Source organism: Anastrepha obliqua, chromosome 5, assembly GCF_027943255.1.
Source record: "Anastrepha obliqua isolate idAnaObli1 chromosome 5, idAnaObli1_1.0, whole genome shotgun sequence".
Lineage (NCBI taxonomy): Eukaryota > Metazoa > Arthropoda > Insecta > Diptera > Tephritidae > Anastrepha > Anastrepha obliqua.
The window spans coordinates 125168082-125289977 of NC_072896.1; the positions used below are offsets into that span (position 1 = coordinate 125168082).

Consider the following 121896-nt stretch of genomic DNA (forward strand, 5'->3'; position numbering starts at 1 on the left):
GCACAGTCAGGCGGACAGACGTGAAAGTGGATGAACAGCCAATAACAAGTACAACAACAGCAACTCCAAATGCAACACTGGCATCAACACCAGCAAGAAACGTCAGCCACACAGCAGCGCAGGCGCCTCTGGGCATCAACGCGTACGCGCCTCCATGCCTTCTTGAATGGACACTTATGAAATGGCATCGTGGGCGCCCGTTTATGTGGCATTTCATTTAATACACGCCAGCAACAGCGCACAGCAGCAACAAAGCTAACAAAGCGAAAAACAACAACAACAACAGCAACACGAGCAATGAGCACAACAATTGAAATATGTGCGCTGCGCTCATAAAAATGTCAAAAAGTTTGTTGGTATGTTTGGTTCGTTTTCACCACATTTTTCCCCTGCACTCCACTTGTCGCTGGCACACATTTAACAGTGCATGCGCGCATATTTTCATTTAATTGGCAATGCAAACACGCCAGTGCCGTTGGAGACAACGCAAGCGGGCTGACAAGGGCAAGCGATAGTGACACCAGCGCACTGGCCTGCGCACGCGCGCCCTACACCTCAAACATAGCAGAGGGTGACGGAAGGGTAGCTCAGATCAGAATGTGTCTCGCGCGCACGCAGCGATACAGTTGCAACAGCAGCAACGCAGAGGTAACAGAACACAAAAAAAAAACTATTTTCTTTTGTATCAAACGAGATGCTGAAATGCGAGTGAAGTTTAGCAGCATTCCTGTAAAATTTTAGTTGAGCAGCAACAGCAGCTTCCTTTCCGGGCTCTGGGATAACGATATGCTAGCAGCAAGCACAACTTCAACAACACAGCCAAATTGTTGGGCGCTTATGTGACGACGCGCCAGCGTGCATAAACCAAATTTCACGCAAATCAAAATGTCATAAATATGTGGTTTATACAACGCGCTTATCCACACCAGCCAACGGCCAGCTACAACAAGGCGCGTTAATGCCACACATTCTCGTTTAAATGAATTGAATACGAAACGCAGACAATAGGCATTTGGTGGACGGGTGGTCGGAAGTACGGACAACTGCGGTGTACGCGCGGTGTTTTCTGACAGGCGCTAAATTGGTGAGATTTCAACATGTCGCCGACAATGCGCCCTGATGACAGTCTAAGTTGGCGGCTGTGCCCGCTCGCTAAAGGTAGCTTCGGGCGAGCGACAATAGCGCATTGCTGCAATCGTTGTGCCGTTCATATGTGGGCGCGTGCCTTGTTGTACGCAGAATACTACTACTGGCTGGCTTTGAATTAGTAATTAATAATAATTAAATAAGCGATTTTGGAATGTTAAAGTACTCAAGCGAAATATGGAATCGCTGGTAAAATTTACATTCCTATGCACCGCTCGAAAAATTTATAAGACCAGGATGATTATGATGATATCTACTAAAGCAATAATAGAAAAATGTTTCAGTATCGTTTCGTTGATTGTACGTTTGAAACGGTTTCTCAAAGCGGAAATTATTCCGCATTTATTGCTGGTATTTTAGTAACCGCGCAAATTCTTGTAAGAGGAAAGCGTTTGCTTTTAATTTAAAAGTGTAAAATGCAACTTTTAACGTTAAAATTATTATATTACGAGTGCTTTTGATCACTTTATCTCGTTCTCATATTTATGTGGTTGTTTGGGATTAGAAACAAAAAATATGTCGCGCGGAACCGCGCTTTGTCTGAAGCGGGACAAAATTTTAGCCTGGAAAGAGAGAGACCTTACAATGCGAGAAATTATTTCAAAATTGAAAAAAAGAAAAACAGGGTTTTGCAGATAAAATTGACATTTTGAGAAAGAGGGACTTGGCATGAAAGGGAAAGAGTAAGTTCAATTTTTTAAAATTTCAATCAGATGGTTTACTAAAATACATATTAGCATGACAAATAAAGGAAAAAGGAGGAGAGAATGGCTCGTAATTTTAGAGGGGGTTCTGTCACAGCAGACGATGTTATTACTTTTTTTGATGATACTTTCGTTGAGGAGGGGATTTTCAAGCATGACAACGCATCCGTTCATGCCTCCAGAAGCAACAAAAAGGTTTTTAGCAGCGAGAAAAATACCAATTTTTGAATAGCTTACCTGCAGCCTGTTTGGGCAATAACTTTTCAATCGGATTCCAAAAACGGAAGACAGTTTATCTCTTAGAATTGCGATTAATGCCGAATTCTCAAAAATTGATCAGAATATTTTAAAACTTAATCAAATCAAATCAAAACTCAATCAAATTATAATCAAAAGAGGCTACAACACATTTTTTTTAGTCGGGACAGACTAGCAAGTACAACACTTAGACATAATTAAATCCCCAAAGTACTGCACTCGGATTCCTTTTTTAATTTTCTTTAAATCTACTCGACCTCCGAAGAAATCTGAGTAAATCTTGTGCTGCCAAGGAGCCAAGGTGGTCGCTTCTTAACACATCAGTGCCAAAGACCTCAAGCCTAATTTAAGCGAAGGCGGGGCAGACGCACAGAAAGCGGTCCGCCGCCTCATCCTCCTCTCCACATGCTGAGCAAAGTGCACTATCTGAGATGCGCACCTTTTCCATGTGCTTTGCACATAGAAAGTGACACTCTGCTTAGTGACAGGAGGAACTGCGAACAGTCGGTCGGGCATGACAGGTAACATCAGTTTTGTCCATCTGCAGCCTCTCTCAGCCTGCCAAGCTCGCTTGAAAGGCAGAACGGGCTCCGAGCCAAAAAAAGTTGGCCTCAGAACCCATTCTGGCAGAAGAGTCAGAGATCTCGTTACCCGCTATACCCACGTATCCCGGGACCCATGTTACCATCAGGATATTATGTCTACCAACATAGTTCAGCCTGGATTTACAGGGCTCGATTACCCTTAAAGTTGGGGGGTTATCTAAGGCCATGAGAGCAGCTTGGCTGTCGCTGCAGACACATATAAATCTGCCTCTCTATCTGTTTTCCACAACAAAGTTCATTGCTCATTGAACTGCATACACCTCCGCTTAAAACACAGTTGCATGCATTCCAAGAGCAAAGTGCAGTTTTGTCCTGCTGGACTCCACGTAGACCCCAGAGCCGGAGCCGCGCTTGGTCCTGGAGCCATCTGTGAAAATGCGAAAACAGTGTTTGCCGAGCTCATTTTCTGAGTTTGACCACAGTTGAGCCTCTGTCAACACCACACTGTATCTTTTCTCAAGCACGACACAGGATGGCATGGAGTCAAGGGGCATGGCTACTCTGTTCCGTTCCCCTGTGTTCCATGCCTACTCTGTTGTCCAATGCCCTACAGAGGCCGTACCAATTCGCTTTGTGTTTCAGCCTGCAGATGACCTTCAAGGCCCCTCCTTGGATGAAAACATCAAGTGGTGGTAAACTTATCAGAGCATCTAATGCCGGGCCTGAAGTAGCCGGAAAAGCTCCGACGCAACAGATGGCCACAGTGCGTTGTTTTGGTCTACTCATCCAGACCACTGATGCATAGATTATAATAGGTCTTATCATAGCCGTGTAGATAGATCCATAGGACCTTGCTAGGAGGTCACACGTTTTTCCAAAAACACCCCTGCACTGCCAGAAGGCTGTCAGTGCCTTGGACGTCATTGTTTCAACGTCGAGTCCATCAAGCTTCCTCCTTCTGGTGAAGAGGGCAATACCAGTCTTGGTGGGGTTTGCCGATGGCCCATTCGCACAGCACCCAGTATCAATCATATCCAGAGTTTTCTGCACATTCCTGCAGATGTTCACAAGCAAAGGGCCTGTTACCAAACAGGCAACATCGTCCGCATATGCTTGTGCGTAGACTCCCGAGTCGGTTAAGATGGTGAGTAGAGGATCGATTACCATGCACCAGAGCAATGGTGACAGCACACCACCTTGGGGGCAACCTCTATTAACTCCGGATGACACCAGCAGATCTTCTCTGAACGAATCCAATTCACTCCGTGCCTTCTAGCAGAGCTACACATACTGTCAAAAGTGGCATTATCAAACGCCCCCTCTATGTCTAAAAAGATACCCATAGCGTAGTCCCTCCTGTCGATGGCCAGCTCTACCCTACCTACAAGGTTTGCAGTGCCGACTCGCCGGATTTTCCACTTTGATAGGCATGCTGAAATGGAGGCAGAGAAAAGTAAACTCCAAAATATAAGCTAACCCCGAGAATTCTATTTCTTTATATTAAATATAATAAAATTCGTCTTACACTTTTTTCGTTCTTTTGATTTTACTTTTGCTAATAACTAATTTAAGTTTCGTGAAATGTTTGCTTATTTATAGAAATTTTTAAAACATTTATCATTTAAAGTTTAAATAAAAAATTTTAAATTGTTTGGCCTAAGCTGATAATAAAAAGATAAGAAATTTAGATGGCCTTATAATGTTTTCGTGTGGTGTAGATCACTCTCTCTCAGTCAAACCATGTAATTTAATTTATTTTCCTGGTGCCTTTTGAATCGTCTATTCCTTAATATTGATTTTCTTATAAAAATAAAAAATTGATAGATTTGGGCATGAGACGGGTCGCCCTAAAATTCGTACCAAAACTGCTCAATTTCGACCAAAAGCAGCATCGCATGAACATTGCTAATGAGATGTTGGACTCTGTCCGCGACGACCCAAATTTGCTCCAGAAGGTCATAACTAGCGACGAATCGTGGGTTTATGGTTATGACGTGCGCGCCAAGTTCGGTCGAATGTAAACGTTTTGTGTACCGTTTTCTTCGATTGCAGGAGCGTTGTGCATCATGCCACAGGGTAAAACGGTCAATAAGGAATACTACTGTGGGCAAAAAGTAAGGTGAATTTGGTTGTAAAATGAAAAATCTTTATTTATTCTTGTAAATCAATTTAATTCCCTTCAAAATAATCCCCTCTCGATGAAATACACTTATGCCAACGATTTTTTCAATCCCCGAAACATGCCAAATAGTCCATTTCCGGTATATCCATCAACACCTTCTTCGATTCAGCTTTTATCTCCTCAATCGACTCGAAACGCGTTCCCCGGAGTGGTCTCTTGAGTTTTGGGAATAGCCAGAAGTCACACGGAGCCAAATCAGGCGAAAACGGTGGTTGCGGAACGATATGCGTGGAATTTTTGGCGAAATGGTCACGAAGAACGAGTGCAGTGTGAGACGGTGCATTATCGTGATGCAAAAACCAAGAGTTGTTGGCCCATAATTCTGGTCTTTTTAGACGAATTGCTTCACGTAAACGACGCATAACGCTCAAATAATATTCCTTATTAACAGTTTGGCCAGGTGGAAGGAATTCATAGTGCACCACACCACGAAAATCGAAAAAACTGTCATCATGACCTTTATTTTTGAACGACTTTGACGTGCTCTTTTCGGTCTGGCCTCGCCTTTAGCACGATATTCGCTTGATTGGTCGGGTGTTTCAGGGTCGTAAGCATAAATCCAAGTCTCACCTCCCGTAATAATGCATTTAAGCTTGTCCTGATAGTCTGAAAGCATTGTTTCACACACATTAACGCGACGACTTTTTTCCAAGAAATTGAGAGTTTTCGGTACCAAACGAGATTTGACTTTTCGTATGCCCAAATGGTCTTTCAAAATGGTTTTCACAGATCCTTCCAACCGACGATTTTTGAGCACTAACTCCTTCACTTTATTGACGTGTTGGTCATCTGTTGACGTCGATGGTCGTCCGGAGCGCTCCAAGTCATCAACACGTTCTCGACCCTCTTTGAAATCTTTGTACCACTTATAAACATTTTTCTGCGACATGGTCGAATCACCAAATGCCTTCTGCAACATGCTAAACGTTTCCGCAGCCGAAATTTCATTCCGCAAACAAAATTTGATGGCACTTCTCTGCTCAATCAAATCAGACATTGTAAAAATCAAAAAATGCACTCTTGGTCGTTTGGTAAACACAAGCGTAAATATATTACTGATAATGACATTCACATGAAAGTTGACCCAGATGTTATTAACAGTGCTGCCAACTCATGAAAAAAATAACACATTCTTGCTTGTGTGCGACTTTTTGGCCAAAAACAACACACTAATGGTGCCACAGCCACCATATTCCCCAGATCTGGCTCCCTGTGACTTTTTCTTGTTCCCGAAACTGAAGAGGATTTTTTGAAGTGCTTCGAAGATTGGAAAAAACGTTGGCACAAGTGCATAATAACTCATGGGGATTACTTTGAAGAGGACAAAATAGATATTAATGAATAAATAAATAATTTTTGGAAAAACACAAAATTCGCGATATTTTTTGAATACACCTCGTATTACCTTCAACGGCCGCTAAATGGGTTAGTAAGTGACTACCATTCGGAAGCGAAAGGGTTCGAAACACCAAAAGTTTCTTCAATATCCGTCGCCCCTGGGCAGGCAAACCTCCGAGAGTGTTTCTACCATGAAAAAGCTCCTCACACAAAATTATTTGTATTTGTTTCCATTTGTATTCACCTGTAGAACCTTCGGACATAGCTCAATAGGAAAGAGGAGTTCCGGTTGCACAAACAACATGACTCCGTACTTTATGTGTGAGAGAAGGTTTCGTACGACAATTGAAGAGGAGGGATGGAGGAAAGTACAAAGGCATGAAGTCTGGCTATAGGACTTTTCACATCTACACAGAGGGTTCTAAAACTTTAGACGGAGTGGGAGCGCGCTTTAATGCTCAAAACTAGGGATAAGGCAGCCTATCAAGCTGCCAGACTACAGCAGTATTTCCCAGCAGAAGTTTTTGCTGTGGGGAAAGCTGCGGAGCTAGCCTACACAAGAACAAGAAAGAACTCAATAATTAATATATACGTGGGCAGTCAAGCAGCAATAAAAGCAATAAGTTCTTATTGTATTAAGTCCAAACATGTTCAACGGAGCAGGGAGGCCATAGAAAGACTAGCCGCAAACGGAAAGCTGCATATCTATTGGGTACCTTCAGCTAAGGACAAAAAATTTACTCAATTCGTACTTACGCTCTCGCGAAAGGACTGCAGAACTATCATAGGTATGCTGACAGGTCATAGTCTATTGGCTGCACATGCGTACAAGATAGGGATTGCTAACACGGACAAATGCAGGGAACGCAGAGAGGATGTTGAGGAACCTTTACAACACCTGCTGTGCGTTTGTCCGGCATTATTGCCTGGGAGCCCCACTATTTGAGGGTCTCGAGGACGTCTCAAAAGCCCAGCTCCTAGCTCTGCTTTCTCCAAAAGCGTTGATATCCTACATGATGTCGACTTTCAGTATTTATAGAGGTCGGTCTCCATCTGGTATCGCTATGGACGAAAAGGTTTATGCGTAGCTTAATGGCAACCTGGCTTACCTAACCTAACCTCTTTCCATTTGTGGAACAACATAAAGACGCAGCCACAATAGAAGAACAGGCTCAGTCAAACACCTAATAAAGTGTGAAAGCGCCAATTATAAATACGTAAGTTTAAAAATAAAGTCCAAAGAAAAATAAAAATAGTTCAAGTAGAAAACTTAAGGAAAATTTAAAAATTAATCTCAATATCTGTCTCTTCTGCAGCCGTACATAGATTTTAATGCTCAATTTAGCCATACAGTTGAGCGTAAATACGCACCCACATACGTACATCTCCACATACACAGATAACTATAAGCTCCATTACAATAAAAAATCAAGTCCAACAGCATATGCAACACAACAACCACCCGGCACGCATGGCAAGGATTAGAGTTGCACTGCAATACTTCAAGTATCGCATGGAAGCTTGCAATGCAAGCGAGCCCCTTCGCTCCGCAAAGCAAACAATTCAGAAAAACAATAAACCCGACACACCACTTGCGACCACTTTTCTCTTGGCTATTTGTCTTTTGCTACCAACAAAGAACGCAACAATGGCTGCGTATGCCGGAGCCAAGCAACAATGGATGTCCAAAGAACAGCTTGGACAAATGAATGGTGGATGGTTTGGAAACGTGGGTGAGCATTTGCAAAACGAATCGCCATGGCACACATGGGAGCCCACTGGCAGGCGGCAAATTGAATTTGAATGCGTGCTGACCACACTCACGCTCGTGATCGTATAAATGTGTTCATTTGCGGGTGGACGGGTGTGCAAAGCCAACATTTCCGTTTCCGTTGATTACGCGTTGCGGCAATAAATGGATAAAATATGTGTCGCAGTGGCAATTGAGTTTGTATCAGATGTGGGCGTGTTAAACGTGTTGGCGCCCATTCTCATGAGCTCTCACTATAAGTTTGTAAATATATATGTGTGTGTATGCATGAATGTGTTACTAGCAGCCACTGGCTAATGGCAAAGGCAGCAATCGTTAAATACAAATGGCACTTGTGCAGCAATTAAAAATGACAAAATGTCGCCACCCACCAGCAACAACAAGAAAACCAGAAAAACAATGCAGAAATGGAAATATTTAAAGCAACATCAGGCCAAGCCGATTGACTAAATTCAAACCAACTCGTGCAAACACTTGGACAAAACAAAAAACCATTCCCAGGTACACTGGGAAAATATCACGAATATGCTGTTTAAGATAATGAATCGATCTCTTCAAGCGTGACCTTAGAAAATGCAAAAATATTATTTTACTTACCCGAATTATATTTACTACCTTCCAAATGAAATACACAATCGCAACATTTTTTCGGCTTTGAAATGTTTATGATCGCTTTTCAGTATCACCTCCGAAAGTACCACCGAATCTAACCTGCGTTTTTTACTTTATATTAGGTAAAGTAAATTATACTCTCTGGCCGAAGCCACGCAGAGACCATTTTGGTCCTTAGCTATACCAGATCAGAGTCCTTTTTTTGTATTAGCGAAAATATGCATCGCTCAAGATAAAAGATCGCGTACTGTTCGCGAATTTTTTGAGTCGCTTAAGCTCCACTTCAGGGATACATTCTAGTCTTTCAAAACTGAGAGCCTTCCAGGTAGCATAGTCTAGTTATCGAGAGAGCTCGACAGCAGTATAGAAGTTGCTCCAGGGTTTTTTTTTTTGTACACGGCTCATTACATTTCGCATAGGGGTTCAAGCACCTGAATTATTTGATCCCCTGTGGGTCTCGCGCCTTCTTTTGCTATATCGTCCACTATCTCAGTTCCCTCTATGCCTGATGGCTTACTTTAAATCCATTTAAACTAATTTTGCACGATACGAAGGTTATTTGATAAACAAAAAACCTTTTTCGAAAATTCGTTTCTTAAGGTGCTCTCATGTGGACACCTTAAGTTGGCCAAATTATAGTCACAGGTGAGTCAAAAGACATCTCTTCGATTATACAGATGAAATCCAGCACCGGAAAAGACTGGTCTAACAGTTTAATCAGACAAACATTAACGACATTACGACAGTGATAGGGGCCCTCTTACTACCTTCCTAAACTCTCGACCTCCAATGCCGTCCAACCCAATGAAACAGCATGACGACGCACGAGGACTGGCAGGTCATTTCTTCTTTCGAAAAATAGTTCACGGTTCAACCTGCCGCGAATGCTAAAACACGGAATTTCGGGGAGAGGTTTGAGTAAAGTACGAGGCAGAAGTGGCATAGCCCATGAAGCAAGAATTCTTGAATCGAGAGTGGCATAAGCTCCGGATATAACCTTTTGCGCTGTAGAAAATATCTAAATCGACCAGATATTCACAATTCGTAATGTCGTGGAAGAGACTCGTGAAAAAAAATCAACACACACCAACTTTTCTTCGACTTCAAAGCTATATTCGACAGCACGAAAAGGAGTTACCTGTATGCCGCGATGTCTGAATTTGGTATCCCCGCGAAACTAATTCGGTTATGCAAAGGAGGACCTCTCCAAGCGATTTGATACCGAATGAGGTTTTAGACAGGATGACTCGCTGTCGTGTGACTTTTTAACCTGATGCTGGAACAGATCATGCGAGCCGCAGAACTTAATCGCTTCGGTACAGTTTTTTATGTACGCTTTTATAACATAACTCGTATGCCGATGATATTGAAATCATTGGCCTTAACAACCGATCTGGATAAAGAAGTACAAAAAAGCAAAGGACATGGGTCTGCTGGTGAACTAGGACCCATGTCACTGTTGATAGTTATGATTTCGAGGTTGTAAAAGACTTCGTTTATTTAGGAACCAGCATTAACAGTGATATTAAAGTTAACCTTGAAACCCAACGGAGAATCTCTCTTGCAAACAAATACTACTGTTGACTAAGTAGGCAATTGAGTAGTAAAGTCCTCTCTCGACGAAAGAAACTAACACTCTACAAGGCTCTCATCATGCTCGTCCTAATGTATGGCGCAGAAGCTTGGACGATGACAACATCCGATGAAGCGTCGCTTGTAGTGTTTGAGAGAAAGATTCTACGGAAGATTTTTGGACCTTTGCACGTTGGTGACGGCGAGTATCACATTTGATCGAACAATGAGCTGTATGGGGCTTACGACGACTTAGACATAGCGCAGCGAATAAAGATACAGCGGCTACGTTGGCTGGGTCCTGTCGTCCGAATGCATGCAAAGTTCCGGCTCTGAAAGTATTCGATGCCATACCAGCTGGGGGTAGCAGAGGAAGAAGGCCTCCTCTGCGCCGGAAAGATCAGGTGGAGAAGGAATTGACTTCACTTGATGTGTCTAACAAGAAAGAAACGACCGACGCGCTTTGTTCAACTCGGCCAAAATCACATAAGCGGTTATCGCGCCAATCAAGAAGAAGAAAAATGTATACTAGGATATAATAAAAAAAATAAATAATTCGAAGTATACTGCTATTAGGTGTTTGGCCCAGCTCCTACTCGGATTTGTGGTGTCCATCTTGATGTTTTTCTCTAAGAGAAGGAGGAGGAGCTTTTTCATGTCACAAATACACTTTGCCTTTGATTGTGGAGGGGCGATCAACGAAAACAAAACAAGGTTTTCTATAATTTTGCTGTTTCAGGCACGGAGATTCGAACCTACGCACTCGCAAATCGTAGTCACGCGCCATAGTCTTTGTTGTTATTGCTTGTTTGATTGGGTGCCTTTCCAATTTGTTTTGCGCGTCTCGTGCCTTTTTGATGACAGAAATACACTCGGTGGCTTGCCATTGCCTGCCGAAAAGCAAATGCTCGGATGTTCAATTACAAAAGTTCAATGAAGCTGAATAGTTTACTTCACTCTTTATTTTCTTTCTGTGCTCGCAGGCCGCATGAAATGAAAATTTAATTTTAGAAACAATTTTGTAAGGCTTAAAGTGTTTGCTAAAGATTTCAATAACGAAAATTTCAATGGTCTATGAAACTTTGTCGAAAAACTACTGTTATACCACCTCCGTAGTAAACCACAAACCCATCTCTTCGCTAATCAGCCTGTTCGCAGTGGACAAGTGCATGTAATGGACACTTTTAATCACCTACTGCAGCAATACCAACAGCAACAGCAACTGCAGCAGTAGCCATACGCATACTTTACAATAAAAATTCACTCGTTTGTGGATGCAAGCGATTACCAAAAGCAATTAAAACGGCTTAAAAGACAACCAACTGATTTATTGAGGCGAATTGTAAACACTTGGAATGACCACAGCAGCGACCGCCACCACCGAGCGGCGATCCCGATGACTTTTTGTCGATTTGCAACAAGCAACCACCAGCCGTCCCTCTCTGCTCTGCTGCAAATGTACAATTCTAATTGCAATAATTGTGCAGTGAAGCAATTTAGAAGAATCGCTCGATGCCAAACTATCAATACGAAAATTCTAATTGAAAAAAGCTCAATGCAAAATACACTCTTGCTTCGCTACGACGCAACAGTGACAATAAAAGCCAACCAACTACAAGTAGTGTTCACAAAATGCTTCGTAGCAACAAAAATAGCAGCAACAACACAGCTGAGGTGGAAGCAAAAGCTGCGATTGAAAAAGTGTTGGCCGAATTTGTCGCATAGGAAATGGGTTTGTGAGCGCGTATTTAGAATTTATATCCGAATACAGTGCACATAAATCTGGCAACAGCACAACACAACAACACCGGCATTTGTAAAAATAATGATAGCAACTCGAGCGAAATGTTGCCGCAACAATAGTTGTTGTTACTGTTGTTGTTGTTAGAATGGTTACAATATCTGCACATCACACAATGGCATGCCACATGCGGCATGCGGCAACTGCAAGCGATTTGCTCTCGGTCCAACGTTTATTCTGTGTACGTGCAACAAACAAATGTGGCAATATCTCCACATCCACAATACGAGCGCATGTGTGTGTATGTATGTATGTGCAAGTGCGGGGGGAGGAGTAACGGTAAAAATTTTGTGTGCTACAACATTTATAATTGCTTGTAGGATTTGTAGCTCAGCGATTATTGTTTTTGCATTTATATGTTTTTATTGCGTCTATATGCACCGACCGCCACACTCACACACATACACGCACAAAACAAACACTCCGATTGACCGCCGCCATGTTTTACGACATAGACACAGCACAGCACAGTAAGCATTGCCGATAGAAATACAAAATGAATGGCCACAACATCTGCGCTCGCAAATCAACATACACACAAACACATACATACATACATATGTGCATATGTTCATATGTGGAGCTCGTGAGCTGGAATTTGTGTAAAATCGTTAAAAGTAAATCTTCATTAGATCTGCACAACGAAGCATTAAACAAGTTGTTGGAAGCTGTAAAAATAAAAAGTATGGCATCTCTCTTTTCCCAAGTTTTTATAGCTTTCAATTGATTTACGTAGGGTAGTAATACAATGTGAATTGAAATTAATGACACTCCCAGCCTTGAAAATTCATTAAAGCCTTCAACCAAAAATCTCAAAAATGCTGCGCTCCTATTTCGTTAATATATTTTTCTAAAGTGTATAAAAGTACGTAATATTTTGTGCAACATAAGGTCACTGTTTTTATCTAATAGTGGAGAATTTTTGGAATTGCCCTAAAACAGTGTTTCATGAGAATTTTTAAGTACCAAAATCCATCGGCTTAAGAAAACGCGTTTCTTTACATGCCTTCTTAATATTCCTTACGGCTAAACTTTACATCTAAGGTATAAATATAAATATACAGGGTTGGCCATATTAAACTGACCCATGTGATTATTAAAAAAATATGGAAAAAGAAACATTTTTTTGTGTTTCATTGTGAAAAACATTTAATTTAGTTCAAGGAGATTCGTTTACATCACTTTTTGAATATGATATCGCGCAAGTGGTCACCCTTAGCACGTATTTGGATATGTACAGGGTTGGCCATCTTAAACTGACCCATGTGATTATTAAAAAAAAATGGAAAAAGAAACATTTTTTTGTGTTTCATTGTGAAAAACATTTAATTTAGTTCAAGGAGATTCGTTTACATCACTTTTTGAATATGATATCGCGCAAGTGGTCGCCCTTAGCTCGTATAGCGTAATGTGCCCGTTTTTCGGCGTTTTCCATAGTTTTGGCCAGCGTCTCGGCCGATATGGCGGCTATTTCCCGTCGGATATTGGCCTTAAGTGCGCCTAGTGTCTTTGGCTTGTTGACGTAAAGCTTAGATTTCAAATTACATTAAAAAGTTATAGGGTTACTCAATGGGTCAGTTTAATATGGCCAACCCTGTATATATTATAATAGTAATCCGTTCTTTGCCAAGGTAGCTTTTTTACTGATTCCAAGGTTACAACTAAGTTAAAAAATATGAGCTTAAGAACTAATAGTGAGAGTCAAAATATAAATTGTTGTTGTTTTATGTAAGAAAGAGAAATAGATTGGTTCAGATTGGCTATTAAGGAAAAGATCAATTAGCCAAGGAACAAATTAAATATATGATAAGTAGGAGAGCTAAGGTAAGAATGAGTAAGCAAGTGTGTATTGTTGGTAGTGGAAGCAGGATTATGTGATATTCGAAAGTTATTTTGTTGCTAATGTTGTTGTTGAATGCGAAGTTGCCATTCATGAAATTGGAGCCCAAACAATCGAAAATGTGCTTGAAAATTTGGTTGATCGAATGACCTACTGTAAAGCCAGTCGTGGAAGTCATTTGAACGATATTATTTTTCATTCATAAATGGGCAATCTTCAAAATAAAAAAAAGTTTGAAAAAATATAGATTAGTTTTTTTTTTATAGCTGATTCAAAAAGCAAATTTTACATTTTATTTAAAAGCAAATTTTACATGGCCTACCCTATGTTTCTAAAAAAAAATGTATACCATGACGTTCTTCCAGCAAATAAGCCATTTGTATGCATTTGTAAACCTGGTCGATTTGTGAATTTTCTTTGACTGACGTACAAAAAAGCTCATCTGCAGTTGTCACGAATTTTATTTTCAGTTTGACAAATATGACATACGGAAATTAGCCTGTAAATGTGGCTTTGAGCTGCCTGGTGCATATGTGGAAAAATTCAGAAAGCAATTTGACTGCTTGGCATATACATATTTGAAGTAATATTACCATTCATAATTTAGGTAGAAAAATGTTTGCATTCTCGAGCAAATGACATTGGTTTTGCTTACTGCTACTTATGTATACTAAGGAGTAACTGCGCGTACCAATTTGCTAAGACCATTTTTGAACGAGGAGGTACAGTTGGTTATTTTTTTGGAAGCAATAAGACACATCTACCTCCTGCACCTCCTACAAATGCACGCATACATTTATAACAGCAGGAACTTATTTTTTACCAGCGTTTTATAAAAATGTTGCGGTTAAACTCTCGATCTGGCATACACACACCCAGACACGCATTCTAATTTGTGGTTTATCGGTAAAACTTTTCGATACTTTTCGTCATTGCAGTCCAACCCCTAATTGAGGGATGATTGCCTGAGCGCTGGTGATGAGATGCCATGAAAGTGGCCCGCATATGACAGACAGCGCGGCAGGCATAAGGAAAGCGTAGCAGAGCGTAATTTGTGTAAAAGTTGTAAAAAGCGCATTGAATACTATCAAAATGTAATTATGCATAATTTTTACTTGAACTGCCAAAAAGTTTCCACTTACCCGAAAGAGCGAAAGTGCAAGCAAAAAAGTTTGGTCGATTTGTCTGCTGGGATTAAGCTAATTAAAGGACAATTTTTACTTGCTACGAATATCGCTGCAGTTGTGAATATTAAGCGGCATGCCAGGGAAGGTATTTGTGAGGGAAAACAGAATTAATTTCTTAAAACTTGTTGCAATCAATTATGTGTGAAGCGGTCTACTTGGTATACTTTTCGGCAGTTTCAAAGGACTTAACATGAAAAGGGTTGCGCTACGTAGCCACTTTTAGTTTCACATTTTAAAGTAAACAGTCGTTTTATTAGAATTTACAACTACTTGGCTAGTAAATGCTTGAAATTTACCTGTGAAAAATTGCATTATATATTTTTATGTTTTTAATAAATCACTTTCGCCCCTCCACACCAGCTTACACTTGTTACGCCAATTATTGAAATTGCCACATACGAGTGTCATATAATCCACAGGGATTCGCATCGGATGTCCCAGGCACATGTTTATTTTTCTATTTGCCACTGCGTTGCTACCTTCCATGCATCTGCCTGTACATGCAGCTGTGTGTATGTATGTGTGTATGTGGGGTGTCGTATGACAACATTAATGGCAAATCAATATGTATGAGATCTTTATTTCCGGGGGTGGTTGGCCTCTTTCATACCGATCACAACCCACCAGCTTTGATTCAAAGCGTAGCATTTCAATTCAATCAATCGAGGACGAAAATTAATGGTCATTGACACACTCGTATAGGCATAAAATTAATGCGGTCGCACTGCTGCAAATTGAAATGTTACCAAAAAATTTATTAGCTCAAATTTTTCCTCTAACTGCACTGGTAGTCGTTTATTATATTTGAAATTGGGAAGTGCGTTTTGAAGGGAGAAACAAGTGCATGCAGCTTTTCCCACGAAAATTGTAGCAGTCAAAAGTGATTGGATTTACGTTTGTGGGAGAATTCACTCAGTGGTGTTTATTTGTATGAAAGAATCTTTTTTACATATGAGAAATTTTTTCTGGTTAGAAGTATGCGAAAGTCATATGCAGAATACTGTTTAAATTCCTTTGGGACTGAGCTGCAGCGGATAATAATAGCTGTGTGAAAATTATTTGCTATCATCTTTATTTTTTATATATTTTTATATACAGTGTTGGCCATCTTAAACTGACCCATATGATTATTAAAAAAATATGGAAAAAGAAACATTTTTTTGTGTTTCATTGTGAAAAACATTTAATTTAGTTCAAGGAGATTCGTTTACATCACTTTTTGAATATGATATCGCGCAAGTGGTCGCCCTTAGCACGTATTTGGATATGTACAGGGTTGGCCATCTTAAACTGACCTATGTGATTATTAAAAAAATATGGAAAAAGAAACATTTTTTTGTGTTTAATTGTGAAAAACATTTAATTTAGTTCAAGGAGATTCGTTTACATCACTTTTTGAATATGATATCGCGCAAGTGGTCGCCCTTAGCTCGTATAGCGTAATGTGCCCGTTTTTCGGCGTTTTCCATAGTTTTGGCCAGCGTCTCGGCCGATATGGCGGCTATTTCCCGTCGGATATTGGCCTTAAGTGCGCCTAGTGTCTTTGGCTTGTTGACGTAAGCCTTAGATTTCAAATTACAGTAAAAAGTTATAGGGTTACTCAATGGGTCAGTTTAATATGGCCAACCCTGTATTATCAATGGCACAGAACTCTCTTTCAAACAGAATCAAAAACAAATAAAATAAAAATGATTGAAAGAACTCTACGCATTTCTAAATATTTAATGTTTGTTAATAATGACAGTGACCTTGACTGACTTTTAGGTGGCGATTTGGTGTCACTATTTTTAGAAAAACCTAACTTCCCACGCTTTGTCTCCTAGTTATCAGTTGCAATCGGCCCATAGACAGGCCCATTTCTTCAAAAAATTTGGTCACAAAAATAAAAAAAATATGCCAATAAAGCGAAAAAGAGTCTTGCATAATCTTATAAAATAATTTATAGCTTCTTTAGTCACACTTAAGTTAATAATTATATTTAAAAAAATATTCAGTTCCTCTCAATACAAAGGGTGATCAATTTAGAGGTATCGGATTTTAAGTAGAAATAAAACAACGATAATTCAAATTGATTGGGTAATCTTTATTATATTTGTGACATCATTTTTTTAAAGATAATCCCTTTCAATTGTTGCCCGCAACTGCGACGTAGATCGATCATCCGTAAAGTTCAATATTGAACGACTCGCTGCTGGATGTTGGCTTCCAATGCCTCAATCGAATACGGTTTATTCAGAATCCACAAAGCATTTAGACTTAACATACCCCCACAAATAAAGTTCGAAAGGTGTGGTATCACACCATCTAGGTGGTCAATCCACTGGTCCGAGACGGGAGATAAATCGCTCACCGAAAGACGACGCAGTAAATCCATTGTTTCACGGGCTGTATGGCAAGTAGTGCCGTCTTCCCGGCATCAAAAAGCCGTTTATAGCGTTCGCCACTCACTGTTGGCGCCAGTCGCGACTTTAAAGCAATATGGGACGATGATTCCTCCCATAGGTCAATAGGCCGCAACAAACTCTTGTTTTCAATGGATGTAATGGCTCCTCTTGAATGGCTTCGGGGTGCTCTTCAACCCAAATACGGCACTCTTACTTATTGACGTAGCCATTAAGCCAAAAATCGGCATGGCTATGTACACCATAAGTTGACCTGAGCGCGCGATGAACACTTTTCACAGAGCGTAGATTTCCATAATACAGTTGTACGATTTGTAAACGTTGTCGAGGCATAAGTCTTTCCAAGATGGAATATCAATGAGTACCGAAAATAACTATGTATTTAGTTTGGCAGTAGTCACGCGTGATCTGTCGAAACCCCCTATTGGAAAGAGTACCTCCAATCTGATCACCCTTTGCAAGGTGATTCAATAAAACCGCAGATTTTTTTATCGAAAAGTTTTTTTCCGTTCGTTATTTTTTTTATTCTATGGCACTTATGTACAGTATAAAGCAAGATACCCTTCAAATCCCCACCACGACTATTCTGGCAACAGAGGATGCACATATCAAAGTTTCCCGTAACTTTTTGGCATAGTCAGGCGCTACTTAATCGGTCACGGAAAAACGTCGCTATGTTAGTTGCCTTGATCACAGGTCTTGTTTTCTAGGTCGACATGCTCAAAGATTGAACTTACCTCATTTCGACTATTGCAGAGCTGCAAGAATAAGGAGGAGGAAGAGTCTGTCAGACATCTTCCCTGTCATTGTCCTACGTGGCATGTCGCTGGGTTTAGATACTCTGGCTCATCGTTTTTGAATGAAACTGAATATCTTAGCGATATAGTAAGTGTCAGCCAGATCATTGGGTTTAGTTTAGTTTGTGTTGGACTTGGTTGATCCTGTAGATCGCACATAGACCAGAAATTGATCCATAGTTTACCAAGTGTTAGCATGGAGAGTTTAAGAAATTTATATTTTGTCTTTAATGCACAGTTTAGGTAATTCAAGTAGGCTGCTAAGTTTTTGATCTGCCACTCTTTCTAAGGTTGTAAACGATGCCAAACGTAAGCAGTTTATTCGTACTTTGCTTAGTGCAGGACAGTGGCGGAGTAGGTGTTCCAGAGTTCCTCTCGCGTTGCCTTCGTTGCATTTTGTGCATGTGTCATTCCGCACTAGCTTCAGCTTGGCCGCGTGCGATGGAATGAGACAGTGCCCCGTCAGTATTCCCACTACAAGCTTACACTCTTTCCTGAGAAAAGATAAAATATAGTTTGTAAACCCACACTTAAAACAAAATGGGTTCATGAAGAGTAGCAACTAAACTGCTACTGTGGCACCACAATTGATCAGCAACGGTAGAGTTGCTTAAAGACCGACTGCCACTTCTACCTACTTCTGGCATAGTTAGAACTGCTCAGGAAACATACCTATCACGTGCCTCCAGAGACAGAAATTCAATGGTGTCAAATAGCAAGATCTCAGCGGACATTTGACCTCTTTGTGTGGTGAGATGTCTATCTCCTGTCCCTCATGGCCTCTAGGCCGAAAAAATCACACAATGTACAAAATGCACTTGTTGCAAAACGGTCATTTTCTTCATGTGCATGAAGATGGTTGAGACCTTCTCAACCTTCTTTGCGCTATAGAGAAGAAGGTGTGCTGTAATCTCCGGAGACTGGTCGCAGAAACGACAGAAGTCAATGGACCTTATGCCAATCCTATGCAGATGCCTCCGTAATCTGTTATTGCCTGTGGGAATGCACGTGAGCATTCTCAATTTATCCTTAGGGAGGGTTATGAGTTGTCTGAACCTCCTTTGTTTATAACTCGGCCAGTAAGAATTTCGCCTGGCGTAGCCCCATAATTTGGTGCCAACTAACGTCTCTTAGCCGTATCTCTTCACTTCTCAACTTCTCCTTTATGGTGTATTATCCCATAGAAAGAAAGGCCTAAGGTCATATTAATAATGAGGTCACTTCATCTAGCCAATGCATCAGCTACTTCATTCCCAGTTCGTCCTAAGACTTACATGAGTCGGACATGATTGTGTGATCCTAGAAAGTTCAATTTCTCGACACGTTTAAGGACCAATGAGGATTTAACTTCACAGGATGGCAATGCCTTAAGTGCAGCCTAACGTTCGCTCAGAATGGCAATTCGCGCATTCCGGAGTTGTCTGTCCAAGTTGATGTCTGCACATGGACAGATGCATGCACTTGCGCTTGGAAGATGATGGGTAAACTACTCATCGGCACAGACCGATGTTTCTTTTGGGGTCATATATTCCAGCTCCTATGCGTTCAGATATCTTCGAGCCATCCGTATACTAGCACTGGGTACACTCTTAGAGTTTCCTTTCAAGTGCAGGTGTACACCGGTTTACTTTATTGTACAGTTAAATTCTGATTTTCTGAACGTGACTGCTCCACTTGTTATCATGGACCTCCTTATGTTATCAATTGCTTCATAAAGCGTTTGGATCTCTTTTACGCGCTGTTCAACTGAGTATCGCTAAGTATAACTAAGTTAGCCAAAGTTTGTAATACCAATTTTCTGGAAAAAAGGGAAATAAATTAGCATATCACAAATAATTCTGTAATACAACTGCAACATTCCTGGACCACCTTTTACATGAAGTGTTGGAAATAATAAAGAGAAGGCACAAATTTATAAGTTATAAGCACAAATTTAGTTAATTTAAATATAATTTATTAGACTAATAGTAATAATTGCAGCGAGCGCGTGTGAGCTCTCTGACGCGTCACCTCAGAAGGAAGCTCATTCGTTTGCCACAACATTGCCTGATCTTTCATAGCTACACATCGATACTCGTTAGCCGTAGATCTAGCGGAAGTTTATTTTATACAAACAATGCAGGAAATACTGAGAGACGTTTACTCTCTGTGTTATAAGAGAGTGAAAGGGTTGCCACATAAATGCTACTCATATCAGTTTAAAAAATAGCTGAAAAATATTTTCATAACTAATTTTATTTTTAAAGCAAGCATGCCTCTATTAAATAAATCTTTTATATTTTGAGCATAGCGCCCAAAACTTACTTCCCTACAACCGATTATGTAATAATAAAATAACCAAATCTAATAATTCAAATCGATTTTTATTAGCAAAATATGTGGCGCAACCATTCCTTGTGCATAAACAATAAGTTTTTTATGACTTAACCTTTTTCACACACCATTCTGAGTGCTCTTAATTTTACAAAACCCATTAAAATTTCACATTTGATAACTATGAATTTCCGCAGTGCGAGTGAGTCGTCGTTGAGCTGTGTTAGAGAGGAGGAAGGCTTACAATTCAACTGGAACTGTAGTGTTGATTACAACTGCGTCAGTAATAGCAATGGCCGTTAACCACCACAAAATCACTTGCGACGAATCAGTGTTAAAGACGTGACAAACATACATACAGGGTGTTCGGTTTCAAATTTAAAGCTTCTCCTTAACCGCTGAGCAAATAAGCGGAGAGTTCAGCGGGAGCTTTAGCTTCGTTATTCGTGTAGATTATTTAGCAACAAGGACGCGGTGGACGGGTGAACAAGGCCAATGGTTCGTGTGCAACTGCTCGTCTTTGAGTTTGTTCACGTTAAAATATTCAACGTTTACGTGATGCCCCAAGTGGAGATTTGATTAGGTGCGAAGTTTCCAGGCAAGATGTACGTTGAGAAACAGCCGACAGCCTGATTCCAGCTGGGCATCGAGGAATGCGTGATTGCTTCCCTAACAAACTGTTAAGTGCTGGCCACCCATCTTAACTCTGTTTCTCTTTTTCGTTTTTCTGTGCGGCACCTTAAAAGTAAAGTCCATGAAACAAACCCAGCAACAATCTCAGCACTGAAAGAAAATATCGTTCGCATGGTTAATGGCGTACCGACATCACTTCTCCAAAGAGTGGCACGAAGTGCGGGGGTCAGTTCCAGGATTAGGATATAATTTTTAGAAAATCAAATCCGTACTTGTATTCTTTATAATTATTATTATTACTATTTCTTATAGTTCTAAGTAGTAATAAAGGGCCACGCGTTTCCACATTCCACAATCGTCTTCAAGTGTTTGATGGCCTTCCTCGTCTACAGCTGCCTTGGATATTCCACTCAATAGCGGCGCCTGTTACGCCAACACATTGCCCACAAAGACGTGGCCAATCCAACCCCATTTCCTTCTGCAAATCTCAAGGGGTACTATAGTTTGCTGAGTTGTTCTCCACAGATCAGCATTCGAGTTTGGGTTTGGCCAGAAAATGTTCATGATTTTGCGAAGGCATTTGTGAAAACTTGCAGTGCGTTTATATCGGCCGCTAGAGATATAGAGTACAGATGATTTGAGATTAGAATTATATATTATAGAATTAGAAGATTCTCAGCGTGCGTTGCGAAATGTGTGATGCTTTCCAGATTGAATGTAGGAGACAAATTTTGCTAGAGCTTTCCTAATGCTGCTTTGGTTGTCTGCGCTTGAACCACCTGACACCGAGAAGATACTGCCCAGACAGCAAAAAGATTGCACTTCCTTCGGGTAGGTACCATTGATCAGGAACGGACGTATATTTCGAGAAGAACGTTTTTGATAGTAGGTAAATATATTTCGCGTAGTCGAGGTCAGCACGCCAGCCCTGCAGGCCACAAGAAGTTCCACGCACAGATCTTGTGGCGAGTTTCTTAACGGTGTGCAAGGCGATGTTAAAAATCTTCTTTGTTTTTATTTTGGTTTTAATTCCTAATTCTGCCCCCGCACACCCTGTACGTGCATACGGCATTTACTTTTGTCTATTTTTTATTATATTAAAACATCTTTAAGTATTATTAAAACATAGGAAATTTGAATTTACTACATCAATTAACTGTTAGCGCTCAAAAGTCCTGCTTAGTTCGTGGTGCTGAACATATGGCTGCATGCGTATGTATGTATGTGTATGTGTGTATACTAGAAGAATTTGAATATGAATTAGAATTTTAATATTAACGATTTGCTACCCGCTGCGTCGAAAGCCGCATAAGATATGGATGCGTGTGAGTTTGTCGCGTGCGTGTGGCAAGACTCTTGCTGCGATAGCTTTTGTTGCATTATAATAGCGCTGGACATGCATACACGTAAATGTACACACATACATATGTAAGTACATAAAACACCAGGGAATGGCAAGAACTTTTTATGACTGTGGCACGTAGAAATGCCGAACAAACAGCACATCGACCTGCAGTGGCACTTGCGGCTCTTGCGGCCTGCACTACACACAAACTCGTATATGTACATATGTATGTGTGCATATAAAAAAAAGTGCAGTAAAAGTGCCTTCAAAGCGCCCGATTAACCGATCATCAAATATTTGATTATGTGTGTGTGTGTGTGCCTGGTAACTGCGTACGTGGGTACACCTCATAAAACCACAACGCAGCATGTCACAAATACACCTACTCGCATACTCGTATGCTCGAATCACTCGAATCAAATAAGTTAATATCGCCTTTTAATGAACGAAAAACCAAACTGCTTCATTATGTTGCGTGCATTACCAGGTGAACGCCAATCGGAATTATGCGACTATTTATTTCATAAGGCGCTAATCAGTATTTTCGTTTAGAGTGACATCACCTTTTATGCAGATTCTTTCTACAAGTTAGGTTAGATTCGACTGGTTGGTACTGGACTATAGACGTATTAGTCTTTGAAATTATCTATGATGTTGACTCATCATCCGGCAGAAATTTTGGATAACATCGCAATCCCCTTAGCGGGCTGCAATAGTCATTGTAGTCCTCCTCAACTGTTTTACACACAGCAGCCTAAAGCACAACCTTCTACCGCCCCAGCATTAGGGTACACACATATCATGGCATACACGGTCTCTTCTTATAAGGGGTAATCAATTTAGAGGTATCGGATTTTAAGTAGAAATATTGGGCATAGGAATAAGTTTCCGAATAAGTAACGACGCACTGTGGAGATTAACGAACGAGGAACCCATCCTATGGCAAATCAAATACAGAAAGTGGCGATGGATAGGTCACACACTGAGAAAACTACTAGAAAGCTTCACGAGGATGGCACTGGACTGACTCCCGCAAGGGAACAGAGTTCGCGGTCGACCAAAAAACACTTGGAGAAGGTCGATGTTGCGCGAACTAGCGGATGCCGGCATCTCATGGGACGGTGCAAAAACAATAGCACAGAACCGTGTACGATGGAAGAGTCTTGTTGAGGTCCTATGCTCTCGAGAGGAGTGAACAAGGAGAAAAAAAACAAATGTGAAGTATGTGCCATTGGAAGCTACAACTTTACTCCATCTTTCAGGCAGCATGCGGATTACTCTGACGAAAGAGTTCCTTTACTTGATCCATTCATTGAGCCAGTTTGCGATGCTCTCGTAAGAAGTCAACTGCCCTCCAATAAGGGCTGACTACATTGTTTGGAACAGATGGTAATCCGAAGGTGCAATGTTTAGGGAATATTGCACGTGTGGGCTGGCGTTATCAAGCAACAAAATCGGTTTGTCATGTCTTCCGTCCCATTCCGGTCGTTTTTCTATATGAGCTCGATTCAAACGCTTTAGCTGCAGTCGGTAACGATCGCCAGTGATGGTTTCAGATGGTTTAAGGAGTTCATAATAGATGACTCCCATCTGATCCCACCAGATGCACAACATAACCTTTGAAGCATGAACATTTTTTTTCGCTGCGAATAGACCTGGGTCACCTGGCAAGCTCCAACATTTTCGACACTTAGGGTTATCATAATAGATCCATTTTTCATCGCCAGTGACGATACGATGCAGAAAACCGTTTCTTTTCTGCTGAGCAAGAAGTATCTCACACGTCACCAAACGTCGCTCGCTATTCCTCTCCTTCAATTGATGTGGCGCCCAGTTACCTGCTTCCTGGACCATCGCGTGCAAACCGTTGCCGACGCTTGATCTGTCAATATCCAACTCTTAGACATATGATCAAGGGTCCGACATGCGTCTTCATCCAATAACTGTTGTAGTTGAGTATAGACGATTTTTTTCTCTTTGAAATGTCGGCATTGAAATACCATCCGTAAACACTAATTTTGAATAACTCTCTGGAGGACTTCGGTCGGTATTTCGTAAATAACTTTAGTTATGTTGGCTTCCAATGTCTCAATCGAAGCTGGTTTATCCAGAATCCAAAAAGCATTTAGACTTTACCTACCCCCATAAATAAAAGTCCAAAGGTATGATATCGCACAATCTTGGTGGTCAATCTATTGGCCCGAGACGAGAGATAGTTGCTCACCGAGATGCAGTAAATCCATTGTTTCACGGGTTGTATGGCAAGTAGCGCCGTCCTGCTGGAACCAATGAGCCAAATGTTGTGGAGACCATGGGCTTCAATTTCCGGCATTAAAAAGTGATGTATCATGGGGCGCTAGCCTTCATCATTCACTGTTACATTGGCGCCACACTCGTCTTTAAAGAAATGTGGGCCGATAATTTCTCTAGACCGCACCAAACGGTTATTTTCAATGAATGTAATGGCTGTTCTTGAATGGCTTCAGGTTGTTCTTCAGCCCTAATATGGCAATTTTGCAAAAATGCGCCTCATCGCTGAACAAAATTCGAATCTCAAAATGCGGATCTTCGGCGAGTTTTTCAAGAGCCCAACCACTGAAATCATGACTTCTGTGGAAGATACGCCGGCTTCAATTCTTGAACTAGCTGTATTTAATATGCTTTCAAACCACGATCTTTGGGTAAAATCGCCCAAGTAGTGCCATAAGATAAGCCAAGTTGTTGAGATCGGCGCCGAATTGATTCTTCCGGGTGTTCGGAAAAACTCGCATTTACAGCCGCAATATTCTCTTAATTTCGGGCTGTACGTGGTCTTATCGGTAGGGTATCAGCCAATAATGTAAAATTATTCTCTATTACAGAAAACATTGAATTAAAAAAGTTTAAATTTTGATGAAAAGTTGTGAAATTTCCGTAGAAAGTTTCAAACTTTAACTGGTAATACAAAATAGAAATATTGTTGGAACGAATTTTTATTATCATCGGCTTTGTAATTTCATGGCATTTATTTTTTGAATACGATGCCCGGCATATGGTCCATTCGATCAGTCCAATTTTTGACAACTTTTTCCAATAACTCTGGGCGTTTGGCGTCAATGGTGCCTTGGATATTGGCATTAAGTAACGACCTAACATTGCCCTACCCTATCAGTAGCTGCACTATTGGCTTGCCCCCTACGCCGATTATTTTGACCGTAAAATGGACGAAGTGCTCTATGAACTTCACGAACTGATTTATTTTTATTTTTTCAAAGTAAATTTCCGCAATTCGGAAGCGTTGTTCTGGTGTTATACGATTCACTTGCCAAATCTTACTGAACAAAATGCAGCTAAAAACACTCTGTACAATGAGCTACATTTTTATGAAAAATTAAGGAATATTTACGAAAATTAAAAAACCAAAAGAAAAATAGTTAAAAATAGAGCAGTTCTATTATTTTGCGCATAAGTGTATGTGGACTTACGTTATTATAGTTATCGAAGTATTTACATTTGTATGTACCTACATGCACATTGAATAGTTCTTGGAACATTTTTTTAATTTCGAACTCAATAAAGGCAGATCAAGGGAGAATCGCGTGAGACACATTCGTCGGTACAAAACATGAGCGAGGCATGAAGTCCTAAGTTGACATGTCACGAAAAACTAACAAACTAATTTATTTACATGCATACGTCAAAAAATACTACTTTCATTTGAAAAAACTGTTTAAAAGCGACCATCAAATGTCACTGCAAAAGCTTGACACATATTAGATAGCTGCGGTTACTAATACGAGTTTTACTCACTCACACATGGCAGCTTTGTGCATATGTGATGGTTATGAGTTTTCATTATTTTTATTACAGAGCTAATAAAGCGTGAAATTGACTGCTATTTATTGGTATAAAAGCGCAGAAAAATGGGCAATACGCAAACACAAATCCTTCACTCTGAAAACAATATACATATGTGAACTTTTGAAAAAAACATTTAAGGTGACTCAGCACTTTCTTCCCGTGAAGCAGTAAATTGCATTTAACGCCCTATGCTCTACAACATTTAGACTGTAATCAGTCATAGTCTACAAATTCATTTTACCATTAAATAATAAACAAATATTAAATTATTTTATAAAAGATCAGGTATTATTTATGATAAGCAAAACCTATTTTCACCGGTTTTGATTATTTTTCTTTTGCTTTGTTTTTTTTAATTGTCATTAATATTATTTTTGAAGTGAAACTTCTTAGGTGTCGATGGGCGAGCGAGAATGGAGAGTAAAATTTCAAGGCCATGCAACATTTTGGGCATTTTCGTTCCGCGAGAGAGAAAAAAGACATAACGTAGCTGATTAGGAGAGAGAGAGAGAGCTATACTTTATATATATCTTAGATATACTTTAGGCTATTTTTCCTGAGTTTTTCATTGTGGTTGCTAATTTCTAGTTAGAAATAACACTGCCTACTTTTTGGTGCAAACTTTTAGGAAATATATTTTTGGTGCCTACTTTTTGCCGTTATATTTCCTCGTTGCCTACTGTTTGGTTCGTTTTTTGGTCCCAATTTTTTGGCGCTTTTTTGGTGCCTATTTTTTGGCCTTATTTCCATTTCCTGGCTAGTGCTTGTGCGTACTATAAAGTATCATCCATTCCAGCGTCGGATTTATTGGTATTGCCTTGCGGTCATTTGTGCCGTTGCTGCGGTCCTGGAATCGCTGCGTTTGTGCGGATGATAAATGCTCGGAGTAGTGCGCGTTGTTGCTACGGTTTGTGTCCGGCGTTTACCTTCACCGGTCGACCCTTCTCCGTTTTTTTTAAATTTGTCTATTTGTATTCTCTGCAAATGTTGTGAATTTATTTAGATATATATTCTTTCTTTCTCTCTCTCTCTCTCTCTCTCTCTCTCATTCTCTTTTGGGTCTCTCCCTATTTCTTTGTCTGCCTTGAAAGTTTCACTTCTGTTATCACGCTACACTCACTTTTTTTAACATAGTTAATACTACCACAAATGCCATATGAAACAAAATTTAAAATCTTGTATAAGATTTTTAGAAATTCGAAATTTTTTCTTCAAAATAACAAAAAACAAATATTTGGGCACGTAGTTTTAGAGCCCATAAAATTTTAATATAAACAAGTGCAATTTTGAAGTAACTCAGAATTCTCTTTAATTTTCTATAAATTTTCCCCTTATCGGATCGCGCATTTTCTCCATATAAAACGAATGCTCCTGCATTATATACAAACATACGAGTATATGCAAAAGCTTGAATGTGCGTGTGTGTTTGAATACTCCACCACATTGCTGAGTACTCCAGCACGTTACATTGCATATGTTCGCTCTATGCGTTGAACGATTAAATTTCGTGTATGTATGCGTGCAAATGCGTTGACTGTGTATTGATTGAAATTAATTGCCTGACACGTTTGCCCTATCTCATTTGTGGAGGCACGCACTTTCACAGAGTTGTATGTAAATGTAGATTTTCACACATATGCTTCCGCATGTATATGTATGTAGTGTGTATAAGTGCTAGTTTTGCCAATACTTTCGCACTTTTGCTCACGCCCGCGCTTACTTCGTATTATACTGTTAGTCGTACGAGTGTTTGCCTATTACTTGCCACCATTGATGGCTATTGAAATTGATCAGCGCAATTACAGCGCCTTGTTTCTATGTACGTTTGTGCGTGCTATGTTTGCGTCGCGTTATTTTGCCTTCTTGTAATATTTTGGCTTACCTACATTTCTGCTATAAGCAAATAATGACTATGAAATTATAGAAGTCTGCTTTTAGGCACGTCTTAATGAACAACTTTTTTTTGGTCTATAATTGTCAGTTATAAGTGAATAAAATTTACACGTTACAATTTTTTTACCTTTTTTAAATTTTTTTTAAGTTTTGGAGAAACGGGCATAGCTTAACGAAATATCATTTGTTTAGTTGAACTAAAAAATAAAATAACTCCATAATGGAAATTTTAGTTAACAATCAATATTAGCTAATAAACCGCTTGAGCAAGTCGGGAATTTCAGATGAGTTTCATTCACCTAGCAAACTAGTCTGCAGTTATCATTACCGCCTCCCGACAATTTACTTAACGATGGTACCAGGCTAGTATAGGCTTTCGATTCTTCCTCCTCCTGCAAAAAAAAGGATTTCGTGTGAATTCTGCTGTATATATCAAGATTCTAGAGACAATAGTGAAACCTTGGATTGATAGTGTACGCGGGGACGGCTCATATATCTTTCAGCAAGACTCTGCTGCTTCACACAAAACGATGACGACTCAAGATTGGATGCAGACAATTTCCATAGCCACCTAACACCGAACTTATGGCCGCCTAACTTCCCAGAGCTTAACCCCCAGATTACTGTCTTTCGGGCGTAGTTGAGTGTGAATCCAACAAACATCCTCAGGTTTAAAAAAAAAGTCCAAGTTGACACTGTGTACATAGACTTTTCAAAAGCATTTGTTAAAGTTAATCACACTGTTTTAATTTCAAAATTAAGGCATTTAGAGGGATATGAGAACTACCCCAACTGCCGGCATGAAAGTGTTTTTAAATTTACCACCGCTACATTTAGCAATACAAGAGGAATCTACTATGCAAGCACTCTCTTTTCATATGAAAGAAAAACTTAAGCCAGGAGATCTTACTGGACACCACAATATCTTGAACAGGGCTCAACATGCAGTATGCATAACCCAGGCGAATGACCACACGGAACACATACTCATCTTTATCAAGAGATACAAGGTTATCTCCCCGTCTAGGGAAGAGTGAAACACTAACCCAAAATGGCTAAATGATGACTCACAAAAATGGTACACAGATGGTTCCAAAACGCTCCAAGGAGTAGGAGCAGAAAAAGTGGGGCCTAGAGCACACAAATCACTAACACTAAGTACAGATACCACGATTTTTCATGCGGAACTCTTCGCCATAATAGAAACAATGGACATCATATCCAAAAGAAGGTTCGAGAAAGTAAAAATTAAAATACTTTCGGACAGCCAATCGGTTTTCAAAACCTTGAATAGCTTCACATTCAAGTCAAAAGTCCTAATAGAGTGTAACAATGCACTCATAATCAGGTCGCACTGATTTGGGTACCAGGACATGAGGGACACGAAGGAAACGAGAAGGCAGACTTTTATGCCAAAAAAGGGGCAGAAGGGCTTTTTATTGATCCAACCCCATTTTTCGGCTTTAACAAAAATAATATAAAACAGGAAACAAAAAAAATGGATCCAAACTAAAATCAAGGAACACTGGAACGGCACAAGCGGTCTTAATTACTCCAAAAAGTTTTTGAACTTCAATGCCAACAGAGCACAATCTGCTCTAAACCTAGATAAAAAGGGCCTCAGATTACTCTCTAATAAGTCTGTAGTAAATGTAGATTCTGCTGTGATCAAGAAAAGTCCCTGGAACATTTAATCACCAACTGTGAGGCATTAGGCCACAGGGGACACAGAATCCTGGGCTCGAACCTACTAGCGGAGGAAGACCTACAATTGCTCCTTCCTAAAGAGCTGGTTCGATTCCTTGGTATGCTAAATAATTATAATTAAGTAATTAGGGGCGTAGAATAGATCAATCTGGCCGCAGTGCATAAAGGCCTTAGCCTAACCCGTACAATTGCAAGTACAGCGGACTCTATAAATCTTCATTCTGGTCTAGATAGCGTCGTTGCTTGGTGTAAAAGAAATAAGTTCAGTTTAAATATAAGCAAATGTTCTCATGTCGCTTAAATCTTGCTCTTTTATACCCACTTCCTACCACCTTGGTGATTCTAGTTAATCCAATTGAAGTGAAATTATTGATCTTGGTATGGTCTCTTTTTAATGAGTTAGTGCATTGGAAGTTACATCCCTAGCTGACTTCCAGTGAAAACTTGGTGGCATTCGGTTCAGTGGAAGCAAAGTTATTGCGTCTAAAGTGTCAGTATGTTTGTGTCATCGCTACAAAAATGAGTTTCGAACAAAGAGCTAATATCATTTTTTTTTAATTTCTTAAAACGTTTACCGAAACATTTGAATTGATGAAAGAAGTTTATGGCGATGATTTCCTATCTCGTGCCAGAGCTCATGAGTGGTTTACTCGTTTCATCATTTGGGCTTACGAAAGGGCTGTGCACGTTTCAATCTGCACAAGATAACTGAGGACTAAAAATTGCTCAGAGTTCAACATTCGAAAGACCTCATTAAAGAAAGGAGAAAAGATGACAACTTCATTTAAAACATTGTAACTAGTGATGAAACGTGGTGTTTCCAACATGAACCTGAAACTATGCGTGAAAGGGCCGAATGGAGGTCCCCAGACGAGCCTCCGTTTGGAGAAGTCAAAAATCAAGTCGTTGCTCATTTGTTTTTACGATTCCAAGGGAATTGTTCATAAGGAGTTCGTGCCAACGAGCCAAACTGTCAATGCGATTTTCTATCTTGGCATTTTGAAGCGTTTGTTGCATCGCATTCGACGAATTCGCCCTGAATACCGCGAAGGAGGAAACTGGTGCTTGTTGCATGATAATGTACCACCTCATCGATCAACTCTTGTGACTGATTTTTTGACGAGAAATAGCATTTAAACCATCAATCACTACCGTATTCGCCTGATATGGCTGCCTGTGACTTCTACCTATTCGGAAAATTGCATTTGGCCGTGAAAGGAACACGTTTTGCGTCCGTAGAGGCCATCCAAAAGGCTTGTACCGACATCCTGAAGGACATTTCGGTCAATGACCTGCAACACTCTTTCAAAAAGCTTTTAAAGCCTTTGTACATTTCTGGTGCATTCGTAGCTGGAATAAGCTGTCTTTATCCAGACATCTGTACTCCAAAGTCGAAGTCTCCAAAGATCGCGTTATGCATGCCATATTAGCAGGCTTGAATGTATCCAGAAAGTCTTTGTGCGTTACGCTTTGCGTTCTTCGGATTTGACTGATCCAATTCCATCCTATAAAAGTTTCTACATAGTAGATGGACTGTTATCTTCCGCATATTCGTATTCGGTTTGATAAATGGAGCGTTTGATTCTCCATCGCTACTCGAGGAAATTTATTTCAATACAGGGTGCGCCATCTATGAAAACATTGAATAACTTTGAAAAAAAAAAAAACTGATTTGTATAAATAAGGTATTTTTATTTGATTTGGTTATTTACAATTTATTAAAACTATTTTTTGAATACAATATCAATCAAGTGGCCACCTTTATTAGCAATCACAAACTGCGATCTTTTTTCTGCGTTTGTCATCACCTTGTCAAGCATTTCGGGTTTTATAGCGTCGATTTCGGCACGAATGTTTGCCTTAAGCTGGTCAACAGTCTGCGGCTTTTTGGCGTAAGCCTTACTTTTCAGATAACCCCACAAAAAGAAGTCCGGGGGGGGTTGGTTAAATCAGGTGATCTGGGGGCGACTGGCCCCCCAGTCTGGATTCTCAGTTCCCCAAATGCGGCAGTTTTGTTTATTCACGCTGCCAGAGAGTTTAAAATGTGTCTCGTCAGTTATTAAAATTTGGTTCCAAAAATTTGGTTCAGTGTCAACCATTCGAGCGACTGTTTGGCCGTATTCCAAGTGACGTGAAGTGTCTGTCGGTAATATTCTTTGTATCAATTGCACTTTATATGGAAACAAATTTAAAACATCCTTTAAAATGCGACGCATTGTGGTTTCACTGACGCCAAAATGCTGAGCGCGATGACGATACGACACTATTGGCTCCTGGGCAACGCTTTCTCTCACTGCCTCAACAAGTTCGTTGGAACGTCTTGGTCGTTGATGAACGGCATGTTGACGATCTCCTACTGTCCCGTGCTCACAAAAATTCGACACCAAAGGAGGAATAGTATGGTCAGATGGTGTTTGCCGCGATACTTTTTGCGATATGCGCGTTGAGTTAGAACAATAGAACGACTATTTTCGATGCATAGCGCCCTTATTTCAGCGCGTTGTTTCGGTGTAAAGCGATCCATGGTTGAAATTGTACTGAATTCACGTATCGAAAACATGTACATATATATTCCTCAGTGAAACTTACGAAATCATGGTAGTTTCTGGTTAGGGATGGTTAGAATTATTTTTGCTTTCAATGCTCCGATTTCAAAAACTTTGGAAGAATTTAATTGGCTTTCAAATCATTTGCCCAAGATTTTTGCGCCATAAATTACCACTTCAAACTGTTACTAAACGAATTGTTTAACTAAATTCTGTTCTCTAATATTTTTTCTCTCTCATTACAAGGAAACAAATAAATTGCAAGTTATTTTTGAAGTGAAACTTCTTTAGGCGCGTCGGGGGCCCCAAGGCAGATTAAAATAGGCGAGTGAAACGGTAAGTTCGGAGCGTTACCGAAATCCGTCAAATGGCACTGCTTTGCCAGTAGTGGTTTTGTATTGTATTAAAGAACTGTTGCATACTTTTAGGCACTCATTAATTGCTTTTTGCGTCGATAATAAAGTGTATCTACGATATTTTCAATAACTTTCTAAAACCAGGGAATGTTAATGCAGGGAAAGTTAACGAAATGAGAAGGCGCAAAATTGAATAGCAGTTTTTCGAGTTGCAAATTGAAGATTCTGCTAATAAGGCAGTGTCGCCCATTCATGTTGCTGGTTTGCTAACGACTGAACGATGGAGAGTAAGAATACGTGTCATCAATTGATGTATGGGATGGACAGCACTGCTCTATAGCAAACTACCCACGCCGTGCATCAGCCGTTCAGTAAGTGTGAAGCGAGGTTAGGATATTGCGTTGACCTGTGATTCGCACTGAACGAAGCGATATTCTTAATAGTTTTTAACAATATCGCTAAATCGAAGGAATATACGTATTACGGCTATTGATTTTTCTTTATTGCGTAACTATTTAGAGGAAATTCAGTGTGTGTTGGTGAACAATTAAGTTAGGGGCAAAATGAGTCAGAGTGAGACTGATGTGACGCAAACTTGCGCATCAGATGCGACTGATCAACAGATAGTTGTCTCCAATATGCCTGATGAAATACATGGCAATCCAAGGTAAATATATATTAAGTAAATATATCAAATATGAAAACCTAAATTTAACACGAGAGAGGGGGGAGAGATCTAAACCAGGGCTCCCATGCATGGAACAACCAACTTAGAAGTTTCACTTCTACCGTGCGTGAATCTGACAGACCCTAGTTTTTATTTTTTATTGAATTATTTAGCATTAATCTGTTTTTCCTAGTCTGTAAGAAATACTGCGTTTTTTTGATTATTAAATGAATAAATAAATAAACACTATTTCTTCTCTGAAGGCTACAATTAATACCGTTATGTTGAGTATGAATAAGGATAATTTTAATCGGGCATGCAAACGTTTCCGGACCCGGATCGAGCAGCTAATGGAAATTTTATTAAATGATTTTTTATTTTTAATTATTTTTTAATTGATAGTGAATAATGAATAAGTTGAAATTGAAAATTTAAATTTGAAAAGGTCGAGCCAAGGAGCACTAGGAGATTTGGTAGCTCCTAAAACACTCAGGCTAAAAAGCCCATAGTAGTTAAAGCTCTGGAAAGAGGGTAGATAGTGAAGGAGGGAAGAAGAAAAGTATCAGAGAGAGAGATAGGAAATAATAGAGACAGAAATAAAGATAGTTAGTCCTGTGAGAGTTTTTCAGATTCTTTGGCAAAGCTGTAAATATCATCCAGTCTTAGAGAACGAATATTTCTCATTCTCAAGACTTCGGAACCCAAAACTCGTAACCGTGCTCTAGCAAAGGCAAGACACTCATATTGCTCAGTGCTATCCGCCTGCTCCAAGTACGACAGGCACATTGGGCTCTCAATGTTTCCAATGATGGTCATATGCTGACCCCATGGGTTGTGTCCTCTAATAATACCGACCATCAACCGAACGTCTTTTCTTCCAAGTTTTAGTAGAAAGTTTGACAGTTTTCTGTTCGGACTTGTCACAAAACACTTTGCAGTTCTGCTGCGTTCTAGACCGGACCATCGCTCTTTATGTATATTGAATAAGTTAATGTTGTGTAAAAAATTAGTGAAATATCATTGAATCTTATTAAATAAAAGATAATTAGTATTACTGTCAAGTTGTCCTCAAATACCGTACGCAGCCTGTACATACTCTTAATGAGAATAGTTGAGCATTGTAAAGAGAATAGCTCAGGGTCGGGAATACGAAATGTTCTTAGTAAATACAAAGGAGTACGAAGGCTTTTTTAAAACCAACTTTTTTCTGCTAAATTAGAAGGCTTTCAAATGGCTGTGTGTGTTAAACCAGATATTTATTTCAGACTGCCTTTTCTACTTCATCTTTCATCATCCAATTTTCACGTTTTAAATATTTGCCTGAAGTCCGCTTTGCTTGCACTTTAATACCAAAAATTGGTACAAAAAAAATCGATACTCTGCTTCACTAACCGCTGCATGGTCTTTTTTATGTTTCCTGCAGAATTCTTTAAATTTCCTGCTTTCTGCTGCGTGAACGCCAGGACCTCGCACCCAGTCATGCTACCACTTTACCATCATTGTTTCAGTTTATGTACCTTTATATGTATGTATGTAAGCATGTACGCGTAGTCTAAGAGGGTGTCGCCAAACTCACGCTGGTGCTCCGCAGCCATTAGATACTTCGTAGTGATGCACATTTGATATTCCTAGCGCGTCAGCAAACGTTTATATCCTTTTTCACAATTTTCATATCATACTCGAGCGCCAAAGCATACTGTCCCACAGCAACGCCACTGCACGCACACATGCATATATGTATATGTGTGAGTATACATAGAAGCAGTATATTTGCACATCTCTTACATGCCGCATTGACATGGCCGACCGCCAACAGCTGCACCCCACCGCAACCACCACCAACTCATCGCAACCTCCAAAACATCACCGCCACCGCCAGCGCCGTCATTGCCATTTGCCATTCAGCAGTGCCGCCAACACATTAACGCAAATTGTACGTGCCTACGATGTTGAATGCTCGATGCTGCAGCAGGTTGCTGGCAATGCTTGATGTTGGTGCGCGGCGCTGATGTGGCCGTTGTAAGTGTGCGCCACAAAGGAGCTGTTGAAGTGGCAAATTTTCACAAGCACACCGCAGCGACGACGACAACAGCAAAAAGAATGGAAAAGAAAGCCGGGAAGGAAGCAGAATTGGCAAAAGCAATGACAGTTGCAGCAGGAAGAGTGGAAAAAGATTGGCTCTGTCGCTGAAAATTGCTAATGGTAGTGAGAGCGCTTAGTCGTTGCAGAAAGCCAGTCACACACACACATACAAATATGCTCTAGCATTCGAAGTTTATTGTAAGTGTCTGTGTGTGTGTGTGTATTAGTTACTGGCAGAATGGCCGACTTGGGATGTGCTACAGTGTCAATCGCGTAAAGATCCACATAAATTTAGATAGAACGTGAACGGTGTAGAGGGACCGCGGAAATGCTTGAAGGAATACGATTGGTGTCAACACCAGGTTCACTGAAATTGCGGATGTTGGGCAGTGCATTGAGCGGTGAGAATACATTAGTACCTATACATACATACATACATATACACATACATACACAGATGCTTTATTAGTATAGCAATAAAATAGAGCGAAGACAATAAAAACTTTGCACAGTGTGCCAGTTCGGAGAAGAAACATTCATTTATTGCTTTTTATTTGATCCCAAAGTAGGGGAAATTCTCAATCGATAGCCTCGTACTGCCCGCCTTAGCAGTTTAATCCAACTTTTAGGTCTTTTAGGTGCATAAAGCCACTAAAGGATATATTGGAAAACTTTGATTTACTATAAATTTTTCGGCATCTTAGAGAAAATAGAAGCTAAGTACATTCCTAGTTTTTAATTATAGCTAAAGCAAAGATGGGCGAGCGAACTGAGCTACTATTCACATGAGGATCGTTTGAAAAGTCCGTCAGAGTCAGAGAGATGGCACCACACACTAAGTTTCAGCTATTTATGTGAGTTTGGCATTCGTTTGAATCGAGAAAGTCGAGTGGTTTTCCCTTTCCATCACAACAACGCACCAGCTCACGCCTCAACAGTTGTGGCCGCAAAATTCATAGAAATAGCGCTCCAATGCGATTCACATTCCCACTATTCTCTAAATTTGGGTTAAGCGGATCCCTCTGACTACAAATTGTTCCCCAATTTGAGGAAATGAGTGGCGTGAAAAAGATTTTATTCAAACGAGGAGTTGCTTGTAGAAGCGAATGGCTATTTTCAGACTTCGAAAAATCCTATTGTTGGACGAAGTGTATAAACCTAAATGGAGACTATGTCGAAAAATTACTACAAAAACTAAAGCCACTAATAGACTTTATGGAAAAAATATAGTGCGTTGTATGGCTAGAATACGCAACAGCGTCAGGAAAAAAATGTCAAAAATCCACTACTATTTTAAGCCTCTTAAGCTGACACTTTATTATACAAAATTTACCCGGCTATAAAACTGCCTGCACTATTTTGTAATTTAAATTATTTAAAAAAATATATAGTTCATACTACAACAAAAACCATAGAAAGCGAAATTTTGACAAGTTTTCATCAAAATTTCAAATTTCTTAGTCAGAATTTGTAGAAAAATTTCGGGTATGCAGTTTTATAGATAATTGAATTTAGTTGTAATAAAGTGCAAGTTTCAAGTACTTCAAAAACCGCGCTTATGGGTTTTCTCTTTCATATAAACTAAATGTGGAGTAGGTGTTAAATGGAGAAAATGCATAAGAGCGTGATCGAAAAAATCTCAAAAATCAATGTGATATTTTAACAAATTTCAATGAGCTACAAAATTTCATACTTGAAATTTTTTCAGAAATTCTAAGTAAAACGTTTAAAATTTTGATTAAAATTTACCGAATTTTTAATATACAAATTTTATACAAAGTTTGAAACCTTGCTTTATATGATTTTTTTGTAGTATAAACTCCGTTTTCTTAAAAATACTTGAAATTAAAAAGTAAAGAAATAAATAACCAAAACTTGTCAATATATGAGGTACCCTTTCTTTTGACGTTGACTGTATACATACTTTGTAGCTTAAATATTAGAATATTTATTTAAATAATAAAATAATAAATATTGGTAATTAATAAAATAAACGACCATAGAATTTTGATCCAATGAAATGTACACCTAACCACTGCTGTAAAAGCAAATATGCTCTCCCCTCGCCTCTTTAATCTGCTGTGCACAACAGCAAGAGATTTCGGCCGTTGAAAATGCGCAAGCTCCATTTTTCCCCTGAGAATAGTGAACAAATTCACAAAAAAATACAACGGAAAAATATATTCTGCACATACAATGGCAAATACTGCTGCAATATTTCATTGAGTCGCAGCGCTACCTCTTTGCGCTAAACTCTCAATTCTTCGATTTACACGCCTTTCTTGTACCACCCACCACCCAACGCTCAGCATCTAACATTCCAAAAAAGGGGAGATTTTTCATTTCCGCTCCCGTAGGAAATCACACAATTAAGGTAATCGTTCACTCACACACATATAGAGAGACATACGCACAATATGGAGTAGAGAGAAAATGCCTTATGTACTCCTTGAACTCCTGCTACAACAATGCTGGCTGGCCATGCAATCTCACTGCGGCAACATACTTGCCAGCCACCACCTAAATAGCGCGACAACATTTTCATCTTCATTTTGAAACCCACGCGCTGCCGCACTCCCCGCTTTTCGACACAATGTCTCTCTGTTCATTTATATAGTAGACTGACAAGCATAGACGATGATGAAGTGAACGACAATGTCGTCGTTAGACAGCTCCTCTGTCGGTCTATTCACTTTACTCATCCCCCTCCCCACTTCCTCAACACCCACACTTGCTGCTTTCTAAGCCGCAAAAGGTTGTTGGTTCTATTTTTTGTTTTTGTTTCTTTGGTTGAGGGTGTGACAGCATCCATATGTTACCCGATAATTTGGCGAAAGTTTTAATGAAAGACATGGGAGCCATTTTTGCCGCCATTTTTATGCTCGTGCACACATGCAAACATACCATTATAACGACACATAACCACATACATGCATACACACATACATACTTATGTATAGTACAGTTTGTTGCGATTGCTTAGCTAAGTAAGCGAAAGAGAAAGGAAGGCGCAATATTCTTTGGCAATTGTGAAAAGCAGTTGAGTTTTATTAATGTTTCACTGAGTAGAGCAACTCCGGATGTTATTGTGCTCGATGTTGACATTTCAAAATGATGATATTTAATGCAGACATTGCTTTGTTGTTACATATAATAAAGATGAAGATAATTCGAAATACTCATAAGTTGGGCGCTGGTTCCGGACTGGTTGGGAAAATATAAAAGCGCTTGGCATTGGAGAAAATAATGGAGTAAAGGAAGAAGCTAATTTTAAACTAATTAGTTGTGCAGCTAAGATTTAATAATAGCTATGGACCAATATAATGGCAGCATGAAGGAGAAATGGGGAGGTGGATGGCAGAGGAGATTTGATTACTTAAGAAGAAAAGTTGCTGTTGCAATTTGCAAAATGGAGCAGGAGACAGTGAACAAAGTTCATCCCAAGGAGTCGAAGGAGTTTGTAGAAAAACAGTCAATTTAACACAGAAAATTTCTTGCTAATATTTTCGTCATTTATACACTTAAAAGCTTTGGAAAATAGAACAGCCCTTTAGAGCTCTTCGCTTTTTCTTGTTTTTTGGGCCATCCACAGCGTCTTGAAATATTAATACAACCAATCAGTTACTCGCCCAGACGTGCAGACAGAGCAGAATTTTCGAGGTGAACTATACGCGCTATATATTGGCATAGACGATGATGCTTCGGTGGAATGATATCTCGAGGGCGCCGGCGTAAACAATAGAAGCACAATATCAAAATGGCCTGTTTGCAGCTGATATGCATAACTTGCAAAGACAACATTTTTTTTATCTTAATCAAAAAGGTTGTACGAGGGTCGATTGAAAAGAACGTGCAAAAATAAAAACTACTTAATTTTTTCGGGTAAACCTTTCTTGTTTTTCGAATTAGTCTCCTTTCGTCCAACGCTGTTCTAGTGGGAAGAGGATTTGTCCAAGTCTGAAAAATAGCCATTCGTTCTTCATTTGAGTCGGTTGAATACAATATTTTTCCCGCCAACCATTTCTTCAAATTGGGGAGCAAATAGTAGAGATCCGAGGGAGTCAATTCTGGAGAATAGGGGGGATGTGTAACAAGTTGGAACCCAATTTCCATTAATTTTGTGAATTAACATATTGTCGGTATGTTCGAGTATTCGAGAGTTCTTCGCACTCTTGTCGTATCGTTCTTTGTAAGTCCCGTCGATTGCTTGTGAGATATTTTCTTATATTTAGCTCAAGAATACTACATTGGTATCAAAGGATACCGCTACAGTTTCAATCACATTAGGGCAGTTCCAGATAAGCCATGCTTGAACAACATTCGATATGTGCTTGAGATCGTTTATCGATTTTCGATTACCGAATTTTTTAAGAACTTTTGCAATAAATTATTTTTCAATAAAATTATAAACTGTACAAGCGAATTAAAAAATACTGATGAAAAACGGAGGAATACCCTGGAGTTTTGTGGATATTAATACCGCCATTTAAATAAGAGTTAAAAAACAAACTTTCTTTTGCATTGTTCACTTCACTCGGGAGCATACTCTGCCGCTACTAGTCGTAAATAGTGGGAATGCCCACCTGTCGTTGCTTAGAACAATGCCTTTTAACTGTTTAGAGCGCCATCTGTGCTTCACATTTTTGTGCCAGAAGGATCCCACAAATGGTTGAGGACTTTTTTTTTAGAAACTAGGAAACTAGGTAAGTTTAGAAAAGTCCGAGGACCGTGCTTTACGTGGGATTCGAACCCACAGCCTCTGGGGTGGCAGGCTAGTGTACTTATGCTAGACTACCGAGACCGCCGTAAAAAACATAATAACGAAACAATTTCATATGTAGTAGTTTCCTCTATGAAAGCTAAGTTTCCGAACCCCCGCTGACAACACACAATCCCAAACCATAATGTGACCTCCACCGTGTCTTACAGGTTTCTCGGATACAGCTTTGAGCTCAGTTGGCGCGAGATAAACGTCTTTCCATCGGATCCAAAAAGATCAAATTTGCTTTCGTCAGCAAAAATAATGTCATTCCAAAATGTTTTGTGCTTATTATTAAAACTTTCAACAAACTGCACTCTTTGCTTTAGGAGATATTTCGCGCACTAAAAAAATGCTTTGTTTCGAGCTGTGCTTCCATGAAAACCGGCATTATGAATAATTATTCTTACAGTTTTCGGATTACAAGACTTTCCGAGTATCAGCTGAACTTCTTTTATCACCACTGGTGCACTCTTGGTTTTCCTCATTATCTATCTTTCGTCAACCTCTGTACAAATTTTATTTAGGGCCTCTTAACCTTTGTCAGGAGATCGCTCTCGCTTATTCAACAACAACCCGGCACCACACTTCATGGGGTCCCCGCCTACTCTGGAGTGGAGGGAAATGAAAGAGCGGATGGGTGTGCAAGGAAAGGCTCTGAGCTTGAATTTCAACGTGTAATAGAGGACATAAGCATTCCTCTAAATGAACTGTACATTGCGATTGACTTGAGCGTAATCGCGGAAACCAATAGAAGGAGGAATGCCACGCTGCGATCGGGCGCAACGCGAGCCATGTGGGATCGCTACAGAGAGCTAAAAAGATCCCAATACGTCGATAATTGACGTTCCGCTGCCCGACCATGACGAGGTGAAAATAGCGATAATGCGGCTAAAGAACAACAAAGCCGCGGGCGCCGACAGACTGCCGGCTAAGCTATTCAAACATGGCGGCGAGGAGCTGGTAAGGTGCATGCATTAGCTTCTATGCAAAATATGGTCGGATGAAAGCATGCCTGCCGATTGGAATTTAAGTGTGCTCTGCCCAATCCATAAGAAGGGCGATCCTGCAATCTGTGCCAATTACCGCGGGATTAGTCTTCTAAATAGGGCCTATAAGGTTCTAGCGAGCGTATTGTGTGAAAGGCTGAAGCCCATCGTCAACCAACTGATTGGACCTTATCAGTGTGGCTTTAGACCTGGAAAGTCTACCATCGACCAAATATAAACAATATGCCAAATCTTGGAAAAGACCCATGAAAGGAGAATCGACACACACCATCTTTTAGTTGTTGTTGTTGTAGCAGCATAAACATTCCCCATACTTACATACGGGGAATGGTGCTGGAGTGACAGTCCTTGGCCGGATATAAATCCGGGTCGTTTCGGTTACGTAGAACCGACTGTCGTGGAAACGGCCATCTTTTAGTCGATTTCAAAGCTGCATTCGACAGTACGGAAAGGAGTTACCTGTATGCCCACAAAACTAATACGGCTGGCTATGCAAGATGGCGTTGCTCAACACCAGCAGCGCCGTCAGAATTGGGAAGGACCTCTCCGAGCAAGTGCTACTTTGGACTAAGTAGGGAACTGAACAGTAAAGTCCTCTCTCGACGAACAAAAGTAACACTCTACAAGGCTCTCATCATGCCCATCCTAACGTATGGCGCAGAAGCGTGGGCGATGGCAACATACGATGAAGCGACGCTTGGAGTGTTTGAGAGAAAGATTCTGCGTAAGATTTTTGGACCTTTGCACGTTGGCAACGGCGAATATCGCAGACGATGGAACGATGAGCTGCATGAGCTTTACAGCGGCTACGTTGGCTGGGTCATGTCGTCCCAATGGATGCAAACGCTGCGACTCTGAAAGTATTCGATGCGGTACCAGCTGGTGGTAGTAGAGGAAGAGGAAGGCCTCCTCTGCGTTGGGAAGATCAGGTGGAGAAGGACTTGCCTTCACTTGGTGTGTCCAATTGGCGCCGGTTAGCACGCAAGCATAAAAAAGAACAAAGTTACGTAGTTTAAAGTAAAAAAATAATTGACGTTTACACCCTTTTTGGGTGTTCAGCCGAGTTCCTGATATCATGCGTCCTGATGTTGTTGCTAATGGAGGGAACTACAGTTTTACGCCTCCTCCGAGCGGCTAATATTTGTTTTGGGAGCTTTTTCCATTACAGAAATACACTTGGAGGTTTGCCATTGTCTGCCGAGGGGCGATCGCTATTAGAAAAAACGGTTTCATTTTAGAGTTTCATGCACGGAAATTCAAACCTACGCACTTCCAAATGGTAGTCACGCACCAGCCCATCACGGTAAGTTTATACTCCCGTCCGATCTCTCACAACAAGAAAATCAGCCTAAGAAAGTATTTAGAGCAGCATTCAAAAAAAATTGCGAGTTGAAAGTCGTAATATTGACGTCAATAAAAGTAACCAGCTGTGAGGTAATTTCGTGTGCAAAAATTTACTATATTTTGTTTTTGTTGTAAATATTCTTCTTAAATTAAAGTTTCTTCGAATTTATTTGTTGTTGTTGTTCTGTTTTTGAATTTGTATTTAAGTTTTTTTGAAAATGTGGCTCAAATAAAAAATTATCTTTTCAATAAGGCATCACACAAAATAAGCTATGAGCCACTGTATGTGTGTTTGTGCGCGTTTAATTTTCCAGCATCATAAATTCGCTACAAACAGCTGTCGCAGAGATGCAAAAAATATTTTCACGAAGTTGTTGAGCAAAGCGACCAACTGGACCACAAAACTACTCAAACACCAACGCAATTCACAATTACGAAACTGTCAAAAAATCGCTACAATTGCAAGCGCACACAGGCGTTCGAAAAAAGTTTAAATTGCACATTCGCAAAATGTTCGTTAAAAATACCGATTTCCCGCTGGGCCAACGCCAGCGCGTCTGCTCTACCGCCATTAAAAACAACCAACGCATTTCTGACAGTTTGTTATCCATTCAAAGTTGTGCGCGCATTTGTAAATATTTAAAGGATGTCTGATATTTTGAAATCCATTTTTTCACAGTTTTCTAAAAAATTATAATAAAAGGAACCAAAACTAAACAGAGTAAACGCTACAGTTTTTGTGCGCACCCACAAGACCTGAGGCGTCCAACACCTGTTTGTTGATGCAACAACGAAAACAACAACAACAGCAAAAAAGTAGTGTCCAGTTGCGCTTTTGCGAAGTGTTGTCTCCGAGGATATCACTTCGTACACATCGCTTCCACTGGCGCACTGTCGCACTGTTGCTCTGTTGAACGCAAGTGGACATCGAATACAAAAAATTGTGGAGTATGACAAGATAAGCGACTATTTTATATGCGATATTTAGGCAACATGCTTTATTGTGTTGGCATACAAAAAAATTATTATACAATTTTTTTTTAATAAACTGCCAAATGCTGCACCAACACGTTTTTTAAACAGCCAAATTTACTGCAACTTGCGGTTCCACATTTAACGCATTTTAATCGACTTTAAACTGCGTTAAACGTTTTTGAAAGTGCGTGAGCTCCCAATTTACTCTAAATGCTGTCAATATGTTGCGTTCTTTGCGGTTTGCCATACATACAAACGCTTACATTTTTCTTACCTTGCATGCAAACTGCGAAGGAATGCAAGCGGAGCGTTTACGCACTTCACTTTTAATACGCCCAGGGTGAGCTAATGAAAAAAGGAGGTGTAAATAGTTTTTATACAATTTCTCCTTACAACCTTCTGTTTATTGATGTGTATGTGTGACTGTGCGTATGCTCTCATGTATGTACTCGTATGAAGAACTCTATAGTTAATAAAACTTACGTCACCCTTAGATCATTCATCATCATCATTAGCACTACAGTCTTGAGCAGACCATTACTTTCTTTGTGGATTTGCGACAATGAATACTGATATAAGGTTGTCAGGACCAGTCCCCTCTAGGAGAGCCAGATCACCCACTTCTTTTGTTCCCTCTCCTTCCACTGTGGTTTCCCACTTTCTGAGGCACCCACTCTCTGGTTGGGGTTAACAGTTTCACCGCTAAAAGGATTCTAGTTGAGAGATTGACAGAGATATACATCATGTCTCAAGATCAGTATACAATTTGCGCATTGTTGCCTTGCTCCCGCCTTAGAACATTATAAAATATATTTCATTTAATTCGACAAGTAATAACATGCGCATAAATATTTTTCAATCCATTTTTTTTATTGTAAAGACTGAGCATGGAACATTATTTTATTCAAATTACTTCATTCTGTCACCCGCCGTAGCCGAATGGGCTGGTGCGTGACAAGATGAAAAGATCTTTAGAGGTCATACCGTTAACCGGCTCTCAGTGAATTTGGCAGAATCATTTGATTGGCTGGCATAGCAGGAGCCATGAGATTGTGTTGGTGACATACGAAAAACATCAACACAGTCCCTCGTCATGTTGCTTCTTTGGCGTCTAAATCATAGTTGACTCGATGCAAAACTCTTTTTCTCATGAGAGCGCTGAAAAATTTGAATTTTTTATAACACTCGTTAGTAATGCCACACCGAACGAAACATTGAATGGGTATTTTTTAAACAAAAATTGGATATTTCCTGTTTACACACCACCATTGAGGTTAGTATTTAGTGCACGGTTGCCCAGTGGGCTGACATCACCCCTATACATCTACAAATAATAAAAATAAGCAGAATCAGTACAAAATACATAAAGGGGAAAAATTTTCAAAATTATATATATAAAAAAAAATATTCAAAATTGAGTAATAAAATAATAATAAAGTAGTGAACACGAAAAACATATAAGTAAGTATAAATAAATACATAAAATTTTGCAATTTTTTAATACAACATAAAAAGTTAGTACGAAAAAAAATTGTGAAACAACGAACGGAATAAGTGAAAGCACATAACCTTTAATTTTTTATAACTTAAACATAAATAACAAAATTATGTTTGTAAAATATCTCAAACTCAAATTCAAGTCCCTTACCTACGCTTTTCAAACATAAAATATTTACATACATACATATGTTTATGTACACATATGTATATAGAAATTTACAGACATGAATCAAAACTCAATTTTCAATAAAATTACATGTATGTATGGTCACATAACGAATTAAAAGTAGAAGCCGAAAAGAATATAAGGGGCTTTGGAAAATTCTAAAAACTCACTTTAATTTAAATTATTACGTTTCAATTGAATTTGTTTTAAAATAAATATTTAATTATAAACTTGATCATTTTTCCATTAACGCAAAAACAAACTGTTTTTGTCAGTTATTTTGGGTGCCTTATTTGCCTATTAGCTGTTCACCAACCAGGGATTGACAATGCTGCAAAGTACACAAACGAGTTTCTGGACGCGCTCTCATATAAAATGTGAGACTTTCGCATCTTACTATCTATAATCTGAACAACGCCAGGGCGGCCAGAATTCTACTGCCGAGTACCCGGTGACGTGACAGCCGAAGTTACTCGCTCAATTTCGTTTTCTACCATAGCTGATGGCCAAGCCTAGTACTCTATCGTCCTTAGGTGCGTAACTACCATTCAGGAGTGTCCAGCTTCGAACCTCCAGGCATGAAACACCGAGTGACAGGAAAAGTTTCTTCTAATAGTGGTCGCTCCTCGGAAGGCAAGGAAGTGGCAAGCCTCCGAGTGTATTTCTACCATGAAAAGCTCCTCATAAAAACCGATCTGCCATTCGGAGTTGGCGTAAAACTGTACGTCTTTCCATTTGTGGAAAAACCCCAAGACGCACACCACAAACTGGAGAAGAAGGTCAGCCAAACACCAAATAAAGTGTCAAACACCATAAATATATTCTTTTTTATAAATTTCGAGCTATAAATTAAATTAAATTAAATTTCACGTACGTAGCCAATATATTTTTAGCTATAAATTAGAAAAAAAATTGTAATTCAAATTCCAAACAATAGATTGACCACCCTCCTCTATGAAATTATTGAAAAATTACAATCTACCTAAAACAAAGCGTATACGGAAATGGTTATTCGAATTCAGAAAAAATTGAAACTTAAGAATTTGTGTCCCACTTAAAAGTTGAAGGTCGAGTGTGGTTTATTATTTAAGTCTTTTATTTTTTATTGCCTTTCGTATACTTTTTTACGCCATAATTTTTTCCAATTTTTTTTTTAAGTGCTCGCTCTACTCTCTCTGATCCTCCTCTGGTACAGGTGGATTTTCACCTTTTCAGAATCATTAAAATATTTTCCCCTTGGCATTTTGATAAAAATCTTAAAAAACATATGATTAAAAAAATTGTCCACTTGATTTGTTAAAAATTATCAATTTAATGCAAAAATAAAGTTATTTTTTTATTCACTTCAATGTTTTCGGCTTCCTTACTCCGAAGCGTTTAAACGAATATGCTTTCATTTTTAGTATGATATTTAAGAAGCAACGGTTTAGGTATAACAACAATAACGAAACTTGAATTGAAAACAATATTAATTACAAGTTGTTGCAATAATTTGCATTGAAAGAAGAGAGCAAATCATGCATTGAGAAAAGAGAGAGAAGGTAGTGAAGCTGAAATGAGTGCGTGAAAAGAAAGAGTGAAAAGAGTGCGTTTTTTATGAAAACAACAACAACAGTGCGTTTATACGAATAAGTGGCACTGAATAAATTAGATTAATAGGATCATGACATTTTGCACAGGCCTATTTATGCAAAGTACATGGATACATATGTATGCAATTTATTAATTATTCCAGAGTTATTTAAAAAAATTAAAGAAGCTCAACATTTTTGTATACCTACTAAACAAAATATTTTCGGCTTCCACTCTAATGGTCTTAAGCATGTGCGCATCACTGTAAATACATACTCGTACGTGCGATTTGAACATTCTGCATTTTTTGCCGTTATAACGCATAACAATTGCGTGAGCGTTGCGGTTTTTTCTGCAGCGCTCGACAAAAACAAAAGAAAATACATACAGACATACTCGTATAAATGAATTTCATCTGCTGCTTTCTCACACATTATGAGTATTTTCTTTGCTAGCAAAAATGCATGACATGTTGGAGAACGTAGTACCGCTACGCTGACAACAATAACAAAACAAATGGGGAAAGAAAAATGTATGAAGTGTATGTAAGTATTTATCTCAATGGGTTTGTGAGAAAGGATTTTGTCTAACGTCAGATGTGGGCGCATAAGTATTTTCGAAACACATGTTTCAATAATATTATAACAACAATACCAAACGCTATAATAATAGCATTTCCTCACCCACTTATCAAGTATTGACTAATTATTGTAGTATTTGCAGAATTTCCTTTTATATTTTCAATTGGTTAAACCCAACTTAACTTTTATGGAATATATGAGAAAAAAATTGAACAAAAATGCAACTAGCCGGTTTGAAAATTTTATATTTTTTTGAATTGTGGCTGGTCCACGTTATTGTTGTTATATTATTAGCACAACACGGTCGGAGTCAAAAAATATTTTGCGTAACAAAGATTTTGCTCATATCCTTAACAACATGAATTCAATTAAAATGTCCAAGAAAATGTACCGCATGAAAGCGTTTTGCTGCAGTTTCTGAATTTTAGAATACAAAGAACTTTTCGGAAATAAAAAAATTGATTTAGGAAAGTACTTTACATGAGTAGTGTAATTAGACCTCAAATTACTGTCCGAAACTCTTATATTTGACCGTCTTGCCGAAAGTACTTTTTTGCCGCGTCTGATGACACCTTAATTATTATGCAACCGCATTCAACACACCTCCCTACACTGCAATGAAATCGATGTTTGAAAATGTGGAGGTTTTGCGAATCTTTGTAATTAATAATATTTGTTTGCAATTTGAACCAGAATTTTCTTATCACATTTTCTAAGCACAAAATTAATCATCCAATTGGTTTTTGAATACCGTTTTTATTAAATAGAAAATGTAATTTGAGTGATGGATTATTTGACCTTTACGCGCTCTATTGCTTGTCTGTTTGTATGCTGCAGGTGCCCAGTTCACAAGTGTCAAATTTGAATGATGTACGATTCCATTTGAAAAAATTAGAGGTCTCCCGATAGGGTGATTAATTTTGTGCCACCTTTATATATCAGAGCATGTTTATAAAATGAGAAGGCGAAATTGTTACTGTTAAACTTTTTTAGTATAATTGAGTTTTGAAAGGTTTGCTAGTAAGTGGTTTTAGAACATCGACGATATTGACATCAACATTTCAACCATTTATTTACAAGGTTTGCTCTTGTCAGAGGAACTTCGGCTGCCACGTCATTTGGGCGATTCGGCAATCGAATGCTGCACTATCATTTCACATGTATTCACACACTCGTCCAATCAGTCGTTGTTCAGACGGCAACGATTGACCTTGGATTGATTTTTTTTCCTATATCACCAACACAATCTCAGTTTTTTTGTAAACAGTTCCCAAATGACGTCAGCCCAATAGCTAATTCTGTCAAATTCATTCAGAGCCGAATTATGGTATGTTAAAGAGCACAACTCTAAATATATTTTCACTATGCCACCTTGTACATATACCTCAGAATATTAATGAAGGGAGAAGGCGCAAATGCTACGGTAAGTATTTTTAGTACAATTGGGTTTTGAAAGGTTTCTTGTAAGAGTTTTTGGAACACCGGCTTTATAACCACCACACTGAGTTTTGCCGACACAAAAATTTAAAACACCACATATCTCTCATCTCAACATTAAATTAAATTAAATTTTTTACTATTCTTTCATTTTTGAAATGGCAAGCGAATAATAAATTATAAATGATAAGCGAACCTTTCAAAGTAACTTGTTCTAAAAATACTTAACAGTAACATTTGCACCTTCTCCTTTCATTAACATTCTCTGCTCAGGCTATTACCATTCTCTGCTCATGTTATTAACTTCTGTGCCTATGTTATTAACATTCTGTGATTTTATTAACATTCGCTGGTAGAAATCTTGGATTTGTGGTGCGTGCTGTGCCGTGTGGTGGGTTTCCCATCGCAGAGAACTTTGCTCGCGACATCTATGACTGAAGTTACTGTATTTCACACCTGTGCCTCTTAGCGCCATCTTTTTTTCGCATGCTAAATATTTTTTGACTAAAAAACACAAAATCAATTAAAACTGATTTGAATTAAATTAAATTTTGTATTTAGTAAAAAATCAAACCTTAGGGTTTTAATGATTTACAGTATTTGGTAGGCATTCCCATTATATGTTATTCGCTGCTATCATCACCAACGTTGAATCGTTGCCCATGGAAACAAAGTCAAGTGGAATAACTAAAAGTCCGCAAGCACTTTTCAGGTGGCGTGAAAATTTAATTCGTTAAAATAAATCAAATAATAGAGTAAATCGCATAGTAATGAAATTTATACCCTTGCACACGAAGAACACTGCGATTATATATAAGAACGCGTTATGCTCATCCGCCAGTATCATCGTACTAATCTTCATCATACTGTCCGTGATGATTCCGATGTTGTTGGTGTCGCTGCTTAGTCCATATTCCGGCATTTCGGAGTCGCGCGTTCTCTTTGAGCAGCCTCGTTTGCAGTTCAAGTTCCATAGCATATTCACTGCTGAAACGGAAAAGAGGAGTAATGTAGCCGATAGTATTGGTTTGGTGGTGTGCAGCACATTTCCTCAGCTAAATGCCCTTATGCAAGAACGAAGTGGAAGCTGTGAGGGCATTCAAGTGAGTAATACTTGGCAATTAAGTGAAGTTAGTTTCAGATTTATTGCTTTTACTTTCACAGTACCGGACTGATGATTTCGATCACGATGGCACTATTGACCGTGTACATTTCCAACAACAACTTGACTCACTACCGGGCGCCATTAGAAGTTTCGATCTTGCAGTATTTTTTGAGGCGAAACTGAAGGTAGGATTGAACGTTCGTTAATTCTCCAATTTCTTATAAAAATACACTTCCGTAGCATAAATGCCCGCTCTCGCCACCGGCGCTGCTTACTTACCAGACTATTATCCCATCGGCGGTGCAGATGCGTTCTGGCACTATTTTAGTTAAAGCTGAACTGAAACTCCAACAATACATAGAGTTTACTTGCCCTTTCTTGGGACGCAATGTAAAGACACAATTTCGCGAAGTGGAGCTTAACTCTAATAATAGTAATGTTGACGTGCACGACTATCAAATTCCATCGCTGCTTGAGCAATTGAAGACGAACCCTGCGTATTTTAAGCTCTCAGTGCAGGAAACTTACTTTCGACATGAACAAGACAACATTCTTCGCATACAACTAGACTTAGATGTTTTACAGGTGCCCGCGCGATACCATCTGAGTGTTTGGGAGCGCTTGGGCCAATTCTGGTTATATTTCGCTTCCTTCTTCGGTATATCTTTCTACGTTATGAATAAGATTAAGGATTATCTTTTTGGCCAACACATCATTCGAGCATGGGAGGTAATTCCGTGGAAGAAGCTGTACTGACACGCGCATGATCACTCAGGAGAGGATTACATTGATTTGGATGATTTCTCGACGTCTGTTATGTACTAAAAATATATCAAATCGAAACAAGCAAAAAATAGTAACTGATATGATTTTCTGCTTAGCACACTCGTATCATATTTATATTTTATTTCAGACAAAATGTGACTCATTCAAATTTAATGTTGAGTGGAAAGAAAAAGTGCATTCTTTTCCAAAAAGTTATTTAGAATCCCATGGCATGCATTAAAAAATACCCATACTTTAACAGTTGATTTATATTCAGGCTAATTACAGGTCAATTTGCGCTTAACTAATTCGAAAATAAATTATTATACGAGGACTGATTGTTTGTTAGTCGTACCTTAGACTTTGTTGCACAATCCCAGTATTTAACTTATACGCCATTGTCATTTATATTAAGTCAAGTTATCATTTCTTCTGAAAAGAGGCGAATTCCAAACTTCCGGAATCTAATTCGGTTTTTGTTACTGCCGGACTTGGGTCATAGGCGCGATTATCTTCAATGATAATTGCTGTATGCGGGTAATAATCGAGTTGTACAAATAAATAACGATATTCCATTTTTCCTGATGGTGTCTGTTAAATTGGAAAATATTAAACAGATTATGAAAGTATAATTATTTACACAGGTATACTTTGCGCGATTCCAAATGAACAGTGCCCCGGTTTCGTATCCCTTGAACGTAAAACTGCATGCGCACATGTAATACGCCATTGCGTTCGAAGGTAGAATTCGCGACACGCTGTCTGCGTCCACGACGCGATTCCTCTCCATAACCTTTTATTGGGGCGCCCAGCGCATCCTGAACACGCGGATCCTGCAAACGGAAATTATTATTATCGAAATTGAAATGCTTTAGTGTCTAACCTCTTTCACTAGATCCAAAGCATCTGAATAAATATTATTCGGACTAGAACTCGAGAAGAGTTCGCGGAATATGGCATAGAACATTATGCCGGTCACTCCAATGCCGGCGAGAATAATTGCTGTGTAACTGGCAGTTTTTGTGTTTTCTTTTATTTTTTCGCCGAGTGGGCGAACGTCTGTCGATACATCAGAACGGTCACCGGATTCCTGCAAAGCTTTGCCACTGTTAGGATCTTCCTTACGCATTTGGTGTAGAGGCGTGTGCGTGACCGCAATCATGCGGCACCATTGATGCTTCAATGAAGATTTAAAAAGCTCATTTTTGCGTATTAATTGACGGAGCACTATAAGTTGAGACATTACGCTTAATTAGCAAGCTAATTATAAAACTTTAAAATACTTATGCCAAAAGTTAAAATAGGCAATATAAACAGAATCAAAAATAAAGGTTAATGTCAGCTGCAAATGAATGACATGAACAATCAGCTGATTGCCAGTCTGCTCATATATTTGTTTTTTCTACGTTGCTTTTCCTATTTAAGACCTGTCTACATGAGCAAAACAGTGCTTCAGATATCGTTTGGAGTCGAAAATGAGTAATTTGCGTAGTATGGAGTTAGTAAAATGTATAATTTTCAATCTAACTGCACTTAAAATTATACTTATTGAATTTCTCTTGCGTACCAATTTGTTTTCTTTTTTTGAAGTCAGACTTCTTAGGCGTCGATGGACGAGCGAGAGTGTAGAGTAAAATTTCAAGGCCATGCAACGTTTTGCGCATTTTCGTTCCGCGAGAGAGAAAAAAGATATAACGTAGAGGAAAAGTAGAGAGAGAGCTATACCTTATATATATATCTTAGATACACTTTAAGTAATTTTTTCTGCATTTTACGTCTTGGTTGCTAATTTCTAGTGAGATATAACACTACCTACTTTTTGGCGCTTGCCTTTTGGTGCAAACTTGTAGGAAATACACTTTTGGTGCCTACTTTTTGGCGTTATATTTCCTTGGTGCCTACTGCTTGGAGCGTTTTTTGGTTACACTGAAAACCGTAAGATACACCGACTAGAATCTTTCGAAATGTGGTGTTACAGAAAAATGTTGAAAATAAGCTGGAATGACAAAATATCAAATGACGTAGTGCTAAATAGAATGCAAACCGCTAGGAACATGCTTACGGGCATAAAAAGGAGGAAAGTCGCTTATTTCGGACACATAACAAGTGGTGACAAGTATTACATTTTAAAACTGCTTATGCAATGAAAAATTGAAGGACAAAGAGGAATTGGTGGGAAGAAAATGACATGGCTAGACAACATCAAAGAGTGGACAGGCCTCAAAACAATCGGCGAACTAACAGCAGCAGGGAAAAACAGACAAAAATATAATGACATCATTAATAATATGACCTGGCAACGTTTGTATGTAATCGCGAACATCCAGCATGGATACGCCGATTAAGAAGAAGAGAAGAAGAAGAATTTTTTTGGCGTTTTTTTGCCTACTTTTTGGCGCTTATTTCCGTTTTCTGGCTAGTGATTGTGCGTAGTGCGCTTTGTTGCCATGGTTTGTGTCCGGCATTTACCTACACCATTCGACCCTTCTCCGTTTTTTGTAAATTTTGTCTATTTGTATTCTCTGCAAATGTTGTGAATTTATTTATATATATATATTCTCTCTCTCTCTCTCTCACTCCCTCTCTCTCCCCTCTCTCTCTCTCTCTCTCTCTCTCTCTCTCTCTCTCTCTCTCTCTCTCATTCTCTCTCGGGTCTCTCTGTCCTTCTTTGTCTGCCTTGAAAGTTTCACTTCTGTTATCTGTACTACACTACACGCACTTTTTCTTTCTAATAGTGGTCGCCCCTTGACAGGCAATGACAAACTTTCATTTCCAATTCTGTGCATTTCTACCATAAGAAAGCTCGTCATAAAAACTTATTTACCGCTCGGAGTCGGCTTGAAACTATAGGTCCCTCCATTTGTCAAGACATACACCGCAAAAAGGAGGAGGAGCTTATCCAAATACCTAACTGAAGTATACGCGGGAATTATTTATTAATTTTTATTCATTGAAGCCCGAAAAGTGTCGAACTTTTTATTGCATTGAATATTCTTTTTTTTTTTTTTTGAAATTTAGTGTGGCAAGGCCGTTTTTACATTTGGTTTTCAGTTGTCATTTAGCATCTGTTTACTCACATGGCATTCGTCGTTTTGACATTTTGCCTTGAATACCAAATGTAGAAAGAATTTTTTGCTGCACTTTTGTGAATGTGGTCAAAAAATCGAGCTCGGAGCAGAGAACCAAGAGAAGTTGTCGAAGAGTACTTGGTCAGAACAAGAATTTGAATCAGAAAAGCGTGAACCAGAATGAGGAATGGACGTGTGCGTGCGCGCCGTGTTTCCATCAACTCATCTTTGTGTATGTGAGAAAATGAAAATATCAAAAATAGTTTTGGAGAACAACGCAAAGCTTTACTTTTGCTAAGAAATGTTGTGAAGGCCTTAAACAATTTGAAAAGGCCAATGCTTGTGGTCGAAATCAAAAAGTGTTAAACGTGTAATAAAATGATGATTGAATAAGTGTGTGTAGTAGGTATTGTAAGATTGTAAATTGTGCCGCAGCGTAAGCGAACGAATTGGAAGCGTAACCGTGAAGATGCGTATATACGACTTTCTTGAATTTGGTTTTCTATAACTGAGTATACATATTAATTATCTATGCATATTATGTATGTAAGCGCGATGGAAAACTCAATAAAAGTGACACGGTGTGTAAAATCTAGATAAAACATTTAAAGAAAAAAAGAAATTGCAACTCTTATATATACGCATTTACCACGTAAAACGAGTATGTGAGAACTTCCAAAGTAATGCTGTTCTGAATAATTGAGAAACAATAAATAGAGTGGCTTCCATAGCATCTGCGCCCACACATAAAATTTCAACACATTGCCACTATTTTGTCTACGTATACTGTTGTCAGTCTACAGCTCGTTTTGCTTTCACACAAAATTGCGATACACTTGTATACTCGAAACATTTATAGTCGAGTCGTCCTACAAGAATTCAAATGGTATATATTTTTTAACATTCGCCAATCTAGACGTGGAAACGATTTCTTGTTTGCTAATAGACTTTTCCTGCGTGGTTATGCAAAATGTCTATATTCGATAGAATACAAGCGTGAAATAAATTAAAAATCAACTCTTATTTTGAAACAAAAAATTAAGTCAATTAGAAAATATACGATTTTGACAATTCCTGTTTATTTTAGATGAAATACGAGTGAAAATAGAAAAAGCTAAGTAAAACGCGATACCTCCGGCCAATTGGAAGAACTTCCAGCAACGCTTTCGGGCAATAATTGCAAAACGTTACTTTAAATTTTTATTCTCCGTATGTAGAATACATTAAAAATCCACAGCAACATCAAACATATCCATCCGTTTGTATTTCTAATTATATTTAAGTAAACAAAATTATTAACATTAGCTAAAAAATTGTTAGCAGCATTAATATATGTATGTGTGAACACCAGCATTATCCAGCTTCCGCCTTCACAGCACATTCAATTATAAAAATTTTGGCATATCGCTCAAAGTCATAATTTAATCTCGGCTACGACTTAAACATCCCTAGAAGCATTTCATATAGCTAACATGGATTGGGTTATACATGATGAACTCGGCATCACTGTCGGCCACGTGGCCAGTGGAGCCGCAGCATCGGCCATGGTAATCGGCGGTGTTATACCTTACGTGCCGCAATATTTGGAGATCAAGAAGACACAGGATGCAGATGGATTCTCGCTGCATGTGTGTCTTGCTTTATTGATTGCAAATTCACTAAGGATTTTCTTCTGGTAAGCACAAAAAAACTATACAGTAGAAATTTGTTATTGCCTAAAATCTTATTTTTATTTTAATTATCTAATTACGTCAAAATAAGTGGTCTGAATCAGGTACCTCATTAAGAAATTTGAGTACCTCTTTATGGTAGTTACGTACACATAAGTATGCATGTAATATAAGCAGGCATATGTATGTGTGCAGGTATACCAGATTAGTTTTAAGAAAGTATTCAGATTCAGCAGTGCACATCATGCAGCTAGAGATCTTTATTACCAATGAGCATAACAGTGACGGCGATAAGTATACTGCTAGAACAACAACAACAACCAATGTTCAAATACCTATACATGGAATGTACAGTTAGACTCTTCTACATATATAGAGAACTCTCCCATAGCGAAAGGTTTTCTGTAACGAAGTTTTTTTCAAGACTACGATTTCCCTACAGAATAACTCCATTATAACGAATTTATGCAAATGCAACGAACATATATTTTTCAATGTTTTCAACATCGAATTCACCGAAACTTCAACAACGATGTGCAACTGCGTGTCAAGAAAACATCCTTTTTAACTCCGCTATATCGAAATGCTTGGCCGATCTCAACGTCTTCGTTACAGACGAGTCCAACTGTATTTGTATTACTGTAAAATGTGAAACATTTTATTAACTAACTCATGTGCTCAGCTACAGATTTTAAGAGTTGCTGTGCCTAAAATCACATGCCATGCCTGATTATAACAGGTTTTTATGCTAAACAAACACATTTTGTGTTTGTATTTCGATTACGTAAAGTTGCATCTTATAAAAAATTAAAATTAAAACGTATCTGATAATCTTAATGAGTTTAGTTTGTCTGATGAAATGTCTTTTTTGATAAGCTTAAATTGTCAACTAATTATATGATAACATTTAAACTTAGTGCTAATAATTGGCAAGTTAATTAAATAGTAATTAAAAATGTATGTACACGCAGGTGTACTCGTATGTTTGCATTTAAACTTAAAAAAATTTTTTTTTAATATATTATAATATAAAAAGTTATACATTTAATGAATTTAATTATTTCACTTATCTGTAGTTGTTAATTAAGTGATGATTAAACCGACCTTTGCAGCCACAGCTAAATTTTGATGTTCGGAGAGCGCATGTCAAGTAAATATGTGTATTCATGTATGTGTGTATTTTTTTATAATAATTGTTACAGTGCTAGTTTTGCACGCACAAATTTGACGAGCATTGGAATACGTTGAAACTGGTTAAGGTTGGTCAGGTTTTGATGTACACATAATGCATAAGCTCAGGAACATATAAGTAGACTGTGTAGGTAACGGATTGTAAACTTCTTAAGAAACAATATTGAAATAATAATAATGCCCGAATGTACTAATCAATACCTGAACAAAAGTAGGTAAAAAAATTTAAAACTTTTTTTTTGTAGAACCTTTTTTAGAATAAGTTACTTTAACCGAAAAATAAACGAGTTCACCAAAAATTTATATGTCAGCAAAAAAATTAAGATAGTTACTGTTCAGATTATTGTTTTCGATGTTTTCGGTTTCGGATTATCGATCAGTTTTTCCATGTGCACCTTAAACTGTATAAAATGACCTTGTTTTCTTCCAAGTCATCCAATCATCCGTCACCAATATACAGTATCGGACAAAACACAATGAACACATTCATACTTCGTAATTATATTTTCCTAACGTGAAATGTCATTTCAAATATAAATTAAATACCCAGAAATGAAGACGAACTATTTATTTCTTGAATGCATAAAAAAACTTAACAAATAGTTCACTTCATAAAATTATATTCAGAGCGACAAAACATAGTGGAATAACAATAATTAACTAATATTTTTTGGCATAACCATTACTTTTTATAACTTCACTACATCTTTTTGGCATGCAAGCTATTAGATTGTTGATAACGTCGAGTGGAATATCCAACCAGGCTTGGGTGGCAGCTTCAAATAGCTTCTTTTTGTCCGCATTCAATCCTTGCCTGTCTATCCTCCTATTGAGTATCTCCCAAAGGTTCTCAATTGAATTGAGCACTATCGGCCACTAGAGTACATTGATTTTTCCCGATGGGATCCAATTTGCTACCAACTTCAAGGTGTGCTTTGGGTCGTTATCTTGTGGGAACGACCACGAAAGTGGCATATTCCACTCAGCATGGGAAAGCATCACGCTCTCTGGTATATTTTGGTATACAAACCTATCCATAATCCAATCTATTAAATGGAGACGTCCAACACCAAACCCAGAAAAACAACCCCTCACCATAATACCACTTCGCCATGCTTAACCGTACCTTTGCAGTATTGAGGATCTAAACGTTTATTTTTTGGCCGGCGATCTTTTCTCATTCCGTCTGAGTAATTTAAGTTGAATTTTGATTCATCAGAAAAAAGTATAGTGGTCCATCATTTCACTGACCAGTTAATGTGCTCCCAAGCGAATTTCAACCGCCTTAGTCGATTTTTTGTGGAAATAAATGGCTTTTCTGCTGCCTATAACTGTTCCGTCCACCTACACATGCTCTGCGTTGTACAGTTCGGCTGCTAACCTTTAAGTTCAGCTCTATACCATACTTGCTGCCGACTTCTCTGGATCTTTCTTCAATTCTATCAATATTTTCGAGTCTTCGTGCTGTGTAGTACCTTTGGGTCGTCATCCACAGTGAAGAGTTTCAACGCTTCTAGTTTCTCGGAATTTTTTATAATGAAACTAACTGTTGATTTTTTCATTGCGAACTTTTTACAAATATCCTTTTGCGATAAACCGTGCTTGTGGTCGTTTATGATTAGTTTTTTAATTGAACTGAATGTTTTTTCCCCGCCATTAGTACGTTTTTTTAATAAAAGTACAGAATTCTAGAATTTTCAATAGGAAACTACTATTGACTCTTATTCCAACGCTCACATTGACCACAATAAAAAAAAAAATATCTTAGTACACATGGCTTGTACAGTAGCAAAAAAATAACGAAATTTTGGTCGCCTACTTCGATAAACTGAGACGAGCCCAATATGTTTTGTCGCACTGGATATTGTATGTTTGCCTTTTTCACATATAATGTAATACAGTCTTATCTTAGAAAATATTTTTTATGTTTTCATATAACAACTGGTTGCTTTTCACTTCAGTGGTATTTTTCTTATTTAAAATACAATTTGCAAGAGTAAAAATAAATAGCTTTACTAATAGGTATCAGTCCAATATGTTTTGTCCGACACTGTACATACATACAAAAAATAGTAGTAATGAAAACACCTTATTTCTTCTGTGTCATAGTAATAATTTTATTTTTATAAAAAAAAAAATTATAAAAAAATGTAAATAATAAGCACAGATGTACATAGGTATATACAATAATATGGTTTAAAAGCACCACACACCGAAAGTAAATTTGAAACATAATTTATTAGTACCAAACCAAAAACGATAGAATACAGTATTCAGTATTCAATTCGCCTTGATACCAAACTAGTGAAAAACATGTTCTTAATACATAAATAACAATTTGGCTCGCACAAGTATATGTACAGGTGTATGTATTTATTTTCATACCAAATATGTGTGAGCAAACCTCCTTAACCAGTCATACAACTTACTATACTGCGCTTTAAAATGTGTACAGAAGCTTCATATTCGAGTTAAATTTAACGACCCAAGAAAGACGCATCTTTCCGGCATACATACAGAGTACGTATTTGTGGATGAACTGCGATTCATATATGTATGCATGTGCATGTGCATTTATTAATAACTTATCACAGAGTCTCTTATTAATAACTTCAATATACACACATACATACATACATGGATATTTAACCGTTTGAGCCCAAGGCAGGGCGCTATTGAGATTTTATGTAGAGAAACCCCAGTACATTTTGCGTATTGTGGATTCTGCCAAAGTGTTTTTTCAATACACCCTGTGACTCAATCGGTTAACTAAACATTTACATGCATACTGAAGCATAATTTCGCTTTCAATAGCGCATACATGCATATGTTTTGCAATCATACATACGTATGTATGTACATACTTAGGTGTTTATTCCCAATTATTTCATTGACAAATTACTGTTTAAAGGTCAAGAGCTTTTTACTTTCTACGCCAACACTTTGATTCAAATCGGATCTTCCTTTATTTTTTGATAAATTTGATTATTTGAATTTATGGTTGCAGAATTTGTTCGAATTGTCTTAATTAAATTTCAATCCCTGATTTAATTGCGCCACTTTGCTTGTACATTTATTTATTGTCATAATTAAATGGTTCGTTGAATCGTTGGGTAGATCTCGAAAAACAACAATTATCGAGAGTTGCAATATTTTAGGGAGAGTTGCTCAAATTAGGATTTGCTGGCACTGTTTTTTGGAAATTTTCGCAAGAGCTAGCAGCCTTGTAAGGGTGAGGCTTGGACGAACTAAAATTCCTGCTGCCATAAGAAAGCAGTGCTCTCGGTGCTTTAAGTATTCGTCGGTAGGCGGTTGGTTTTTTTTGTTTTTTCTTTTATTTAAAAGAAGATACAACGTTTTAATTTTCTGTTTTTTTCTTTTCTTCTCTTTTTTCCTTTATTTCCTTTTCATTTATTTTTCTTTTTGCTTTTTTTTTGTTTTTCTTTCTTCTTTTTTCGTTCTTTTTAAAAGCCCCCAATAGGGTATGTTCGCTCGCTTTCACCATTTAGATTTGCAACCCTATGCCCAGCCCCGTTCTTAAAATAATAGCATTCTCAGCACAGCTTTCTTGATCTCAGAAATATCCTTGTTGTTTGTTCGTTAGTAGAGGTCTTTACCCAACCAGAAATACATGTAAATATGTGTGTATGTACTTATATCTCATAGCGATTTTCAATAATCTGATGTGGATTGATTTAATATTATATTAACACGAATTTAGTTTCAAAAATATATGTATTTACATACATATGTACATATATTTTCCCAGCGGATTCCATGATGACCATTTTCGTTACATCTACGCAGGACGTGGCCAATCCGTCGTCATTTCCTTCTTTTAACTTCAACGTTAATACCATCTTGCTGCGCTATCTCCCATAGTCTGTTATTATTTTTTTTTTTTTTTAGTTTTCAAAAATGGGATCTTAAAAAATTGTGCTAAAAAACGTTGGAAAATCATATGCAACGCATTATAAATGCTTACATACATACATATACATGTATTTATACATGTTTATGTGTGTGTACATACAGATGTATGTATGTTTACTGGACGAAGTGTGAAAATATCCGTATATTTTGGGGCATCAAGGTTACAAAACAGCGAGAGAGTCGAAAAATAAATATTTATTATTCTTTACCAGCAAAAGTCACATTTCTAATTAAAGAACCATTTGAAATGGGTGAATTTTTGTTGATTCATTTCTAATGTTTACGTTAGCACCCGATATCTTTTGCGCTCACATCATTTTTTTATACTCGAGATAATTTATCTTATCAGTAATGGATTGTGCTTGAAATAATCCACGATCACTTTCAACGATGCTGCTGTATATATGCACATACATATGTACTTACTATACATACATATAAAGCGTTTTTCAGTAAGAGCGCTTCAACTTTTTTTTTGAATAAAACACAAACGGTTTGACTTTTTTAACAAATTTTTTTTTTATTATGGAGTTTGAACATATGGCCTCTGGTGACGGTCAAGCATTGTTTGACAAGAACTTTATATGTGTGCGTGTCGGGTGCTTGACGCTAATATCTAAAATTTTTGATTTTTACCGACAACAAGTATGTGTGACACGACGCCACCCGACTGCACTAACACATACAAAGCGCAGTCAAGCATGCTGTATATTAAGTATGAAATTCGATTTCTTTTGCATGACCACCGCTTGCACGTTTTACGAAGTCCAATCGTTGAACCCAATTTTCGACCACTCTTTTGCATAAATCGGCCGAAATTCCAGCAATTTCGCGTTCAATATTGGCTCTGAGCTCACAAATCGTCGCCGGCTTGTTATTGTAGACCAATGACTTCACATAACCCCAAAGAAAATAGTCTAGAGGCGTCAAATCACACGAGCGCGGCGGCCATTCGACCGGTCCATTTCTGGAAATAATGCGCTCATCGAACTTACTCTTCAACAAATCAATTGTAACGTGTGCTGTGTGGCTTGTGGCCCCGTCCTGTTGAAACTACAAGTCGTCTAAGTCCATACCATTCAATTGCGGCCAAAAATAATCGTTTATCATGTCGCGGTATCGATTTCCATTCACAGTAACGTGGCGATCGTTCTCGTCAACGAAAAAATATGGGTCAATTACGCCGCCGGCATGTAAACCGCACCAAACAGTGATTTTTTCGGGATGCAACGGTGCCTCATGAATCACGTGTGGATTGCTTTCTGCCCAGTAACGCATATTTTGCTTGTTCAATGATTTGCAAGCGTTGCTCAAGTGTGTAGCGTTCCATGATGAAATGTATACTAATGAAGTTTACAAATGACAAGCGAAAAATAAAAAATATTGCGTCGTTCGCCCTCCCTATCGGAAAAAAGTTGAAGCGCACCTATTGAAAAACGCTTTACAACGGTGAAAGCGGCTCCATGTTCACTTAAAAAATTCTCATAGGCCCCGCCGGCAGGGAACACAGAATCGCTGCTGTCTGCAATGAAATAATTAGCATCCGGTGATTATTTTTTCGTAAAATCTGTTCATCCCACATTTTGTTGTGTCTGCTACACACGTAAAAGTGATATAATTATCGGATTATTTTCGCAGCTAACTAAACGTTATGAAAAAAATTAAATACATACACACACAAACATACAAATAATGGTGTAAAAGGGCTATTGACAGTAAACTGAAAAAAAGAAATATTATTAATGCGCACAAGCCAGCACAAAATGGCTGTGGAGGCAGATTATCAAGTGCTCACTCACTTTATCGCAAAGGTTGATGATCTCATGAAGTTCTGAAATACGAGTATGACAGCGGCATTGTCAGAGTTATGCCAACGTGTGTACGCCTAAATGTACAAATACGGGTTTCATATGAACGTTCACCACATACCTAATTGGTTTGCACAAAAGTGTTGGCTAAAAAACGATTTCCATGAACTTAATGTAAAAATTCCGTTTACATGTGCCAAGCGCATGTTAGTTTTGTTTTTGATCGATGTGTTGATGGCTCAAACCAGAGTTTGTGTGCGCGAAATCAAAATGTTGGTATTTAATGATACTTGTGTGAACGAGAAATATCATTTAAACACCAGCCCAATGTATCAAGGCTTGCGTGACCTTTTCAGATAGTTATAATGCATATAAAAATGAAATTTCCTTTGCGGCAGTATACAATTTTGAGTCCTTTAAGAATGAAATGGAAAGCTAAATTAGAAACTGCACGAAATGACTTACCACTTAAGCATAACCTCAAACATTACAATAACAATACCGGGCTTAGAGAATATGCAAATCGCGGTACCGCTACTCCGCTCTCTGCAAATTTAAAGCAGCAGTTGAGCTACCGGAGTTGTAGAATTTTGTTTGTTTTGTTTGCTTATAAACTAATTTTTTCTATTACATTGTATTTTACATTAAGCTAACCTAATTAGTTTTTCTTTTCAATTGAGAATATCATCTACCATATAATTTATTAAGGAATAAAAGTTGAAAAAGTTTAAAGTTGGCTATTTCGACACGCTCTTCCTCATACTCTTTCACAAACCTTATCTACAACTACGTCAAAGTAAAGTCGTGCTCTTTTTTCCATTTCAATTTGCGTAATCTTGTATTCTATCATTATTTTTTTTTTTTATTTTTTATTAACGCATCTTAAAGTATAAGCAGAATAACTAGTACAACGAAATAAAGATACTAACGAGCAATTTTTATTGGACATATAATATATATTAAAAAAGGAAAAAACTAAGATGCCTCAATATTCATAAATTCATTATGAATGTATAAATATATATATATATATTTTTTTAAAGCTTAAATAACAATAGAATTGCTAAATAAACAAAAAGATAACGCAGCGCTAGCAACGGAGGCTTTCAGCTGGCTGATGAAGAATTCCTGGTTTATATACGTCGTAGAAGATCAGAGTCCTTCAGAAATTTATAGATTTTCGAAATGTTGGAATCGGAAGGGTTAATTAATAGCGATAGTGCATCATGACCGTCAAAATTCTGCTGTCTTTGTCTATCTAGACCAGGGCAAAAGGCTAAAAAGTGCAGGATACTGACTGGAGTATTACAAAATGGACACAGGCTTGGTTGCCTCCCTTGCAGTAGATATGCATTGGTGATTACACTGTGACCAATGCGTAGGTGAGTATATGGCGTAGTATAGTTAGATGGGAGGGATGATAGATAAGTTGGTTTAGTAAGATTAGGATTAATCCTGGAGTAATGGTGGCTATAGTGAAACCAGTCAGCTAAAACAAAACGGAAGTAGTAGTCCATACGATATAGTATGCTCTCCATTCTCTTTCACGACAGCAAAGGAAGTGTAATTCGCTTTGGAACCATCGGTGAAGATTAGCTGCCAACTAGTGCTTTTAAACCGTGATGAAATTTCTAAAAAATTTGCGCAATACTCTGCCGATGTCGTATTAGATTTTTGCATGTAACTTAAGTCGTTTATAAAAGATGATTTTTTCAGCACCCATGGCAGGTGATGGCCATGTCTCATCGATAATAGTCTTAAGGGCAGTCCATTGTCTTTTGCAAAAGAGGCGCATTTGGAAATATATAAGGTACATCTGCTACTGGGTGCCCATCTGGTCTAAAACTGTTTTACGCTTGAGCCGCCGACGATGAGTATTTGGCTGAAGCAAAGCCAATGCTTCAGCGTTGACATGTGTACTTAAACGTTGTCTGTGAGTCATGGCGTACTTTTTCGCCACGTCAGTGATGGGTAAGATACCAAGATCACGATGGAGGTCGACATTTCTCACATAGTATGGAGCATTGACGACGTTGCGCAACACTTTATTTTGGAATCGTTGGATAATAGTCATGCAAGATTCGGTTGAGCATCCCCATAGCTGAATGCCATACGTCCAGACCGGTTTGAGTATTTGATTATATAGCAGTAGTTTGTTGTTCGTTGACAGAATAGAGTGTCTGCCAATAAGATAAAGAAAGTTTTTTGTTTTTAATTCCAGCTCTTCACGCTTTTTCTTGACGTGCGCCTTCCAACGCAGTTTAGCATCAAGGGTTATACCAAGATATTTTGCCTTGTTGACGTACGGTATATTTACGCTGTTTATGTAGACTGGCTTGTAAATTGTTTTTTTCAGGCCGAATACAATGTGAACTGATTTGGAATTATTTAATTTGATACGCCATTTTTTTGCCCATGTTGCAATAGAACTCACCGCTGATTGCAATTTCGTCGTTGTAGTCTCGATCACTTCTCCAACTGCTAGGATAGCCGTGTCATCTGCAAAGGTTGCGGTAACGTGTTGCTCATGAACAAGAGAGGGCCTAGGATGATTCCTTGAGGTACCCCCGCGCGTGCTTTTTGCAATGATGAATAGGCGTTGTCAACAGGCGTTGTATCATTATTGACTGCGATAATATATTATAATCTATTATATTATTGCGTATAATTCCAAAATCAGGAAATGCTCCTTAAATCGTTTCAATGAGATGAATGACCTACGTTCCCGCGACAGCTGGTTTTACTTAACTGGAACGACCCGTACTTATATCCGGCCAAGGACTGTCACTCCAGCAGCATTCCCCGTTCATGTATGCAGAATGTTTATGCTGCTACAACAACAACAACCTAGAAATTTACTTTATTGCCAGATCTTTTCTAACGCTTGGCGTTATAAGAAGAAAGTCGGAGTATGTTAAAGACGCATCAATTTTGAAATCGCTTTACTTATCATTAAATTGTGAAATTGTAAGTAGTCATCTTAAATATTGCTCATTTATATGGAATCAGTTCTGGGAATTACATTGAATGAGAAGTTTAGGTGTTTACGGTGATTTCCCTTAGAAAAAAGCATTGGCATGGCAGTCTATTAGCAGGTACCAGCAGGCGAAGTTGATTTGGTTTGTTTGTTTGTTTGTTAACCGTAATAGTAGCCCCGCCAGTGTCAGGCATATCACCGGTCGTCTTCGTCTAGCTCATCTAGAGGTAGGCCCAGGAAACATGCTGTTTCGACGGGATGAGTCCAGAGGGAGAGGGGTGTTAGATGAGTCGGTTTTAGGGGGCATATGAAAAGGTGGTTAGTGTCGTGCGGGGTGTCTTCACATGCCGGGCATATGTTTGGTATGTCGGGGTCGATTCTGGATAGGTAGGAGTTTAATCTGCTACAATATCCAGAACATGATTGTGCCAGTGTTACACGTGTCTCACGAGGAAGCTGGAGCTCTTCATCTGGACGGGAGCTTAAGAAGGTGGTGACGGTCTCCCGGTGAATGCCGTTTATTGACTGTCTAAACACTGTCAGGTCCAGTAGATTTCGGTCAGTTTTGTCCTGGATTTCGTCAGCGTAGTTTAAGAGATGTCTCCTGACGTGCCTGGGAGGCGGCTCAGGCTCAAGCAGGTGTCTGCAGGGGTGAAACCTGCGGTAACATCCCAGCAGGAACTGCTTGCTGAGCAGTTTGGTCTCCAGGCTTTACATAACAGAAGCTAGATGGCGTTTATTAATATTTGAATGCCCAGAGGTAGCTAATTTATATAGTTCTTATATTGACCTGCGAAATTTGAGACACGATAAATAGTTTGTTGACTCGTTTTGTAAAATTAGTTATGTGCTTAGTGGGCCAATAAAGATATCCGTACGATTACGTAACAACTTTTGTGAAATTCTTGATTTTAATGCAGTTTAAAGTTGAACGACGTTTATTTTCGATTTTTCACAGAATAGTCTTATAAGAAATAATTGTTCTGTAGACTGTAACAATAACTAAATAAATAAATATAAGAATTTTCTATTCGCATGTAATGTAAGACCTCTTCTTTTCGCCTAGCGTTAGCAACTGGCGAATAGATGAAGCAAATACAATATAAAAATATATTGGCCTAAAATAACATTTATTAGTAAAATAGTGAGTTATACTAGTTTTATGAGGCACAACCCTATTCGCTAGAGACGAGTGGCTTTGTTGCGTCAACGCGTTACTTGTGATGCTCGTGCTCTGTTAACACCCTTTGTGTTCCCATTCTTCTCAATCTTTTTGTTGACTATAGACTAAAAACTAAGAATTTGCAAGGAGTGTGAACACGTCGGCCAGCGCCAAATGAGAATTCGCAATGTTGAAGCAATAAAATTCTCCCTGTATCAACGCAGTCAATTGAAACTCTCCTGAAAAAGAGTTGGCAGCACATGCTTACTTATTTTTCTTCAAGCAAACATAGCCCAATTATAGCGAGCAGAGAAGTGCGAACCGAAGGCGCCTTTGATAAACGAAGTAGTTAGTCTTTGAAGAACAATTTCTTTTGATCCCATCCATGTGCATATTCTGTAAAGCAGACGATAATAAATATAAGTAATTATTCTCATGCGCTTATCAACGCATTAACATTTTCCAATTTAATTGAGATTTACATTTTCATTTTTGTAAAATTCATCCAGCATAACATTGTGGTTTTGCTCCTACATACACACATACATGTGTACGTATTTTACTTTTATGTATTTACTTTGTCGCGATTTTGATTAAAATGAAAGGTCTACTAACGAGCACTTTTGATAAATTTGATTATCATCGTTTTGAGCGTATACAGCAGCAATTTTGTTGATTAAATCGACGCAAACACAATAATGTACACGAGTACTTTATGTACATATATACATATGCATGTGTGTACACGCAGGCAAGTACATAATATATGTACAGTGTACTTTCTCTTAACCGGATACCTTAGAGACTGACAAATTTGTACGCTTATAGGAAAAGTGTAAAAAAGGGAATAATATGTTATGGGGGGTTGTCTTGTTAATTCTTAAGGATTTGTGGTATGTACAGAAAAAAGTGTCCGTTAGTATAGAGTGCACTGTATATAGTGCTCATTGAAAAAAGTTCTCTGGTGAGTAGTGGTTTATTCTTCTGTCTCGCCAACAAGCAATCGCTTGCCTGCACGCTGCTCTTTGACAGGTGAGATCCAAGTCAGCTCTGTCGTGTCTGACCAGGAGTGAAAAATTACTTATCTACTACAAGAGTGTTTGGTATTTGCCAGAACATCAATAGAAATTTGTCTCACTAGTTCAGGTTTTCTCTGCAGGGCATTAAATTTTACAGCACCACATATTTACATACACACATGAATACAAATACCATGCACACACACATACTCAATTCCTTTCATACATTTCAATGAATGCAAAGAAATTTATGTGCTTAAGCACAACGCAATCAGTTGTCAGAAAACACCTAAATCCACATACATGTACACCACATACATACATACATTTACAGAGGAGTGCTAACGCATTCCAATACGATCTGAGTAGACTTTTATACTATAATAATTGTGGTAAACACTTTAAATGGCATTTATGTATTGCGTCTACCTCCACAGCTTAAGCTGTTATACAGCCAAGTATATACACACGCATATGTATGTATGTGCATATGTATAAGTGACAAAAATGTACACAATTATTGAAAACTCAAATGCTGATAACCGAATGACTGATTGATTTCTTAATTTTAACTGCCTTAGACATAGATAGTGGGATAAAGATAAAAACTGAATTGCTGTTTAGTGACTATTAATAAACACTCCGAGAGCTTTTTACTTCTATTCCCATTATTAAATGAATGATGCGTACTTTTGGTGAACTGTTAACAAAACAACACAAATAGTACAGTTTAACTGACAGGCAATAAGTTGCTAGGTTTTAAGACAAATTTACATGTTAATCAGCCACAACTGTAGCTTTAGAACCCATCTTAATAAAAATTTAATTACAGTATTGAATTTTTCCAAAACATATTAGAATTTTTTGGTCGCAAAATAAGAGCCACTAAAGTCCAATAAGTTGTGTGTGTGTGTGCTTAGTAGCTATAGTTTTAATGCAGAAGGTAGTGTAGACAGTAATAATGGGCGCCTGCATTGGAACAGTTAAAGAAACAAAAACAAAAAAAACAAATATGAAAGGCAATCAATAACTTTATCGGTATTTGCAAAAGAATGGCTTTGTTTATTTTCTATAATTACGGTATAAGGTAGGTTATTTATGTACATTACACTGTCTCACTACTACATACATACATATATAATTTATGACCTATGCACATAAACGTATGCATGTGTGCGTGTATTACATTAGATGACTAGATTAGTTAAGAAGAAGAAGAAGAGAAGAAGAAATGGGGGGAAAACATTTATGCACTACGGCCATTAAGGCCTAGGATTCAATGGCCGTCAATGAGATGGTTCGTTAGATAGAAACAGATTGATTTCTCTTGGCAACAACAGTGACCAATTTGGAGAATGATTTTAATGATTGTAATGATTTGGATGTCGCGGTCAAATACAAATGGTTACACTTGGCATCTTTCTCTCCCTCCGCATCTGAAGATAATATTAAAGGTTACGTCTCTAAGCATACAGGTTTGAGTAAAAATATACTTTCCTGTTTCAAACTGATCAAAAAGGATGTTTCATTAACGAGTATTAAAAGGGTCAACTTTAAGTTGGGAGTTCTGGAGCCTTCGTATGAAAAGTTGTTAAGCTCAGAAATCTGGCCAACAAATTTAACTGTGAAGCAGTTTCGGTTTTTTCAAAAGATTCGCAGCAGCCACCACCGGCATAATAAGATCTTCGAATCTTCCTAGTGGCATGGGTACAAAGGCTGAGTATGTACATTCCCTTAGTGCGCAGTTAGATTACGACTTCTTCGTTCTTGTTGAGACCTGGCTAAATACAAGTTCCACCGGCAATGAATTCTTCGACTCGAACTTATTTAACGTTTTTCGCAAAGGCAGGGATGTTGCAAAAACAGGGTGCTTGCGTGGGAGTGGCGTTCTTCTTGCTATCAAGTGTCACTGAAACGCATTTGCTGCTGGAATTGACAGTTTTTGGCCGGATATAAATCTGGGTCGTTCCGGTAACCTAGAACCGATTGTCAAAAAGCTCGCTGCGGAGTGCATATTAACACACGGGCTGAAAAGTTTTGGGCCTAACAAAGAAAACACGTTTTTTTTTCCAAATTAACTTTATTCATCAACGGAATTTCCATAAAGAACAACGCAATCATTCCAGCGCCGCTCTAACATTTCAATACCAGTTTTGTAGAACGATTTATCTTTTACCTCAAAATAGGCCTCAATTTCAGAGATAACCTCTTTATTCGAGCCAAATTCCTTACCGACAAGTTTTAATTTAGGTCTGCGAACAGCCAGTAGTCGCTCGGAGCTAAATCTGGCGAGTACGATGGATGTGGGAGCAGTGCGGAGTTCAATTCATGTAGTTTTGCCATTGTTTTGATTGACTTGTGACTTCTTGTTGTTGATCAACAGTGCGCAAACGCGGCACCCACTGCCTTAGTTAAATACGAGTACGCATGCAATATTTAGCCAAAACGTTCCTTTGCTATCTTTACAATATCACTTTTCGATCATTCAAAAGAATTTTGTAGAGTTTTTTGCGGGTGTTACCGCCTCATTTGGACATGCACCATGATGGAAAGAGTAATGAGATGGCGCCTATCGTGGTACCGCTACTTTGTTCTCAGCGAAATTGACAATAAGTTACGTTTTAGTACCAGTATGGGCAGATTACCATTTTCGTAAGTTGATTTAGGATTTTTTTGTTATTTACTCTCGGAGTTTTAGTTCTTTTCTAGCCTGCTCTAATTAAAAGTAATATTTATAATTTTGTAAAATATAAATTTTTTTAAGATTAGTTCAATAATTCTCTCAGTTTTATTTAACTTTCCTTTTTTTTAACATCTGGTCGCATTGCTCGCGATTGCAATTGTTGTTGGTGTTCTTCTACTTTCAGCAGTCAAATCTCTCTCTCGTTACTGTAGTGTTGCCTAGCTTTGGATATAAATGCGCACTAAAATGGCCATTTAAAGAAAATAAAACACAAAATTTTTATTGAATTATTTAAAGAACTTTGTATGTCTGATAAATTGTCTTTAAAATTTAATTTAGGAGTTTTTGTTAAGAGATCGACTTTTTTGCAGTATTTGAGGTTATGTAACAAGATAAGCTTTTTTTGTAAAAATGCCGTTATGGTTTTTTCAGTATTTTCTGATATTTTGTTGATTATTTTTGCTGTGAATATGTACACCTCTTGATGCCCTATGTCCAACTAAGGATTGAGGACCGGACGAAACGATTACACCTCTATGGTTTTAATTCGTATTCAGTAAATTCAAACGCTTTTTAAAATGTGTAAAAAGGTTTTCAATGTAAAGAAGAGTTGAGAGAGGGGCATTTAATATTCTTGCATAAACTTAAAAGGAGCAAAAAATTAATTTATAGGTACTTTCAAAATATCAAATTTTATACGAACCAACAAATTTTCATTAACACTAAAATATTCTCAGAGTGACCTTTTTTAACATTCTTTTGTTTAATAATAAAGTTTTTTCAACTTATAGTTTCGGTAGCTTTAAATTAAAAATAAGAAACAAAAACCAACTGAAAAATTTTCGCATTTTGATATATAAAAAAGCACTAAATTTTTTGCGAAGAGCAAAGTATGTATAGTATACTTTTGTTAAATACGTCGTTATGAAAAAACTATTCAAGATTTAAAAATATTTTGTGCTTTCCTGGGGTAAAACGCTTTTTCTAAGTTTTGATGCCTTTTGAAACTAAAAAGTTAGCAACACCTGCATATATGAGTTATTTGTATTTGCACATTTACATTTGCGTTTCAAAGTGCGGTTTTCCTGCAATAATCAAGGAAACGTGAAAATTGTTCACCCACTCGTTAATATTTAAAAATAATACCAACGTAAGGCAATGTAGGTAAGACTCATGACATTTCTAAAACGTGACCACTTAATACCTTCTTTCCTTCGTCACCGAAAATCGATAGGGCAAACGTGAAAGAAAAATATAGAAATGCCACAGTGACCCACTGTCAGGAAATAACTAAGAGTCCAAATGCACGCTAATCTAAGTGCACATTTGCTATGTCTGTATGTGTGTGCGTAGTGTGTATGACAAATTGTGCTTATGTATGTAGGAATGTACAAGTATTAAGCGTAAAATCTGAAGCATGCCATAACAAACGAACAACACGAGTAGAATCGGCGGCGATTAATAGAATGGCTACTATGGCATCAAACTTGGCCCGCGGCAATGTGCTACAATTTACTAACATATTAACAATTACGTTATTAACAATTTTAAAAACAGTTACTCGTGCAAACATACGTACATGTACATACATACATATATATGTATGTATGAGTATTAGTAACAAGTCACTGACTAAGTGGTGCAATGTCTGGTCTGCCAACCGGTCTATGGCCATCAGCTGTTGGCGACTCCCAAGTAAATTCATTCTACTGTGCATACATGTATTCTAATATGTATAAGTATATGTGTCTAATATATGTGTACGTATTTGTCATTGCACTTGAAAACGGCAACCTGCAATTTGCACGCCGAAAAAAGTGTACGCGGTCAAGCGATGACTCAGAAACCGGTCGCAGCAATCATTCGCAATTAGTCAGTGCAAACCATGCCTCATGTCGTCACCATTGTCAACAGCATATTCGTTTAACTGGAGCTGCTGTAGAAAATTGTCGAATTGACGCCATGAATATATCTACAAATAATAAACTTGTCTGCCCATCAGACCCGGAAGAATGTTTAGATTATGGAAAAAGCTATTAATAATTTACATTCGTTTGATGTTCTGCAATGGGCTGAACACGCTGTATAGATTCACCTATACTATTATGGATGTGCCTCGTAGTGAATCAGACCGATACCTGCTTACCCGTTTCGCTATGTTACTAATCCAAGCGCAGACCTTCGTAGCAGGGCTGTACTCCCTGAAGAGATGAGCGAGTAGGGCAATTGTATGCCTTTACTTTTCGGCTTCATCATTATCTCACTCTGCATTTTAGATCATTTAATGGACAGCGCCAAAGTGTAGTTGTGTAGAATTAGTAATTTTATGATACAGAGTCAATATTTACCTCCAGTGCTGTTATTAAAATCGCCATCAACATTCAACTCGTTTCGTGTGAGTAATCATTTAAAAAAATTAAATACTTAGTGCACGTGGATTTTTTTTGTCATTGCATATATTTACATACATATACCTATAACACATTCTGTCCAAAAAATATCGGGAATCATTCGTTTAAAAAGCGCGCGTTACACATATGTCTAAATTTTCTTTTGCTGGAATGTTGGTACAACTGTCCTCTATAGTGTCGCAGAGCTTGAGCGTGATCTGTCCATTAGCTTGTTTTTGGCATTTAAATATTATATATCAGTGCACCGCAGGTGTGCTCTGCGATTTTCACTATGGAAAAAAATATCGAACAAAGAATTTGTCTTAAATTTTGCGTTTTGAATGGGATTTCGTGTGCCGAATCGTTTAAAATGTTGCAGAAAGCCTATGGCGAGTGTGCTTTCTCAAAAACATGGGTCTACGAGTGGTATAGGGCTTTTGCACGGGGCCGAGAAGTCGTGGAAGATTTACCCCGAACTGGTCGCCCATCAACGTCTTCAACGGGTGAAAACGTCGACAATGTCAAGGAAATTGTGCGGGAAAACCATCATTTAAGTTTGAGGGAGGTAGCTCGTGACCTTAGCGTGTCTCACAAATCAATTCGCAACATTTTACACCATCAATTGGGCATGAGACGCATGGCTGCTCGACTCGTTCCAAGAGAGTGGAATTTCTTTCAAAAAATTCATCGGAAGAAGGTGACTGAAGACATGCTTGAGCGTTTATCCAGCTCATCATAACAGGTGATGAGACGTGGGTATATGAGTTTGACATGCAAACCAGTCAATAGGCGGCTGAAGGGCGCTATCCACATGAGTCGAAACCCAAAAAACCACGTCAAAGTCGGTCTAAAGTGAAAGTCATGCTACTCGTTTCCTTTGATTAACCTGGCGTTGTGCACTCGGAATTAGTTCCAAATGATTCTACGGCAAATAAATAATGTTATTTGGAAGTTTTCCGACATTTGAGAGAGAATGCTTATAGTCAATAGAGGCCATTAAGGAAAATTCGCTGAAGGAGCCGAAGAAAATCTCTTCAAACGCGTTTAAAAGGTGATTTGATGACTGGACTAATCCTTGGCATATGTGTATTGCTTCGAATGAAGCCTATATTGAAGGCGACAAAATAAATTTTGATAATTAAATAACTATTTTGAGTTTTATTGAACTATTCCCGGTACTTTTTTGACAGAATGTATATATTTTTATATACATATGTAGTAATGATTTGTGGTTGATGGCATACCTTGATCAAAAAGTTCCCGTCATGTATTCAGAAAATCCAAAATAAAAGTTTATCCCTCAAAAGGGATATATCGCCTTCAAAATATTCCCCATCAACTGCAACGCGCTTATGCCAGCGTGTGACCCAGCTCTCGAATTTCTAGAACTATATTCCCGGTATAGCCATCAGAGCCGTCTTCGCTTTTTCCATTACTTCTTTCTACTTTCGGCTGTTAAAACGCAATCCCCATAGCGGTTTTTTGACTGGATCAAACAGAAAAAAATTGCAGGAAGCCATATCAGGTGAATTCGATGGTTTTTGGATGGTACTTGTTTCGTTATTGATAAAAAACATGATGACACTCTGCGACGGTGCGTTATTATGGTGGTTTCTCCACAAATGGTTTTCCCACAAATCGTAAACGTCTCATAACACCCAAATAATAGTCCTTATTAACTGTCTGACTTTCTGGTTAACATTTGTGGTGTACCATACCGTTGTAATCCATGAAAACCGTGAGCATCGCTTTCTTTTTTGACTGAAAATGAAGTGGTTTTATTGGTATTCGTTTATTTGGAGCTCACCTCTCACTCGCGTGATGTCTGGATCGCGTATCGTACGCATCGCCTCCACGTCTCGTCTCCAGTAATGATGCGTTTGATGAATGTTGCTTCCGATTTAGCTTTGCAAATCATGCCTTTGTCGATATCAACACGGTCACTTTTTTACATGAAATTCAGGTACTTTGGAGTCAACTTTGCAGCAACACGGCGCAAACCCAAATCATTAATTGCAATGTCCCGAACTGATTAGTTAGCAATGTTTAAGTCCTCAGTCAGCTCCATGATGATTAATTTGTGTTTATTTTTTAACTTTTCTTTCACTTTATTGATGTTTTCATCAGTTTTCGATGTCGACAGCCTGCCACTACGTTCGGTTTTGCCAACGATGAGTCCTCACGGTCTCTTCTGAAGCAGTCATGACACTCACTCGTAAACGACTGGTTTCTTTAGAGTATCATTACCGAAATACCGAAACAGTTTCGAAGCATTTCTAAGGTTTTCACACCATTTATTCCATTTTTAACACAAAATTTAATACAAACTCGTTGTTGCAAATTCATTTACAAAACTCAAAAATCGAAAACACGCGCAGAGATTTATTCAAGACGGCGTAACTTTTACAAATGTCCAGCAAAGGGGATAAAATTTTGACAGGATTGACAGAACGGACGTGGCAACCTAGCAAAGCAAAAAAAAAAAGATTTCGAATAAGTTAGCTTAGAGCGTCAGCTGGTGGTTGTTCCAGGAACTTTTTGATCAAGGTATATACATATGTGCGTATGTAGTAGAGATTTGTGGTTGAAGGCATATTCGCTCGATATTATTTTCTGTTTGGCTCAAATTGATACATTTTTTCAATGGTTGTTTTATTTATTTTTTTATTTAGCTACTTTTTTTACAGATTTTCTTATTTCAAATCAACTTATTTTATACTTGCCTATACTTGTAGCACTTTTTTATCTTATTTATTTATCTCAATAATCTTCATTGAAGCCTAACTATTATTAGCTTATTTTCTTAGCTAATTACTTTGAAAGGTTTTTCTTGCTTCTGACCATTTCTGGTCATAAAATTGGGAGTGTCTTAACCGGTGTCGCATGGGTGAGGCTACCTTCTCTTATGTCGAGGCCAGGCAAAACTGACACAGTGATTTTATTGGCGACTTTTTTTTCAAATTAATTACAAGGCGACTATCCTTGTACAACAGGCAAAAACAATAAATACTAAAACTGCACGCAATCCACATGCATACATAGCTATTTATCGTATATGGACAAATATACATTCATTGATATGCTCATAACATCGTGTACGCATGTACAGTATTGGCCCAAAATATAATACGTTTTTCTGTTAATAAAGAGGTGTTCTTGTTGAAAATAAACGTTGTCCAGATCAACACCATCCAATTCCGGCCATAAAAAATCGTTAATAATCTCTCGATAGCGCAATCCAATTACCGTAACTGTTGCTCCAGCTCTATTTTCGAAAAAGTAAGGTGCGCCGCACCATAAACCGCACCAAACAGTCACACGTTGAGGATAGAGAGGCTTTTCAATAATAACTCTAGGATTTTCTGAACCCCAGATCCGACAATTTTTCTTGTTGACGAAGCCACCGAGGTGGAAATGGGCCTCATCACTCAATATGATTTTTCAATGGAATTCCTGATCAATTCATGCATTTCAACGACCCAATCAGCAAAGAAATGAAATAGCGGGCTATTCAAAATAAAACCTTTATTTTGTAGAAAATTAAAGCATTAAAGATATTCAGTTATTAATAACTTCTATTTTGTCTATTCAATTTTTGAACTGTGAACTATTTTATGTTAAACTTTTGAAATAAACAAAAAATTGGTCCAAGTATGCTATTTTATTTAAATTGAAAACAATTTTTTTTTCTCATTTCATTGTTTTGGGAAAATCAACAATCGCAAAAAATGCACTAAGGGGGTGCTATAGTTTTGGCCAATACTGTATGTACATTTCTTTGTACTTATAGGTTCAATGCAGTGTTGCTGCAAGAGCTGGAAAGTAGTCATAGATGTGCTTGTGGCTAAAATGGTAAATTCTCAGAAATTAATGTTCTACAAATTCAATTTTTTTCATATATATGTACAGTTTGTCTCACAAATCTTTTCATATATGTACAAATATTCGACAAAGAAAAATGTTTGAAGTGGATTTCGAAAGTAATGTACGTATTTATTGATTTATTTTTATAACAAAACAAGCTTATCCCATTTTTCCGCCATTTATGAAAAAAGATGATTATTTATTTAAAGTAATTTGAAAAAAAAAGCAATTAAAATAAGATGTTATATTCGGCAAACGTCTCAAAATTCAATTTTCAATCAATTCAATTTTTACATATTAACAAAATAAAACATCAAATAAATTTACATGACTATTTGGTGTGACCACCTGTAGCATCTGCTATCAATTGTAGTCTCCTGGGCATAGGTGAAATTATTATTTTTAGTTCATATTCGTGCGGAAGCTTTTCCATTTCTCTTTGATGCGCCTTTCTGTTTTTGTTTATAGAACAACTTTTTGTTACTTTCTTTTCCAAATGCCTAGCTAGGGCTGGACAATTGCAAATTGGAAGTGCTCAACTGTTTCTTCCTCTTCCTCGTCTCTAAAACTTCTGCAATATTCATGGAAGAAAACTCCTAGCCTCAAGGAATGCCTGCCTAAAGGCCAGTGACCGATTAAACAAGCCACGACCTTCGAGATATTATCACTTGAGAGACTAAGCAATTCCTTTGCTCTTTTCTTGTTTATTTGCGGCCATAGTAGCTTAGCTGTTACACATGTATCTTCATCTCTCATGACTTTGGGTATTCCAATGGTACTTTTATCACTGAGCAGTTGAAGAGCAATTACCTTTTCTGGCTAGCTCATCAGCTCTCCAGTTTCCCTCAATATCTCTGTGTCCCGGAACTCAAATAAGGCTGTCATTGAACACATCACTAATATCATTTAATGCCGCCCGGCATTCCTGTGCAACCTTCGATCTTAGTATAGCCGCATTCATTGGTTTAATGGCAGCCTGGCATATATTTATGGTAATTTTTGTTACTGCATGATTATTTAGATTCGTAGCCGCTCCTGCCAGATAGACGCTGCAGTAGTCTGGGAGAAGAGCGGATAGTTATAGTTCTAATTCCTTAGAGAAAACTCACTAGCCAACCTTATCGTCTAGCTTTAAATCATCAGTATAAAAATTAATTCCCCCTTCTCCATGGCCTTGGTGTCTGCCACTTCTTCTTGACGGTATACTCGCCTTGAAGAGCCTTTTGAAGGTGAGTCTAGGAATAGAGTAGTCTATTTCTTGTTTGTGACTATTCAGAGAGTGCAAAAAAGAAGCGTGTCCAAACAACCGGTCTTTCCATAGCGCCATACTTTTGAGTCTGAGCGCCGAGGGCCATTACACTTAGCTTCCCAAATTTCCCTGTGGCTGTCTCGAAACTCTAGCATTTTTTTGTTCTGTCTCGTCCCATAAAAACCATTATCCTAAGATTTCACTGGGTGCGAAACGTAAGTCGAAGTAGCAGAAAGTAGCTTGTCAACGTTAGCATGCGATATTAATGACTTTTTTCTTGAAAAACAAAATTGTGGGAGCAAAAAATTGTTTGCGCTACTGCGAAGTCAGCGGAGGCCGCCTCATGAACACAATCGTATTCCATCAGTAGTGTTTGCTTTTTAGAATAAATCTTTAATTTAATTTTTAAAAAGAATTCACTATACGAACCTAAATTAGATGTGATTCAATTCTTCATCTATTGAATCATTTTTCAGCTCTTCTATGAATAAATTTTTTTTTTTAATTTCACGCTTTCTACTAATAATTAAATTGAATTGCGCATCAAATTTTAAATTATGGCTAGTAAATTTTGTATGCACTACTCGCGTCCAAATTTTTTATGGTATTAATTTTTTTGTTTGTTTTTTACTTTCATTTTGCGTTTATTGTTGCAGTTTTTTTTTACATTTTTATTTTATTTTGTTTCCGTTTCGCTGATTCGTGAATTTTCGCGTTTGTAGTTCGCAATGCCACATCGATTTTCTCATGCCACATGAGCTGTCGCGTATGGCGCGCTCATGTAACAAGCGCACCGACACTGAGCGTCCTCACACACACCTAGCGCTGCACGTGGCTGCTACACCCTTTGCCCGCCCACATTTACCTTTTCGCAGGATTAAAATGCTTTTCTTAACTTTTTTTATTTTGGTTTTTTGTTTTTATTTTTTGGTGTGGCATTTTCTTGTTTTGTAAAGGTAAAAGTCAGGTGAGCTGCGTGGTCTAGTCAACGCTTGTTCCAACTTACTACGAATTGCGAGCGTTCTGCTTGTTTTGGCGCCTTTATAAATAATATGGCTTAAAGACGAAGTGTCGAGTACAAAAGTATTGCCCCAAAAACAAGTCTTTTCTATTCTTAATTAAGTCAGCTTTAAATTCCTTGTGCGCTCTGCCGTGACCAACTTACAAATTGAATTTTCCTACTGTATTTGTGAATACGAATAGATATGTACATATGTATGTATGTATGTATGTATGAGAAGGTTAAAATCCAGCAATTATATTACAAAAATAGTTCCATTACTCTGTAGGAATGCTGTCTAAAACTAATAAATGGTTTCCATTTCTGAGTGAAAAGTTCTCAAGGCTACTTTTTCGATATATTTTGAGTGAGAAAATTGCTTGCTTCTGTGTGTAACTAAAAATATATGCATACATTCATAACTTCATACATATTTACACGTAGTACATACGTGCATACATCTGTATATAGAAATTTTGGAAAATACTCCCTCGAATACGCAGGCAAGCGCGTGCTGCCCTATTATTCATTTATAATTTTCAAGGAAAGAATTTTATTAAAATGATGTATGTATGTAAGTAATTAGAAAAAAATCCACAATATTTTCACCAAAATATGATGATAAAAATTGCGTTTGTGAATTAAACTTCGTATTCGCATTTCGTCTTTCCTGTGCCCTAGCTTTGCTTTAGCTATGAAACATGTGTATATATGTATGTGTTTATGGCTTGTTGTCTGCTAAATATGAGACGAATTTTAAACAACTACCTAAAATAATGAATACTCCTGATTTGGAATCAATTAGACAATTTCGCTTTTCACATAAATCAAAATGTCTGAAGTATAAAATTCCAAAAGAGAAAGACAGTAGACAGTAGGAAATATTCCATGGTGAAACGATTTTTAGAGGCATGCTATTAGCAGACTGTTATTCGGCTCTGAGCGAATTTAACAGGTGCTTGGCCAAGTACCTCCTCCTATTTGTGGCAGGCATCTTGATTTTGTTCCACATATGGAGGGACCTACAGTTTCAAACCGACTCCGAACGGCACATATTTTTTATGAGGTGCTTTTTCATGGCAGAAATACACTCGGAGGTTTGACATTGCCTGCCGAGGGGCGACCGCTTTAAAAAACAAAAACGTTTTCCTAATTTTGGTGTTTCACGAAGACTCGAACCGTTTGGCTACGGCGGCCTTGGTATATGTTTCACAAGATTTAGCTTGGATTAGTGATATATGTAAAAAAAACAGCCAATGGCACTTCTTTACCGTTTGAACAACGACTGATTGGACGAGCGTGTGAGCATGTGTTAAATGATAATGCAAATTCGGCTGGGGATAAGATTGTGTTAGTGATATATGAAAAAAAGTCAACACAGTCTTGGCTCATTTTGCTTCGTGGCTATCTAAACAACGACTGATTAGACGAGTGTGTGAATACACGTAAAATGATTGTGCAAAATTCGGCTGCCGGTTTCCCTGTGATGTTGCAGCTGAAGTTGATCCCACTTGTGTAAAATGATAGTGAAGAATTCGGCTAAATCTCCCAAGTGAGGTGGCAGTCAAATTTCCCCTCACAATTTTCTTTGTCACCATAGTTAAATAGCAGGCCTGGTAATCTATCATCCTTGGAAATATTCAATCGAAGTGAAAATGTGCCTTTGCCAATCACATGGGGCGCGAAGTCAGTAAAAAAAAAAAACGAAAATAAGGAGAAAATAGGTGAATGCAAGTGGATCTGGCAGGAACTTTCAATTTGTTGCAATTGTGACAGTGGCGGTGTCATTTGCTTATAAAACTGTAATAAATTAGTTAATTAATGGTTTAATACCAAAAATAAAACATTATCGGTCATTAGCAAGTAAAATCGTATGCACGATGTAGGGAATACAACAGAAAAATTTTAAGTGCCCGCAATTAAGTTGTTTAAAAGTTTATTATTTTTGCGTAAAATTCAAAGCTTTATTTAAGATGTTTCGGATTGTCCGATTTGGGTCAAATATGCAGTGTTTTGTTGTAAAATTTGTTGCCATTTTAATGGTAGCTTCATAATGCCGCTCTCTAGTAATCGATTTTCACAATCCTTTCTTGAAATGCACAAATTTCTTATCACTCAGGAAGTTTTTCAATGAGAGAAAAAGGTGGTAATCGCTTGGTGCCAGATCCGGAATAAATGTAAGCTCCCGGAGTTTTTGGCGAGTTACTATAGACCTGTGTGGCCTTACGTTGTCCTGATGGAACACAACACCTCTTCCGTTGGCCATTTCTGGTCATTCGCTAGTTTGAAACGGTTCAGTTGTTGACAGTAGATATCTGAATTTAGTATTTGGTCAAGTCCCACCAAATACACAGTAAGTGAAAGAACTATGACAAATTTATGTTGAAACTTTTGCGTAATTTTACACAAATTTCCACAAACAAAATCAAACAATATAATAAATTAGTAACCTGCAAGCCAGCGTTGCAAACTTTTCAGGTTCAAAAGGATTCAACACTAAAAGCACACATTTTTTTAAATCAACAATACTTTATTCATAGCAGCGTATTTTACAAAAGCACAAAATAGTGGTCATATAATTCAATAGCACAAAATTTATTTTTTCATAACGATTCTGTAAAAAACTGTGCCTCTATGCATTTAAAATGTGCAAATTATACCAGAAAAAGACTAGTACCAACTTCACAGCCGTGAAATTTCGCCAGCAACATATAGTACATTTGACTTGCCGTGAAATGTTGCTGGCAACATTAATTGTCAAATGAGAAGACACTTTAAATTTATGAGCAAAAGCAATGCCAAATTTTGGTAAGAAAAGAGTTTTTAAGCAATTTAATATTTTTAAATTAAATCAAAATATAAGCAAGATTTACTTACACTCTTTGCGAAGACGTTTCGCTTAAAAATGCCATGCCTTCGGAGTACACATTTGAACTCCGGTTCTTTTACTCGCAAACGAACTGTCAGTTTTCGCTCAATTTTGAATGGCTTGTGTATTTCAAATAAGTGTGAAAAAACGTGAAAGGTGTGAAACTACTTTGCCGGGAGATACCTACGAAATTTCACGCATATTTCACGGCAATGCAATTTGTATGGATTTTAACAGCTATTTCACGTGAAACACGAACTTAGTGCTATGCTGCACAAATTAAGTTCAGTCTATCTCATCATCATTTAGCACACGTGGCCATCATTTCTTGGATTTGAATAATAGTGTTTACTATAGGTATGATAATTTACCACATCTGTATATATATATATATATATATATATATATAATTGGCGTGTACACCCTTTTTGGGTGTTTGGCCGAGCTCCTCCTCCTATTTGCGTGTGCGTCTTGATGTTCCACAAATGGAGGGACCTACAGTTTTAAGCCGACTCCGAACGGCAAATATTTTTATGAGGAGCTATTTCATGGCAGAAATACACTCGGAGGTTTGCCATTGCCTGCCGAGGGGCGACCGCTATTAGAAAAATGTTTTTCTTAATTTTGGTGTTTCATCGAGATTCGAACCGACGTTCTCTCTGTGAACTGCGAATGGTAGTCACGCACCAACCCATTCGGCTACGGCGGCCTCCACATCTGGTTATATTATAATTGGCACAACAACAGTTTTAATGTGCAGCAATGCATTTACTGAAAGAAGGAACAGGCGGTTACGAATTTTGTTTTCAAAGGTTTTCATTGCGCTGAAAACGCGCCCAACTTCTGCATTTGTGTATGGCAATGGCGGAAACCGCATTGCAATTAAGTTCTCTAGAAAGGGCACTATACATTACACCATTTTTTTGGTGATTTAATTTTCAAAAAGCATGTCAAATTCATCAAAAACAAAGTACGGTTTGCGGATGGTGCCACTTTTGTGTTCTCTACTTTGTACCCTTGAGTATGAACAAGTATCTTTGATAACTAATTTTCTGCTGTTTTGCTACTTAAATTTTTTTTCAGTTTAGGAATATCTAATTAATCGGTATTCCGTCACCGAAACTTAAAGAAAGAGAGAGATTATGGTCTAGAGACTGGCTCACATTTGCAAATAGGTTAGGTTAGGTTTAAACGGTTGTTAACTATGGGACACAGTCAGACTTGTAGCTCATTTTAATATCGGGTGGGGAACTTGTGCTCATCTCACCTAAAACCAATTTTAGAGGATGCCTGGTTTCCGCGTATTGAAATCTTCCAATTCATTAAAAAATTGCCTAACTAAAATTGTGAATCTGCGCCTGGATAGAACAGGACAAGAAACAGGAGGTGCGACATCATCTCCTCTTTCTCAACTGGACAGATTCTGCAAAAATCATGTGTTCGCATACCAATCATCTGGGCGTGTCTGTCTACTAGGCAGTGCCCCGTCGTATACGGAAATGTTTATTTTGGCTTACCAGAGATTCTGTGCGTTTTGCATTGAGAGTCGGTCACAATTGTCGGGTGATTCTGCAGATAGTTTCACTACGCCATCTTTCATTCTCTGCTCTTACAATTTCCCCAAAGATAAGTAGCTTAGATGTTTGTAAGGGCATGCCTGTGTCATTGTCTGTGTGCTCATCAGGCAACTTGCGGCCGAGTTTCGCTAGTTTATCGGCCCTGTGGCATTGAAGGTAACTTTTTAATGTCACAATCGCCGAGAACCCATGTTAAGTTTAGCAAATAAAAATAAAATTCGTAAATTCATTTCTCAGTAACCCTCAATTTTTGTTAATAAATCCGTTAAAAATGTAACGTCGGTTGAAAGGGAAAAACAATTTTTGTAAGCATTTGAAGAAAATTTTTTCGAAGATAAATCATAGCTTGTCATGCCATCTACAAGAAAACTCCTTCGCTACATTTTGGAAGCATTTTCATGGTCCTAAGTTTACATTTCGTTCTATGTCCGTCATTTAGATTTCAATGCTCATAATTAATGATTCGATACAAACATGCAAGATGGGAAAATAAATATTTGTCTTAATCGAATTGATATTTAATATAAAATAAAATAAAATATAGCTTAAAAAAACTAAAAAAACACGCTTTTATTGCTAATCGAACTAAAAAGTAGAAAATAAATTTTAATGACTAAGGGACCTATAATGAAGTAATAGCAAATCGAAGGATCAGTCATAGTCAACTACCTCAGAACAGAATTATAACAAAAATTAAGATACAAATAGAGTAATTCAAATTAGAGTTAAAAGCGTGGGATGCTTGATATAGTAAATATTACAATCATTCTATTGGCAACTACCTATGTACAGAGGGTTATGAAAGTGAAGCAAAATGCATCCCACGCTTTTAACTCTAATTTGAATTACTCTATTTGTATCTTAATTTTTGTTATAATTCTGTTCTGAGGTAGTTGACTATGACTGATCCTTCGATTTGCTATTACTTCATTATAGGTCCCTTTGTCATTAAAATTTATTTTCTACTTTTTAGTTCGATTAGCAATAAAAGCGTGTTTTTTAGTTTTTTTAAGCTATATTTTATTTTCTACTTTTTAGTTCGATTAGCAATAAAAGCGTGTTTTTAGTTTTTTTTAACTATTTTTTATTTTTAGTATATGTAGGTGTTTACGAGTAATATACTATTACACAACCGCGCACTAAATACTAACCTCAATGGTGGTGTGGAAACTAAAAATTCCCAATTTTTGTTTAAAAAATACCCAATTCATGTTTCTACCGGTATGGCAATATTGGCAAATGTTATAAAAAATGCACATTTTTCAGCGCTCTCACGAGAAAAAGAGTTTCCCATCTAGTCATCTATGTTGTGTGTTCCGAGTCGATCAGATTTTTAGAAGCCAGTGAAAATTAAGCTCAAAGATTCCGTTACAGTCATTTATACATACAACCCGAGCTAATAAAAGTGAGTTTAAAAAATAAAATATGGCAATCCTAATAAGGATAATGGAAAATTTATCTCACATGTCTCACACTGCACTCGTTCTTCGTGACTATTTCGCCAAAAATTCCACGCATATCGTTCCGCAACCACCGTATTCGCCTGATTTGGCTCCGTGTGACTTCTGGCTATCAAACTCAAGAGACCACTACCGGAAATGGACTATTTGGCATATTTCGGGGATTGGAAAACTCGTTGGCATAAGTGTATTTCATCGAGAGGGCATTATTTTGAAGGGGATGAAATTGATTTACAAGAATAAATGACGATTTTTCATTTTACAACCAAATTCACCTTACTTTCTGCCCACAGGTAAAAAAAGAAAATATTAATCCTGGCAATCCCAATAAGGATAATGGAAAATTTTTATCAAATTATTGCATTGTCATCGGTCCTTGATAGGTGTGCAAAATTTCAAGTCGATCAGATGTTTAGAACCCAGTGAAAATTAAGCTCAAAGATTCCGTTACATACATACATACATACATACATACAACCCGTCCTAATAAAAGTGTGTTAAAAACGGGGACGAATATAAGGCTCTAGAGATCTTAATACTGCCTCACACAGAGCGAATGATAGACGTTGATCGAGAACTTACAACTCAGTTCTCATTAATCGTAATACTTTGTCAAATATTAGCGGTATCTTATTTTAAAGTTTATTGGGACATTTGGTATAATGAGTAATAAGTCAATCCCAATGTTTCTATGTTAATGGGAAATGCTGCTGCAAACACCTATAAAAAGGGCTGAACCATGTAACAAAGATACAATAACAAAAATATTGTAGTAATGAAAGGTTTATACAAAAACTAGTAATTTTAAGTCGTGCGTTACATGCAGCACTTGGCACTTGTTCTTTTAATGTTTGCAACCTTGAAATCCTCCATTACAGGGAAAATAGGTTTTATTTGTAATTAACACCGTGTATCTATTAATAACGCTTATCGCTGTCAGCATCGTCACACTGATTAGCGGTTTGTTTGTAACTATACAAAATTTAACCAGTAAATAGAGAAAACCCGAGTTGGTATTATTTTTAAAGCTGACATGGAGGGATATCAATATCGAATATGCTTATATGATGCGCTATGTAACATACAGTAGCAGACATAAAAATGCAGACCAAAATAATGCAGTTTTATATTTTGCTATTTTGTTTTTTTTTTTTTTTTTTGTAAAAAAAAAGATGGTTTGAAATAAATATTCTGATAATTTGTATATTTGTATAATTTAAATTGAATAGAAAATGTTAGGATAACTGTCTATACAGGTTATCGCTACAAAAATGATATCACTTTGCAAGTTATTCGTCGTTTATTAGATTACATTGCACTAGCTTTAGAGGGGTGAGCGAGTCGCCTATTCACTGTGACTGGAATTGATCTGCTGTAACGAACCGCTGTCTTCACTGGCCGCGCATCATTAAGAACGCTCGCAAACTCCTTTTTGGGAGATACCCTGTAAGCCGTGTACTTTTAGGTATTGCGATCCTAAAAAGCGCAGTGACGTATTATACGAGTATCTTCTGCTGTTTCGTCCCATACATATACGGGGTATGCTGCTGGAGTGACAGTCCTTGGCCGGGTATAAATCCAGGTCGTTCCGGTAACGTAGAACCGACTGCCGTGATTCACCACTCAGTGATTCTCACATTTTGCTAGACCCTAGAATGGCAGCGTACAATTGGTCCGTATTTTTATGTTAGCCAATGTACATGTAGCTCTTTGAAATTTAATGCTGCCGAATGGAGCAGAACTAATAAATTTCAGACGGAATTCAACGCCTAGCAAATTTTTATTTGTTTTCATAAGTTGCGCAATAAACGGACAAATACTTTTATACTCCTGCTAACGAGCACACACATTTTCTGAAGTACATGTATCGGGTGTTTTTTTTTTCAGAGCATAAAAGCTTAAACTGAATATTATTGCAATGAATTTTTTTTTAGAATCTGAAAGCTAATTTCATCGCATATGTCCGCCGTGGCTACGAATTACATGGTCAATTCCATCAGTTTAATTTTTGACTGCTTTTTCCAATAAATCTAAATGAGACCAATCAGCAAAAATGGGACGCAAACGATGGTGATTTGGTTTCAATTCTTGCACGCTGTGTTTTATAGGCACATAAACCAAGATCCTTACGTAAAAAAAAGGGCAATAAGTTGGGAACGACGTCGAATCGACATTTCGGGCGAAGTGCTCTATAAACTTCGCGAACAGATTTATCTTTTTCAATGTAAATTTCCACAATCCGGACGAGTTGTTCTGGCGTTAAACGATTGGTAATGACTTGTCAAACCTTACTGAGCGGAAATGCTAACACAGTTTGGCATTCTCAGCTTTCAAACCATAGTTATCGATATCGATAGTCTTCATGCAGCTAAAAAAGTACCCGATACATATGTAAAGGGTGATTTTTTAAGAGCTATAGAAAAGTTTTTCAAGAAACATACGTAAAGTTCAGAAAAATTAAAAATGTCCATATAATTTAATGTTTGAAGATTATTTCATGCAAATGTTGACCGCGACTGCGCTTCAAATTGTCCATCCGCTTAGTCAAATTTTGGCATACTTTTTCTAATATTTCGGCCGGTATCACACATATAAATGCTTTAATGTTGTCTTCCAATGCGTTAATTGAAGCAGGCTTGTCTGAATAGACATGAGCTTTAACATAGCCCCACAAAAAATAATCTAAAGGCGTTATATCGCACGATCTGGGTGGCCAATTGACAGGTTCCGAACGTGAAACAAAATATTCACCGAACTCGCCTCTCAACAAGTCCATTGTTACGCGTGCTGTGTGGCATGTGGCACCGTCTTGCTGAAACCACATGTAATGGAAGTTAAGCTCTTGCATTTTGGGCAAAAAAAAGTTGACTATCATTTCACGGTAGCGCTCGCCATTCACAGTTACGTTACGATTCGCAGCATCTTTGAAGAAGTACGGTCCAATGATACCGCCAGCCCATAAACCGCACCAAACTGACCTTTTCTGGATACATTGGGAGCTCTTGCAATTCTTCTGGCTGATCTTCACTCCAAAATCGACAATTCTGCTTATTTACGTATCCATTGATCCAAAAATGAGTTTCGTCGCTGAACACAATTTTTCGATAAAAAAGTGGATCTACGGCCAACTTTTCAAGAGCCCATTCACCAAAAATTCTGCGTTGCGGTAGGTCGTTCGGCTTCAATTCTTGCACCAACTGTATTTTGAAAGGCTTCACACCTAAATCCTTCTGCAAAATTTTCCACGTTGTTGAGTAACGGAGGCCCAATTGCTGCGAACGGCGACGAATCGATCATTGATGGTCATCATTAACACTGGCCGATACAGCTGCGATATTTTCTTCAGTTCGCACTCTACGTAAGCGTGTTGGTGGTTTGATGTCCAATAATGTAAATTTGGTTCTAAATTTAGTCACAATAGCTCGAATAGCCGCTTCAGTGGGTTGATTAAACTGACTATAAAATGGAAGAAGCGCGCGATAAACTTTCTTAACAGAACACGCATTTTTATAATAAAATTCAATGATTTGTAAGCGTTGTTGTTTTGTAAGACGATTCATGGTTAAATTATAGACCAAACTGAAGATGCTTGACAGTGAAACAAAACACGAAACGTGCGTCAGCTGTTAGACCAACTGTTTAAAAAGATAATAGCTAAAAAATCACCCGTTAGATATACTACATATATTATATATACTACATAAATAATATATATGTATTTAAAATAGGTATTTGATGTTTTAGTTTTTGAAAGTCAAGTCATTATGTTGGCCAACGTCTATCCAAGTGTGATATTTGATCTGCCGCGCGTACTCAAAAGCTTACCCTAAAAAAAAAGAGGTTGTCTGTAAAGTCGGTTTACTGACGATAGTTTAACGTGATAACATCATAAGAAAATACTGATGTAATGGTTGCAATTTTCAAAACAAAATTTTAATTTTATTTGTTTGATAGATATTTTGTATGGATATTGAGGAGGAGGTAAATGGAATCGCAATGGAATAGGTCAAGTTACATTTACACAACGTGAAAAATGACGAAACATTTATCAAATTCATGAAAGATATGTTCAATTTCGATTGTGCATCAGACGTTAATAAATCAACAACACTAAGAGGCAACATCATCGATTTGCCTTTTTCAAGACACTTTACACTCGAAACTCTCCCTTTCCTACTTTTCCTATCATCGTCCTATTCTCAACAGAGAAATGGTTCATTACCATGCTCACATATGCAAATACAAATATGTGAATTTATATACAAATGCGCATATACATACATATATATGCTCACTCAAGTAGGAGAGAGCCAAATGTCGAACGTTGCCGAACGCGGGGGCCGATTGTGCTCTTTGTCGTTCGTTCCGCGCTCTCGCTTGCAGTTCAAGCAAGGTAACGACGATTGAGCAAGATAACGACGATTGAGCAAGATAACGACGATTGAGCAAGATAACGACGAATGAGCAAGATAACGACGATTGAGTAAGATAATGACACATTTTTTCGTGCGTGCAGCCGGTAAATCGAATTATAAGACGTTATCACGTCAAAAAATGTGTATCAAAATTTACCGATGAAAGATGAGAAAAGTGTATGAGGACTAGTTGTTGGAGCTCTTGGAAATAATTCTAAAAATACTCAAATTTTAGGTTAGGTAAAAATTAATTCTGACTAGATCACACATGGATCTTGTCATTGAAAATAAACATCGGGATTGCTTAGCAAGTATTATATAAGTTCATTTGTATGTACACACACATCGCCCTCATCAGCGCTCTCATCTCAACAATAGAGTCAAATACACAAGATGCCTTCCTGCTTACAATCTGTTCAAATTTGCCTATGAAATGTTCGTTGAATAAAACTAAAAACTTGCCCTATTAATGCCTACAATTTCTGATTGTAATTAATGTGAATTCTGTGCTTCCAGCGCACATTCACACGAAACAATACTAAGCGCGCGCCTGCTTCTAATCCATCATTCTGCGCTCCTACAACAAATAGTTCTATTCAAAATCAAGCTTCATAGCAGTGCTTAAGTTGCAATTTGTTTTTCATTTTTGCACAATAATCTGCTGGTATGCTCGTGATAGTACAAACATAAAAATAGCACACGCACATTTTGTATATAGTATGTACGAGTATACACCATCGGATAAATGTGTAACGTGTGCTAGAAACATAAAGAAATTTTAAATAATAGTCACTAATGTAAAACGAGCGAAATGCCACCCCAGACCGTTTTTGGCACAGATAAACGTACTTGAAAATGCGCTAAGTAGGTAGCAGTGACTTTGCTGGTACTCATACTAGGATGCCGTGCTGGGGTAGGGGTAAGCGGATAATGAAGCATTTGAATGCCTAGTAAATTTTTATAGTCATACGCTAATACTCGAATCGCATGCAAAATGAATGCGGTTCACCGTTATCCACGTCAACAAGAGCATAAATTTGAGTGACAGCTGAGCGCTTTGCCACTTCTCTACTCTACTGCACTAAGTGCGCTTGGATGCTGAGCCTCGTGAGCACGGGGAGGTAAACATACATATATATACCATATATATAATATACTTATAAATATATACCTTAAGAGTTCTTTCGGTAATAAGGTATGCAAAAATATACTGTAACAAGGTGTGCAATTTTCTTTAAAACTAAAAAAAAGAGAAGTATCTAAATATTCCATAGTAGCTTTATCGTCATCACACTTTTTTATTGCTTATTTGTTTTTGCTCTGTTCTTTCATGTGGTACGCTCACTTATGCAAACCGTATCACTTACATACTCGCGTGTGTCTATAAAATTAGTTATGCTGTGAAAAAGAGTGTGGTTGTTTGCACATTTTGCTTAAGTGTGTGCGCCAAGGGAGCAAAGCAGTGGGTGGTCTGCGCAGTTGAGCAACATTGCAAATGACAATGGCACATTTACAGCAACTTTACAAATCTCAGTAGATACGTATGTGTGTATGTTGTATGTGCGCAGATGTTACCACAAACTACAGGAATTTTTCTCAGCTCCCATCCGCGTTCTAAGTGTCCTGTTGTGAGTTTTGTAGATTTTCGAATTTATTCTAAAGGAGAAAGTGTTTTGTTTTCTCTTTGCATTTAATAAAATAGACAGCCGCCAGAGCCGAGTTAATTTGTGCGATTCGAGACTCACTCATTGAACGTCAAAGGATAGAAAAAATTGTATGCTTTTGTGTTTAATAGCGTTAACTTCCCTGCGGGTAATAGCAAATCTTCAAGTGTATTTCTACTATGGTACTAAGCTTCTCATAAAAACAATTTACCGTTCGGAAGCGAAATAAAACTGTAGGGCTTCTGCAATTAAAGTGTGAAAAATTATATTATATTAAAATTGAAAAATATATACATTTAGCTTCCCTTACCAAATTCAATGAATGTAGCGAAGGGGGGGGGATTTTGAACGCTTAGTGACGATGGAAGACCAGGTTATCCATAAGTTAGTGATTTTATTCAGATTAATAAGAAATCGTGTGTAAAAATATTAAATGGAATTGCGGATTCCTTAAACCATTAATTATGTATTGCAGTCTTTAGGTCTTTGTGAGCTCAATTCAAAAGTTATGCCACAAAAGCTGAAAGCCAACTAAAACATTGATAATGCACCATCTCTTTGGTCAGCAGCATCCAAAAAGGCAAACTTATTAGACTATTCACCATATTCACTTGGTTTGGCAGTCCTATTCCCGAAACTGCATGTGACTGTGAGAGGAAAGCGCGAAAGGACTTAGGATTCAGTCCCAAAAAATTTTATTCGATTGATAAATTTGAGAAGCGTGAAAAATTGTGTATCGAACCGGAAGGTGAATATGTCGATTAACCTGCTGTCACGGTCAAGTAAACACGATCGTTTTGAGTGTTTATGAACTGTTCAATCGGGAAATTTTTTTTTCATCAGAAAACACAATGTTAGGAAATTCGCCACGTTCGTACAAGCGCAACAACTTCTTTGCTCTTTCGCACCGAACTTTTTTTTTGCTGGGGTGAAAGATCGTGTGCTTTTTGGAACTTGTAAGCCTTGACCTTGAGCTCATTTTTCAATATGCGTCGAATTCTGTCTTGTGATGTTTTCAGTTCTTTGGCCATTTTTCTTCCATTTCGACGTGGATTTCGTTCAAGTCGAGCTTTCACTTTCCGAACCATTTCTGGCGATGTTGCGGTTCTTTTTTTGTCCACCTCCATAGCGTTTTGCAATGCTACCAGTATCATTGTAACGTTTTATAGTGCGATACACAAACCTTTTATTCACTTTGAGGTGACTGAGCTCACGAACAATAGCTGGTTGTGATTTTCCAGCCAAATATAACGCAATCACACTATTACGTTTGAATTCCGTCACAGAAAAAACAAATTCAACAATCAATTCTTGGATCTACCTGAAAGCCAAAAACTCAATAAATAATATACTCTGCTCTGATTAATCGTTAATCATTGCCTTTGTAAACACTCATTATTTCATAATTTTATTTTTAATTTATCCCTTCTCACTTTCACCCAGTGCAAAGTACTTAGGGGTAATTCTGGACTCCAAACTTAGCTGGAAATGAATTGAAGAACGGGTAAAGAAAGCCGAAATCGCTTTATATGCCTGTAAACGTATGCCGGGAAGAAGATGGGGTTTTCAACCAAAGTATACATTATGGTTGTATAAAGCGGTTATACGACCAATTTTAACGTATGGCTCGGTAGTTTGGTGGAAAGCTCTAGAGAGAGAATACAACATCAAATTACTTAGCAGAATACAAAAATCAGCCTGTGCAATAACAGTCGGTGCGATCAGACCATGTCCTAGGGAGGCCCTGAACGCTCTGACACACGTTATTCCGGTAGATCTACATATCAAGATGATGGCTACAATGAGTGCATTTAGGTTAAATGAAGCGGGTCCCTGGAAGGAAAAAGCTCATGGTCATGCCAATCTCTTACTGCGACAAACCCAGTATACCTCGAAGAGGACTGACTACATCGTCCCGACGGTGACATTCAGTCGAAATTTTGTCAATCTCTTTCCATCTCGGAAAGAATGGAATAAGGGATTCTCACTAAACAAGTTCGACACTACAGTCTATACAGATGGCGGTAAAATGGATTGTGGTGTTGGAGCTGGTATATATTCTGATAGACTTAAAATTGAAAGATCTGTGAGTCTCCCTGATGCTTGCAGTGTCTTTCAGGCGGAAGTACTGGCAATTGGGGAAGCTTGTAGGCTACTAATCGCAGATCTCTCTTTTAAGGGCAATATCGCTATTCTTTCGGATAGCCAAGCTACAATCCAGGCACTGGGTTCAGCTACAACAACCTCTAAAGTAGTGGAGCAAAGCAGGAATAGCCTCGCCACCTTCAGCGAAAACCATAAACCGGGACATCGTAGCATCGAAGGTAATGAAAAAGCGGACGAACTGGCAAGAAGGGGATCTGCCATTAATATCGCTGTTGCAGAATCGGTATTCACACCACTAGGTGCAGTCAAGAGTGCAATTTCCCTCAAATACCTCCGAATCGCAGATTGTAGACGGAGAGACCAGACCAAATGCAACATTAGCAGAACGTTATGGACTACCTACAACCTTAAGCAATCGTCAACATTGATAAACATGAATCGACGGGACGCCTGGAGACTAACGGCAGTCATAACTGGCTTTTGGTCTGTGGGAGAACAAGCAGCCAAAATGGGCATCCCTCACAACACATACTCCCACAATTGTAAACAACCAGAGAAAAAGGAAACAATCTTCCATTTCCTCTGCGAATGCCCTGCCCTATGGAAAGACAGAATGTTAACCCTGGGTAAACCGCTGTTCGAGAGTCTGGAACAGCTGTCTGGCTTAGATGTCAACAACCTGATAAGGTTCCTGAACCGCACAGACTGGATGTAGTCATGCTGTAAATAAATGGTAAACAAGTTGGTAACGAGGATGTGGCAACAAAAAGGTGCGGAAGCGCTAGTTGGATTCTGGAAGAATCACCACTTAAACCAACCAACCAACCATCCTTTTCGGCTTTACAATTTTCAAACCTGCTTTTGTAATAAAGTTTAAAGTCAATTTCATTAGAATTTATTTCGTCAAAAAGTCCGTACATTCAATAATATTATATTATATATGCATATATTTTCAAGTTATTGTCACTTAAGATAACAGAGATACACATTTTTTAGTGGCGATGGTATGAATGATAAGCAATTGAAGGCTTTTCATAATTTTTTTTCCGTACGCTCAATTGTGCGTAATGAATTTTACAATCTTACTAAAGGTGGGGTTGACGTTGTCGCTAAATTTAACTATTCAGTAGCCAGCTCTTGCTCCAGGTGGTCACTTCGTTTATTTGTTTCAATGTTGTTGTTGTAGCAGCATCAAAATTCCCCATACATGCACGAGAAACGGTAAACCCGACTTACCTTGCGTTGAGGTGATCCGAGCTAACAGAACTTAAGTTCCATTCCATGCATCGTAGGCGTCCTACACAAATCTTATTTTTTTCAATGCTCGATATTGGCTGTATAAATGCTCATATAATATTTGACAATTTGCCTTTGGAGCAAAATATAAAACGTAAGGATTTGATAAGTCTTTGGCATTTTTCCTAATTGCAACTCTTCTTGCTTGTCGAAGCGCTATTAAAGTATTGCCTAGTGAGTTGCTGTTGCTCATTCAGCGTTTTACAGAATGCAGTCCTTCTGTCCAGTCTGTCCTCAGATGTTAAACAGGAAATAAAGAAAAGGAAGTCACTGCCCATGATTCAATGATAAAAGGTTTGCTCAGTAAACAGCTTTCTCGTTCTCTCTTGACAAATCGGCTCCCTTAGCAAGACACTGCGTTGCTAGCTCTAGAAATTTTGAGTAAAAGTGGAGAAAAAGTAAAATTTGTAGAAAACATATTTTATTTTCAAAATGGTCTGCTTACGAGCAACAACTCGCTAAAAAGTTTTCATCGGTATGTTCAGGACTATGGTAGTATGACATGAAATGTATACTGCTTAAGTGAGGGCATGATAGAGTAATTGACACAATCCGAGATCGATGAGTGGTGAATTTACAAAGCTTTATTTCTTATGATGTTATTTCATTTCCCAAAGAGTTACGACAGGGTAGTCCCGACGCGATCGATAACATTGCATACCTCGTTATAAAAGAGTTGGGATTGACGGAACTTATTTCCAATGAGCCCACCTTCCCATGGATGGATGAAGTGTCCAGATTAGACTTATCAAAGCACAGTACCAGCATGAAAAAGCTTCTCATAAAAAACCATCTACCGGAATCGGCTTAAAATTGTAGGTCCTTTCATTTCTGGAACGCGCGCTACAAATAGGAGGAAGATCTCGGCCAAACACTTAACAGAATTGTGCGAGCCAATTATTTATTTATTTTTAACAAAATAGTTTCGTATTGGCGAAACTTCGCGATCGGTTTTAAATTTAAAAATTAATTCACAAAATAAAATCTTGGATTAAGGGAAATAATTTCTTGTTTTAATATTAGACTTGGCAATTTCCGCTAATAAATTCTATTTGTACCATTATTTACATTCAAATATTAATTAAAATTAATTTTTTAAATCATTCGCAGTTTGTTTCCATTTAAGTAAGAAAATACTTTTTTTACCATAGACCACATACATATATGTACATATGTATAATAGTTTTCTTCTGTGTTATATATGAACGCTGTGTTCCGCGCTATTTTAATTTCGGAATAACTACACAAACGCATTCGGTTGTCTGTTCCTGTGTTTCGTCCTCTACATATGCACTTGTATGTGTGTTTACGTTCATATGCATTTGATTGCTCACGTGTGGATTATGTAACTTTTCAAAAATGCCAGTGAATATACCTACTGCACACTTTGGTAATTATGCGGCGGCAGAGACGAGTTATTACGTATATACAAAATATGCAGTATGCGAGCAATAAAACTATAAGTACTTCCAAGTGTTTACTCAGCAGAAAAGTGTTCCATCAAATTAAGGCTTCTTTAGTTTATATTCAGTGCTTGCATACTAATTAAAAAACAGAAAAACACAAAAGGAAATATTTTTGGCTGGTTAAATTGCGTTGGAAATTTAGTAACCTTGCACGGCCGAAAGTTCATTAGCGTAGTTAATCTCGGAAAATACTTAAATATGCACGCGAAATGCCTTATTTTTATGGTTGTGTATGTATATTAAATTAGTCGCAGCACAAGCGAAAGGGGTGCCGTGAATAGTATTTTTTTTTTTTTGTTTTGTTTAGAGAAATCAAGTATTTTAATTTGAAAATTTCATTTTATATCGTTAATTATTAAACATTGTATGTGGTATATGGTCACTTTAGCTGATGCTGACGTGCTGTAATTTGAAAGGTTATTTCTTCACGACACTTTCAAGGAAATAAGAAAATAAATACTTGTTAACTCGTTCAAGTAGTAAATTTAAAAATCATAGTGTTTATTTTCGTACTAAGCTTAGTGTTTTCTTTCCTCGAAAAAAATGTCATCTTATTATAAATGCATTTCACAGTGCACGAAATGCCAGAAATATGGTCATACAAAAAATTATTGTACACGAGTTCCAGTATGCGTGAAATGCGCTGGTAGACATCTATCAATAGAATGCAAAAAGAAATAAAGGAAGTTAAATGCGCCTTATGTGGAGGTAACCATACCGCCAACTACAAAGGATGCAAAATTTATAAAGCACTTATAGTCCAAAGATTTCCACCTCTGCGTAATAAAGAACCAACATTAAATACAAATAAAAATAATACGCCAATAACAACAGCCGTAACAAACATAATTCCCGGAGTCAGCTAAGCTGATGTTGCATCTTCTTCAAGGGAACATAAAGCAGAGCAGGAGCTGACTAACAAATCTGAAAAAAAAAACAATGGTATCGAAGAGCTTAAAGAGCTAGTCAACCAGATGACAATTATGATGAATATAATTACAATGCTTTTAAAGAATATGAATGGACAAAAGTGAAAAAATTAAAATTCTAATTTGGAATGCAAATGGACTAATACAGTACTATTTAGAACTAAAACAATTTTTAGTTGACAAAGAAATTGACATAGCATTGATTGCAGAAACACATTTTACTGACAAAAGGTTTCTGAAATTTCCTAATTGTAAAATGTATGTGACAAACCATCCTGATGGAAGAGCCCATGGAGGGACAGCTTTAATTATTAAATCAAGCATAACTCACGTAGGACAAGTCCAGTATTCGACGCCTCGTCTTCAATCCACGACATTGCAAATATAGGACAAAAATGGACCGGTATCTATCTCTTCCTTTACTGTCCACCTAGACGTATAATAAACTCGGATGAATATGACAAATACATAAGAACGCTTAACAATAGATTTATTGCAGCTGGAGATCTCAATGCAAAACACATTGACTGGGGCTCAAGACTCACCAACAAAAAGGGGCGTATTCTAATTAACGCAATTAAAAAAAACAATTGCAGATTTATAAGCACCGGAGAACCTACCTATTGGCCAACTGACGTAAAGAAAATTCCAGACTTGATCGATTTCTGCATAACTAAAAACATAAGCCATAACCAATTGACAATTCAATCGTACTATGAACTTTCTTATGACCACTCGCCGATATTACTTGAATATGTAAGTTAATAGGACTATGAATAAGTTCCTTGCGGTTTTACAACAGATGGCGTAACTTGATTATTATTCCATCGATCCACATTTCTAAACATTCATTGGAGAGCTACTGTCGTAAGGCACAAACGTCAGTATAAGTTTTTTATTTGAAGCGTAAACAACAATATTTTTACCACACTTGAAAATGTCGAATTTCGTGCCAAATAATGTGTTTTTGCGGGGAATTTTTTAATATGAAGAAAAAAGCAGCCGAAAGTCATCGTATCTTGGTGGAAGTTTATGGTGAGCATGCTCTAGCTGAGCGAACGTGCCAGAAGTGGTTTGCACGCTTTAAAAGTGGTGATTTTGGCTTGGAAGACGAAGAACGCGAGGGTGCGCCGCCAAAGTTCATGGATACCGAATTGGAGGAATTGCTCGATCAAGATCCGGCTCAAACGCAAGAAGAGGTTGCAAAAACTTTGGGAGTTGATCAATCAACCATTTCCAAACGTTTAAAAGCCATGGGAATGATCCGAAAGGTAGGCCATTGGGTGCCGTATGAATTGAAGCCAAGAGACGTTGAACGCCGTTTTATGGCATGCGAACAACTGCTTCAACGGCACAAAAGAAAGGGTTTTTTGCATCGAATTGTGACTGGCGATAAAAAGTGGGTCCATTACGACAATCCAAAACGTCGGGCAACGTATGGATACCCTGGCCATGCTTCAACATCGACGTCGGCGCAGAATATTCATGGCCTGAAGGTTATGCTGTGTATCTGGTGGGACCAGCTGGGTGTTGTGTATTATGAGCTACTGAAACCGAATGAAACGATTACGGGGGATGTCTACCGACGACAATTGATGCGTTTGAGCCGAGCACTGCGAGAAAAACGGCCGCAATACGCCGATAGACACGACAAAGTTATTTTGCAACATGACAATGCTCGGCCACATGTTGCACAAGTGGTCAAAACATACTTAGAAACGCTCAAATGGGATGTCCTACCCCACCCGCCGTATAGTCCAGACCTTGCGCCATCCGATTACTATCTCTTCCGATCGATGCAACATGGCCTGGCTGACCAGCACTTCCGTAATTACGATGAAGTCAAAAAATGGATCGATTCGTGGATTGCGGCAAAACCGACCGAATTTTTCACAAAGGGAATCCGTGAATTGCCAGAAAGATGGGAAAAAGTAGTAGTAAGCGATGGACAATACTTTGAATATTAAATTTGTAACCATTTTACGTCAATAAAGTTTCAAATTTCGAAAAAAAAACCGCACGAACTTAACCATAGTCCTATTATATAAAATCTATAGATACATCTTTTCGCATACTGAATGACAGAACCAACTGGGAAAAATTCCGCCACCATATTGACGATCAACTTATAGCAAATGTGATATTAAAAACGCAACTTGACATTGAACGTGCCATTATCCATTTCAACGACGTGGTACTAGAAGCAGGGATCAGATCGGCACCAAAGCAAGCAAATAGAACAAATTGAGCAGCAACTGACATTTCTATGAAGAAGCAAATTATTGAAAAACGAAAGTTAAGAAAAAGATGGCAAAAACCAGATCACCTGACGACAAGAGAAAACTAAACTTAGCCACAAAAATTCTTAAGGATACTTTAAACAAAAGAAATAACAAAGAAATCGAAAACTATTTGAAGAACCTGACTCCCAACAAATATACAAACTACTCTCTTTGGAAATGTACTAAAACATTAAAAACCCAAATAAAACATCAACCACCACTAAAGAAAGATGACAATTCATGGGCGTTACAAAAGAGGGGAAAAGCGAAAACTTTAGCAAAATACTTTGAAGAGGTTCTATCAAATGACGAAGAAAAGAAAATTGACAACCAAAACAACTACCATTATGACTTTACCAAAATAAAAAGGACAAATACACACGAAATAATAGCTTGCATCAAAAAAGGAATAAAACATAAAAAAGCACCCGGATATGACTTGATAACAGGAAAAGCATTAGTGGAGCTACCAACCAAGGCATATATATTTTTGCGAAACGTTTTTAATGCAATGTTTCGCTTGCAATATTTTCCGAAACTCTGGAAAGTGACAGAGATTATAGCATTGCCAAAACCGGGTAAAGATCCAACTACCGTATCATCTTATAGACCAATAAGCTTACTACCGACAATATCTAAAATTGCTGAAAAATTACTGCATGATCGACTTAGCCAATTTCTGGAAAAAACGTATAATACCGGATAATCAATTTGGATTTAGAAAAAAACATTCGACTATCCAACAGATCCATAGAATTACAAATAAAATCCAATCAGACCTTGAAAACAATCGTTATTGTGCGGCAGTATTCTTAGACGTAGCTAAAGCGTTTGACAAAGTGTGGGACAAAGGCTTACTCCACAAAATAAAAATAATGATTCCTTTTGACTACTATCTTATCATAAAAAGCTACCTAACTAACCGAAGTTTCTATATTAAATATGACAATAAATGCTCAGATATTCATCAAATAACTGCTGGAATTCCGCAAGGAAGCGTTCTTGGACCTCTACTATATGTTTTATTCACCGCAGACATACCACCTCCTGACGAAACTAAATCATCAATTGCTACGTTCGCAGACGATACAATACTACTGGCATCGGACAATCATCATTATTATAGCCAAAAAGGCGAGAGATTTAAAGCTACTCAAACGATGAACCTTTAGCATATCTCTACAGGGCATCCCACATACTGGCCAAGTGATCAGAAAAAGACGCCGAATGTTATTGACTTTTGCATTATTAAAGGAATTTCTAAACAGCATATCGCTGCATATCCTTGCTAGGATCTTTCCTCGGATCATCGCCCATTGCTTTTAGCAGTACATTCCAGCTTCCAATCTAAGCAACCACCACCAAAGTTACACAACAAAACAACAAACTGGGACAGCTTTAAAAAGCTGGTTGAAAACTCGCTAATCAGGAATATCCCATTAAAAACATATGCGGACATAGAAGCCGCCATTGAATTCAACACAACTATTCAAAGCTCTGCATGGTGTGCAAAAGAAAAAAGTCATACCTCAAACATCAAACAGTCATACATCAGCGATAGCATAAAGGATCTGCTACAAGAAAAGCAAAAGCTGCGACGCATCTGGCAAACAAGTAGAAACAAACTGGTGGCGTGCAAACATGACTTCTGCAGAAGCTAGATACGGAAAAGGTAGAGACGATCTCACACGTCCTGTGCCATTTTCCTCCTCTCTCCAGCCGTAGATTCCCAATTTCAAATAGGACATTTTTTAATGAATTGGAAGATCTTAAATTTTTTATAAAATTTCACACTGGTTTTAGGAGTGATTAAGACAAGTTCCCCAGATGGCATCACAATGGGCTATGAGCCTGAGTGTATTCCACAATCGACAACCGCCTCAACACAACCTTAGCTACACAGATAAACAAAAATCAGCTGGGCACCGCTCACCCGCACTTTTTGTAAAGTGTAGCAAATGCGGCACTTTTGACTAGTCAGAGCGCAACATTTTGAGAAAAGAACACGCAAGTCTATGAATATGTTGAGAAAAGAGCTCGAAAGTTTGGCAGCGCTGGCGCAGTGCAGAAAAAATACACTATTCTTACGAGAAAAAGACAAGTCATTAGACCACTCACATCAATTTTATTATCTCTACAGCTTTTGCAATGCTGGCCTTTATTGTTGTTGTTGTCTTAGCAGCATAAACATTCCCCACACATTACGGGCAATGTCATTCCGATAATGTAGAACCGACTGTCGTGACGGTTGGCCTTTATTCGTCGAACTCGTATTTAGTTCTCTGATGCTTATACTTTTAAACTTGTACTCATTTTTTGTTCGATCCAGGTTGGAATAACATATATATATATTATATATATATAAAGTGTATACACCCTTTATTGGGTGCTTTGGTTGAGCTCCTCCTATTTGGGGTGTGCGTATTAGGACACTGGTGGACGAACCTACAGTTTTACGCTTCCTCCGAACGGCAGATCGTTTTTTTATGACGTGCTTTTTCATGGTAGAAATACCCTCGGAACTTTCGCATTGCCTACCGCGGAACGACCGCCATTAAACAAATTTCTTCTTCATTTTAGTGTTTCATGCACAGAGATTCGAACCTATGAACTAACGAATGGTAGTCACGCACCAAGCCATTCGGCTACGGCGGCCACCAAAAGTTTAAATCCAATCAATCTCCTCCATTACATCAACACCTCTGGCTAGCTGTAGATATCTGCCCGTTGGAGGTCTCATAATGGTATCAAAACGGCGCTTTAGTGCTACTTGAGGAGTGCCAGACCGGCACTTCAACCATTTCACCTATCTTCTTCTTAATTGGCGCTATAACCACTTGCGCGATTTTGGCCGAGTTTAACAAAGCGCGCCAGTCGTTTCTTTCTCTTGCTAACCGGCGCCAGTTGGACACACCAAGTGAAGAGAAGTCTTTCTCCACCTGATCTTTCCAACGCAGAGAAGGCCTTCCTCTTCCAGCTGGTACCGCATCGAATACTTTCCGAGCCGGAGCGTTTGTATCCATTCGAACAACATGACCCAGCCAGCGTAGCCGCTGGATCTTTATTCGCTGCGCTATGTCTATGTCCTCGTAAAGCTCATACAGCTCATCGTTCCATCGCCTGCGATATTCGCCGCTGCCAACGTGCAAAGGTCCAAAAATCTTGCGCAGAATCTTTCTCTCAAACACTCCAAGCGTCGCTTCATCGTATATTGTCATCGTCCAAGCTTCTGCGCCATACGTTAGGACGGTATCTTCGTCATCTTACATAGCCGTATTAGTTTTGCGGGGATACCAAATTCAGACATAGCGGCATACAGGTAACTCCTTTCCGTACTGTCGAATGCAGCTTTGAAATCGACGAAAAGATGGTGTGTGTCGATTCTCCTTTCATGGAGCCACACTGATAAGGTCCAATCAGTTGGTTGACGGTGGGCTTCAGCCTTTCACACAATACGCTCGCTAGAATCTTATAGGCGATATTTAGAAGACTAGTCTCGCGGTAATTGGCACAGATTGCAAGATCGCCCTTCTTATGGATTGGGCAGAGCACACTTAAATTCCAATCGGCAGGCATGCTTTCATCCGACCATATTTTGCATAGAAGCTGATGCATGCACCTCACCAGCTCCTCGCCACCATGTTTGAATAGCTCAGCCGGCAGTCCGTCGGCGCCCGCGGTTTTGTTGTTCTTTAGCCGCGTTATCGCTATTCTCACCTCGTCATGATCGGGTAGCGGAACGACAATTCCGTCGTCAACGATTGCGGTTTCGGGATCTTCACATTCTTAGTGACATGCGCAGCTGGCACAGTTTAATAGGTTCGAGAAGTGTTCCCTCCATAATTTAAGACTGTGCTGTACGTCAGTCACCATATCGCCGTCTTTGTTCTTACAGGAAAGCGCCCCGGTCTTAAAACCTTCTGTAAGCCGCCGAACTTTCTGGTAGAATTTTCGGGCGTTGTTCCTATTGGCCAGCATCTCAAGCTCCTCGCACTCACGTATTTCGGCCTCTCGTTTGTTCTGTCGGATAATACGTCTGTCTTCCTTTTTCAGCCTCCTGTAGCGATCCCACATGGCTCGCGTTGCGCCCGATCGCAGCGTGGCTCTATAGGCGGCATCCTTTCTTTCTGCGGCAGCATGACATTCCTCGTCGTACCAATTGTTTTTTCGGGCTCGCCGGAATCCGATTTCTTCTTCGGCGGCGGTACGTAGAGAATGAGTGAGAGTCGAGTGGCGAATCTTCTGGCTGTCTGTTGTTATTGCAGCTTTTCGATGTCGAACATTCTTTGCGTAGGTAGATGCACGTTTTTTGCTGCACAGAGGCGTGTGCGCAGTTTGGCTGCAACAAGGTAGTGATCCGAGTCGATGTTGGGTCCTCGGATCGTACGTACATCTAATACACTAGAAGCGTGTCTTCCATCTATCACAACATGATCGATCTGGTTTCGTGTTTTTCGATCAGGAGACAGCCAGGTGGCTTGGTGAATCTTCTTATGCTGGAATCTACCTACCTACCTAAAAACTGTGCCTTTGGTTCGATCAAATTTCCCGCTTTTGGTCCATCCATCCCATCTCTTCGGAAATTTCAGATCGGGCAATACTAAGTTTTCAACACTATACAACATCAAAAAAAAACATCGAGTCAGCTCTCTTACCAAGAATTTCACAACATTTATTTTTAATTTTATTGTTTGCACAAAATATTTCTTATCCAATTAAAATGAAAATTTTCAGCCAATATGTACATTCAAACGAATAGTCAAAAAAGCATGCTTACATTTTTTGTTTTGGTTACTTGTCTCACTATATACACTGTGTACCTTCTTATACTAAAATTCAATTGGCTATAAGGCTGCGAAAAATTTTGTTTAAAAAGTTGAAAGTTTTGTGAAATATATTCTTTTTTTTTTTTTTTTTAGTTTTGTTCAAAGTTTGAAACTTTGCGTTATATGGTTTTTAGTGCGAAATATATTTTTATAAAAAAATAGTACTGTAAGAAGAAATCGTAGGGACACGAATTAATAGGGGTTAGGACTTGTATAAAAAACAAGCACAAATCTCAAGGCGAACATATTACTTTCCCCTTCTAAAATTTATCTTTTTCCTCTCAAATTTAAGCAAAATACTCAAATTAGTCAGTAGGCTTTAATGAAGACCACATATGATATCCAAACAAACAAATACCCATACGGAAATGCCTACACACTTATATTCTTAGTTGTATTTTTAGTTATAATCTATTCAAACCGTAATGGTTTAGCGCCCACAAATAAACAGGACCGAGTGGCATTGCAAGAGCGGCGCGAACATTTAAATTGTCAGCTATCTGCAATTTATGCTCCACAACAAACATAGAAAGCCTAGTTTATCGCCAGGCGATACGAAGCGCATTGCTACTCTTATATCTATGATTGTGTGAGTGTGCATGTGTTGAGAGGCTTTATGGAGCGACGCAAGCAGTGTACGTTTGTGTAAACTGCATCAGTGAATAGCGAGCAAAGCAAACCAAGTAAACTGGGTCAAAATGTCAGTTGGCGCTTTCGAGTGCAACATTTGCACCCTTCAATATAACAGCGCGCTAGCGAAATACAACGCCAGCCAACAGAAACTGTGGATTCAGTCAATGCGAAGGGTTGCCGCTTTGATGTGAATACTTCCCACCTCTGCAATATATCCAAGCGAATACATAACTTTAAAATACAACGCTTTGAGTCTTAAAATACTTGTCTAATTGCGGCATGAACCCTTGGTGGTTCGTGAGAACAATAAGGAATATCAAAGACTTATACGAGGGAATATTTGCATACGTATATCGGTAGGTATGTAAGGCGTACGCAAATTGTATGAATCGCAAGTCCGAGTTTGAAGCTCATAAAATCAACCTTCCACAATTCTTTCCCTTTTATTGGCATATGGAGATAAAGTTTGTTTCATTACAATGCTTGCAGTGTTAAATGTGAGCGTGAAATGCTAATGGAATATTTCCGCTGGTAAAGCTGATAAAATATCTGATACAAACCATACTATTAACAAGAGTCATAAAGCCGGCCCCAGTACACAGAAAATCGATAGAAATAAATACATGAAAATATAGGTTATGTTAATAGGGGCTGGCACACACATACATACATACAAATTTCTTCTTATGTACTGCAAATGTATATCAAAGTGCATATTTCTAGTAGTATCTAATGGACAGAAAGAAATAAAGGATGTGGAAATATATGAAGCGTCCGTAGGTAATGCGTTGATGTGGAAATGTGAGTACAAACCTTCATACACATGTGAATATTTTTCACACCTTTCTTGCAGATAAAAGACGCAAATAAGGCTTATTTAAATTGGAATCTGGTAAACTTAAATCTACGAAAATGCGTTTCAAATCATTTGATTTCTATAAATGGGTTTAAAGAAATTTAGCACAATGAATGGAAAATACACAATATATAAATAGAAGAAATTAAAAAAATAAACGTGTTTGATACCAAGACAGCCGAGAAAAATAACTAAAATGTTGCATCTATTAAATTTAGCGAAGGTTCGCTGAAATATTTGAACAGAACCGCACGGTATAAAGAATGGAATCAGAAATTGGTAATGTGTTGCACCACCAACGTTATCTATCGAAAGTGGTGCGAAAGGAATATATAAATAAATGCTCATTATTGAAATACAGTTCTCACTGGTGGTGTTAAATGGATTTCATACAAAAAGATAATATAATTTTCTATTTTCCATCTTCGCTTGATTTGTTCCGATTTCTTTCCTTTAATTAGACGAACAAAGCGTAAAAGAATCATCAAAATTAGTGAAATCATTATGAGTTGTTGCGAGTAACATAGGTATTGATTTTCATATACTTTATATCGGGTGTTTTTTAAGAACTTGAGAAATTAAAATAATAATACAAAACCGAAATATTGTTGGAAGAATTTTTTGTCTGGTAGATAATTTCATGGCATTTATTTTTTTTAATATGATGTCCGAAAAATTTTGACTACCTTTTCCAATAAATCTGGTCGTATGGCGTCAATGGTAGCTTGAATATTGCAATAAAGCGCGCTGTGAGACAAATACCGCCTCCTTGTTGGAACCAAATGTGGTCGATGTTTAAAAATGAATCAATAACTGGCGTTTATACTCTTTTTGGGTGTTTGGCCGCGCTCCTCCTCCTATTTGTGGTGTGCGTCTTGGAGCTTTTCCATGGTGAAATACACTCGGAGATTTACCATTGCCTGCCGAGGGGCGATCGCTGTTAGAAAAAACATTTTCTATCATTTTGTTGATTCATGCATGGATTCAATTAGTTGACTAATTTGTGGAAACAAAAATTCAGTCAGTATGGCTCGGTAGCGATCGCCATTCACCGTAATAGCAACTCATTCCTCATTTCGAAAGAAAGGACCGATGATGCCGCCAGTGATCTATGAACTTTGCGAACAAATTTATTTATTTTTTTCAAATTAAATTTCCACAACTTGGAAGCGTTTTTCTGGCGTTAACCGATTCTTAAATGACTTGCCAGAGCTTACTGCACAGAAATGTCAACAAAGTTTGCCATCCTCTGCAGTCAAACCATAGTTATCAATATCGATAGTTCTTATGCAGCTAAAAAAACACCCGATACATCAAAATGATACTTGTGAATTCGATTTCCGCTTGCCTATTTATCTGTCTGTTTTTATGTTTAAGGCAGCTTTGTGTAATTTTTTTTATTTCTATAGATATTTCAATACGCACTATTTGCTTAATGAACGTGAAGCTATGCAAACATTTTATCTATACATCCATACACGCAATACATGCATTAGGTGCAGGGTGACTCAAAGAAGATGTTAACTCACATTCCAATACTTGAAAACTGGACTAACGCGGTGTTTTTATATTATTATTTAGGATGTTAAGTTTTTTTTTCTAATTTGAGCGTGTTTACGGCCATACTCAGACTCTGTAAAATAACCTTCCCTTTCAATAAACCATATTCAAGTGCATTACGTGACCCTGAGCAACCACGTAATATTTGACGTTGTCGAAAATACAATATGTGGACAAAAATCATCCATTTTCTCCTCTCTCTGCTTTTTTATCTTACTTCTCGTTTACGCAGGGCATTGCGAGTTATCAATTTTGCCGGCGGCTAAAGCAATGGCATCACAATCATTAACACAATCACTCCAAAGATTCCCTGCATTTTTTACATTTTATGATGCCATTTCTAACTCGGATGCCGTCTGTATGTACAGAAAAGGCAAACAAGTCATAATAACCGTACTCTAGATTCAAAAGAAGTGTGAAAGAATGTGAATAAGCAATCGAGATAAGGCGGGAAAAGTAAATAGACACGAACATACAAAAATACATTGACGTGAATGTCATCAAAATCGGACTGAAAGACGGCAAACAATGCTAAAGTGATATTTTCCGTTCGCCCTATTCCGGCGCATAATGAAATTTTTCGAGCTAGGGAAAAAAAGTATGCATGCATGTGTATCCAAGTAATCATTCCATTGAAGCCACAATACATTTGCATCTATACGTACATACAAACATTTTGCAGCACGACAACAAAAGAGGGCGTTAACGCTCGTCTGCCGAAGTAGGCGGCCTATTAAAAATAAAATGCTGTTGCTATTAGACCAAAAGCGCAAACGGCAATTTCATTAGAAATCACTAATCTGCAAAGCAAAGAAACTAAAAAGTAATGGCAGGTTCATTGCCTTTATTGCAATATGATTCAATTTTACAATTTATTGAATTAAAGTCAGATAACCTCTGATTTGTGAGTGCATGCAGCAAGTCGTTTCAGCGCGCAGTGCAGTCACACATACAGCCATACGTATATAAATGGCTCGTAATAGAGTCAGCTACTTCTGCTTAACCAAACACAAGGATAAACTTTCTTTGTTTTCACGTCAATAGCAAAAATGTACTTCAAAGTACCGACAAGTTAACGGAAAACAGCCGTAAAAGCAGCTTAGAAGAGGCGAAACTAAATTAAAAATTTTGCAAACGCGGCGTCAAAATGTAACTTGGCGTGACGTGTAGCAGCCGCTATACAAAGGCTGTCCGATAATCCTAGTACAGTAGCGACTTATAAGCTCAATCTCACAAATCAACTCGCACTTAATTCCGACTTCGCGGCCTGAAGTGAATTTTTCTTTATTTGCATAAGTACGTGCATATATTTAATAAAGGGTATTTCAAAAGACGGCCGCCGTAGCCGAATGGGTTGGTGCGCACTACCATTCGGAATTCACAGAGAGAGCGTCGGTTCAAATCTCGGTGCAAACACCAAAATAAGGAAAAACATTTTTCTAATAGCGGTCGCCCCTCGGCAGGCAATGTCAAACCTCCGAGTGTATTTCTGCCATGAAAAAGCTCCTTACAAAAATATCTGCCGTTCGGAGTCGGCTTGAAACTGTAGGTCCCTCCATTTGTGGAACAACATCAAGGCGCACACCACAAATACGAGGAGGAGCTCGGCCAAACACCCAAAATGGGTGTACGCGCCAATTATATATTTTTATTTTTATATATTTCAAAAGACGTGCCTAGATTTTTTTTGTAATTAAAACAGGTCTCACTATACGTAAGAAATGACATAATTTAATGGTCTTCAACCGGTTCAAGAATGCCTTATCATTGACAACGTCGAGATATTGAAGGTTATTCAGCAACACTTTGCGCCACAGCAGCAATATTCCCAACAGAGCGTCCAGTTTTAGTTCTGCCAGTCCTTTTGCTATCCTCGACCGAAGCAGTTTCTTGAAATTTGTTTACCAGCCTGTGAATTGTCTACTCATTTGCATGATTATTTCCACCAAAAAATCACAAATTTTACGATATGTTGTTCTTAAAGATCGACTATTTTCATAAAATGTTTCAATAATCATGCTTTAAGATCTATGTTATCGCATTATCTATGTTCGTATGCAAGAGGTGGTGGTTGGAGTAGGGAGAGTCTCCCAATGAATGTCGTTTAATGTATGTCTATATACTGTCCGACGACAGACGTGTTTGGTCATGGATCTCGCCGGTATAGTCACAAAGATGCCCTCTGATTTCCCTAGGTGCTGGCTCAGGCTCTAGCATATGTCTGCGGGGGGGACTCGTATGGTAACACACAAACAGAAATTACTTGCTGAGTATTTTACTGTGCTCCTTGACCGGGAGCAAGGACGCTTTGTTCAATGCGAATCACTAGTGCCAGACGACCAGACGAGAGCAGGGTAATTTAGTACCGACCAGCCAATTGCTTTAAATGTCGCCAGCAAAATTTCTTTGTCTTTGCCCCAAGTGCTACCAACTAGCATTTTGAGGACGTCGTTGCGGTTGGGTTCCATCTACATGCGTGGTGCCTAATGCCATTATGCTTATTTTGTACATACACACATAAATAAGCGTATTTTATTCTAGTTTAGGTACCTAAAATTACATTAATAAATGAATGGTTATTCAACTCCTTTAGAAGTATTATAAAAGTAATTAAAAATAATTACAAAATTTAGAGTCAATATCTTGAGTAAAAATTGTATATTATTGTATATCCCTAAATTTATTTTTAATTTTCTCGGTATTCTCCCTTTTCCAGGTTTTCCAAACAATATGAGCTTCCGCTTCTCGTTCAAAGCGTTGTGATGAACATTACCATGTTTCTTATGATCCATTTGTGCGTTAAAGTGAAACGAATGAATGCGTCAAGTAGGGAGCACACATTTTCGGGTGAGTAGATGCTCAATTTTCTTCTGTAGCAGTAAAAGCGTCATGCTGTTAAGGAATTTGTGCATTCTTTTTTTTTTTGCATCTTTGTACATTTTCATAAAATGAATTCTTTTTTTGTTACATTCTCCAGCTGATGATCTACATCTACCAAAAGTAACGACCGACACGGATACTGCTGGTTCAGTTTCCACAGATGTTGGCACTTTAAAACGTACCCGCTCCAGACACTATTTAAACGGTAAGGGTAAATCTTCAAAACTGTTAACTTTGCATCTTCAAATGTTGTTAGCTGGCACAAACAGAGTGGCATTGTCAACCTGTTTGTTTTTAGTTTATTTTGATAAAAATAAATGCCAGACATTGTTGTTGTTGTTGTTATAACAGCTCAATAAATCCTGCCGAGCACAGTGAAGTCATCGATCATCTAACGGTAAGTCCAGTAAGCCTACCGTTTGGATAAGGGGGGGTCTAGACGGAAAGTGGTATTAGATGTCAAGTGGTTAGTGTCGTTCGGGGTACCTTCACATGCCGGACGTATATTGAGTATATCTGGGTTGATACTGGATAGACAGGAGCTTAACCTGCTACAATATTCGGAAATTTTAGAGTCGGCTTGACGGCTTTTTACTACTGTACCTCAATATAGCGCTAACTGCGACGTTATTGCTTGTTTGTGATTTCTTTGGTAAAAAGTAATACCTTCAACTTTCACCGAACTACGACTCATCCTACGACATTTTTCTGTTCCAATAACTGAATAGACTCGTGAAAGAACATAGATTTTTCCTGAGTGAGCAGATAAAGACCGCATCGCTTCAATGGCTCTAGGCCAGATCAATAAACATTTATTTCAGGAGCTTCAAAGTTTGGAAAAAACACTGCGGGATTACTTTGAAGGTGACAGAATAGGTGTTGAAGGATGAATAAATATTTTCCGAGAATTGACGTTTTTTTAACAAACCTCGTATGTACATAAGCACATATAAATCACGTAACTAACTGAAGATTAATAAAAAACATTTTTATTAATAATAAGAAAATATCCTTCTCTTCACAAAGGGCACTGAATTTCTCATTTAAACCACCCGCCCACCTATTAAATAGTGGGTGTCTAATAGCTCACGAGTGGTACAAATATGGTGATTTAATTCTTTCTGGTCTATCCACATCTGTGACTCTTTGTGAATATAAAATCCGAACGAATCAGTAATCATCGGAATCGCACTTCTCAGAGGTCGTTGTGCAAAAGTAATTTGAAATATTTGTTATAACACAAATTTGCTGCAGAAGGGACGGTCCTTGGCAGGATATTCGTAAGCTCGAGTAGTCGTTCTGGTAACGCAGAACTTTGGCAACAAATTTGAATGCCAGTTAACTTTATTGTCTTCATGCTTCAATTATTATTGAAATTTTTATCTTCATTGAAAATATTGTCTTATCTATTAAAGATTTTAATATTTTCCAAGGCGAATCTATTAAAGGTGGTATCAGTAAGTCAGCTGATTTGTATTTTTTCTTTCGCCGTGTCCATGTGACTGTCAGCCCGGAATGAAACAAGGCGAACTCATTCTTTTTTTCCTTGCCAATACTTGGCTTTGACAATCAAAAGTACAAAACATTGTTGTTGGTCTAGTGCCACCGCCTTTAATGAATGCGCCTTGATATTTTCTTAACGTAACCGAAAATCGTGTTTGATTAAGTTTTTATACTACTATTGAGCCGAATGGGTTGGTGCGTGATTACCATTCGGAATTTACCGAGAGAACGTTGGTTCGAATCTCGGGGAAACACCAAAATCAAGAAAAACATTTTTCTAATAGCGGTCGCCCCTCGGCAGCCAATGGCAAACCTCCGAGTGTATTTCTGCCATGAAAAAGCTCCTCATAAAAATATCTGCCGTTCGGAGTAGGCTTGAAACTGTAGGTCCCTCCATTTGTGGAACAACATCAAGACGCACACCACAAATAGGAGGAGGAGCTCGGCCAAACACCCAGAAAGGGTGTACGCGCCAATTATATATATATATAATCTCCAGCTTTCCTCTACTAAATCTACGACGACCCTCTTCCCTACCTGGACGAAAGAGGTGAAACCACAGTTAAAAGCGAAAGTCGACACACAAATACGACCGTTAACAACCCCAAAATTCTGGGTGTCACTTTCAACAGTGAGCTCTCCTGGGCGCATACCACCGCAAATGCCACTAAGGACCAAAAACCGCAACAAAGTCCTCAAATTGCTAGCCGGCAGCACTTGGGGCGAAGACAAAAAAATGTTGCTGGCAATCTGTTCGCCTGGTACTACTGATCCGCCGTTGTCAAAGCTTCAGACCTGTCGAAAGACTGCTATCAGGACAGCCTCGTCTTCTCTGCAACACCTTCGCAACAAGGCTTCCATGCTCCGAGTTAAGTAGTAAATGTAACGCACGCGATACTAACCACCTATTCACATGCCTTCTCATACCCTCTCACCTAACACCCCCCTCCCTCTGGACCCAACCTATTGAAACAGTAAGTTTCCTGGGCCTGCCGCTAGATGAGTTAGACGATGACGGTGGGTGACTACACCATGCTGGCAGTGCTTATTGAACTGCTAAAACAACAACAGTAATCTTAAAGATGTTGTGCTCAATTTAACAATTTCCATAATTTCAATTTCAGATCTCGATTACAAATACTTTTGGAATTGGAGCGATTTTCAATCGTATTTGGACTTTATGCTCGTGGTTTGGGCAGTCGGAGCAGCTATCACATATCTAATGTTATCAGTTAAGTGGTTTATGGAGTCAGTAGGCTTTTGTGCAGTCTTTACGGAGGCTATGCTGGGTAAGTTTTATGAGCATAAGTTTTAAGACAAATGTAAAATTTTAACTTGTTTTATGCCTTTTGTTTATGTTTTTTTTAGGAGCTCCGCAATTTGTACGAAATTTCAAGAATAAATCAACATATGGCATGAGCATCCAAATGGTTATCATGTGGACGCTGGGAGATATGTTCAAGACTGGTTATTTTATTGTTAGAGAATCTCCAACGCAATTTTGGATTTGCGGTACACTTCAGGTGCGTTAAAGAAAAATTATTTACAAATCCGTTTAATGAAGCTTGTGTGAGCTAACTAACTTCACGTATGCAATTATTTTGCACAATAGTGTTATGTGCATGCATGTCTAATTGAGGTCAGCAACTTTTTTTTCGGGTTTAGTTTGATGGTCGGGACAGCATTATCCGCATAACGCTAGGTCGAACTTCGAGTTGTGTTCTTCGATGAATTGTGGTGGTTGATTTTCTGAAATTGTATTTTATTGCAACCAATCATTTATACGTATTGGTAGAACTGCGTGTACGAGCTTCTACTTTCTTCTCCTTGTATTCTTCTTTAGTTAGCTTTTACTTAGTATAAGAATAAACGTGTCTAGATGATTTTATTTCTTTGCGGAAATGTACCGTTAATACTTTATATACTTCTCATATTCTTTTCAGTTGTTTTAATCTTATTCTTTATGTATGTACAGTTGCAGTCAGAATCTGAGTAGTGCTTATGGCTCATTATATTATATTTCAGTGGCCACGTTTTTTTTATTACAACAATTTTTCGCCATCCTCTGTAAAATCCGTTAGATTAAGAAGTCGACTTCAAGTTATGCAATCACTTATTAAACTTAACCTGTCGGTTTCGTTAATTTTGCATGAAATTTTAGTCGCAATGGCTTTTTAGTCGGTCAAAATCTTAGTAGTGAAAAAGTATGTGAAAAATTAATATTATCGCGACTATCTTTGTGAAAATGAAAAAAAGAAAACGGTGAGATAAGTTTATTAAATTGATATTCTGTAGCTAAAGGCCAAATTTGTATTACTCATTCAGTAATGTGCAGCAGGAAAATTTGCACACCCGAAAAACGCGCCCTCATAAAAAAATTGCTTGCTGATGGAAAAACTTATGTGGAAGTGCAAAATATCAACAATGGTACGTAACGGCAAGTGGCAAAAAGCGTGGAAGAGAGCTAGCAATGTCGGCAAGAGAAGTTAAGTCTATCGCCAGATACTCAAAGCAGTTTCCATTTGCGACTGCTATTGAGATAAAACATGCGTTAAAAGTGTCTTCGAGTATTGAGACTGTTCGTCGGCGTTTGCGTGAGCACGACCTGGGTGCCCACAGTCACAGAAAAGTACCGTTGTTGACACATGTAGAAAAGGGCCTTCAATTCGCTAAAGATCATATAAATTGGCCTTCGACCAAATGGAGCAACATTTTATGGTCGGACGAGTCGAAGATTGTCTTTTATGGTGAAAAGTAATCGCGCCATTATGTAAGATGACCACTAACACCAAATACCAGCCAAAGTATACAACAAAAACAATAAAGCATGGTGGTTCTAGCATTATGGTCTGGGCATGCTTTTCTTAGCTAGGCGTGGGACCCATCCATTGGGTTAAGGAAATGATGACTGACGCTTCATATGTTGATATACTCAAGGACATCATGCTGCCATATACCAGAGACGAAATGCCGCTTGTTTGGACGTTCCAGCAAGACAACGACCACAAACACGCGTGCAAAGTTGCGAAAAGATGGTTTGTTGACTCAATGCAACGCCGTTGTGCTGCAATTCTAAAAAATAAGTGTCATGCAACAAAATACTAATTTAAATACTAAACAAAACCCCATGTAAAAATAAAAACAAAATCGCCATCATATAAAAGTTTTGTCAAAACTTTTCTTATAATACAATTTGTTACACTACTAAGTTTTTGAAGGCTCAAAATTCGCTGCAGTTTTTGTACCATAAATATAATTTTACCTTACTGAAATAAGATAAACGTTGGATTTTTGTTGAGACTTGTTTCGATTGACATTTGGGCTATACACGCACTTTTTTAACCCATTCTATTTTGCGTATGTGCACTACTATGATTTTGACCGCAGCTGTATATGTACTTGTGTCCAAATAATAGGAGCGACGATTATCAAGATTTCACTATTTCTTTTGTTATGTTCTTAAAAAGCTCAAAATGTTGTATAAATTTCACGAATTTCAAAAAAGTGTAATCAAAGTTTTCAACATTTTAATCAAAATCTTGAGAAACTCTTCAGCTATACTATAGTAATATTGAATGGGCTACAAAACTCTATACGGAAAATTTTGAATAAAAAGTTGGAAATTTTAATGCAAGGCACATTCATTAAAGGTGGTGGCACTAGACCAACAACAATATTTTGTTGATTGTCAAAGAAAGGTATAGGCAAAGTAGAAAACAAAGAATTAATTCGCCTTGCTTCACTCTGGGCTGACAACCACATGGACACGACGAAAGAAAAAAAGTAAATCAGCTGATTTACCGATACCACCTTTAATAGGTTCACCTAGTTTTGATGCATATTTTTTGAAATTTGTTAATTTTTTTAACACTTAATAATTTAACAATTAATTTTTTTTGTGAGTTTATATAAAGTGTGAAGCTTTGAGTTATGTATATGAGGGTTGCGTTTTATTTTTTCCTCCCAATAATGAAAGCACAGTAAAATAATAATTAAATTGGGTTTATTGTTTTTTCAAAATATTCTCTTTGGAAGTCAATACATTTCTGCAATCGCTTGAATCAGTTTCCAAAGCACTTTTGCCACTCAAAAATGGATACCTTCAAAAGAAGCTTATTTTTAATGTCCCAGAACAAAAAAAAACATTAGGGGCCAAATCAGGGATGTAAGGCGGATGACCCATTAATTCGCTCTTTTGGGTGCTCTAAAACTCTTTTGTGAGCCATTACGTGAAAGTTCGCAATGGCTTTGGGAAGGATGATTCGTCTTCAACGTTTAATTTTTCTTAATTCTTCTAAAACTTCTGGCAACAAATATTTGTAACTCAGACTCAGACTGTTTTTTAAATTGTTCAACGGTTACGTCGTGACCAGATTTTCCGAAAAAACAGGTGACCATTTGCATTGAAGTTTCATACTTCTTCCGCGAACAACTTTTGTTTGATTCAGGTCGTCTTGGAACGCCAATACTGTCGATTGTTGCTTTTTCTCTCAATCGGAAAATCCGTTCCCATGGCAGCCGGTTCTACGTTACCGAAATGACTCAGGTTTTTCCCTACCAAGGGCTGCCGCCCCAGGAAACTAGCCCTGTCTAGTGTACCGTACCCCCCATTGTTTTTTTCAGCTCATATGTATAAGTCCAAGATTCGTCACCTATTACGATGTTCGAGCCACCGTGGCTGAACAACAACATTTCTTACACGAGCCGTTTTTTTGGGCAATTGCCAAATTTTGCGGTATCCATCGAGAACAAGTCATTTTGACGATAAAAATGTTCGTGCAATGTTGAAGGTATGCTGGTCCCACGAATACCCAAGGATACCTCTATCCCGCGATGTCACATCAAGATCTTGCGTTATAAATTGACGTGCAGCATGAGCTATCATTCTTGCAGCACACTGAGTTTTGCACCAAACGAAAATTGAAAGCATCACTCATCCCTCATAATAAATGTTTTTCCAATTTTCTTATTTTTGTAATGATAATCAAACCTTTCGAAACTCAATTGTATGCCCCAAAAAATACTTAACAGTAACATTTGCGTCTTATCATTTCATTAACATTTTCGGAATTCAGTTCTCGGAAACTGTTATTTAACATTTACGCCTTTTTTCATTAACATTCTTTCATTAACCTATTCGCTAACAGATGGCGCGTTGCATTTTCGCCATCTGGCAAGCACAACAGCAGAGAAAACAGCCAACTTCATTCCAAAGCCGAATTTCCAGAGAATTGATTTTGTCCTGGAAAATAATGATATATAAAGTGCCTACTCGTGTAAAGTACTACAGTTTTTCCAATATAATATATCTAACCTTAAAGTTAGTATTTTAAAAGCTCCTAAAATTCGAAATATTTTTCTGTGTTATAAATCTCAATATATTGTGTTTTATCTTTAGAAATTAACCTTTATTTATGATTTGCAGGTGAGCTTAGATATTGCAATCCTATTACAAGTTTGGTTCTACAGAAAGAACACAAAAGCGCGTGAGACGCGCCGTGGAGATTAGCAGTTTGCCCCCGAAGAACAACAGCAACAATCACAAAATAATCCACACGATCTACACATTCAAACCAACAATTCGGATAACAATCAATCTCTTGGCATCACTACTACAAGCAGTGGGGATGATCATTTACTCACTGCTATTGCTGATGATGAACATTTCAACAGCTATGGAAATCCCGAATATAAAAAATATCACGATAACAGAGCCTTCCAATATCACCATAATAACAATACACTAAGTAAAGGGAGAGTTGCTTCCAAAATGTTGCCTGCTGATGAAGGGGAAGATTCCACTTTAGATGCAGTTGTAATTGTCAAGCGGCCTGATAGTATAACCAAACTAACGGCGAATAGAATAAAATCCGATACGCCGAAAGATATTGGATCTGGGTATGCTAGAGATGGTAGACGAAGACATCGCAGATGTCGATGTCAGCATAATGATGCAGTGCGACAGCGACACAACGCTACTCAAACTCCGGATCCTATTTTAAATTGGAGTCAGACACACATTTGCCATAGACGAAACGCTACAATGGATTGCTGTAGCAAAAAAACAACGAATAGCTGTTGTAGTCTGATCAATGACGAATTAAAATCGGGCGAAGTCACCTGTCACTGCCATATCACTCACCACTGTCACCATTATTCCCCAGGCAGTGGGTGTGGCGGTGGTATCAGGCACAAGCGACAGTGTGAACATCGTAGTCGCAGTAGTGGCATATCAAACAAGCGCCAGCATCGGCATCAACACCATCATCATCATCACTATCGGCACTTGCAACCGGAACTCCATAAACGGAATAAAAATAATAACGTCCGCCAGCTTCCAGGTTATAACAGTAAGTCTTCCTTCGATTCCAGTGACGATCTGCAACAGTCCGGTTTAGATGCACACAAAGAACGATTGCAAGAAATTGCAATCGAAATAGATGCAGCATCAATGACTGAAGACAATACAAGCACTGCCACCTCTAATTTTCCGTACAAAATGGCGATGGGAAACATAGTGCCTATTAAAATGGCGCCACCACACCTGCACGACGAGGATGGTAAAAAGCAACGGCGGAAACAACGACGCCGACTTTGTGATTCTATGAATTCCAATAGCACAGCTGAAACTGAAGAACTATCGCACGAAAATTTCAGCGAAAAGGATGATGGCAGAGGTGAGCTTAAAATTTAAAGTGAAATAAATTACAGATAAGCAAATATACAAATAGGTTTAGATAGTTATTTGAATTTCTGAAAAATATATACTACTACTATAGATAGTAGGAAGTATACTCGCACCCCAAATTAAGTAAATATTAAAAAATAAGTATTTTTCCCCACAGCGACAAATAGTTCATTAACCGGGCAAATTAACGCCCACCATACAGTATGGGGCAGCAGAGATATTAATGGTAAGTTAGTTCATTATGCAACAGTTCAATTACGTTCAAAACTATACTTCAACCGTTTTGGGAGATTGAGTTTTCGAGGAACCATCCAATAGTTCAAGATATATATCTAATCTCTAGTGCGACTTGAGTTTTAATCAAAAGCCGTCTTCGGTTTCGTAAGCTATCCGGTCCACCATTTAATCATAGTAACTTATAAAAATTAACTATTTTAATAGGCTGCAAAAAAAATATAACTAATCATTTACAATATCTTTTATTTTTCCTGATTCTCACTTACAGATTTTATTAATACTAACATCCAGACTGAATATAAAACAGACAGAGGTTTTGAAAACAGCATTACGACGCACGCAACTTGTTGTGATGATTCGCGTTGTTGCGTTCAGAGCGGAGAAGAGCCTAATCAGAATGTGATGCATAACGAGTGTGTTAAAATTCGACGAAAATTGTTCAGAGCTAGTGCTACTAACGACTGTTGCAGCACTTGCTCTCATTGTTCCAATTGTTCTTGTCAAAATGCAGATGCCACGAGTTGTAGTAGCATCGATGACTTGGATGTTGATGACAATGACGAAGAGCAACGAATGGCTCCACATGAGCTAGTGGTGGCAGCAGAATGTCATCGCTGTACCTTGCACTGTATATCCACCACATCGACGGGTGAAGAGGAGGAAGAGGATGCAGAAACCGACGACAAACTTACCGCAAACACGGCAACACAACTTTCGCACCCTCAACGACATTTCCAGGACAACAATACCACGGACAGTTCTGCACATACTAGCCGAAGAAGCAGTGCAAGCTATTGTTCCTGCCATTCGAGCACATGCTGTTGTTGCGAATGCAATTGTGCGGTTGGTGTTGGTGATGATGACTGCGACACTGTCACAACTGGCCAAATGCATACTGCTAGAGACACTTCCTGCACGGCCTTAACATCGGCTGCGGACCTCGATGCGGAGCATTCGAGTACGCTGACGCCGCTAACAAATGCCTCGTCAGTTGTGTCAACGCCAGGTGCGGAAGAAGCAGATATGACGCTTCGCAGTTTGAACAATACACTTTCCGAGGATGTTTGTTCATCACTTAGCCAATCAGCAGAATATTTTTCACTATCGTCTGGCAATCACCAAAACCAATTGTGTCCTATAGACACACCTACACGTAGGCCATTGAAAGCGCATTGCGAAAACGTTCCGACAGGAACTATAGCGCAAACCAATTTGAATGATACGGCTGATGCAGTCGTTGCAAGTAGGAAGCCCTGCAAACACTACATCAAACATCATCGCCATAAACGCGTGGCATCTCCATTGGACTGCTATTTATGACGAAGCGTTTCGCTGGTCGCGTGGCCAGCGATCGATGTGAACTCGTTACTTCAGCAGACCATACGAAAGACAGCCATTTTGCACGAGCCTACGACAGTACGTGAACCACAAACACACGGTAAGAAAGCGCATATACAATACTATAAACGAAGTTTTATAATAATTTAATATAATTTGCAGTCATAGAACCACATTATCAAGCGGGTGGCAGACATGGGAGCAATGATAGTTCCACCGCCACGTTGACACCATCAATTGCAACAATAATCAAATGTCCATTAACGAACAGCGCAGCTAATAGCAACACTTCACAGCAAATATCAATGCAGTCGCTTAATGCCGTCACGACAGTAACAACCATTTGTGGCAGCAACGGTGCGTCCGTGGTAACTACCGCCTCAGCACCGTGTAGTGGGCGTGTGAAACGCACTTTGAAATTTTCGTCTACATCCGCAGAAGCGTTCAGTTGTGACCCCATGTTGTTTGCGCAGGAGCGACGCTCCACCGAAATAATCTTATAGCCATGCTGTAATAAGAGAAAATGCAAACTAAGGGCTAGTGCCTAGTGGGCGATACTTATCATGAATTTAACGGTGTGGAAGTTTTGATACTCAGTTGACTACACTTACATTAAAATAACAATTATGTAGTTCGATGCGTTTATTTTGTAGCCTGTACTCCAAAGCTTCTAGTCGCAGTTTGCTAACTTTTTACTTGGGTTGAAAAATCGATTAGTTTAGTATTATTAGCGCTTGAATCCGAATTTTATGCTTTCATATTACAATATATTATGTTCTAAATTACTATAAAATAGTTTATGGGCGAGGTATTTCGATCTACAGGGAAAATTCTAAACATAAAATTTACTTCCTTATAACCTTACTTTATTCGGTTATTTGAGCTAAAGTTGCCATACTGCTGTAGTATATTTATTTCGCCTACCTTTTTTTAATTATTATTGGAGATTGATTCAAAACTACTGAAGAAAATTGTTGGTTTTCTGAATATGTGGATACAATTAGATAGAGAAAATTGTGAAACTTGGAGATGCATTTCGTTGTTTCTCGGGGGTTCAATTATATTTTATTTAAATAATGTAGCTGCGTATAATGTGAACTATTTAAGAATGTTCGAAAATAGTTATTTTTTAATAACAACTAAATAGTTTAGATCGAAATTAAGTGTTATGCATTATAATAAAAATTTACATTGCGTATTTAAAATAAATAGGACATAATTTTGTAATTTTTGTTAAAATATTTTGTTTAACTGCATACAATCGAGGTTAATATCCATGTTAGGTTAGGTTTACTATACGGGGCTAGTTCGTAAATGCGGTATGTTTTGCGAAGCACTAATGCAATAATGCATGCGTAATGTGACGCTACCTCGCGACCGGCTGTGTTACAACGCAAAATCAAAGTGAAAATATTTTAAAGCGCTGTGTTGCGCGATTTAAAGAGTCGATGTGAAATTCGGGCAAATTTGACAGAAGTATAGCGAACCAACCCAAAAATTCGGCAATTAGTGCGTGCAGTCTTTTAAAACATCATCGTAAAAATTCTATTTTCGTAATTGCTTAATTCTTCTCTGTGTAATTTTTCATAGCAAATCACTACCAATATTGAAATTGTTTTGGAAAATATTTATAGAAAGCTCTATTATTTTCGTTGTTGTGGTTGTAGCATCATAAACATTCCTGATACATGTACGGTGAATGCTGCTGAAGTGACAGCACTTGACCGTACGTAAATCCAGGTCGTTCCTGTAGCATAGAACCAGCTACCGTAGGAACGTCCATAATGTGCGTTGTTGTTGTCGTAGCAGCATAAACATTTCATATTCACCTTGGCCTATCTATGTATGTAAAATAAATGCCGTACATCAGAAAAGTCACAGCTTAGCATTTGCAACCGAGTGCTGCAATACTGCCGCCGTATTTACGTGCCTCGAACGAGCCCTGTTTTTCATAACCTTTTGGCATTACCCTACATATGAAAATAAATTATAAGTATTTTTGTTTAAAACTGAAAATTTTATGTTTAACTAGATTAAATTTAATAGAAGCCTAAGTTAATGTAATTTTATAAAAATTATGAAATTTGTTTAAACTAAACGAAAAGTACTAAAATAAAAGATGCATAATTTGCACATTAAAATAAGTGTTGACTTTTAATTTTGCTTAGTTTGTGTTTTTTAGACAAAAAATTGTATTTACTTGCATATATTTAGGTATACATATGTATAATTGTGTTAACTTAGAAATTATTTAGAAGACCTGATTTTTTTCCTATGAAGAGAAGTTAAATAGAATGAAGAATAGTAAATGTTTAAAATATTCTCTCATGCAAGCTTTTTTGGTAGAGAATTTGAAGCATGCATTATAAAACAATTTTTTTCTATGCAGAGAAGGTAAATAAAATGAAGAGTATTAATATTCTTCCATGCAAGCTTTGATGTTAAGTTTTTTGGTGGACTTTCTACAGTTCAATGAAAGGTTGACCAAAACATATTCCGATTCTTTCTACTCACCTTAAGGGGGGGGTAGGGTCACAAAATCGAAA

At 38.1% G+C, this 121896-nt stretch overlaps 3 protein-coding genes across 5 annotated transcripts; 2 read left to right on the plus strand and 1 right to left on the minus strand.

Moving 5' to 3' along the window:
* The first annotated feature begins 49547 nt into the window (after positions 1 to 49547).
* LOC129248484 (uncharacterized) lies at positions 49548 to 50985 on the plus strand. Of its 2 annotated transcripts, XR_008582622.1 has the most exons (4): positions 49548 to 49984; positions 50046 to 50171; positions 50227 to 50842; positions 50900 to 50985. XR_008582622.1 is itself a non-coding variant. In XM_054888043.1 (3 exons), exons 1-3 carry the CDS (start codon positions 49652 to 49654, stop codon positions 50740 to 50742), a joined length of 975 nt encoding a protein of 324 aa, XP_054744018.1. In that variant the 5' UTR covers positions 49548 to 49651; the 3' UTR covers positions 50743 to 50911. The 2 variants fall into 2 exon arrangements, 1 of the variants encoding a protein (XP_054744018.1); XM_054888043.1 differs by having other exon boundaries at positions 50227 to 50911.
* Positions 50744 to 52088, minus strand: LOC129248486 (mitochondrial import inner membrane translocase subunit Tim21). 2 transcript variants are annotated; one of them, XR_008582623.1, is made up of 4 exons: positions 51635 to 52088; positions 51402 to 51584; positions 51107 to 51342; positions 50744 to 50807 (listed from the first exon to the last, which is right to left on the minus strand). XR_008582623.1 is itself a non-coding variant. In XM_054888044.1 (3 exons), exons 1-3 carry the CDS (start codon positions 51992 to 51994, stop codon positions 51175 to 51177), a joined length of 711 nt encoding a protein of 236 aa, XP_054744019.1. In that variant the 5' UTR covers positions 51995 to 52088; the 3' UTR covers positions 51003 to 51174. The 2 variants fall into 2 exon arrangements, 1 of the variants encoding a protein (XP_054744019.1); XM_054888044.1 differs by lacking the exon at positions 50744 to 50807 and having other exon boundaries at positions 51003 to 51342.
* A 1821-nt stretch (positions 52089 to 53909) lies between these two features.
* LOC129249493 (uncharacterized) lies at positions 53910 to 121494 on the plus strand. The gene is given in 10 exon segments (XM_054889343.1): positions 53910 to 54225; positions 54907 to 55494; positions 109421 to 109551; positions 109682 to 109789; positions 112212 to 112376; positions 112456 to 112610; positions 116513 to 117764; positions 117933 to 118001; positions 118281 to 119450; positions 119513 to 121494. Coding segments are annotated over 8 exon segments (3135 nt in total). The 5' UTR covers positions 53910 to 54225; positions 54907 to 55291; the 3' UTR covers positions 119333 to 119450; positions 119513 to 121494.
* The last annotated feature ends 402 nt before the right edge of the window (positions 121495 to 121896 follow it).

What these genes read in the sequence shown, in the direction of transcription:
- LOC129248484 (XM_054888043.1), top strand. Translation starts at nt 49,652, where the DNA reads ATGAAATTTATACCCTTGCACACGAAGAACACTGCGATTATATATAAG. An exon ending in GAAGCTGTGAGGGCATTCAA is followed by an intron (nt 49,985 to 50,045) that starts GTGAGTAATACT and finishes TTACTTTCACAG; the next exon opens with TACCGGACTGATGATTTCGA. An exon ending in TTTTTGAGGCGAAACTGAAG is followed by an intron (nt 50,172 to 50,226) that starts GTAGGATTGAAC and finishes ACACTTCCGTAG; the next exon opens with CATAAATGCCCGCTCTCGCC.
- LOC129248486 (XM_054888044.1), bottom strand. Translation starts at nt 51,994, where the DNA reads ATGTCTCAACTTATAGTGCTCCGTCAATTAATACGCAAAAATGAGCTT. An exon ending in CTTTGGATCTAGTGAAAGAG is followed by an intron (nt 51,585 to 51,634) that starts GTTAGACACTAA and finishes TTCCGTTTGCAG; the next exon opens with GATCCGCGTGTTCAGGATGC. An exon ending in TTCATTTGGAATCGCGCAAA is followed by an intron (nt 51,343 to 51,401) that starts GTATACCTGTGT and finishes CCAATTTAACAG; the next exon opens with ACACCATCAGGAAAAATGGA.